The sequence below is a fragment of the Mobula birostris genome, chromosome 18 (assembly GCF_030028105.1).
Source record: "Mobula birostris isolate sMobBir1 chromosome 18, sMobBir1.hap1, whole genome shotgun sequence".
NCBI lineage: Eukaryota > Metazoa > Chordata > Chondrichthyes > Myliobatiformes > Myliobatidae > Mobula > Mobula birostris.
The window spans coordinates 30469340-30613518 of NC_092387.1; the positions used below are offsets into that span (position 1 = coordinate 30469340).

General features: G+C 45.6%; 1 protein-coding gene across 1 annotated transcript; it reads right to left on the reverse strand.

Annotated features, from left to right (window-relative positions):
* Positions 1–18113: 18113 nt before the first annotated feature.
* Positions 18114–106557, reverse strand: LOC140212023 (polyunsaturated fatty acid 5-lipoxygenase-like). The gene is made up of 14 exons (XM_072282392.1): positions 106205–106557; positions 99490–99688; positions 77114–77195; positions 71806–71928; positions 46063–46169; positions 40768–40940; positions 39204–39350; positions 31717–31920; positions 28381–28467; positions 27486–27664; positions 25284–25405; positions 23478–23578; positions 21666–21836; positions 18114–19637 (listed from the first exon to the last, which is right to left on the reverse strand). The coding sequence occupies exons 1-14, from the start codon at positions 106352–106354 to the stop codon at positions 19458–19460; spliced, it is 2025 nt and encodes a 674-aa protein (XP_072138493.1). The 5' UTR covers positions 106355–106557; the 3' UTR covers positions 18114–19457.
* Between the last annotated feature and the right edge of the window lie 37622 nt (positions 106558–144179).

The window sequence follows — 144179 nt, forward strand, 5'->3', positions numbered from 1 at the left end:
AGAGTTGTTTATGTGCTTAACAAAAGCTGCAGCCCTTTACTTTCATTATGAACAAACCAAAAGCAGTCACTTTACACTGGTGCCATTACGTCAGACACCGTCTCCTATGAAGTTGAACAGGAAGGGTGAGGACTGTCACTGGCCCATTGGTGGTTCTGTGGCTTTCCATTTTACCAGGCCAGTGGGGAGCTGATCCAGCTTTCAAAGTACATTTATTATCAAAGTCTGCACCCATTAAACAACCTTGAGATTCGTCTCCTTATAGGCAGCCACAAAACAAAGAAACCTCAAGAGAACCTATTAAAAAAAGACCATCAAGCACCCAATGTGCGGAGAGAGAAAAATATTGTGCAAACAATAAAAGTAAGCAAATGACTTCAGAACTGAAGTTTAACAAAAGTCAGGCAACACTACAGTGGGAGCAGGCCGCAGCCTCAGTTCAGCATGGAGCTGAGTAAACAGTGAGCAGAACTGAGTAGAGCCAGGCAGGGCTGGCCCTTGCTTCACCTCTGGTCCTGGTGCCCTGACCTTTTCGATCTGGCCCGGCACTTAAATTGTCGAAACGTCGGGTAGTTCCTCGCTCTCAGACCACTCTGCGGCCTGAATCCCATTGTCATGGCCCTACCCTGACCTTTCCCATTCAGCTCCGCACTTAAATGGATCAGACGTCAGGATTTTCCTGACTCTCATGGACACCATGGCTCTGCCCTGCCTCTGCTTTGACCATGCCTCTGCCTCCACCACAACTCAGCTCAACTTTCATTGACTGATTCTCAGCTGCACCTCTGCCATTGCACACCTCTCCAACGTTAACATTGACTATTATTAATACAGTGTTGTCAATGATAGTCAGAGGATCCTTCCCAGGGCTGAAATGGCTGCCACAAGAGGACACAGGTTTAAGGTGCTTGGAAGTAGGTACACAGGAGAGGTCAGGGGTAAGTTTTTTACTCAGAGTGGTGAGTGTGTGGAATGGGCTGCTGGCAACGGTGGTGGAGGTGGATACGATAGGGTCTTTTAAGAGACTTTTGGATAGGTACATGGAGCTTAGAAAAATAGAGGGCTATGTGTAAGCTTAGTAATTTCTAAGGTAGGGACATGTTCGGCACAACTTTGTGGGCTGAAGGGCCAGTATTGTGCTGTAGGTTTTCTATGTTTCTATGTTTGTATAAGGTATTTAGTAGTTCTGTGAAATGCTAGTGGTGTCACTGGGGGTGGCGGGGGGGATATGGGGGGAAGGATTGAACTGCCAGCTCAGGGCCAACTCTCCAAGGCCTATCCTGAATAAATGACCAACATAAGAGATTTTGCAAAATCTAGAGCAACACAAAAAAATGGTGCAGGAACTTAGCAAGTCAGGCAGCATCTGTGGAGGGGAATAAACAGTCAATGTTCTTAGCTTCTTACCCCCTTCCTTTCCAGTCCTGATTATTCCCCTGCATAGACGCTCCTGAGCAGGTGTGAGAAGCGGAGGCTGGGAGAGGTGACCCTGTCCCCTCACCACACATGCAGTGTGGAGGGCTGCTTACTAGCCCTAGCCTGAGCAATGCATGTCCTCTGCAACCTTCCGTGGACAGCTCCAACAACCTAAGGTGCCTCTCCTACACCTCACACACTCCAGTGTGGCTCCCAGATCCTGGCACTGCTCCTTGCAGAGTGCTCTCCAGTTCTGCCAATTCCCAGGGATGGAACAGTTAGCTGTCATTGGAAGACTACAGTATGACTTGGAGCCAGGAACATTGAACAGAGCAGTGCAGGAGTAGGTCCTTTTGGTTCACCATGTCTACACTGAACCACAGTGTTAAGTTACATTAATCCCTTCTGCCTGCTCCTGATCCATATCTCCCCATTCCCTGCAAAGCCTCTGTCGTGATTATCTGCACCACCGCCCCTGACAGCACATTCCAGCCACCCACCACTCTCTGTATAAAGAACTTAGCCCAAACATCTTCTTTAAACTTTCCCCCTCTCACCTTAAAACTATGCACTCTAGAATTAGACATTCCTAGCCAGGGAAAATGATTCTGTCAATCCACCCTATCGAAACCTCCCACAATTTTATAAATCCCTGTCAGGTCTCCCTTCAGCCATCTCCGCTCCAGAGAAAATAACACAGGTTTGTCCAGCCTCTAAGTACAGTACATCATCTCTTATCCAGGCAGCATCCTAGTAAACCTCTTGCACACCCTCTCCACGTTATTCTTATAATGGGGTGACCAGAACTGGACACAATACTCCAAATACAGCCTAGCTGACGTTTTATACAACCGCAGTATGACTTCCTGACTCATTCGCTGTGCCGACAATGATGAAGGCAATCATGTCATACACCTTCTTTACCACCCTATCTTCTTGTGTTTGGGCAGTTGCAGAGTTGAACTCTAAGCTTCCTCTGTACACCGAAGCTGTTAAGTGTCCCGCTGTACTCTCCCCTTACATTTAACACTCTGTCACTCTGTTAGTGATGGGCTGGCAAGCATAAGGGCTTAAACAAATAAAAGTCAGTAAGAGATAATGTGGGGCCCTTACAGACAGAGATGGGAGAAATTAAATTAAACGAGCAAAGAGTAACCCATTGAAATCGTGGAGGACAAGGGTCAGTGTGAACGTGGAGCTAAAAGAAATTAGTTATTTAAAAGTAATTGGAGAAGGAATAGGACTAGATGCCTAGGTACATCATGGGGTTTGGAGATGTGAAGACTGGTGGTCATCTTCTAAAATATCAGTATTCTAGAAAGGTTCACAGAAACAGGAATGTCTCAGACACAATCCTACCATTTCAGAAAGGAAGGAGAAAGAACACAGGGAGATAGAGACCGGTCGTCTTACGTCAGGAGTGGAAAAAATGCTGGAATCTATTATCAAGGAAGGACTGGGTAGAATCAAGAAGGGTTTATGAAAAATCTGGAAAATTTTTGAGGTTTGTACAACCTGAATAGATAAAGAGAACCAGTTGATCAGGGTGTATTTGGACTTTCAGAAAGCTTTTTTGGAGGGCTTCAGACATTGCAAGCACTTGCTTGTTGGAGAGTGGCACAAAGTTTAAAAAGTGTTCGGGGACTTTCGGGACTTTTTGGCAGGCTTCTATTAACATGAGCACTCGCTTATTGGAGAGGCGGTATGATGTTTATAAAGAGCTCGGGGCCTTTCAGAACTTTTTAGGATTAGTATCAATGTATCCTTTTCATTCTCACCACCCTCTGAGTGAAGGAGATCCCCCTCATGTTCCCCTTAAACATTTCACCTTTCACCCTTATCCCATGCCCTGTGTTTCCAGTCTCACCCAACCTCAGTGGAAAAAGCCTACTTCCATTTACCCTATTTATATGCTTCATAACTTTGCATAACTCTATCAAATCTCCTCTCATTCTCCTAGGCTCCAGGGAATGAAGCCCTAACCTGTTCACCCTTTCCCTATAACTCAAGTTCTCAAGACCTGGAAACATCCTTGTAAATTTCTCTGCACTCTTTCAATCTTATTGTCATCTTTCCTGTAGACAGGAGACCAAAACTGCACACAATACTCTGAACTAGGTCTCACCAATACAATTTCAACATAGCATCCCAACTCACGTACTCAACACTTTTATTTATGAAGGCCAATGAGCCAAAGGCTTTCTTTATGACCCTCTGTTCATCCGTACTTCTCAGTGCCCTGCTGCTTGCCGTGTAAGTACCCTGGTTTTTCCTTCCGAAGTGCAACACCTCACACCTGTCTGTATTAAATTCAATCTGCCATTTTACAGCTTGTATTGATCCTGCCCCAAGCTTTGATAGTCTGCCTTGCTCTCCACTATATCCCTAGACTTGGTGTCATCCACAACTTCGCTGATCCAGTTTACCACACTATCATCTAGATTGTTGATATAGATGCCAAACAACAATGGATCTATCAGTTATCCCTGCGACACACCACTAGTCACAGGATTCCAGTCAGAGACTTAACCATCTACTACCTCCCTCTGACTTCTCCCATGAAACCAATATCTAATCTAATTTACTACCCCGTCTTGAATGCCAAGCAACTGAACCTTCTTGAAAAAGGCCTTGATAAAGTCCACGTAGACAACATCCACTGCCTTGCATTCATCAACTTTCCTCGAAAAATTCTCTTTGCATCTTTACTGAAAGGTGACCTAAATACAAGAGTAATGGTGTCTTACTACAATCATATACAGTAGTCATTTTAGGCATTGGACTGTACTGTTGCCACACACAAAAAAACAAATTTCATGAGATAAGCGAGTGATAATAACTCTGACTCTGATAAGGGTCACCATTGTGGACTGAGAGTGGGAATGTGGCAGTGAGAGGGAAATCATGGCTGGGCAAAGTGGAAGGGAGCGGGAAGCACCAGAGGGACATTCCCTAATGATCAATAAACCAATTGTTTGGAATCACCTTGCCTGGTGTTTCAGGCCTGGGTGTGTCTGCATGCATGCCACTCTCACCCCTGGCACTCCTCTGCCATCTGACCCACACCCCTCCTGTAGTGCTCCACCCTCGTCATTCCCAACATCCTTTGCTCCTGCCAGATTTACAAACTCACTCTCTGCTCCACGTTGACAAATACAGCACAGTGCAAAAGTCTTAGGCACCCAAGCTCTATATATGTGACTTTTGCACAGTACTGCAGGCGAGACAGCACCAGAGTACAATGCACACGTCAGGTATTGACCTTTCATTGACCTGTGACATTAACTCTCTTTCCCTCTCCATGGGTGCTTCCTGACCCACTGAGCATTTCTGACATTTCCCGTTTTTATTTCAGAATTGTGGAATCTGCAGCGTTATACTCTGCGATAATTTAATGGATTTCCTAAGGAATTTGATAAGGTTCTGGTTAATATGGATATTGCTGGAAGGGATGACAGATTTTTAATCTGGCTGGTAAATGTGGCTGAGTGACAGGCAAGCTCGAGGACAATAGGATTACAGTATATAACATTAATGCCAACATTTGCAATCTATAAAAAGCCATGTATGTGGATTTGTCAGGAACGCAGGGGCGGGTGGCATTGTAAATCTTGAGGATAGAAGTTTGCAATATAAAGGTGTTGATAAATTAAAGAGACTTAATTGTGACATGAATTTTGGACCAAGCCAATATGACCTAATATACATCTAACTTGAAAAGAAGTACTTTCTAAATAGTAAAATGTAGAAGCAGTACAGGTCCAAGGTTACTTTGGGTCTCTGTCGACAGCCCCATGCCTGGGCTTTATAACTGGAGGAACGGGCAATGGGCTACAGAGAGGTTGATGCAGAAGTGCAAAGCCCTGGTTCAAGCTGTGATCACTTTTGAGCACCACACATTGGGGAGGAGAAACTGGTGACAATAAACCACAGAGGAGTCCTGGATGGCAAGGCAAGGGAGGACACAAAATGGGGTTGTACTTGCTGGATTTCAGAACAGTAATAACTCTCTTCAGCAAACAGCTGCCTCTGCTTGGCCAATAACTAATTACAAATCTGGCACTGATAGATATCTGTATCTGATGTTATTGAGGGATAGGAAGTAAGTCCTGAAGGATACTGATTGGCTGAAATGTGTCAAATATACTTCAAAACATCTTTTGTTAGCAAGTAATTAGAAACAAGAAATAGAATGTTAGCCTTTATTGCAAAATGGATTATAAATGCAGGGGAAATCATTCTATAATTTACACAGCTTTAGTTAAACTGCATCTGGGGTACTGTGCTCAATCCTCATTAAGGAGGGAAACACTTCCCTTGGGAACTGTGCAGAGAAGGTCCATCGGTTGATTTCCAGGGTGGAGGGGTTGACATATGAAGAGAGATTGAACAGGCTGGGCCATTAGTTTGGAGTTTGGGAGAATGAGAGGTAATTGACAGGGTGGATCTTGAGAATATGCTTCCCTGTTGAGGTTATCTGGAATCGAGGGGCATAGTGTTGGAATTAAGGTTCCTCCGGTGGGGAAGGAGTTTTCAGAACAACATGAGTCTTTGGAATTCTGTACCCCAGACAACTGTGCAGGGTCCGTTGCACATTCAGGGCTGAGGCAGACCTCACCTTTGGACTGAGCGGAGTCAGAGATTTGGGGGAAGATACAGGAAATTGGACCTGGGAGCAAGGTCAGACCAACCCTGAAGTTACTGAACATGTTTCCTGTGTTTTGGGGAATTAATAGAAGTTGAGGACCACATAGCTATCAGGAATTTACTTTTGGTTTAATAAATAAATCTCCACTGGTAGAATCTCTGGCGGTGACCACAAAAATACCAGAAGATCCAGAAAACTTTCCCAGCTCCACCAGGGAAGTGATCAGCCTTCTTTGTTTGTGACTCAAGTCAGTGTAGTTGACCCTCACCTGCTTTGTGAAATGGTCCAGACAGCCAACGTCTCATACAAAACTACTCATTTAGTAGTACACATCCGTTTATTAATCATCTAATGCCTTGCTACTCACAAGTTGCTTCCTTATCATATTCAGAGATGACGTGTATTTCAGAGAAGGAGAAAATGAGTCAGTGTAAGCTCCTTATCTGATTTTTTCAGCCCACAGCAAAATGAACAGAAATCTTCAGCCTCAGGAAGTTTGAGTAAAACCACAAAATGGACCAAAACAGGAGTCAATGTTTGAGCAGGTTCCTGAGATGTTCCTTCCCACAGACAAAGACTACTACCCCGTGTTCAAAGACCAGAATCCGTTATTATTGCCACCTTATAGGACATGAAATTCTGTTGTTTTATAGCGCAAAGAAATGAAGTTACTATAAATTCCAAAAATAAATAGTTCAAGATTAAAGAATAACGAAGTAGTGTTCATGGGTTCAAGAAGCATTCAGAGATCTGATGATGGATGGGAAGAAGTTGTTCCTGAATATTGAATGTGGACCGTCACGAATGGCTTCTGTCCTTAGCTCTTGGAGAGGCTGTCATTGGTAATTTGGGCTGCAGATGAGGCAGAGGTCATTAGCGTGTGGCTGGGTGTCTTATGCTCCTATGCTCAGACCCCTGCCTTCAAGGGACTGTAGAGATGTTTTTCTACAGCCACTTAGCAACAGGAAACATCATGGCTATGAGGGAGGACGACGAACACACACTGATGGGAAGAGTGAGATCCCAATGTCTCCCAAAATTTTTATTTTTTTAGAATTAATTTTAATCTATCTGGAAATCAAACGCAACAACAACAACAAAAAAGAATTATTGTTTATACCCTGCCTGGTTATTTTTTTCTTGGCCTTGAACCATAGAATCATGGAGTCATACGGAAAGGAAGCAGGCACTTCAACCCATCAGGTCCAAGCTGACCTTTGATATCTGTCTAAACTAATCCCATTTCCCAGCACTTGGCCTGTAGCCTTCTGTACCTTATCATTTTAAATGTTCCTTTCAACATTGTTGTGAGAGTCTCAGCCTTCACTGTTCTTTTGGGCAGTGCGATCCACAATATGGCTGAAAACTTCTTCCTCAGATCCTCTCTAAAGCACCTATCCATTACTCTCTGGTCATAGACACCTCTTGCTAAGGCTCTGGCCATCTTCCCAACTGATCAATATCTATCTATTATAAGACTATCAACAATACCACCATTTTTCACTGTAAGTTACTGATTAAATTCATATCCAGATTATTAATGTATATAACAAACACTGTGAATTCCAGCACTCATCCCTATGTTACACCACAGGTCACAAGCTTTCAAGCACAAAAACAGACTTCACCATTACCCACTGCCTCTTCTCACGAAGAGGTTTTGGATCCAATTTCCAACTTGCTTTGGATCTCATGAGATTCCTTAGGTCCCTTTTGGACATTTTCCTGTATGGAAGCTTGCTAAAAGTCTTAGTGGTCCACGTAGACTGCAGTGATCTCATAAACATGTTTTGTTATCAATACAAGAAATTAATTTACATTGGTCAGACAGATTCTCTCAACATCAAAGCCACCTTTGATCAACCTTGGCCATTTTGTGTGTAATCTTATTCCTTGGCAGTTTTTCCAATAAATTATCTTGGGATTCAATAAGGACATTGTTATTGGAGAAAGCAGGATGCACTTTGTAGGTCACATACCATGAATGATAAGGACCTAGGAAGTGGTGAGGAACTGAGAGACACTGGTGTATAGCTGTAAAGTTCCTTGAAGGCAACAGCTTTGCCAACTGATCTGGAGAGGGTCAAAGTCAAAGTTAATTTATTACCAAAATACATACTGTATATCAACAGATACTACCTTGAGATTCATTTTCTTGCTAGCATTCACTGAAAAATAAAGAAACACAATATAATTTATGAAGAACTATACATGCATAGAAGGAGAAGAGAAGATGGCAATGCGATGCAGCTCACAGCTGCCACTCCAGTGGTGATGTCTGTTATTTGTCAAGTAGGGTGCCGTGCACAATCCTGATTTGATGGAGACGGATGTGAGAGCACAAAGGAACATCTGGTGAAACTTCTGAAATGCCTGCTTCGCTGCTGCTGCTACTGTGTGGTCCAGAATCTCTGGAGGAGAAGGCCTCGAGTCCTTGGCTTTGCTTGTCGCTCAGCGGCCGGGGCGGGGTCAAAGCGCTTGGCAGAGGATGGTGCTCGGAGAGGCTGTGTCGGAGGGGCTGGTCGGAGGCTCAAAGTTTTCAGATGGACTCAGAGTCTGCTGTGGTCGGGTGCTTCCAATGGTGCTTCATTGGCAAATTGGCGGCGCTTGGAGGTTCATGGCGAGGAGAGTTTCCCTCTTCTGCCACCTGCGTGAGATGATGAGTCTATTTAGACTTTGAGACTTTTTTTTACCGTGCCCATGGTCTGCTCTTTATCAAATTATGGTATTGCTTTGCACTGTTGTAACTATATGTTATAATTATGTTGTTTTGTCAGTTTTAGTCTTGGTTTGTCCTGTGTTTTCTTGTGATATCATTCTGGAGGAATGTTGTATCATTTTTAATGCATGCATTTCTAAATGACAATAAACGAGGACTGAGTGTCTTCATAATCTAATCTAATCTAACCTAAATAAAGGCTGACAAACAACCAATGTCCAAAAGGCATATTGTGCAAACGTACATAAATAAAAAACCAAAATAAGCAATTAATTAAATCATACTGAGAACAGGAGTTGTAGACTCCTTGAAAGTGAGTTGTGGAATCAGTTCAGAGTTGAGGTGAGTAAAGTCATCCACGCTGAAGTTGAGTGAAGTCATCCCCTTTGGTTCAAGAGCCAGATGGCTGAGGGGTAATAACTTTCCCTGTATCTACTTTACTGTATGTTTTGATGTTTTGTTGTACATGTGACAAATAAAGCTAATCTTTCTGCCAACACAAACAGGTGGAGCAGCCCGAGTAGTCTACAACCCAATGGCGTGAATACTAAGTGTTCCAATTTTTGTTGCAACGAATGAGGTGAACCCAAACGCAGGATACAGGCACGGAGATTGAGTTAGGATGCAGACACGGGCATGAGCGTTGAATGGCAAACAGGAGGTAGTGCAGGAAAGCAGGAGGCAGGCAGAACTTATCTTGACACGGAGCGTAGAAAGGAAGGCAACAGACAAAACTTTTCTTAGCACGGAGAGACGTAGTTACACAGGTAAACCTCGGTGCTGAAGTAAAACTTAGACTACTTATCTTGACACGGAAAGATTGGGTTTCACAGGTAAATCTCGGTAGTGAAGCAAAACTTAGAACACACAATCCTAAGTGACCGGGAAATGTTAATTACCACACAAGCAAAACCAATGATCTGGCAACCAGTGGGTGCAAAGCCGGGGTTCTTATGTTGCAGGTCTTGATGAAAACCAGGTGTGCCGCCATCAAAGGAAATTAGGAGAAAATGGGGAATTCACGTTCGGAACCGTGGCAGTACATCCCACCCCCTCCCCCCAACGGGAGCCTCCAGGCGAACCACCAGGATTGTCTTGATGGAAGTCTCAGAAGAGGGAAGGGTCCAGGAGGAAGGAGCGGGGAATCCAGGTGCGCTCCTCAGGACCATATCCCTCCCAATCGACCAGGTACTGGAAACGCCTGCCTCGGCAGCGCACATTCAGTATTTGCTGGACGGTGTAAGCTGGGTAGTCGTCAATAATCCATGTGGGTGGAGGAGGTTCAGCAGGAGGGCACAAAGGGCTGACAGACACAGGTTTCATTTGGGAGACATGGAACGTGGGATGAATGTGCATGGATCTGGGCAGTTTGAGTTTGACCACTGAGGGGTTGATGATGCTCTCACTTTCGAATGGTTTGAGCTAACGAGGGGCAAGTTTCTTGGGTTCATTCTTGAGGGGGATGTCTTTTGAAGAGAGCCAAACCTTCTGGCCAGGCTGATAGTTGGGTACAGGAATTCTCTGGCGATTGGCCACCCTCCAGTTGCGGTCAGCTGAGCGGAGCAGGGCCGCGCGTGCATCCTTCCAGACCTTGTGGCACCGGCAGAGATGGGCCTGAACTGAAGGCACAGCAATGTCATCTTCATGGGCAGGAAACAGAGGGGCTTGATAGCTGAGGGAGCATTCAAAGGGAGACATTCCGGTGGCGGTGCTGACCAGGGAGTTGTGGGCATACTCCACCCAAGTGAGATGGGTGCTCCAGGATGACAAGTTGTTGGTGGATATGCAGCACAGTGCTGCTTCCAAATCCTGGTTTGCGCGTTCCATTTGACCGTTAGTCTGTGAGGCTCCAAGGGCTTGACAGAAGGATCTCCAGACTTGAGAGATGAATTGGGGGCCCCGGTCAGAAACAATGTCAGAGGGAATTCTATGAAGGCGCAAGACATGGTGGACAAGGAGGATGGCTGTTTCACAGGCAGTAGGGAGTTTGGGAAGGGCTATGAACTGCACGGCTTTGGAGAAATGCTCAACCACAGTGAGTACAGCAGTGTTACCATGTGAAGGGGGTAGTCCAGTAACGAAATCCAGAGCAATGTGGGACCAAGGACAGCTAGGGGCAGGTAGGGGACAAGGCAACCCAGCAGATGGTTGATGGGAGGCTTTCCCGCGGGCACACACGGAACAGGCGGAGACGAAGGAGCAAGTGTCAGCATCCATGGTGGGCCACCAGAAATGTTGCTTCAGAAGGGACAGAGTTCGATCGACTCCGGGATGGCAGGTGAACCAAGAAGTATGCCCCCACTGGAGAACCTGAGACTGAACAGAGTCAGGTATGAAGAGGCGATTGGGGGGAGGGGTGGTTCCATTGCCTGGGTCAGGTTGGGTCCGTTGGGCCTCTTTGACTATGGGTTCGATCTCCCAGGTGAGGGCAGTCACAACACAGGATGGTGGAAGGATGGTATCAGGGTTGGGAATGGTCTTTTTTGGTCTGCTATTTGTCTCCATGGGTGTATTGCTTGCATTTGCTGTGTTATTATTTGTGTCTTTCTGAGAACTCTGATCAACATGTTATTTGTTGCATATGTTGGTCCCTTTGGTTTACTGATAGGTGACGTGTCACAGCTATGGGTTGGAGCTTGTGGTCATAGATCCACGCGGTTCCTTCTCCGAGGTGTTCCTCGCTCTGATTGGATCTGGTAGGAATGTGGAGCTGCTTCCTCGTGCACGTACCCTTGCATGCACCATGTGCCAGAATCATGATCTCGGATTCGCACTTGATTTCCAGGCTTCAGGACTGGTAGGCTTTTCGCAGTCTTGTCACGATACTGTTTTTGTTTTACTTCCCTTTCGCTTTTGCCAATTTGACCTTGTGTGCTCCCTTAGGTGTCAACAAGTTTTCAGGCATTGGAAGTTTAGTGCGTATGCATTGACCCATCAGTACCTGGTCTGGTGAAAGACTATTCTGCAGTTCCACTCTTCAGTAAACTCATTAGACCTCTCTGGAAATCCATCTTGCACTTTCTTCAGGAGGCCCTTCACTACCTTGACTGAAATCTCTGCTAGGCCATTAGATTTTGGGTGATGTGGGCTTGAAGTTATATGTCGAAATCCCCCAAACATTGGCAAGAGATTCAAATTCACTGCTGGAAAATTGTGGACCATTGTCTGATACTACTTCAGATGGAATTGCATGCCTCGCAAACACAGCTTTACGGAAGGTAATAACTGCTCTACTGGGTGACCAACTTGAACTAAGCAGTGTTGCAACCTCTGAGTAATTGGAAAAATAGTCTGTTGCAACAACATGACTCTTCCCATTCCAATCAAACAAATCCTCTCCAACTTTGAAGTACGGCAGCCTGCCTGGTACAGGGTGTGTTGTAAGCATTTCTGCTTGCTGCTTTCGTCCGTAGGTAAGGCACGTTTCACATGAGGCGATATTCTGGCTGATGTCTTGGTCCATTCTTGAGCTTTACATTTACATTTTTCCTCACCAAGATGTTCTTCCTGTATCTTCTGGAGCACTTCCTTATGTAGCGACACTGGAATCACAAGCCTGTTCCCTTTGAAGACCATATCTTTCACTACCTACAGTTCAGCTCTGCATGCGAAATAATCCTGAATACCCATTGGACAGTCATTCTTAGCTGCTGACCATCTTTCTGTATTATATCTTTGAGTTCTTGTTTCATCTGGCCTTGCTGCTTTCCTAATCTGCTCTGTTCTACCAGGAGATACTGGAAGAAAGGTGACAATTATGTCAACATAGGCCTGCATATCTGCATTAACCTCTTGGTCACTCTTTTCTTTCTTGTTGACTGCTCAAGACAATGCGTCAGCAGCAAACATATATTTTCCCAGTCTGTAGGTCATCTACATATTATATTTCTGCAGCCTTAACAACATGTGCTATACCCTCCGGGGACAATCATTCAGTGGTTTGGACATAATTCAGACCAATGGTTTATGGTTTGTCTCCACTTCAAAAGTTTGTCCATCGATGTACTGATGGAACTTTTACATGCGTATTTGCTGACAAGAAGCTCTTTCTCTATCTGTGCATAGTTGGTTTCCACACTTGTTAAAGCCCTTGATATATAGGCCACAGGTTGCCATGTGTTATCATGCTACTCCAGTAGTATTGCCCCAAGGCTGTGTCTGAATGCATCAGCCAAGATCCTACACACCTTTCCGGATCATAAAACTTTAGCACAAGCTCTTCAGTTATGAGTTTTTTTTAATGAGAAGAACACTCTTCTTTGTGAGACCAAATCCACAAAGAATTCTTTCATTTCCTCATCAACTGTGCGTGCCTTCCTCTTGGGAGCCCCAGCTTTGCAGTAATTTGCAAAATGATTCTTCTTCCCACAATTATTGCAGGACTTTCCATAAATAGGTCAGGTTTTTGAAATGTGACTACCTCCACATTTGCTCCCGGAAACTTCAGCCATTGCTGTTCTGCTATTATCCCTGCTAATCAACTTTGGCCAGCTCCTCTCTCATGGCTCTGTATTTCCCATTACTCCATTGTAATATTGATACATTTGTCTTTTAGCTTCTTCTTCTCAAACCACAATGAGAATTCTATCACATAGGACACAGAACATTACAGCACAGTACAGGATCTTCAGCCCACGATGCAGTGGCGAGGTTTTAACCCACTCTAAGATCAATATAACCCTTCTCTCCTACACAGCCCTCCATTTTTCTATCATCCATGTGCCCATCTAAGACATTCTTTTATGTCCCTAATGTATGCGCTTTTACATCACCCCACCACACACCCACCACTCTCTGCATTAAAAAGCATATCTCTTACACTTTTGTTATGACTGTGATTGAAGTCACGTACACACACACACATGTATATAATAATTTAAAAACATTAAACATTCTGCAGTCCGCAGGCAGACATGTAGGACTGGATGGAGAAGCAGGTAGAATTGGCAGACCAAACAATCAGTAAGTTCAGGACAATGTAAACATGCCCTGGATTTGCTTCCATCTGAATGGGGAGATGCCAGTAATCCATTCTTAAATCCAGTATTTACCAGCAAAATCAGCCATTGACAATGAAGAAATTGCAGGAACTCTGAAATCGAAATGACCATAGTTGGTAATAATTATTCAAACAGGCAATCAGCTGTGGAGAGAGAGAGAGAGAGAGTAATTTTGTTTCACGTTCAGGGCCTTTATCAGCATTCTCCGTTTCTAGATTAAGTCATTGTCATTCACAAGTGGCAAAGGACAGCACAGTTATGCAGAAGGTGGAGCTGCTACCTCACAGCTCAGCAACCCACGTTCAGCAAAGACCGCCAGTGCTAACCACGTAAGGACCGTGTTCTCCATGTGTCTCTGTGGGATTTTGCTGGGTGCTCCAGCTCCTCCCACGTTCCAAAAAACATGCTGTTGGGTAGGTTAATTGTCTGCTGTAATCACTCCATACATATGGTGGCAGAAGAAATAATGGAGGATTGGTGGGCGGGTGAGAGAGAGTAGGTTACTGAGAAATAAATGGAGAATGTTTGCTCTGTGTTGGTAAGGCTTTGAAGGGCCAAATGGTTGCATTCCATGTCATAAGATGAAAACAGAGACACAAGATACTGCAGATGCTGGTATCTGGATCAACACACAAGGCACTGGAGGAACCCAATGAGACAAGCAGTATCGCTGGAGGAAGATGCACAATTGTCATTTTGTTTCAAGGCCCTTCATCGGGACTGACCTGATATGAAAGTTCCTCCAGCAGGTACTAATTCCTGAAGGTTGATAACTCGGGATAGATATGAGAACTCAATTCTGATGTAAATGTTATTTATTTACTAAGATACAGTATGGAACAGGTCCTTTGAGCTGCCCAGCAACCCCGATTTTAAACCTAGACTACCCAGGTGCCAATTTACAATGGCCAATTAACTTCTCAACCTATTAACATCTTTGGATTGTGGGAGGAAACCCACACGGTCACAGGGATAAAGCACAAACACCTTACAGAGTGGCGGGAACGTGAGACGTTAACTTTTCTCACCACAGATCCTGCCAGACCTGCTGAGAGTTTCCACTATATAATGATCACTGCCTCCAAAGGGTTTCTTTATCTTAAGCTCCCTAAACAACATCCAGTCCAGGATTGCTTTTCCCTTAGAGGGCTCAACTACAAGCTGCTCTAAAAGGCCATGTCTTTGGCATTCGACAAATTCACCCTTTTGGGATCCAGCACTGACCCGATTTTACCATCTATTGTATATTGAAATTCCGCATTACTATCTTAACATTGCACTTTTTACATGCCTTTTCCATCTCCCATTGAATTTGCATCCCACATCCTGGTCACTGTTTGGAAGGACTGTATATAAATCCCATCAAGCTCTTTTTACCCCTGCAGTTTCTTATCTCTACCCACAAGAATTCTACACCTCTGTCAACTTTTTCGAAGAATTTCATTTTATTTTTTTTACCAACAGAGCCATCTACACCCTTGACTTACCTGCTTATCCTTTCAACACAGTATCTGTCCTTGGATGGTAAGCACCCAACTATGATCTTCTTTCAGCCACTGCTCAGTGTGTCACACAATGTCATACCTGCCAATCTCTAAGTGCCCTACAAGATCATTTACCTTATTCTATATACTAATATAATATTCCCATATAACATCTTCTCTCCTTATTCATCGCTTTTTTCAATTTTGCTCCCATGTTACACTTCAAATTATACCCACTGACTGGAGTTTTGCTCTATCATCTGCTGTCCTTCCTCACAGTCTCACTATACACTGTATCTACTTGCCTGCCAACCGCCACATCCCCTATCCTATCACTCTGGTCCCCATCCTCCTGCCAAATTAGTTTAAACCCTCACCAACTCCAGCAAAACCTGCCTGCAAGGACACTGGTCTCTCTCGAGTTCACATAATCTGTCCCTTTTGTGTAGGTCATCTGAAACCCTGCTCCTGCACTAATTCCTCAGCCACCGATTCATCTGCAAGGCTATCCTATTCTTACCCTCACTGGCATGTGGCACCAGCAGCAATCTAGAGATTACTACCCTGGAAGTCCTGCTTTCAGATTTCTACCTAATTCCCTCTTCAGGATCTCTTCCCTTTTCTTACCTATGTCATCGGTACCAATATATACCATGACTGCTCGCTGTCCCCCTATAGAAGGCTGTGGACCCAATCCGAGACATCCCTGACCCAAGCAACGGGGACATAACATACCATCTGGGTGTCTTTTTCATTCCACATAATCTCATGTCTGCTCCTCTAACTAGGGAATCCCCTGTCGCTACTGCACCCATCTTCTTCCACCGCCTCCCCCCCCCAACCCTTCTGAGCCACAGAGCCAGACTCAGCGCCAGAGACCTGACAGCTGCGGCTTTCCTTTGCTTGGTCATCCCCAGCAGTATCTAAAGTGGTACACCTGTTGTTGAGGGGAATGGCCACAGGGATACTCGGCACTGGCTGCCTATCCCTTTCCCAATTCTCTTTGTCCTGCACCTTGGGTGTAACTGCCTCCCTATATGTCCAGTTGATCATCTGCTCAGCCTCCTGAATGATCCAGTGTTCATCTAATTTCAGCTACAATTCCCTAACACAATCTGTAAAGAAGCTGCACTTCTCGCAGGTGTAGTCAACAGGGACACATCCCATAAGAGGAGCATCCCACTAGCCTGCCTGGCATTCCCTTTGCTCTAACTGTGCAATGAGAAAGAGCGAAAAATTAAATGAAAAAATCTACCTACAACCTTCACTTCTTCTGGCCGAAGCCTGAGCTCCCCACTCTACCAGCAGTCCACTCCTACAATGACCGCTCCACTTAAAACTGACTTCTTTTTATTTTCCCTTTCAAGGTACTTGATTATGTAAAATTCAACGTCTCCTCAGGAACTGTGGTACACAGGATATGCAGACTGCCCAGCTCACTTTTTTTAAATACTCACTCATGTTCCTCACCCCTTCATAAGCCCTCCTCCCTACACATCTGTCCCTCACTGTTACTGCACACCTTCCTCCCTACAGTTCTGTCCCTCACTGTTACTGCACACCTTCCTCCCTACAGTTCTGTCCCTCACTGTTACTGCACACCTTCCTCCCTACAGTTCTGTCCCTCACTGTTACTGCACACCTTCCTCCCTACAGTTCTGTCCCTCACTGTTACTGCACACCTTCCTCCCTACAGTTCTGCCACTCACTGTAAAAGATCCTAGTGGTGTGAGGTCCCAGGCTGCTTCACGCCCATCCACACACACTCTGTTAATGAATTAGCCCTATATTTCCTCCCAGTTAAAGGGTGAATGGATCTTCTAGACAGTTCATCTGCTCCTCCTAAACATTAATATTTCCAACTGGACTACAAGGTGTTTTCCCAAGGGGATACATTCGTTTGGAGCTTTCTACACTCACCATCCTCTGTGGAAAATTTATTTCAGGAAACCACCTTGGTCCACGTCCATCAGGCCGTTGTCAGCATGGTGAGTCCTGTAGGCTCTGTGTGACACAATGAATCCTGTGGGATTGTTCTGTGAGCGGACTGTCAGAACCACTTAGCTGAAAGCCCCATGACTAGAACTCACCAACAAGCAGGAAGACTTAAGACCAGCAATCAGAGAGTCTCTCCATTTCAGATTCTTTCTGCACAATTTAGAGTCTCACCGACAGTGCACTCCGCCCTCAGGATGGCTGTGATGGGAACAAGATTGTCAGCCTCCTCTTTATGGACTGTGTGCTTGCAAAGGTCTGGGAACTGCTGCATTAATCTCTATTGACGTTAATCCTGAGCAATTGTGTAACAGAGGACCCTAATCAATAGACACCTATCAAAAAGAGCTAATAGTGCAGTTCCTCCTGGTGTAACCAATGTTGGAAATCTCAAAATAAAAAGAGAACATTTTGCAAGGATTTAGCTGGTCAGTCAGCGTGTGAAGAGGGAAACTGTTTCACTATCCACAAAGGCTACATGAGCTGCTGTGCCCAGCATTTTCTCTTTGCAATCGTTCAGTCTGTGGTGAATCTTCGGGTTGTGAAGACCAGCTCTGTGTTACATTGGGTCCTAAAGATGGAGGCCAATTGAACTGAGTGGTTGAAGAAGAAATGAATTATAAACAAGGAGGCATAACTAAAAGTTACTGGCAGACCAGTCTTGTAACACCAGTAAATACCTTTTCAAATAAAAGGGACTGAAATCTGGAGCTTCCCAACTTCCTCTCACTCTGCCACCTTCCCCCACAAGCAGCCGGGACTGGAAGAACAGTACACATGCTGAGCGATTTCAGACTTTTGTATAGTTGGTTTGGTGCATTAATTGTAAACTCAGTTTGAAGTTAGTTTGATGAAGAAATGAGAGATTAGATTATTTATTAATCATATTTACAGCAAAACACACAGTGAAGTACAACCAATACAAGCTGAGGATGTTCTGGGGGCAAGCCCACAAGTGTTGCCACACATTCTGGTGCCAATATAACATGCCCAGGATATGCCGCAGAATAACACACATGCAACAGGCAGCAGGTGATAACAACAAAACAAACCCCTTTCCCACCACTCCCCCACCAAAAACACACACACACACAAAGTGGGTCAGTCAGCATCTATGGAGGGAAATGGAAAACCCATGCCTATGAATGGTCTTGACCAGAAATATCAACTGCCCATTTCCCTCCATAGATGCTGCTCAGGCCATGAAGCTTCAGAATTCCCTGCTGCATCCTATTTGAAGTGTCACCAGATAATTTGTTCTGTACCCGACAATATTTAATTTATGCACTTTACTTTGTTTATTTATGCGTAATTCATCTGTAGATTTTATTCTTACTTTCCTAAATTATTGTGTGTTATTGTGCTTTACACGCTGGTCTGGAGAAACGGTCTTGTTTGACGGTATGCATGTGTATAGTTAAGTGATAATAAATTTGGCTTGACTTGACTTTATTCTGCATGTTGTTGGTTTATCTAGTTCTACTTCAGTGTACTGTGTGTAATAATCTGATCTGTCTGAACAGTATGCAAGGGAATCCCAGTACATGTGACAATAATAAACCAATACCAATAATGATGAAATTTAAATTTCCTTTACATGCAAATCAAATCTAGAAAAGTTGTTAAGTATCAACAAGATTGGAATAACAAGGCCCAGGGGCGGCACAGTGGTTAGCCTCGTGCTTTACAGATCCAGCTACAAGATCAGGGTTCAATTCCCGCCGCCGCCTGTCAGGGGTTTGTACGTTCTCCCTTTTTCCCCGCGTGCTCTGGCTTCCTCCCACATTTCCAGACGTGTACGAGTTAGGGGTTAGTAAGCTGCGGGCGCGCCATGTTGGCGCCAGAAGCATGGCGGCACTTCTGGGCAGCCGACGTAAGTGACGCGTTTCACTGCTACGTTTCGATGCATACGTGACAAATAAAGCTAATCTTTTACATTTTTAGATGTCGCTGGCCAGAGGTGTGAAACTTGCATTGGATGCTGGTCAGCAGTGAGGAGAGGGCTCACGCTGGTTGCAAGTTTGACAGGGAACAGCCGGGGTCCTGAGCACCAGCAGTGCTGCAGGTTCCATTTCACACCTTTTCTCTGGGGTTTAAGCAGAAGGCAGTTCAAAGATCTAGATGGGGACCTTTCCTACAGGTTGCTGATTGAAAGAGAACAAAGCAGGCAGTGCCAGTTCCACTCTGACCCATCCCTACACTGCCACGCTGTTGGGGATTCTGTCTGGAGATGCATAGTAATACGGCAGTTTCTTATCCTTGTTACGTTCTGCAATGCGCTGTGAAATTTCCTGCAGGTGCATTCGGAATTTTTCCATGGCCTCCTTGACTGGTTTCTCTATGAAGTGTTCATCAGGATACGTTCCAAGAAACAGCTGAAAAAAATAAAGATCATAAATACTTAAACTCAAGTCACTGATTATCACCAGAAAGTATTTATTCAGCAGTAAAATGCTCTGAAGCACTGCACAGGAAAGTTACCCTGAGGAGATAAGCAGGCAGGTGGACAAGGTTTGGCCGCAGAGGGTGCTTTCAGGAATGTGAGAAAGACAAAGAGTTTACAGAGGAAATTCCAGAGACTTGGGCCAGGCAACTGGTGGTAAAGCCTCTAACGGTAGGGGGAATGACCTCACTGAAAATACTTTAAGACTGAATTGTAAGGGAGTGCATATAGCTTTGAGGATTATAGGGTTGGAAAAGATCCCAGAGATTGGATGGACAAATCACGGAGAGGTTTGATAACAAATGTGAGAACATTATGATCAAGTTATTGTTTAATCATGATCAATATTCAAATGCTCTTCGTATTTAAATACTGCACAGGAATCCCTCACTAGGATCCATGCACAATTTTGACACTGGGGTCAGGAATAAACAGGCAGTGGACCCATCCACGTCAACCTCCTCTGAGCAGAAAAATACCTCAGCTCTTTAGAGGAGAGAGTATCGAGGGAAAGGAGAGCAGCAGGAAGAGGGAAGCGACTGGAGGTCCAGAGACAGTACAGTGTCCCAGATGTCCCGCTCTGGAACAGAGGGTCCTCTCAACAAAAGGGGTGAATAGTTGAGGTGCAGCTGAGTTAGGAGGTGGAGGATAGAGAGAGAAAGGTTGAGGGAGAATGGAGGTGAGGGAAGAGAAAGGAGAGGTTGGAAACTGAAGGCCTGGAATAAGGAAAGGGAGGAAGTTTGATTTTTATTCACTTTGCACTGCAGCCTGCCATCTCAGTTGTATGCACAAAGCTAGCCCAGAACGTAACATGGCTGTGTTTTTGGTGTGACAGGGAGGAGGGAGCCAGCCTGCTGTTAGGGAGGATATCTATCGGATGTTGGAGGTTGGAGGTAGGCGTACGGATGTTGGACAGCTTAAGGAGGACGGGGGTGCTGGAATCCAGAGGTGACTGAGATTCTGCTGTGGGATTCAGCTGATCACAGATGGAGTTTAAAGAGCCACGTTTTTGGGAGTGCACATAATGGACGATATCACCTGGTCCCTCAACACTACCTCTCTGGTCAAGGAAGCACTGCAGCATCTCCACTTCTTGAGGAGATGGAGGTGAGTGAGTCTCCCCTCACCCCCCCTCCCCCATTTTAACCAATTCTTAAATGAGCACCATCAAGCATCTCCTAACCAGCTGAATGACCATCTGGTTTGGGAATTGCAAGGCAACTGACTGCAAGCCCCTACTGATGATTGCAAGGAACTGCTGAGAGGATGATCAGAGCCTCCCTTCCACCCACTAGAGATCCTCATGGAGGGCAATGTGTACGCAGGGCCCTCAGCATTGTCAATGATCCCTCCCACCTGTCCAACAATCTCTTTGACCCCCTTCCATCAGACAGGAGATATTGTAGCATTGGGACAGAACTGTTAGGATGGGAAGCAGCTTCTTCTCCCCGCCTGTAAGGCTACTGAACTCCCTACCATCTCCCAGGTCTCATCACGTATGAAGCACCAGAGCATTATACTGTTTACTTTTTAATTTGTGTCATACATTATGATTTGTTAATATAACTTTGTGTTGTGTGTGAGTTATAAGTACTGTGCTGAGCATGTTCCATTTGCGGTACACGTGTTTGGTTGAATGACAATAAACTGAACTTGAACTTGATCTTGAGAACTTTTGTGCTGGCGAATCTGTGGAATTCATTGTCTCAAACTACTGTGGAGGCCGAGTGATTGGGTATACTTAAAGAAGAGGGTCATGGGTTCTTGATTTGTAAGGACGGGTTACTGGGAGAAGGCAGGAGAGTGGTGTTGAGAGGGTTAATGAGTCAGACATGATTAAGTGGTGGGGTAGGCTTGATGAATGGCCTAATAGTGACCTGAAGTGTAGTGAGGAGTCCAAGCTGTGAGACACCGTGGAGGTCTGGGGTCATGTCTCTGGCATGTACTTGTAATGGATTACCTCATTGTCCTGGAACTGGCTGAGTGCCCACACTGCGCCCAGATGCCAGCATGACCGCCCCCTGTCTGGTAAGCTCTCGATGATGTAATCCACAGTGACAACCCCCTTCTTGGTGGGTGGAGGGCATCGCATTGTGGGAGGAGCATTGGGGATCCATGAACACCAGTCATACTGCGAACATAGAACACATGCATGTTGAGGAACATGACCTCAGTTCTGGATGCCCTTTCTAAAGGGGACATTCCCCTGCGCCAGGAGCCTTGATGAGTTCCTCCCAGACGTTTTTACAATCGTGATCCGCCTGTCCTGTCTCCCTTTTTCATACAACATTCATTCTACCTCAGCGTGCTGGGTCTAACATGTAAGGCCAGGAGTTTGGATCACTGGTGACTTCCCGATATGAATTACTAGCATGTGGGGAGAAGCAGATGTGCCACCTCAGCTGACTGTCGGGGTCCCACGATCAATCTGTGGAGCAACTATGCTGCAATGTCAACTGCTTGAGTCTCCATCTAGCCTAGGAGGACTATGATGTGAAGAAACTCTGACGACGGTCACTCTGGGCTTCCAGCCATTCTCTTTCTACATTTCGGCCTGCCCGGCATTCCTGTGCCAACCATTTCCATGCATAATTCTAGGCAGGAAATGATGAACAGGGGCAGCTAGACTGCAGTAGGCATCCAGCACATGAGCAGAGTGCTGAACTTACACATTGGAGACAAAGCTGGAATAGAAACTAACCTCTCAGTCTTCTTTAGCAGAGGGGCTCACATCAGGTGCCACCCCTCCTCCCCCTGGTAAGTTCTGGGACATGCTTGAACTCCAGATTGGCACTGACCGCCCCCCCCAACTCCTACTTGTTCCCAACCCTCTTGTTCTGCTTCTCCCTATGGAGAGAAATGTCACCCCATCTCCCTCACCACTTCCCTTCAGCTGTAGAAATACCCTGCTCACTCTTCAGTTCTGGGCCCCACAAGCCTTAAACGTGGGACAATCTCTTTGCGGACATCTACTGGTGGAACCAGAACTCGGGTGCAGTGCTAGCCGGAGCACACCAGAGCGCGTCCGGCACCTCTTTAAGAAAAGGAGCTGAAACAAACAAGTTAATTAATTAGGTGCTGCCCCAGGTTATTTGAGTATCTCAGAAACTGCTGATCTCCTGGGATTTTTACACACAACAGACTCTGGAGTTTACAAAGAATGGTGCCAAAAACAAAAAAAAAATCCAGCCAGTGGCTGTTCTGTGAGCGAAAACATCTTGTTAAATCCACTGGCTGGATGTTTTTTTGTTTTTGGCACCATTCTTTGTAAACTCCAGAGTCTGTTGTGCGTAAAAATCCCAGGAGATCAGCTGTTTCTGAGATACTCAAATCACCCTGGGCGGCACCTAATCAATTAGCTTGTTTATTTCGGCTTTTTTTCTTAAAGATGTGCCAGATGCGCTCCAGTGCGCTCTGGCTAGCACTGCACCACTGCCAGAACTCCACACAAAGGAGATTAAAAGGACCCCTGATGCTAACGGAAGGCTGGAATTAACAACCTAACTGCTCATTCCACTACCTGATTAAGCTCTTTCCACTGGGCATGGAGAGAGCCCACTGTTCTGAAGGACTACTACCCAATGCCCTACGTGACAGAAGCAACTTTGAGCTACACTTACTCTTTGAGTCATGTTCCTTAACCTCAATTTTGACCTTGTCTCTGACTGCAGCTGGAGTCACACCTGATACTAACACAAAATACAGGGGTTCTCCGTCTCACAGTTGTACGAATCAGGTAGTACAAACAGGAATGTGGAAATCGATTCAGTACCTGTCCAAAATTGACAGCAGCGTGTTGACAGGAGGCAGTGAATATTATGACGGTCAGATATTCGATCAGCTTCTGGATTGTCTTCACTGATTTAGGGAATCCTGCATGAGGAAAAAAATATATTTATCTAATTACCAAAAATGTAAAGAGATTTAACTTTTTGTCAAGTGATATTAGTGATGGGATGGCTAATCTATTCAATTGAATCCCTGAGCTTATTCTAAATGAATACTTTTGAACAGAGTAGTTTCTGGAGACCAGGGATCCGAGATTCATTTGCTGCTCACTCAGCTGAATCCCAGCTGGTTGAAGTCTGTTGGGTTATAGTGACCCGAATTCTCCGCCACCACTTCCTAAGCTTTTATCCTCTCCATTTCTGCATTGACACAATCAGGTGGAGCTGGCTACATTCCGTAAGTCAAAATGAGGTCATTAGCAGGTCAAAGCCAAGGGTCCAACCCCAATTCTTGGACGTAGACTCGCTCTAAAAGCAGGGGATCATGGGGTCACCAACACAGGGCAGGTCAATTACTCTGCCTGATATGGAGACTACTGCACTCGGTGTTGGAGTAGAAAGTAACAGCCCTGAGACTTGAGCAGGCCACATACTGACTGAGGTAGCGGGGCTAATCCAGCCAGAAGGTCTTGGGAAGGTGGAGAACCCAGTGACCTTGCATTTCTGAAGCTTCTCTTTGATTTCCTCCCACATCCCAAAGACAGGTGAGGATGTTAACAGCCCATGTCAATTGCCTCTGGTGGAGGTGGGTGTCAGGGGAACTCAGGCGGGTGGGGGAGGGGAGTTGACGGAGATCCAAGAGGAAGAATGGGCCTTCTGTTTGGATGTTTGATGGTCAGTACGGACGTGATTGGCTGCAGGACCCACTCCAAAACAAAGTATCTCAATGCACTTGGCAGGCGAGATATTGCCCAGCTACATAGGAAATACTTGGCTCATTGAATACTTGGATCATTGAATTGGCCAAGAGCTGGGTAATTAAGGAACATGCTTGGGGATGTAATTCCAGAGGCTAGGTGAAGGAGCAACCCTGAGTGGTGGAGTGAAACAGGGGTGAAAAGGTTAAAAAGAGTATGAAATCAGGGAAGGTTTTAGTGCTTCTACTGGAAGAGGGATCAATAACTGGGAACTAAATCTTTTAAATGGTGAATTATGATCTGGAATGCACTACTTGACAGATTAGTGGATGGAGGTTCAGCAATAACTTTGAAGAGGAATAAATATTTTGAATGGTAAATAATGAGGGCAGTTGATGGGTGTTCTAAGAGGACAGCAGAAACACTTTGGGCTGACTCACTGCTGTGGTGCACATTGATCCTGAGCGTCTGGTGTGCTCCCTGTGGACAGTGATGGAGGTTTCGGGTGCTGCTGCTGGATTCTACAGCTAGGAGTTCTCCTGGCTGTAGCCACATACACTGACCACTGGCGTTCAGTGACCAGAAGGGTTTTGCTTACTTTTCCCCAGGAAAAGCAATTGGCAACTTTCCCAACGGGAAGTGAATCTGCAACTATTTCTTGAGATACAACTGAACTCCAGCAGAGTGATGGGACAGTCCTGGCCTGGTCGGTGTGCATGTTGGCGGTGTTTATTGCGGAGACCTGGCTCAGCTGGGAGATTTACTGCATTTGAACAGCTCCCTGACACTCCACATCAAAATCATACATGCAGACACCAGATTCAGGCCAATTAGGGGCCACTATTTTTATGTTTGAAATAAAACAGAACAGGTTTCTGAGGCACAAGTACTGGTAAGGACTGTTATCCATCTGTGACATACAGCAAGAGTTACCTGTACTTTTATTGTCCTTCAGTCCATAGACAAACACGTCCTTCACAAAGGCCTGTAATTCATTGTCTGTTTGAACAGTCTCATCATCATCATAATATATGTTTACCACCTCTGTGACAAAGCTGTTGAAGAGAAATTAGCATTCCTGAAATGTGCAGCAGTAATCTGAGAACATTGGAGAGACACATTTCACCCCGTTCGTTATCCATTATCTGCACCTGCACACACTCAGTCCAGCACTGCCCCACTTCCAGTCTACTCCATCCCAATGTTCTCCCTCCCAGACTCCTACTTGGCCTCACTCAGTCCTCACCCTCACACCTTATCCCCACTGCCTCTGTTAGAGAAGTCCACACTCCCACTCCCTGCAGCCCTGAAAACCCCTGTCCTTTAGATATTTATCTAGCTCCCTTTTGAATCCTACATTTGAGCTGACACCATTACTGCCCAGCAGCATATTCACTTCCCTGTTCCTTCCATCTGCATTGCCCTCTGCTATGGAGGGGCCACTGCACAGGATCGAAATAAGCTGCAGAAAGAGCAAACTCAAGTCAGCTCCAGCATGGACACTGGCCTCCCCAGCATCCAGGACGTCTTCAAGGAGCAATGCCTCAAAAAGGCGGCATCCATAATTGAGGACCCCCATCACCCAGGACGTGCCCTCTTTTCATTCCTATCATCAGGGAAGAGGTACAGGAGCTTGAAGGCACACACTCAACAATTCAGGAACAGCTTCTTCTGCTCTGCCATGCGATTCCTGAATGGACATTGATCGCATGCACACTACCTCAATACAATTTTTTTCTCTTTTTGCAGTATTTATTTAACTTTTTAATACCAATATACTTACTGTAATCTACAATTTTCATTATGTATTGCAATGCACTGCTGCTACATAACTACATACTGTATGCCAGTGATATTAAATCTGATTCCCATTCTATCACTTACTGCAGAAACTTTCTCCACATCACTTGAGCTTATATTTTCCATTCCCCTGCATTTTACACCCCTACCTCGCTAGGTAAAGCTTGCACCTCTTTACTCTGTAGCCTTCATGATTTTAATCCCTCCAACAGATTCCTTCACAGCCTTCTCTGTTCCAAAGGGAACAATCCTGGATTTCTGTGATCTATCCACAAAGCAACCGTCTCTCATCCCTGAAATAGTCCTTGCGGTCTCTGCAGCCAGTTTAATCAAAGACCCTGCCTACCCCGGACATTCTCTCTTCTTCCCCCTCTCCCACTGGGCAGAAGATCCAAAAGCCTGAAAGCACGTCCCACCAGGCTCAAGGACAGCTTCTACCCGCTGTTATAAGACTATTGAATAGTACAATAAGTTGGATTCTTGATCTCATAATCTACTTTGTACCTTAATAGCTAGCGGCACTGCACTTTCTCTGTAGCTACTAAACTTCATTCTGTATTCCGTTATTGTTTTATCTTGTTCTACTTCAACACACTGTGTAATGAATTGATCTGTATGAACAGTATGCTTTCCACTGCACCTTGTACGTGTGACAATAATAAACCAATTCCAATTCCAGTTCATCACGGTGAAGCTCCCTGCACAGTCTCCAAAGCCTGAAGAGGGTTGTTGGGAGGACATGCAGTCCTCCAGCTGTGACTGATCCAGGATTTCTCCATCCTCCCTGCAGGCCACTTCTTCCAAAGTTTTGTGTCACTTAGAAACTTGAAAGTCATGTCCACTCCACCCAAGTCCAGGAAGTCATATTGACCAGGAAAAATCTTCATCCAGTCTCTGTTCCCCCTCTTTATGAACACTTCCCTCCAGAAAAAAAAGATAATTGTTTCCTCCTAACCACGGCTGCCCGGTAACTAAGCCAGTTCTCTATCCATTCTGCCACACACCTCTTTATTCTAAGACTTTTTATCTTGTCGGCTCCCATCTGATGTGGCTCTTTAACAAAGGCTTCTTGGAAGTCCATCTTGGCCACTTTAACCACAATTCTTCATTAATGCATCAACAATTGAAGTAAAACCACTTTGAACTTGACAACAACCTTTTGACGAAGTAATGAATGAATGCTGGCTTTTACTGATAAACCACACTTGACCAGGTGATTGCTAATTCCATTCCTGTTTATTGTTTCTGGACTTGCCCTGTCACTGAGGTGAGACTGGTTGGTTAGAATTCGGAATACAGCAAGCTGTGGGCAATATAATCCAGGTGTTAACTTACCCCTGGACAGCGTCCCAGACCTTCAGTGAATCGTCCCTGTAGTAGTAATATGGCAGCTTCTCTGTGCTCTCAACTCCCCGCATCTTGATGGCCTCAGGAAAGCAGAGAGATTTGTATGTGAGGCCATGCATGGCACGCTGCACCAGGCGGACGTGGCCACCACCTCCCGTGCCGTTTGCCTGTAGACAACGAGAGGACATCAGATGGGTGTTCCCAGGTGTGGGGGACTGTCATAATACAACCATTCAAATGTGTGTAGTCAGCACCAAGCCTTAGTTTAATCTGAGGGGGTTCAACACATGCAAGGTCCACCACCAGGCATCGTTTATTATCAAACAATAGGAGGTGCATTTATCGTGTCAGTACAACAGTGCACACAAGTCCTTTGCCCTGTCACTACCTCATCTCCTCCCTTCTATTAATCCGATGAAAAGACACAATGGAAACTTCAAAATCAGTAACTATAAACTGAAGGAACAGCATCTCGTCTTTCTCAAGTTCTTTTCTCTGCCAGTATCAGAGCCGGCCATTCTGTCTTAAGTCACCCATCTAGTATTGGCTCAGCTATTCTCTCTGTAGTAGCACAGTCTGACCCGTGGAGATGTTCAAAGCTTGCAGTCTTCACACTGTGTTCTCACTCACCAACTGCCCCAATAAGCCACAGCTGATTACCTCTGCAACCCTTGCCCCATTACTGATTCACCCCACATTCTCTGTACTGTAGCTGAAAACCAACTTTTCCCTCTTTCCCAGTTGTGACGAAGGGTTTTGGCCCTGAAAAGGTCTTTTACTCACAGATGCAGTCTGAGTTGCTGAGTATTTCCACCATTTGACATTATTATTTCAGATTCTACTAGTTAACGGGGTCCTAGTGCCCAGAGATTCACACACTCACCTTGTCGAAGAGACCACATTCGCAGATCAGCTGCTCCCTTGCTTTGGTGTTGATTGCAATTGTAAACCGGATGTGAGGCAGCAGCAGCTGGTGACAGACACAGAGGGAAAAGTTTGAACTTGGCAATAACTGGCTGGTTAGAAAGAATGAGTGAAATATTCCACACTAATTCCACTGCTCTAGTCTTTCCAAATAACTGTTTCGAATTCAAAGTGATCAGCCACCCGGCTGTTTCCAAGTGAGCCACAATACCCATAGGTTTTGCCTCAAGAAGACATCATCTGTCATCAAAGATCTTCACCATCTGGGCCACACCATCTCCTTGTAGGTACCATCAGGCAGGAGGTACAGGAACCTCAGGTCCCACATCACCAGTTCAGAAACAACTGCCCTTCAATCATTCAGTTCATGAACCAATTCGCAAAACTTTAATCACTACCCTTTAGCAACACTAAGACAACCCTGGTCACTTTGTACTAAAAGGGACTTTGTTTTTTTTCTTTCTAATTGTGTTCACTCTTGTAAAACTGTGTGTAATTTATGTTTGACATTTGTACTTGTGAATTTTGCTTATAACTAAGTTTTTCATTGCATCTGTGCATACATGCAAAATCAGAATCAGATTTAATATCACTGGCTTATGTCATGAAATTTGTTGTTTTGTGATAGCAGAACATTGCAATACATAATAATAAAAACTATAAATTACAATATGAAGTATATATAAACAAATAAATAAGTAGAGCAAAAAGAGAGGACAAAAATAGTGAGGTAGTGTTCATAGATTCATTGTCCGTTCAGAAATCTGATGGCAGAGGGGATGAAGCTGTTCCTGAAATGTTGAGTGCGTGTCTTCTGGCCCCTGTGCCTCTTTCTTGATGGTAGCAATGAAAAGAGGGCATGGTCTGGGTGACGGAGGTCCTTAATAACGGATGCCACCTTTTTGAGGTGCCCTGGATATTGGGGGGGGGGTACTAGTGCCCAGGATGGAGCTGTCAGAGTTTCTAACTTCCTGCAGCTTTTTCCGATACTGTGTAGCGGCCCCTCAATGCCAGATGGTAATGCAACCAGCTCGAATGTTCTCCATAGTACATTTGTAGAAAGTTGCGAGTGTCTTTAGTAACATACCAAGTCTCCTCAAATTCCGACTGAAATATAGCCACTGTCGTGCTTTCTACGTAACTGCATCAATATGTTGGGCCCCTGATAGATCCTCAGAGACGTGGACACCCAGGAACTTGAAACTGCTCATCCTTTCCACTGCTGATCGCTCGATGAGGACCGGTGTGTGTTACCAATCAACACCACAATCAATTCCTTACTCTTACTGACGTTGAGTGCAAGGTTGCTGTAGCGACACCACTCAATCAGCTGATCTGTCTCCCTCCTGCAGGCCTCCTCAGCACCATCTGAAATTCTCCCAACAATAGTTGTGCTGTCGGCTATTTTAAAGATGGCATTTGAGCTGTGCATCATGGGTGCAGAGAGAGTAGAGCAGTGGGCTAAGTACATATCTTAAGGTGCACCAGTGTTGATTGTCAGCGAGGAGGAGGTTATATTACTTCCAATCTGCACAGACTGTGGCCTCCCAGAAGGAAGTCAAGGATCCAGTTGCAGAGGCCCAGGTTTTGGAGCTTATTGATTAGAACTGAGGGTATGATTGCATTGAGCACTGATTTGCAATCAATAAACAGCAGCCTGATGTAGGCATTGCTATTGTGCAGGTGATCCAGGGCCGAGTGGCGAGCCAGTGAGATTGCCTCTGCTGTAGATCTCTTGTGGCGATAGGCAAATTGCAGCAGGTTCAGGTGCTTTCTTAGGCAGGAGTTTTATTCTAGCCATGACCAACATCACAAAGCACTTCATTACAGTAGATGTGAGTGCTGCTGGGCAATATTTGCTCACTCAGTCCTTCTTGTCACACTTTTTAAACAGGTGGGAATCTCCGAATACAGCAGTGAGATTGGTGTCCTTGAACTGTCCTGCCAGTTGGTTGGCACAGGTTTTCAGAGTCCTACCGGGTACACCATTAGGGTCTGACACTTTGCGAGGGTTTACCCTCTTGAAACATGCTCTGACGTCAGCCTCTAAGACAGAGATGCCAGGGTCACCAGATGCTGCAGGGGGATTTGCCCAGGTGTAGCTTCAGTCTCCTTTTCAAAGCTGCATAAAAGGAGTTGAGCTCATCTGGGAGTGAAGAATCACAGCCATTCATGATATTAAGTTTTGCGTTGTAGGAAGATATTTTCCTGCAAACCCTGCCAGAGCTGACGTGCATCCAAATCTGTTTCTAACCTCAACTGAAATCATTTTTTGCCATTAAAATAGCCTTCCATAGGTCACATCTGGACTTCTTGTGTAGCTCTGGATCACTGATCCTGAATGTCACAGATCCAGCCTCAGTAGACTATGAATCCTTATGTACTTGTACTTGTGAAAAAAAACTCAACTTGAATTAATCCCACAGGAAGGGAAACTTACCGTCTGCACTGTCCCATTGGTATTCCCAGGATAGCGATGATGATACATCCCAATATCCTTCCTAAATTCCATAGGACTCAGACGGCACAATATAACCGGCAAGGAGAGGGGAGTGAAACACAGGGCCTGGGATGATGACTGGGACAGGAATGAAACAAGGATTGTTCAAACATATTAGGAATGCATTTGGGACAAGGATAGACACCGTCCAGATGTTTAAGGCAGCAGAGTGGGACACTGGGATTGGGATTGGGGACTGGGGGAACACAAATTGCAGGGAACAAGACTGGCTTGGTTAGGTGTAGCGCTATGCTTGCTAAGCACACTGGAGTGGGTCAGGCAGAGTCTGAAGTTCTGGGACTGAGGTGGACCAACGTCACTGGGAACCGATGGGGATGAAACACACAGGTATTGGGACTGAGACAGGATAAGGGGGACCAGGACAGGATATGGTCAGGCATGAGGAACTGCTCTGGGACAGGGGCTGGGTTGGGATGGCTAAGTTGATGGTGAGTAAGATAGTGGAGTGAACTGCACAGACTGATCACTGAAGGGGACAGGACTGGTGCTGGAACTGGGACTAGAGCAGCAATCAGTGTGGGTGCCTGAAGCCACCAGGGGTGAGATCCAGAGAATCTCATCACCAGCACTGAAACCACCCAAACACCCCAAGAATGAATCAAGATGAACCAAACACATTACAGGCTTACACTTGGCCGAGGGGAAATCTTCCATCAAACTGATGTGTGACACAGACCTCCGACTTATTCCATGGCTAACGCAGGCCCATGCAGAGCAGGTGCAGATGAATTCCACTGTGCAACACTGGCTCCAGGGACCGGGGAGAGGACGTACCTTAAAGAGTGGGTGCACGGCTGGGAGCTGGCGATACAGAGCGATACCAAACACTTCAGAGATAAGGTGTGTCCGCAGGAGGTGGGTGACAGTCTGGTGTACTTGGAAGTCCGATGATCTCACCCATATTTTTGCCAGTAACCAATCATACTTTGCATCAGTGGGGAGGAATATGGGGTTTTCTGGACCAGGTTCCTGTTTCAGCTGCGGAGAAAAGTTCTTGAGTTACTAGTGGTCAGAAATTTAATCAGAACTTTCTAAACACAAGAATTAAATGTGGAAAATCACAAATTAATGAGGGGAAAGGAAGCAGCTTTGCAGAAATTGTGAAAACAAAATAGGGGAGAGTAAATGTGAGAGCTGGGACTGAGGAATGCTGGGACTGGGACTGAGGAATAATGTATAGGATGTTGACAGGAAAAAGAAAGGCTACTTCATAGTGGTTAAATACAGATGTTTGGATTACAAAAATACTAGAACAACTCCTGGTGCTGAGGGAGGTCCAGAGAAAGCATTGCCTTAGCTGTATTTTGGTAAAAGGAACAATAGTGCGGACTATTGGGGAGAAGGTTCAAACATCAGAGATGCAGAGGGACTTACGTGTCCTCATGCAAGACCCCCAGAAGGTTAATTTACAGGTTGAGTCTGTGATAAAGAAGGCAAATGCAATGTTGGCATTTATTTCAAGGGAATAGGATATAGAAGCCAAGAGATCTTGCTGAGTCTTTATAAGACACTAGTCAGGCCACACTTGGAGTACTGTCAACAGTTTTGGCCCCATATCTCAGAAAGGATGTGTTGTCATTGGAGGGAGTCCCGAGGAGGTTTACAAGGATGATTACAGGAATGAAGGGGTTAACACATGAGGAGCGTATGGCAGCTTTGGGCCTGTACTCACTGGAATTTAGAAGAATACGGGGGTGGGGGGTGTATCTCATTAAAGCCTACCAAATGTTGAAAGGACTAGATAGGGTGGATGTGGAGAGGATGTTCTTATGGTGGGGGTATCCAGAATTAGAGGGCACAGCCTCAAAATTGAGGGGCAACCCTTTAGAACAGAGTAAGGAGGAATTTTTTAGCCAGAGAGTAGTAAATCTGTGGAATACTCATGCATAGACTGCGGTGGAGGCCGTCCGTGCATATATTTAAGGCAGAAGTTGATTGTTTCCTGATCGGTCAGGGCATCAAAGGATATGGCGAGAAGGCAGGTGTATGGGCCACGATGGAATGGCAGAGCAAACTCGATGGTCTGAATGGCCTAATTCTGCCCCTATGTCTTATGGTCTTATGGAATGCTGTTTGTATTAAATATAATTTGGGCTGTGTGAAAATTATGAATTACAAAAGATGGAGGAAAGTCATTAATTAGTTGGGGAAACATAATCAATGGTGAATGGAAGAAAAGTTTTAATGGGATAGTAGGATTAATCAAAGAGGCTTGAGGTAATTAGTAGGCCAGTGCATTGAATGCTAGGAGAAATAAAGTAAGTTTTGATTAATAGAAATAGAACTAAATTACCATAATCAAAACGCAAGGTGACAGAACAACACAAGATACAAACTGAAGACTGAGGCAGAGATCGTTTTATTATGCAGGAGTGTAAAGAGGATTGACTTGTACGTGAACAAAGTTGTGAACAGGAAAAGGAGCAGGTCATCTGATCCTTGGAGGCTGTCCCACTGCTAAATATGATCATGGCTGATTATACAAACTCAGTCTCCTGTTTCTAATTTCTCTTTACATTCCTTGATTCTTCCAGCTCTAAGAACACCTTCTTTGATACGTGCAGTGATTTGACTCCAACTGTTTCCTCTGGCAGGGAATAGTACAGGTTCTCTCCTCTCTGGAAGAACAAGATGCTTCCCCTTGGTGTGCATGAGTTACCCTGAAACCCTAGAAACCCCTTGTGCCGGACTCCCCCACTGTCAGCAGCATTTGATCTGTCCAGTCCTGTTGGAGCTTTATAGATTTCTATGAAGTCCCCTCTCTTTCTGCTGAACAGTTACTGAATATAAACCTAAACAACCCAATCCCTCTTCATACATCAGCCCTTCATCCCTGGAATCATTGCCTCTTTCCACAAGACATCCTTCCTCAACAGAGAAACGAGCATTGTGCATAGTACTCAAGGTGAAGTTTCACCAAGACCCTGCACAGCTGCAGTAGCATATCCCTTAACAAAAGCTTTCCCAAACCCCCAAAATTTACCAAGTGTTACTGGTTCTGTCTCATCATAGTTTGGTCATGCTCAACTTCCCTTTCATACTCTGATCCTGTGACTATTTTCCAAATGCTTTGTTATTCCACCTTTCATAATGAAATCCAGCATTCTCCCCATCACTGATGGAGGAATAACCAGTTGATAGTTCCTGTTTATGCACAACCTTTTTAAAAATGTTGTCTAAGATTAGATATTTCCAATCTGAAAAGAACCAATCATTCAAAAGAACCAATCCGCAGCCTGTAGAACTTGTACAACAATACATTCGTTACACTCCCACTGGGGATTTATCAGTCTTCAATTCTGCCAAATTCCCTGCATTATTTCTTTCCTAACACCCACTTCATTCAGGTTTTTCCACTCCTAAACATGTCTGGGCGGTTACCCCTCTCCCCCTTTGGCAAGCAACAGAGAGGCTTGGAACTATACAAACTTCTAGGAAAGATGTAAATTGAGGACTTTTACATTCAGATAATGTCAAAGTATGTTAAGTTTGAGAAACGGAAATAGAAGTGGTGCAGAACCGTATTCTTCACAAGAATCTAAACCACAAAACAAAGATTCTTCTGATTGAGATGTAAGAGAGAAATCTGAAGCCCCAGGAGTCACTAAAAAGAAATCCACAGCGCTGCATATAGAAATTATTTAAAAAGAAAATACTAAGCAAAGGTCAAGACAGCGGAAGAGTTCTGTGTGATAGTTTACACTCTGGCCAGTCATTTGTGCTGGTTTCTGCCTTTCTGTCTCCAGAAATGGTATCTGTTTCAGGTAGTTCTAAATCTTCAACCGTTTTCTGTATGTTCTTTAAATCTGTCTGGAAAGGTCTGGCTCTAATGTTTAAGCTTGGTCATTTGATCTTAGACTCATCAATCAGTAGAAGTAGTTTCTTTCCACTTGCTAATTCCTCCTTATTCCCAGAAGCTGTCAATTAAATAATTCTTTAACCATGTAAGATCCATGAAAAAATATCTCCCTAGTGCATCACTTTTCCATAATCCATGCTGCAGTCACGCCAAGGTCTTTCTGAAGAGAGGTGACCTGATTAGCTCACAATCTTATTCCTATGCTCTGTTAGTGGTACAGTTTTGGAATAACTTTTAACATCTTACAATTCTGTTCTTTAGTATAAAGCCCATAACCCATATATCATGGATTATTTCCTGTACCTCCTCATAATGATCTAAACTATACTGTTCCTAGTATGGAAATTATCTGATTCTGGAGGTTTGTCATGCTATCCCTCTTCAAAGCCTTCAAAAATTGATTTACATTAATTATGATGAGCTCCGGTCAGCATTAGTTGGCTATAGTTGCTTGGCTTGTTGCCTCCAACAGGAAGTAATATCTCAAAACATAATTTTGGTGTTTCTTCCCTTATCTTATTTTCATCTCCAATCAAAACAACTTTTCAAGGGATCTCACATTGTTGCCAGTTATCTTCCCTTTGTACTGGTTTGCATATTCTTTATAATATATTGTTCCTGCTCTCTGCAGCTTTATTACACATTGTCATACCCTGCTGTTGTTTATCTCTCCCAGTTGCCAGGATTTGTGCTGGTTTCTGCCTTTCTGTGTGCTTTACATTGTTCCTTACTTCCTCAGCTATCTACGAGTCTTGCCCTTGGGGACAGGAACCGGTTCTCCCTCGATTCTCTGCGCACAGCCCCCAGCTGCCCTGTCATTTTACCACTGCTAGGTTTGCTTAGTACCTTGTGAATGGGCTTTGAAGTCAGCCTTACTCATCTCCAGTATATCACCTGGAGGAAAATGCCACCACTTGAACTATTGAAACCACTTATCAGATTCTCCCACCGCCCGTGAAGAGAGAAACAGATTTGATGGTTTCGACTAAGGACAGATAATCAGAACAGGTGAATTGTGGAGACAAACATCTGGGGTAATCTCACAGGGTGTGAACCCAAGCTGTTGAGGTAAAATCCCTTCTGTTCTTTCCCCTTCTCTACAATTTAAAACACCCTCATCCAAATGTCGACTCTGTTTCTCTCTCCACTGATGCTCCTTGACTTGCTGAGTGCTTCCACCATTTTCTGTTTAGTTTCGGAATCCGCATGGCTGCTCCTTGCTCCTCCCTTTCAAACTTTATATTGAACTCAGTCAATTCCCATCACTATTACACCAATAGTCAAACACCGTTCCGTTGTTTAAAAAACAGTATTCATTACATTCCACTGAGACCAAAATGATTTTCTCTATAAGACATATCAGAGCCATGCAGTTCCACAGCACAGAAACAAGCCATTAGCCAATCATGTCCATGCTGGCCTATCTATGCTAAATTTCATTAACTATCACTTGGTCTGTAACATGCTATGCCTTGGTGATTCAAGTTCCAAACTATATTTCTATTTTTTAATACATTCGTTCAAGGGCTGAACCAGCATTTAATTACCCATCCTTTATTGTCCTCGAGAAGGATATGATGAGCTGCCTCCTTGAGGAATATCATTAGGGAGGGATTTCCAAGACTTTAACTGATCTTTGGTGAAGGAATGGTGATATCTTTCCATCTCAGTTTGGTGTGTGACTTGAAGGGCAGCTCCCAAGTGTTGATGTTCCTTAAGTGTTTGCTGCCCTTGTCTTTCCAGCTTTTGGGGTCATGTTTGGAAGGTACTTAGCCAGTCACAGAGTCTTTAAGTATAGAAGCAGGCCATTCGGCCCACAAAGTCAGTGCTGACCATCAGCCACCCATTTACACTGAACCTACAGTAAACCCACACTGAACTTACAGTAATTTCAATTTTGTTCTACCAAGTCGTTTTATACGTTTTGGGTGTTTCTGCATCTACCACCCTCTTGTCCAATGCATCCAAATTCCTGCCATGTTCTGAATGATAAGAATTCTTCCTCACATTAAAACTATGCTCTTTGATCTTAGACACCACTGCCATGAGGAAAAAGTTTCCTAATGTCTAACCCTCATAAATCTTGTCCCTCTATCAGATTCCCTCAGCTGTTGTACACCATTTTGGAAATTACATTTCCGACAATGACTGGCCAGCTTATCCTAATCCATACAGAAATTCTCTACTAAAAATCACTCTGTCCTTAGAAGAAATATCTACCATATCAATAGTATTTGCAATCTGACTTCCACATTCTCTGACTGACAAGTGACCATACTTCTAAATGTATAGAGATTAAAGAACTTTGTATTATACTTGAATTGTAAATGTATTACAGGATTGTGCAAAATATACATAACTGGGGTGCCTAAGACCTTTGCACAGTACTGTTTTTGTCAATGTGCAGATGTGGAGCAGAGAGCGAGTTTGTAAGTCTTGCTGGAGCAAAGGATGTTGGAAATGGTAAGGGTGGAGCACCATGGGAGAGGTGCGGGACAGTTAGCAGAGAAGGAATGCCAGGGCAAGGAATGGTGCAGGTGCAGACACACCTAGCCCTATGAGACCAGGCATGCCTACTTGATTCCAAACAACACACACAAAATGCTGGTGGAACGCAGCAGGCCAGGCAGCATCTACAGGAAGAAGTACAGTTGATGTTTCGGGCCGAGACCCTTCGTCAGGACTAACTGAAAGAAAAGATAGTACTGTATGAGATTTGAAAGTGGGAGGGGGAGGGGGAGATCCGAAATGATAGGAGAAGACAGGAGGGGGAGGGATGGAACTAAGAACTGGAAAGTTGATTGGCAAAAGGGATACAAGGCTAGAGAAGGGAGAGGATCATGGGATGGGAGGCCTAGGGAGAAAGAAAGGGGGAGGGGAGCACCAGAGGAAGATGGAGAGCAGGCAAGGAGTTATTAAAGAGAAAAAAGGAAAAAATAATAAATAAATAAGGGATGGGGTAAAAAGAACATTGATTTCTCTAATTTCTGTTAATGTCCCTCCTCCCCTTCTTACCCCATCCCTTATTTATTTATTATTTTTTCCTGTTTTTCCCTCTCTGTCTGGAGAAAAGAAAGCAAAACAAATTTTAACAGAGGTGGTTAAAATTTTGAAAACAAATTAGGGAGATATTTTTCCAGTGGGGGAACAATTGGTAAACTGAGGCATAGATTGAAGATGTCAAGAAAGAGATAGCTGAGGAATAGAGAGTTGGTATGATCTTGAATGCATTGTAAAACTAGGGGAAGCAGATTCAATAGTAACTTACAAGGTGGGACTGCGTAAACATTTGAGATATAGAGAGAACTCTCCAGGACAATGGGGAAAGGGCAGTGCAGTGAGACTAGTTGGAGGGCTCTTCCAAGAAAACAGCAGAGGTACAATGGTTCCTTCACCATTAGTGAATAATCTGGGCCTGGCACAAATTGTCTTCTCATACCACCTTTCAGTTGCATCATTTACCCCCCCCCCCCGGCTCTCCAGATTAAACTGTGGACTCTAGAAGTTAGAGGTGGGGTTAAGATGGTGCTAAATGGCGACTCCTTTGTTTGCATCTTCGGAAACAGCTCTATTTCCATCTTTAATATCTTTATTTTTCCCTTTCAGGGTTCTTTTGAAGACCCTGACCTGGAGTTACACGCTGACTTCGGTTCTTTGCGGGAATGGGGCCCATTTTTGGGGTTTCAGGACTGGCCGTTGTTGTTTGGCACGCCAAGGGTTCGGCCTGAGAGTTGGCCTAGTGTTTGGAAGCCTACGATCTCGGGGCTCTGGAGATGGGCGGATCGAGGGTCGGTGTCACGGCAGGAGACTCGTGTGTCATTGGGGAGGCGGGAAATTCTTTGGCTCTGGGCCTGAAAACCTGAGATCTTTGTGATCTTCCAGAACAGAGCTCGTAATAAGCGATGAAATGGACCTTTTAACGTTGTAAACCAGTGGGTTGTTGTTATGTCTCCCGCTCGTTGTGAAAATGGAGGACACCTCCCTCTCCCTTGCCAGGGAGAGAGAGAACCTGTGGTTTGTCGAATGCCGGATGAAATGTGATAGTCATTGGGGTAACTGCAAGGTCTGTGTCTTTGCTATCGCCTAGCCCACGCTTATGCTCGGTAGCGAGTGCACTTTTTTGCCGGGGGAGGGAGGGGGGATTGTTGCCTTGCCGCCGCTTACGCGCGAGAGGGGAGCCGAGGGGCAGGGGGGGGGGACTGTGGGGTTCTTACGTTTAACTTCTCTGTTTTTGTGGCTGTTTTGCGAAGGAAAAGCATTTCACGATATATATTGCATACATTTCTCTGGCATTAAATTGAACCTTTGAAAAGCCTGGCATCAATTCGTTAGTGGCTGCCCCTGTCCAACCTCTGCTGTTGCATAATGCTGTCTTTTTCTCCTGGGTTAGCGCCTTGATTACCTGGATCGCAATTGGTACCAGCTTGTTCTTTGAATTGTTGTACAGCAGGCAGATGGGTGCACTCAGATACTGCATGGTGCAGGGGTCAGTGCTGTTGGCAGGAACTCCATCCATAATTTTATAGTCCGCCAGGTAAATGTTACCTTCCTGTCCCATGACAAAAAAAGAACACAAGAGAGTCAGAGAACAACAGAATCAAAGTGTGAGAGACGTTGATTGCATGGGCAGCCACCTTAATTCTACTCTACAGAGCAATCCTGCCCAAGGTGCAATAAACTACTTCCCTCCTGTGCTGATTCATCTTCCAGTCAAATCTGCTTCCACCTCATAACCACTTTTTGCAGAAGCTATATTTTCTCAAATTCTTCCCTGTAGATTTTGCCCTTTATGATAAATCTCTGCCCCTCAACATCCATCGGTCTTCAATGGGCAGAACAGGTCCGAAGTTTCAAGTTTAGCATTGGAGCAAAGAAAATGTTGCTGGTACTTGACAGGATTTGCAAAGGTTGATTGGAGTATGTTGTGTGCAGGCAAAATGATGTCTGGGAAGTGTGAGGTTCTTAAAGTGAGATGGTGGGAGCACAAGATCTGCATGCTCCTTTTGGAATGAAGAGCAAGGCTGGCAGGAGTAGCAAACCTTGGATGATGAAGAATACTGAGGGTTTGGTCAGGAAAAAGGAGGCATGGGTCAGGTACAGGCAGCTGGGATCAGGAATCCCTAGAGGACTGAGGACTTCAGGAGATGCAAGAATGTTCTCAAGAAGGAAAAAATGGAACGCAAAAAGAGTTCATGAGATAGCTATCACAAAGAAGATAAAGGAAAATCAAAGAAACTTGTGGTGAAACTTATTTTTATACCAGGGATAGTAAGGATGTGGAATGAACTGGCAGACGAAGTGGTTGTAGAAGGCAGAATAACTACTTTTAAAAGATATTTGGACAGGTATATGGATTGAAGAAATTGGGTCAGAGGTGGGTAAATAGGACTAGCTTGGATGGAATATTTTGATTGGCATGGACTAGTTGGACTGAAGAGCTTGTTCCCGTGTTGTGTAACTCTATGATTCTACATAAACATGACCTGATCTTATATATATCTGCCCAATTTCTGGAGACCTTCATTATCCAAGCTCCAAGATGTCACTGTGGGAGTTCTTCAGAGTGGTGATCTTAGCCCAACTATCTTCAGACACTTCATTACTGACCTTCTTTACACCAGGAGCAGCCAAACAACATTCATGCCACAACAGTGGTGGGTAGCAATCATCTCCAACAAGAGAGACACCTACCTTTGACATTCGATGGTATTATTACCCCTGAGTCCAGCAGGGGGCGTGTCATCATTAGTCTAAATGAACAGGATGGTGTCTGTTGTTAATTGCTCCCTGCAGTCCCCGGGGTGATGTCTGTGGTTAGTTACCCCTGAAGTCCATGGAGTGATGTCTGTGGTTAGTTACCCCCTGCAGTCCATGGGGTGGTGTCCGACATTAGTTACCCCGTGAAGTCCCCGGGGTGGTATCTGACGTTAGTTATCCTCTGCAGCGTCCTAGTGACTTGTATTTACCTTAATCTCTTCCTCTAGCGTGAGTCCCCGTTCCAGGCAGATTTCCACCATTTCATTTGTGACTGGAAAGTTGTCCAGGAGCTTGTCGCACTTCTCGAAAACGACAGGATTGCACCCATTGAGGAACTGGTAGCCAAACATGAAGTCCTCCTGCCAGTGCTGCATGACGTACTCTGAAGGTGATAGAAGTACAAGATGTCATTAATCCATTGCTTCAACACTGTCCTTCTGAGTTCAGTGAATGCAGTATTCTGAAGCTCTGTTCACTTGCCTTTGTTTTACATCACTTGACATTCCTAACCAAGAATAATCCATCCATCTCTCTCCAAAGCTCCAATTGGGCCCCATCATCCGTGGGGTTTAGGGGAAGAATTCCCAAGTTCTATTACCTGATACATGCAACCCTCCCTCCAGGCTTTACTCCTGTTGCACGGAGCCTCAATCAAGTTGTGGCTGTGTAACTGGCCCACAAGCATTGGTGTCGTTCTGGTTAATCATGGCCACATCCCTTCAAGGGTAATGTCTCCTTTCTAACGTGCATGGGTCAGGGCTGAATGATGCCATCTCCCACCATATCCACACTCCAGCCCTCAGCAAACGGGTCTGACAGCAATGGAATCTACAAACCGAAAGTGGTGAGCAGGAAGGATGGTGTTTATCAAATTTAAAGATCTGGAAACATGCATTTTTGTGCAAAGAGCCGAGGAAATGCAGATGAAATGGAATGTTGTAGGGAGTGCAGGAAGGTCTTTGATGGTTGAAGGAGAGGTTCACAATGCATGGATCCTGTGATTCATTCATACATATTGTGAAAAAAGCATTAGTTAAACAAAACAGTAAAACAGTTCTACCTCAGCTAGGAGATCTGGGCCCAAATCTGAGCACCACCAGGAAGGGAAAAGAGATAGAGAAAGATTCCAATCTGGGCTGCAGGAGCTGAGATTGTAGAGCATAGCGGGGTGAGAGGAGATTTGATGGAGGTGTATTGATGATGAAGGGCTTAGATAAAGTAAATAATGAATCATAAGGGAGCATTGCTTTCAAGTGAGGAAATTATTTCCAAGACTTTTATAGTTAAGATTTGACAGTCTCAGAGAAGCATGTCAGATATTCCTACTGATTATTGAACAGCCTAGATAAAGTGGATGCGGAGAGGATGCTTCCAATAATGGGAGAACGTAGGACCAGAGGACACAGTCTCAGAATAGAAGAGTATCCCTTTGGAACAGAGATGAGGAGGAATCTCTTTAGCTAGAGGTGCTGAATCTGTGGAATTTATTGCCACATTTGGCTGTGGAGGCCAAGTCATTGGGTATATTTAAAGTGGAGGCTCACAGTTTCTTGATTAGTAAAGGCATTAGTAATGTTAAGGGGACAAGTTAGGAGAATGGGGCTGAGAAGGAAAATAAATCAGCTAAGATCAAATAGTGTTGTTGACTCAATGGCCTAAAAGGCCAGTTCTGCTCTAATGGAATCATGGATTACTTGCTCCACTGAAGTTCTCAGGTGGCTAATGAGTTTTATATTGTATAGATGGGGCAGGTGTGATCACTCTATTGGTGGTAGCTGCTTCCACCATTTACACTTAGCCTCTACATTCTGCAAAAAGGACCTGAAGTCTCTCCAATGCCTCTTCAACAGCTTGAGATGTCATGTACCAGGAGTTCGCAAGCTGCTGAGAATACCATACTCCTTCAAGGAACATACTCGAAACATTTCTTCTGTCACTGGAATCTCCTGGAGTGGTCAAGCTCAGAACTGAATGGTCTTTGGCAGTCTGAGGAAAAGTGTGCAATGGATGGGTCCTGCCGTGAAAGCCGGTCGACAATAGGCGGGGTGGTGTTGGCCTGGGACAGTGTAGTGGCATTGGGTCTGTCCAACCATTGCTGCAGCTTATTTAGTAACTGCAAAGTGAGGATCACCATGGATGGTAGATCACAGACCTGGTGCAGGTCTCAGGTCTTGGTGTTTACATTCCTCAGTTGTTGGTGTTGCTGAATTGGACTAAAGGTGATGCTGGACTATGTCATTGTCTTCTCAATGTATGAAAGGTGATCCACATTGTCTGGGATCTTGGTGTGGCTCTCGATTGTTATTCCAGGGTAAGGGGGGAGCGCAATAATTGTATTATGAGAACAAGATGGTCTCAGACTTATAGAGGTCGAGTGTAAGAGACATCATATTTTCCACATTAGTGGAGGAGTCAGAGATGGTTTGGAGAGCGGCTGAGTAGACACCTACACAAGCACTGCCCGTGTATTGTAATTCTTGAAACTCATCCTCCTTCACTTGAAGAGAAAAGCCCGAGCTTGCTCAACCTATTTTCATAAGACATGCTCTCTAATCTAAGCAGCATCCTGGTAAACCTCCTCTGCACACTCTCTAAATCTTCCAAACTCATCCTCTAACAAGGTGACCAGAACTGAACACAACACTCCAAATGTGGTATGACCAGAGTCTTAAAGAGATATATTACCTCATGGCTCTTGAGCTCAATCTCCTGGCTAATGAAGACCAACACATCATATGCCTCCTTAACCACCTTAGCAACTTGTAGGGCAACTTTGAGGGATTTAAAGCAACATGCACAAAATGCTGGATAGTCGACGTTTTGAGTTGAGACCCTTCTTCAGGGCTAAGAAGGAAGGGGGAAGACACTGGAATAAAAAAGTGGGGGAAGGGGGAGGAGGATAGCTGGAAGGTGATAGGTGAAGCCAAGTGGATAAGAAGGGAAATGGGCTGGAGAGAAAGAAATCTGATAGGAGAGGAGTATGGACCAAGGAAGAGAGGGATGGAGAAGACCCAGGGGAGGTTATAGGCAGCTGAGAAGAGGTAGGAGGCCAGCGTAGGGAATAGAAGAAGCGGGGAGGGGAAGGATATATTGTTTTACCGGAAGGAGAAATCGATATTCATGCCATCAACTTGGAGGCTACCCAGACAAAATAAAAGATATTGCTTCTTCATCCTGAGGGTTGCCTCATTATGGCACAAGGGGAGGCTATGGACCGACATGTTGGAACGGGAATGTGAATGGGAATTAAAATGTTTGGCCACTGGGTAGTTCTGCTATTGGCAGATGGAGCAGACGTGCTCAACAAAGTGGTTGCCCAATTTAAGACAGATCTCACCAATGTAGAGGAGGCCACATCAGGAGCACTGGATACAATAGATGGCCCCAGCAGATTTGTATGTTACGTTTTGCCTTACCTAGGAAGACTGTTTGGGACCCTGAATGGAGGTGAATTGGCAGGTGACTGCAGAAAATCAGGAAATGGAGGAAGTACAGATGAGGGCAACATCAATGGAGGAATGCGACCCATTGCAGCTCCTCTACATTGGTGCACTACATCTGGTGCTCCCCATATGTCCCCCGCTGTAATGGTAAGACTCATCGTAAGTTTGGGCATCACTTCAATGAGCACCACTGCTCCATGCACCAAAAGCAGAACTTACCAATGGCCAAACATTTTAATTCCAATTCCCAATCCCATTCCCGTTTCCATTCTGACATGTTGGTCCATGGCCTCCTCTTCTGTCATAATGAGGTCACCCTCAGTGTGAAGGAGCAACACCTTATATTCCATCTTGGTCATCTCCAACCTGATGGCATGAATGGTAAAAAAAATATATCCCACCCCCCTCCCCATCCCCTATTCTTTTATTTCCCATTCTGGCCTCTTGCCTCTACTCACTTGTCTATCACTTCTCCTGATACCCCTCCTCCTTCCCTTTCTCCCATGGTCCACTCTCCTCTCCTCTCCTCTCCTCTCAGATTCCTTCCTCTCCAGCTTTGTACCTTTCCTACCCACCAGATTTTACCTATCACCTTCCAGCAATCCTCCATCCCCTTCCTCTCACTTTCTTATTCTGGCATCTTCCTCTTTCCTTTTCAGTCCTGAAGAAGGGTCTCGGCCCAAAACATTGACTGTTTGTATACTTTCATGGATGCTGCCTTAATGTACTGAGTTCTTCCAACATTTTGTGTGTGTTGCTTTGGATTTCCAGCATCTGCAGAGTTCCTTGTGTTTTTGAGGGTTGGAAATCCTGCCATCAACCCTGTTCTCTGCCTTCATGTTCAACCTTCCAAAGTGTATCACCTCATGCTTTTTGGATTGAACTTCATCTGCCACTTCTCCGTCCAGCTCTGCATCAATGTCTTGTTGTAAGCAATGACTACCTTCTACACTATTCACAATACCAGCAACCCTCATGTCATCTGCAAAATTACTAACCCACCCTTCTATATCCTCATCCAACTCATTTATAAAATTCACAAAGAAGAAGTGCTCAAACAGATCCCCATGGAACACCACTGGTCACTAACCTCCAGGCAGAAAACGTTCATCCACTCCCACCCTCTGCCTTCTGTGAGAAAGCCAATTCTGAATCCATGCAGCCAAGTTTCCCTGGATCCCATACCTCCTGACTTTCTGAATGAGCCTATCACGAGGGAGCCTTATGAAATGCTTTATTAAAATCAATAAACACTAAATGCACTGTTCTACCTTCATCAATGTGCTTTGCCACATCAACAAATAATTCAACCAGACTCTTGGGGCACAGCCTGGTCCTCACAAAGATGGCTATCCCTAATCAGACTATACTTGTCCAAATGCTTGCAAATCCATAAAATGTAATTATTTATGTTTTTCTTATGAATGCTGGTTAAGAGGGTGCTGCTACAAGTAAGTTTTTCATTACACCTGTGCATATAGGTACTGGTGGATATGGCAATAAACTTGCCTTGAAGACTGAGAAGAGGTTTGGTGCAACAACACAGCCTGTTGAGTTAGTTTGCAGGAGCCAGCCTGTACAGTGGACCTAATCGAAAGTTCGACTTCTGTTGCCTCCAGAACCAAGGACAAGACCTAGAAGGTCTGGCTGTGAGTGTGTGGTGGATACAGGCTGAAGAGCAGCCTTCAAAAAGAAATGGGTATTGAATACTTGGAGGAAAACAAATCAAGTACATAGAATCAGTGGTGGAATCAGATCCAATTACAATGTTTAGGAGGCATGTCAACAGGCACGTGAAAAGGAAAGGCATTAGAAGGAAACAGCCTGCAGGGAAGTAAGCTTAGTGTTAAATAGGCAAACAGGTCAGTAAGGACATGAAGGGATGAAGGGCCTGTTTTATGCTGTACCACTCTGACTCCATGTTTGAGGGACTAACTACATTCCTCTCAAAGTAACCCAGGCTGTTCATCGCGTGCTTAGCAGTGGGCAAATTTCCTGGTCAATATTTCCCTTGATCGTTAGTGCAGAGCCTGGTGAACAAATAGAGAGAATGTCACTTACCTGAAATTGTATTGCTAATTCTGACAAAGATCTTCTCGAAATCAGCAAAATCACTCCATGAAGATTGAAACATGTGCATGAACCGATTCACATACAGATTCTCCATTCTAGAGAAAGAATTTTGCTTTCAATTAGCAGCTTACATAATATACCATTTTCTAACCTGTTCTATCTACCTGGCACAGACATAGGAGAGATGGAGGATGGGAGTAAGAATTCATTCCTTGAAGTTATTCTATTGCAAGGACACAGCTTGAAAGGTCCTTACCTACTTTTTTCAGCTGTTGAAATATTGTACGACAGCTCTCAAGAAGCTCAGAAACCCAGAAGATTAGCTCCCCATTCACCACCCTAAACACTTATTTCCTTCATCACAGTGGCTGCAGTGGAGAATATCTTCAAAACGCACTGCACTTACTCATTCAAGAATGTGACAGAACCTGCCAAGCCTATGACCTGTACGATCAAGTGAGATACAAATAAAGACAAGGTCTGCCATGAGAACACTACCACTTGCAAGTTACCTTCCAAGACCCACATCATTCTGGCTTGGAAATATATCACCAATCCTTCACTGTCACATGTCTAAATCCTGGAACTTCTCTCACGTAGAACTGGAGAAGCACCTTCACCACACGACTGCAGTGGCTCAAAGGAGACCCCCAGCACCACCACAACCATGCCGATCTTACCAAAGATGCCCATATCCCAAAAGATTAGTAAATAACCATAAGACACTTCCCCTACCCATTAGTCTAACTATGAGAGGCTTGCATAGATAAGGATCACTATCTCCTCTCAAATGGTTCCCATAGTATTGAGTGATTCTCTGAAGCTCATGGTCTATCTCTGAATAATTTAGTGAGAGAAGAGTGAGGTGTGGACAATTCCCTAATCGAAGTCTCAGTATCAGAAGGAAGTTGGTGGTGAATGATCAAGTACAGAGAGATAACTCAGATCGAGTGCTGGCTTTTGAAATAACAGGGAATCGGGTCAGTAACAACTGGTTCAAACAATTAATGTTACTTTTGAATGAAATTTTGAAACAATTCTGATTAAGGATCATTAACTTGAAACACTAGTTGTGTTTCTTTCTCCCCGGACATTGTCTGAGTTTCCCCAACGTTTGTGTTGTGTGAGTGAACAGGACCTGATACTCTTCACTCCAGTGTGGTGGAACGTCGCTCGGCAGTCGAATATCATTGTGAAGAAGAGGGCATGTTCTGGGTGAGGGGTGTCCTTAATGATGGATGCTGCGTTTTTGATGCACTGCTCCCTTGAAGATGTCCTCATGCTGGGGAGGCTAGTGCTCATGATGGAGCTGGCTGAGTTTACAACTTTTTCTTGTCCTGTGCAATGGTCCCTCCTCACCAGATGGTGATGCAGCCCGTTAAAACACTCTCCACGGTACATCTGTAGAAATTTGTGAGGGTATTTGGCGACATACCAGATCTCAAACGCTTAATAAAATACAGCCACTGTTGTGCTTTCTTTGTAATAGTGACAATTTGTTGGGCTCCGGAAAAATCTTCAGAGATGCTGACCCCTCCCCGCTAGGAAATTGAAACTGCTCACACTTTCCATTTCTGCTCCCTAGATGAGGACTAGTGCGTGATCCCTTGACATCCTCTTCCACAATCAGTTCCTTGGTCTTACTGACATTGAGTGCAAAGTTGTTGTTTTGACACACTGCAGCGGATTTATCTTTTGGATGGGAAACACGTAAGAGCCATGCAATTTTCATTGGATGGCTCTGACACCATGGAGCTACTCTACAACCCGAACAACCCTCCCCGTTACATGAGTGACTTTAGAGTCTTAGTTATACAGCATGGACACAAGCCCTTTGGCCCAACTCATCCATGACAATCAAAGTGCTGACCTGGCTTGGTCCCATTTGCCTGCATTAGGCCCCTATCCCCCTAAACCTTTCCTATCCGTGTGCCTGTCCAAATCTCTTTTAAATGTTCAAGGTTCAAAAGTATGAAGTAGATTTATTATCGAAGTACATATATGCCACCACACTTTCTTGGGGGCCTATCAGTAAATCAGTGAAAGACTACACCCAACAGGGCAGATAAACAACCAATATGCAAAAGACCACAAACTGCAATATACAAGAAAACAGAAATAATACTGCTATTAATAATAATAGCAGTAGATATTGAGAACATGAGCTAATGAGTCAGTGAAAGTGAGTCCATAGGTGGAAATTGTGTAGCTCCCCCTGTCAGCTTTTTCCACGTATCCACTGCTCTCTGTGCGGCTCCTAATGTTCCCTTTAAATATTTCTCCTCACACATAGAATACACCTCTGACTACAGAATACCCCAGCCTAGGAAATAGACTAACTCTACAGATCTTATTTATAGCTGACATGACTTTATAAACCTCTATACATCACATCTCAGCCACCCTCACTTTAGGAAAAACAATCTCAGTCAGTTCAATCCCTCTTTATAACCCAAATGCTCCAGTCCTGGCAAAGTCATTGTGTTTCTTTTCTGCACTCTCTCTAGTTTACACCCATCCTTTCTAATCCCATCGGATCAGAAAGAATTACAATACTCCAGTTGTAATCTTACTATTGTCCTGTACAGTTGCAACATGATGCCCCAACTATTGTATACAATGCCCTGACCAAGGAAGGCGCGAGTCCCAAAGGGCATCGGCACCACCCTGTCCACATGTGTCATTACTTTTAGGGAACTATTCTCTTTTACCCCCAGGTTTCTGTACCACATCACTCTCCTGTGCCCTGTCATTCACTGTAAATGTCCTGCACTGTTATGACTTCCCCATAAACATTAGTGCACATATGTCTGCATTACATTTCATCAGTCAGTCCTTGGCCCATTATCACAGTTCATCTAGATCTTCTTGTAAACTTAGATGCCATCTTCATGTCCGCTAAACCACCAATTTTAGAGTTCCCCAGACTTACCAGCCAGGGCGCCTACATTCTCAGAGTAGGAGGGGACAGTCTGCACACTCACAGGAGGGGGGTACAATCTGCACACTCACAGTCGGAGGGTACAATCTGCACACTCATAGGAGGGTACAATATGCACACTCACAGGAGGAGGGTACAATCTACACACTAACGGGTGGAGGGTACAATCTGCACACTCACAGTCGGAGGTACAATCTGCACACTCACAGTTGGAGGGTACAATCTGCACACTCACAGGAGGAGGTACAATCTACACACTAACGGGAGGAGGGTACAATCTGCACACTCACAGGAGGAGGGTACAATCTACACACTAACGGGAGGAGGGTACAATCTGCACACTCACAGGAGGAGGTACAATCTGCACACTCACAGGAGGAGGTACAATCTGCACACTCACAGGAGGAGGGTACAATCTACACACTAACGGGAGGAGGGTACAATCTGCACACTCACAGGAGGAGGTACAATCTGCACACTCACAGGAGGAGGTACAATCTGCACACTCACAGGAGGGTACAATCTGCACACTCACAGGAGGAGGTACAATCTGCACACCCACAGGAGGGTACAATCTGCACATTCACAGGAGGAGGTACAATCTGCACACTCACAGGAGGGTACAATCTACACACTCACAGGAGGGGGGTACAATCTGCACACTCACAGGAGGAGGGTACAATCTGCACACTCACAGGAGGAGGTACAATCTACACACTCACAGGAGGGTACAAACTGCACACTCACAGGAGGGTACAATCTGCACACTCACAGGAGGAGGTACAATCTGCACACTCACAGGAGGAGGTACAATCTACACACCCACAGGAGGGTACAATCTGCACACTCACAGGAGGAGGGTACAATCTGCACACTCACAGGAGGGTACAATCTGCACACTCACAGGAGGGTACAATTTGCACACTCACAGGAGGGTACAATCTGTACACTCACAGGAGGGTACAATCTGCACACTCACAGGAGGGTACAATCTGTACACTCACAGGAGGGTACAATCTGCACACTCACAGGAGGAGGGTACAATCTGCACACTCACAGGAGGAGGGTACAATCTGCACACTCACAGGAGGGTACAATCTGCACACTCACAGGAGGAGGGGACAATCTGCACACTCACAGGAGGAGGGTACAATCTACACACCCACAGGAGGAGGTACAATCTGTACACTCACAGGAGGAGGGTACAATCTGTACACTCACAGGAGGAGGGTACAATCTGCACACTCACAGGAGGAGGGGACAATCTGCACACTCACAGGAGGAGGGGACAATCTGCACACTCACAGGAGGAGGGTACAATCTACACACCCACAGGAGGAGGTACAATCTGTACACTCACAGGAGGAGGGTACAATCTGTACACTCACAGGAGGAGGGTACAATCTGCACACTCACAGGAGGAGGGGACAATCTGCACACTCACAGGAGGAGGTACAATCTACACACTAACGGGTGGAGGTACAATCTGTACACTCACAGGAGGAGGGTACAATCTGCACACTCACAGGAGGAGGGTACAATCTACACACCCACAGGAGGGTACAATCTGCACACTCACAGGAGGAGGTACAATCTACACACTCACAGGAGGGTACAATCTGCACACTCACAGGAGGGTACAATCTGTACACTCACAGGAGGGTACAATCTGCACACTCACAGGAGGAGGTACAATCTACACACTCACAGGAGGAGGTACAATCTGCACACTCACAGGAGGAGGTACAATCTGTACACTCACAGGAGGAGGGTACAATCTGCACACTCACAGGAGGAGGGTACAATCTACACACTAACGGGAGGAGGGTACAATCTGCACACTCACAGGAGGAGGTACAATCTGCACACCCACAGGAGGGTACAATCTACACACTCACAGGAGGAGGGTACAATCTGTACACTCACAGGAGGAGGGTACAATCTGCACACTCACAGGAGGAGGGTACAATCTGCACACTCACAGGAGGAGGTACAATCTACACACTCACAGGAGGGTACAATCTGCACACTCACAGGAGGAGGGTACAATCTACACACTCACAGGAGGAGGTACAATCTGTACACTCACAGGAGGAGGGTACAATCTGCACACTCACAGGAGGAGGGTACAATCTACACACTAACGGGAGGAGGGTACAATCTGCACACTCACAGGAGGAGGGTACAATCTGCACACTCACAGGAGGAGGTACAATCTGCACACTCACAGGAGGAGGTACAATCTGCACACTCACAGGAGGAGGGTACAATCTGCACACTCACAGGAGGAGGGTACAATCTGCACACTCACAGGAGGGTACAATCTGCACACTCACAGGAGGAGGGTACAATCTACACACTAACGGGAGGAGGGTACAATCTGCACACTCACAGGAGGAGGGTACAATCTACACACTAACGGGAGGAGGGTACAATCTGCACACTCACAGGAGGAGGTACAATCTGCACACTCACAGGAGGAGGGTACAATCTACACACTAACGGGAGGAGGGTACAATCTGCACACTCACAGGAGGAGGTACAATCTGCACACTCACAGGAGGAGGTACAATCTGCACACTCACAGGAGGGTACAATCTGCACACTCACAGGAGGAGGTACAATCTGCACACCCACAGGAGGGTACAATCTGCACACTCACAGGAGGGTACAATCTGCACACTCACAGGAGGAGGGTACAATCTGCACAGTCACAGGAGGGTACAATCTGCACAGTCACAGGAGGGTACAATCTGCACACTCACAGGAGGAGGGTACAATCTGCACACTCACAGGAGGAGGTACAATCTACACACTCACAGGAGGGTACAATCTACACACCCACAGGAGGAGGGTACAATCTGCACAGTCACAGGAGGAGGTACAATCTACACACTCACAGGAGGAGGTACAATCTGCACACTCACAGGAGGAGGTACAATCTGCACACTCACAGGAGGGTACAATCTGTACACTCACAGGAGGGTACAATCTGCACACTCACAGGAGGGTACAATCTGCACACTCACAGGAGGAGGGTACAATCTGCACACTCACAGGAGGAGGGTACAATCTGTACACTCACAGGAGGAGGGTACAATCTGCACACTCACAGGAGGAGGGTACAATCTGCACACTCACAGGAGGAGCGTACAATCTGTACACTTACAGGAGGAGGTACAATCTGCACACTCACAGGAGGGTACAATCTGCACTGTCACAGGAGGAGGGTACAATCTGCACACCCACAGGAGGAGGGTACAATCTGCACACCCACAGGAGGGTACAATCTGCACACTCACAGGAGGGGGGTACAATCTACACACTCACAGGAGGAGGGTACAATCTGCACACCCACAGGAGGGTACAATCTGCACACTCACAGGAGGGTACAATCTGCACACTCACAGGAGGAGGGTACAATCTGCACTGTCACAGGAGGAGGTACAATCTACACACTCACAGGAGGGTACAATCTACACACTCACAGGAGGGGGGTACAATCTGCACACTCACAGGAGGGTACAATCTACACACTCACAGGAGGGTACAATCTGCACACTCACAGGAGGAGGGTACAATCTGCACACCCACAGGAGGGTACAATCTGTACACTCACAGGAGGAGGGTACAATCTGCACACTCACAGGAGGGTACAATCTACACACTCACAGGAGGAGGGTACAATCTGCACACTCACAGGAGGAGGGTACAATCTGTACACTCACAGGAGGAGGTACAATCTGCACACTCACAGGAGGAGGTACAATCTACACACTCACAGGAGGAGGGTACAATCTGCACACTCACAGGAGGGTACAATCTGCACACTCACAGGAGGAGGTACAATCTACACACTAACGGGTGGAGGGGACAGTCTGCACACTCACAGGAGGGTACAATCTGCACACTCACAGGAGGAGGGTACAATCTGCACACTCACAGGAGGAGGTACAATCTGCACACTCACAGGAGGGTACAATCTGCACACTCACAGGAGGAGGTACAATCTACACACTCACAGGAGGGTACAATCTGCACACTCACAGGAGGAGGTACAATCTGCACACTCACAGGAGGAGGTACAATCTGCACACTCACAGGAGGGTACAATCTGCACACTCACAGGAGGGTACAATCTGCACACTCACAGGAGGAGGTACAATCTACACACTCACAGGAGGGTACAATCTGCACACTCACAGGAGGAGGTACAATCTACACACCCACAGGAGGGTACAATCTGCACACTCACAGGAGGAGGGTACAATCTACACACTCACAGGAGGAGGTACAATCTACACACCCACAGGAGGGTACAATCTGCACACTCACAGGAGGAGGGTACAATCTGCACACTCACAGGAGGGGGGTACAATCTGCACACTCACAGGAGGGTACAATCTGTACACTCACAGGAGGAGGGTACAATCTGCACACTCACAGGAGGAGGTACAATCTACACACTCACAGGAGGAGGGTACAATCTGCACACTCACAGGAGGAGGTACAATCTGCACACTCACAGGAGGAGGGTACAATCTGCACACTCACAGGAGGGTAAAATCTGCACACTCACAGGAGGGTACAATCTGCACACTCACAGGAGGAGGGTACAATCTACACACCCACAGGAGGGTACAATCTGCACACTCACAGGAGGGTACAATCTGCACACTCACAGGAGGAGGGTACAATCTGCACACTCACAGGAGGAGGGTACAATCTGCACACTCACAGTAGGGTACAATCTGCACACTCACAGGAGGAGGGGACAATCTGCACAGTCACAGGAGGAGGTACAATCTGCACACTCACAGGAGGAGGTACAATCTGCACACTCACAGGAGGAGGTACAATCTACACACTCACGGGAGGGTACAATCTGTACACTTACAGGAGGAGGTACAATCTGTACACTTACAGGAGGGTACAATCTGTACACTTACAGGAGGAGGTACAATCTGCACACTCACAGGAGGGTACAATCTGCACTGTCACAGGAGGAGGGGACAATCTGCACACTCACAGGAGGAGGGTACAATCTACACACCCACAGGAGGGTACAATCTGCACTGTCACAGGAGGAGGGGACAATCTGCACACTCACAGGAGGAGGGGACAATCTGCACACTCACAGGAGGGTACAATCTGCACACTCACAGGAGGAGCGTACAATCTACACACCCACAGGAGGGTACAATCTGCACACTCACAGGAGGAGGGTACAATCTGTACACTCACAGGAGGAGGGTACAATCTGCACACTCACAGGAGGAGGGTACAATCTGCACACTCACAGGAGGAGGGTACAATCTACACACTCACAGGAGGAGCGTACAATCTGCACACTCACAGGAGGAGGTACAATCTACACACCCACAGGAGGGTACAATCTGCACAGTCACAGGAGGAGGTACAATCTACACACTCACAGGAGGGTACAATCTGCACACTCACAGGAGGAGGTACAATCTGCACACTCACAGGAGGAGGGTACAATCTGCACACTCACAGGAGGAGCGTACAATCTGCACACCCACAGGAGGGTACAATCTGCACACTCACAGTCAGAGGGTACAATCTGCACACTCACAGGAGGGTACAATCTACACACTCACAGGAGGGTACAGTCTGCACACTCACAGGAGGGTACAATCTGTACACCCACAGGAGGGTACAATCTGCACACCCACAGGAGGAGGTACAATCTGCACAGTCACAGGAGGGTACAATCTGCACACCCACAGGAGGAGGTACAATCTGTACACTCACAGGAGGAGCGTACAATCTACACACCCACAGGAGGGTACAATCTGCACACTCACAGGAGGAGGTACAATCTACACACCCACAGGAGGGTACAATCTGCACACTCACAGGAGGAGCGTACAATCTACACACCCACAGGAGGAGGGTACAATCTGCACACTCACAGGAGGAGGTACAATCTGCACATTCACAGGAGGAGGTACAATCTGCACTGTCACAGGAGGGTACAATCTGCACACTCACAGGAGGGTACAATCTGCACACTCACAGGAGGAGGGTACAGTCTGCACTGTCACAGGAGGGTACAATCTGCACACTCACAGGAGGAGGGTACAATCTACACACTAACGGGAGGAGGGTACAATCTGTACACTCACAGGAGGGTACAATCTGCACACTCACAGGAGGAGGTACAATCTGCACACTCACAGGAGGAGGGTACAGTCTGCACTGTCACAGGAGGGTACAATCTGCACACTCACAGGAGGAGGGTACAATCTGCACACTCACAGGAGGAGGGTACAATCTGCACACTCACAGGAGGGTACAATCTGCACACTCACAGGAGGAGGTACAATCTGCACACTCACAGGAGGGTACAATCTACACACTCACAGGAGGAGGTACAATCTGCACACTCACAGGAGGAGGGTACAATCTGCACACTCACAGGAGGAGGTACAATCTACACACCCACAGGAGGGTACAATCTACACACTCACAGGAGGAGGGTACAATCTGCACTGTCACAGGAGGAGGTACAATCTACACACTCACAGGAGGAGGTACAATCTGTACACTCACAGGAGGGTACAATCTACACACTCACAGGAGGAGGTACAATCTACACACTCACAGGAGGAGGTACAATCTGTACACTCACAGGAGGAGGGTACAATCTGCACACTCACAGGAGGAGGGTACAATCTACACACCCACAGGAGGAGGGGACAATCTGCACAGTCACAGGAGGAGGTACAATCTGTACACTCACAGGAGGAGGGTACAATCTGCACACCCACAGGAGGAGGGGACAGTCTGCACACTCACAGGAGGAGGGTACAATCTGTACACTCACAGGAGGAGGGTACAATCTACACACTCACAGGAGGAGGGTACAATCTGCACACTCACAGGAGGAGCGTACAATCTGCACACTCACAGGAGGAGGGTACAATCTGCACACTCACAGGAGGAGCGTACAATCTGCACACTCACAGGAGGAGGTACAATCTGCACACTTACAGGAGGAGGTACAATCTGTACACTCACAGGAGGGTACAATCTGCACACCCACAGGAGGAGGGTACAATATGCACACTCACAGGAGGAGCGTACAATCTGTACACTCACAGGAGGGTACAATCTGCACACTCACAGGAGGAGGGGACAATCTGCACACTCACAGGAGGGTACAATCTGCACACTCACAGTTGGAGGGTACAATCTGCACACTCACAGGAGGAGGGTACAATCTGCACTGTCACAGGAGGAGGGAACAATCTGCAGACTCACAGGAGGAGGGTACAATCTGTACACTCACAGGAGGAGGGTACAATCTGCACACTCACAGGAGGAGGGGACAATCTGTACACTCACAGGAGGAGGGGACAATCTGCACACTTACAGGAGGAGGTACAATCTGCACACTCACAGGAGGGTACAATCTGCACACTCACAGGAGGAGGTACAATCTGTACACTCACAGGAGGAGGGGACAATCTGCACACCCACAGGAGGAGGGTACAATCTGCACACTCACAGGAGGGTACAATCTGCACACTCACAGGAGGAGGGTACAATCTACACACTAACGGGAGGGTACAATCTGCACACTCACAGGAGGAGGTACAATCTGCACACTCACAGGAGGGTACAATCTACACACTAACGGGAGGGTACAATCTGCACACTCACAGGAGGGTACAATCTACACACTAACGGGAGGAGGGTACAATCTGCACACTCACAGGAGGAGGTACAATCTGCACACTCACAGGAGGAGGTACAATCTGCACACTCACAGGAGGAGGTACAATCTGCACACTCACAGGAGGAGGGTACAATCTACACACTAACGGGAGGAGGGTACAATCTGCACACTCACAGGAGGAGGGTACAATCTACACACTAACGGGAGGAGGGTACAATCTGTACACTCACAGGAGGAGGTACAATCTGCACACTCACAGGAGGAGGTACAATCTGCACACTCACAGGAGGGTACAATCTGCACACTCACAGGAGGAGGTACAATCTGCACACCCACAGGAGGGTACAATCTGCACACTCACAGGAGGGTACAATCTGCACACTCACAGGAGGAGGGTACAATCTGCACAGTCACAGGAGGAGGTACAATCTACACACTCACAGGAGGGTACAATCTGCACACTCACAGGAGGAGGGTACAATCTGCACACTCACAGGAGGAGGTACAATCTACACACTCACAGGAGGGTACAATCTACACACCCACAGGAGGAGGGTACAATCTGCACAGTCACAGGAGGAGGTACAATCTACACACTCACAGGAGGAGGTACAATCTGCACACTCACAGGAGGGTACAATCTGTACACTCACAGGAGGGTACAATCTGCACACTCACAGGAGGGTACAATCTGCACACTCACAGGAGGAGGGTACAATCTGTACACTCACAGGAGGAGGGTACAATCTGCACACTCACAGGAGGAGGGTACAATCTGCACACTCACAGGAGGAGCGTACAATCTGTACACTTACAGGAGGAGGTACAATCTGCACACTCACAGGAGGGTACAATCTGCACTGTCACAGGAGGAGGGTACAATCTGCACACCCACAGGAGGAGGGTACAATCTGCACACCCACAGGAGGGTACAATCTGCACACTCACAGGAGGGGGGTACAATCTACACACTCACAGGAGGAGGGTACAATCTGCACACCCACAGGAGGGTACAATCTGCACACTCACAGGAGGGTACAATCTGCACACTCACAGGAGGAGGGTACAATCTGCACTGTCACAGGAGGAGGTACAATCTACACACTCACAGGAGGGTACAATCTACACACTCACAGGAGGGGGGTACAATCTGCACACTCACAGGAGGGTACAATCTACACACTCACAGGAGGGTACAATCTGCACACTCACAGGAGGAGGGTACAATCTGCACACCCACAGGAGGGTACAATCTGCACACTCACAGGAGGGTACAATCTACACACTCACAGGAGGAGGGTACAATCTGCACACTCACAGGAGGAGGGTACAATCTGTACACTCACAGGAGGAGGTACAATCTGCACACTCACAGGAGGAGGTACAATCTACACACTCACAGGAGGAGGGTACAATCTGCACACTCACAGGAGGGTACAATCTGCACACTCACAGGAGGAGGGTACAATCTGCACACTCACAGGAGGAGGTACAATCTACACACTAACGGGTGGAGGGGACAGTCTGCACACTCACAGGAGGGTACAATCTGCACACTCACAGGAGGAGGGTACAATCTGCACACTCACAGGAGGAGGTACAATCTGCACACTCACAGGAGGGTACAATCTGCACACTCACAGGAGGAGGTACAATCTACACACTCACAGGAGGGTACAATCTGCACACTCACAGGAGGAGGTACAATCTGCACACTCACAGGAGGAGGTACAATCTGCACACTCACAGGAGGAGGTACAATCTGCACACTCACAGGAGGGTACAATCTGCACACTCACAGGAGGGTACAATCTGCACACTCACAGGAGGAGGTACAATCTGCACACTCACAGGAGGAGGTACAATCTACACACTCACAGGAGGGTACAATCTGCACACTCACAGGAGGAGGTACAATCTACACACCCACAGGAGGGTACAATCTGCACACTCACAGGAGGAGGGTACAATCTACACACTCACAGGAGGAGGTACAATCTACACACCCACAGGAGGGTACAATCTGCACACTCACAGGAGGAGGGTACAATCTGCACACTCACAGGAGGGGGCTACAATCTGCACACTCACAGGAGGAGGGTACAATCTGCACACTCACAGGAGGAGGTACAATCTACACACTCACAGGAGGGGGGTACAATCTGCACACTCACAGGAGGGTACAATCTGCACACTCACAGGAGGGTACAATCTGCACACTCACAGGAGGAGGGTACAATCTACACACCCACAGGAGGGTACAATCTGCACACTCACAGGAGGGTACAATCTGCACACTCACAGGAGGAGGGTACAATCTGCACACTCACAGGAGGAGGGTACAATCTGCACACTCACAGTAGGGTACAATCTGCACACTCACAGGAGGAGGGGACAATCTGCACAGTCACAGGAGGAGGTACAATCTGCACACTCACAGGAGGAGGTACAATCTGCACACTCACAGGAGGAGGTACAATCTACACACTCACGGGAGGGTACAATCTGTACACTTACAGGAGGAGGTACAATCTGCACACTTACAGGAGGGTACAATCTGTACACTTACAGGAGGAGGTACAATCTGCACACTCACAGGAGGGTACAATCTGCACTGTCACAGGAGGAGGGGACAATCTGCACACTCACAGGAGGGTACAATCTGCACACTCACAGGAGGAGCGTATAATCTACACACCCACAGGAGGGTACAATCTGCACACTCACAGGAGGAGGGTACAATCTGTACACTCACAGGAGGAGGGTACAATCTGCACACTCACAGGAGGAGGGTACAATCTGCACACTCACAGGAGGAGGGTACAATCTACACACTCACAGGAGGAGCGTACAATCTGCACACTCACAGGAGGAGGTACAATCTACACACCCACAGGAGGGTACAATCTGCACAGTCACAGGAGGAGGTACAATCTACACACTCACAGGAGGGTACAATCTGCACACTCACAGGAGGAGGTACAATCTGCACACTCACAGGAGGAGGGTACAATCTGCACACTCACAGGAGGAGCGTACAATCTGCACACCCACAGGAGGGTACAATCTGCACACTCACAGTCAGAGGGTACAATCTGCACACTCACAGGAGGGTACAATCTACACACTCACAGGAGGGTACAGTCTGCACACTCACAGGAGGGTACAATCTGTACACCCACAGGAGGGTACAATCTGCACACCCACAGGAGGAGGTACAATCTGCACAGTCACAGGAGGGTACAATCTGCACACCCACAGGAGGAGGTACAATCTGTACACTCACAGGAGGAGCGTACAATCTACACACCCACAGGAGGGTACAATCTGCACACTCACAGGAGGAGGTACAATCTACACACCCACAGGAGGGTACAATCTGCACACTCACAGGAGGAGCGTACAATCTACACACCCACAGGAGGAGGGTACAATCTGCACACTCACAGGAGGAGGTACAATCTGCACACTCACAGGAGGAGGGTACAGTCTGCACTGTCACAGGAGGGTACAATCTGCACACTCACAGGAGGAGGGTACAATCTACACACTAACGGGAGGAGGGTACAATCTGTACACTCACAGGAGGGTACAATCTGCACACTCACAGGAGGAGGTACAATCTGCACACTCACAGGAGGAGGGTACAGTCTGCACTGTCACAGGAGGGTACAATCTGCACACTCACAGGAGGAGGGTACAATCTGCACACTCACAGGAGGAGGGTACAATCTGCACACTCACAGGAGGAGGGTACAATCTGCACACTCACAGGAGGGTACAATCTGCACACTCACAGGAGGAGGTACAATCTGCACACTCACAGGAGGGTACAATCTACACACTCACAGGAGGAGGTACAATCTGCACACTCACAGGAGGAGGGTACAATCTGCACACTCACAGGAGGAGGGTACAATCTGCACACTCACAGGAGGAGGTACAATCTACACACCCACAGGAGGGTACAATCTACACACTCAGAGGAGGGTACAATCTGCACACTCACAGGAGGAGGGTACAATCTGCACACTCACAGGAGGAGGGTACAATCTGCACACTCACAGGAGGAGGGTACAATCTGCACACTCACAGGAGGGTACAATCTGCACACTCACAGGAGGAGGTACAATCTGCACACTCACAGGAGGGTACAATCTACACACTCACAGGAGGAGGTACAATCTGCACACTCACAGGAGGAGGGTACAATCTGCACACTCACAGGAGGAGGGTACAATCTGCACACTCACAGGAGGAGGTACAATCTACACACCCACAGGAGGGTACAATCTGCACACTCACAGGAGGAGGTACAATCTGCACACTCACAGGAGGAGGGTACAATCTGCACTGTCACAGGAGGAGGTACAATCTACACACTCACAGGAGGAGGTACAATCTGTACACTCACAGGAGGGTACAATCTACACACTCACAGGAGGAGGTACAATCTACACACTCACAGGAGGAGGTACAATCTGTACACTCACAGGAGGAGGGTACAATCTGCACACTCACAGGAGGAGGGTACAATCTACACACCCACAGGAGGAGGGGACAATCTGCACAGTCACAGGAGGAGGTACAATCTGTACACTCACAGGAGGAGGGTACAATCTGCACACCCACAGGAGGAGGGGACAGTCTGCACACTCACAGGAGGAGGGTACAATCTGCACACTCACAGGAGGAGGGTACAATCTGCACACTCACAGGAGGAGGGTACAATCTGCACACTCACAGGAGGGTACAATCTGTACACTCACAGGAGGAGGGTACAATCTGCACACTCACAGGAGGAGGGTACAATCTGCACACTCACAGGAGGGTACAATCTGCACACTCACAGGAGGAGCGTACAATCTGTACACTTACAGGAGGAGGTACAATCTGTACACTCACAGGAGGGTACAATCTGCACACTCACAGGAGGAGGGTACAATCTGCACACCCACAGGAGGAGGGTACAATCTGCACACTCACAGGAGGAGCGTACAATCTGTACACTCACAGGAGGGTACAATCTGCACACTCACAGGAGGAGGGGACAATCTGCACACTCACAGGAGGGTACAATCTGCACACTCACAGTTGGAGGGTACAATCTGCACTGTCACAGGAGGAGGGGACAATCTGCAGACTCACAGGAGGAGGTACAATCTGTACACTCACAGGAGGGTACAATCTGCACACTCACAGGAGGGTACAATCTGCACACTCACAGGAGGAGGGTACAATCTGCACACTCACAGGAGGAGGGTACAATCTGCACACTCACAGGAGGGTACAATCTGCACACTCACAGGAGGAGGTACAATCTGCACACTCACAGGAGGGTACAATCTACACACTCACAGGAGGAGGTACAATCTGCACTGTCACAGGAGGAGGTACAATCTGTACACTCACAGGAGGAGGGTACAATCTGCACACTCACAGGAGGGTACAATCTGCACACTCACAGGAGGAGGTACAATCTACACACTCACAGGAGGAGGTACAATCTGCACACTCACAGGAGGAGGGTACAATCTGCACACTCACAGGAGGAGGTACAATCTACACACCCACAGGAGGGTACAATCTACACACTCACAGGAGGAGGGTACAATCTGCACTGTCACAGGAGGAGGTACAATCTACACACTCACAGGAGGAGGTACAATCTGTACACTCACAGGAGGGTACAATCTACACACTCACAGGAGGAGGTACAATCTACACACTCACAGGAGGAGGTACAATCTGTACACTCACAGGAGGAGGGTACAATCTGCACACTCACAGGAGGAGGGTACAATCTACACACCCACAGGAGGAGGGGACAATCTGCACAGTCACAGGAGGAGGTACAATCTGTACACTCACAGGAGGAGGGTACAATCTGCACACCCACAGGAGGAGGGGACAGTCTGCACACTCACAGGAGGAGGGTACAATCTGTACACTCACAGGAGGAGGGTACAATCTACACACTCACAGGAGGAGGGTACAATCTACACACCCACAGGAGGAGGGTACAATCTGCACACTCACAGGAGGAGCGTACAATCTGTACACTTACAGGAGGAGGTACAATCTGTACACTCACAGGAGGGTACAATCTGCACACTCACAGGAGGAGGGTACAATCTGCACACCCACAGGAGGAGGGTACAATATGCACACTCACAGGAGGAGCGTACAATCTGTACACTCACAGGAGGGTACAATCTACACACTCACAGGAGGGTACAATCTGTACACTCACAGGAGGGTACAATCTGCACACTCACAGGAGGAGGGGACAATCTGCACACTCACAGGAGGGTACAATCTGCACACTCACAGTTGGAGGGTACAATCTGCACACTCACAGGAGGAGGGTACAATCTGCACTGTCACAGGAGGAGGGAACAATCTGCACACTCACAGGAGGAGGGTACAATCTACACACTCACAGGAGGAGGGTACAATCTGCACACTCACAGGAGGAGGGGACAATCTGTACACTCACAGGAGGAGGGGACAATCTGCACACTTACAGGAGGAGGTACAATCTGCACACTCACAGGAGGGTACAATCTGCACACTCACAGGAGGAGGTACAATCTGTACACTCACAGGAGGAGGGGACAATCTGCACACCCACAGGAGGAGGGTACAATCTGCACACTCACAGGAGGGTACAATCTACACACCCACAGGAGGAGGTACAATCTACACACTCACAGGAGGAGGGTACAATCTGTACACTCACAGGAGGAGGGTACAATCTGCACACTCACAGGAGGAGGGTACAATCTGTACACTCACAGGAGGGTACAATCTGCACACTCACAGGAGGAGGTACAATCTGTACACTCACAGGAGGAGGTACAATCTACACACTCACAGGAGGAGGGTACAATCTGTACACTCACAGGAGGAGGGTACAATCTGCACACTCACAGGAGGAGGGTACAATCTGCACACTCACAGGAGGAGGTACAATCTACACACTCACAGGAGGGTACAATCTGCACACTCACAGGAGGAGGGTACAATCTACACACTCACAGGAGGGTACAATCTGCACACTCACAGGAGGAGGGTACAATCTGCACACTCACAGGAGGAGGGTACAATCTGCACACTCACAGGAGGGTACAATCTGCACACTCACAGGAGGGTACAATCTGCACACTCACAGGAGGGTACAATCTGCACACTCACAGGAGGAGGTACAATCTGTACACTCACAGGAGGAGGGGACAATCTGCACACCCACAGGAGGAGGGTACAATCTGCACACTCACAGGAGGGTACAATCTGCACACTCACAGGAGGGTACAATCTGCACACTCACAGGAGGGTACAATCTGCACACTCACAGGAGGAGGGTACAATCTGCACACTCACAGGAGGAGCGTACAATCTGCACACTCACAGGAGGGTACAATCTGCACACTCACAGGAGGACGTACAATTTGCAGACTCACAGGAGGGTACAATCTGTACACTCACAGGAGGAGGGTACAATCTGCACTGTCACAGGAGGGGACAATCTACACACTCACAGGAGGGTACAATCTGTACACTCACAGGAGGGTACAATCTGTACACTCACAGGAGGAGGTACAATCTACACACTAACGGGTGGAGGGGACAGTCTGCACACTCACAGGAGGAGGGTACAATCTGTACACTCACAGGAGGGTACAATCTACACACTCACAGGAGGGGGGTACAATCTGTACACTCACAGGAGGGTACAATCTACACACTCACAGGAGGAGGTACAATCTGCACACTCACAGTCAGAGGGTACAATCTGCACACTCACAGGAGGAGCGTACAATCTACACACCCACAGGAGGGTACAATCTGCACTGTCACAGGAGGAGCGTACAATCTACACACTCACAGGAGCGTACAATCTGCAGACTCACGGGAAGAGGGTACAATCTGCACGCTGATAGGAGAAAGGTGCATTATGCACACTCAGAGCAGACATGTCTGTCACGGGCCCAGATCACTACCATTAATGCCTAAGTACACAACTGAGAAGGAATTGGAGAAGCATGCATGAATTTGTGGAGACTGCTCAGAGTGAATGTGTCATTTGGATAAGGAGAACCATGCAGCTCTGCGGGGAAGACTCAGATAGTGGATAATATTCACTGTGTTCTGCTGTAGGGATATTCGCAAAATTGGAGTGCCTACCGCGCTCAACAAAAATACTCAGCAGAACCTTTCTCCTAACAGAACTTCTGTCGGGCAGAAGTTCCAACTTCTATATTTAGTTCCACAATCAATGAGGGCAAGTATGTGACACACCTTCTTTCCCACCTTATCCACTTACCTTCCAAACTCCCATTGTACACCAATGCTGCCAAGGCTCCTGCTATCAACTGTATACTTTTCACTTCCTGATGTGAAACACCTCATACTTATCCAAACTCCATATTCCATTGCTCTGCCCATATTTCCAAACTGATGTACCCCTTTGACTGCTTTGAATTGAATGCATCAAGTGTCCATAGATCTTAACCCTCTGGATCAGCCGACCATGCGGGACCTTTTTCAAAGCTTTACCAAAGTCCATGATGGGTAAAATCTTGCAAGAAATGGATCAATATTTGTATAACCAGGATGATCTATGAGGTACCACGAGTGCAGTAGTCAAACGCACAGCATGAAGCTGAAACAATGCAGTTATTTGTTTGTGCATCGACACATAGAAGCCCTTGATATCAAGATGGCTGCTAGGGTGCTACAGCTGAAGGAGGAAAGGCCGAGGCCCTCATCAATGAAGACAAAGCAGAGAGACGTGTCACCAGGAATGGTGCATTTATGTGAACAACTCCTTCCTAAATTTGTGTGTAGTCAGACCATCAGTAAGCTACTCAAATACACCCTCTGCTATCTGATGGATCTAAATTCACTGCAACCTATCAGTCACCTTCCAAAGTCCCAACATGTGCTATAACTTAGAGCGTAACACCTTCAAAAGGTGGTGCCTCGAGAAGGCGACTTCCATTACGAAGGACCCTCACCATCCAGAACGTGCCCTCTTCTCATTACTACCACCAGGGAGAACGTACAGAAGCTGGAGGACCCACACTCAATGTTTTAGAGTATCTTCTTCCACCCATCAAATTTTGTAAACAGTCCATGAACCCTTGAACACTACCTTTCTACTCAGCTCTCTTTATTCACTCTGTATTTATTTTTAAATATACCATATTTCTCATTGCAACTTATCATAATTTCTTGATGCACTGATTTCATGATGTATCAGTGACAACAAAACCTGATTCTGAGTGCTTTCCCCAGCACCGAGCTGCTGATGTTCTCATTCCATTGGGCCTCAGCAGGAACGCTGCTAGAATCCCCGCCACCAGTTCATTCCACTCACCCTCCCCACCATTAACCCTGCCCTCACCGCTCGTCTTTCGTCGCTCACCCCACCAGTTCACCCACCACTTACCCCCATCAGTTGCCACATGTTACACAGCCTTGCCAACGGCAAACGGTAGCTGACACTAGTGGAAGAGCAGCATGCAGGCTGGGAAGAATCGGGGTACGAGACACGGGCTGAGGAGAGCAAGGGGGCGGGGTGGAGGAGCAGGAAGATGGGACATCACAGGTGAAGCCCCAGTTGAACACTGCCAGCTTCTTCCTGTCCTCCTGCTCCTTGCCGTTACACCTTTGCTTCACCCCTCCTCCCAGCTGGGCACTGGAAGTGGGCTTTAACTGTACAGCAATTCTCTGTGGGCTTGGGTGGTGACCCACTCCATTCTGCAGTTGTGTTCAAGTTGGATCCTGTGTAGACTTCAGAAAAGCATCTAATCCTACCAAGTCTGGCAAAGAAACAGACATGGTTGGACTTGAAACAGACTTGGTCAGATCCAGAACAAAACAGTCCCAAAGTTAATTCAACAACAGACCTGGGGGAATCCAATTACAGGACTCAAAAGAAAGCCAATCATAACTATGTGAAGTGTACCTATTGATGTCACTTGTACTTTGCTGAAATGTGTAGGAGAGATACAGATTAAAAAGACTGGGTAACAGCTTCTTCCTTCAGGCTCTGAGACTAATGAATACCCTGCCACCGCTGAGGTCTTGTCACCAGAATAGCGAGCTGTTTACTGTACTGTTAACCCTGTACTCTGCCTTTTAGTTTGTGTGATGTACGTTGTGTGGGTGCACCATGATCTGGAGGAATGTTGTTTCGTTGGTTGTATATACAGTCAGATGACAATAATCTTGAACTTGTGAAAAAGGTCACAATCCTGCTGATACTGTATACTTTGTATGTGGGTCTCCTGTGAGCTGATGACAGGAGAGTTACATACTTGACGTTTTGTAATGCCGATTGAAGCAGGCTCTAGTTCTGGGAATGTTTAATGGCATTGGTCCATGGCATAAAAGAGGTTGGGAACCCCTGTTCTACTGGGAGCTTGGAGCTTGGTAGGTTATATTGCGTCTTGCAAAAAACTATGTCCTCATTTAATCTTTAAACACTTTGTTTTATTGCACTTGTGAAAAACACTACACCACCCAAGCCTGAAACTGGGGTTAGATCTACATTTGCTAGTGGGCCCAATGTGTATCTGAAGCTTCTTCTGAAAGTCTGCTCAGGCAAGGAGTTATTGACAAAGTAAGCCTCAGAAGTTTCAGATCTCACAATTGTTAGGACGCTGACTCCATACAGAAACCCACTCTGTGACCCACCTATCGATAATCACCTCCAGCTCAGAGCACTGACTGGGACTTCTGTAAACGTTTGTGCATCAGCCTGACTCTCACGCTCTCCTCTTCCTGTCCTGCTGCACGGTAACTATCCACAATTAGGCCAGACACTCCTACAACTCGACTGCTCTCTAAACCCCACCGCCTCCCATTATCTGTCATCAGAAGTACACAGCGGCTTTACCGCTGATGCCATGTTTGGAATATTATGGGATGTGTGCAGGGGCAGTGACTGGAGACTTTCCACTGCCGACATTCAGGATTATTCACGCTTGTACTGAGACTGCACCCTGCCACAGTAAAACACCCTCTATTTCCTGCCCTAACTGCTATTCCTGAAACTGGGGAAGTTGCCTGTGCCGTAGCTGGATTCCAAATACTATTCACAGTAAGCAGACTGGCCCCTCTTCACCTCACTTTTGCAGAACTGAAACCAGACCCTTTCACAAGCCCTCTCCCTTTCTGGCCCTTCATAGCCAGCTGAACGCTGACTTGTCAAAGTGTTTCAGCGTTTGATCTAACGGATTCTCAAAGATCAGGGGAACTGGAAAAATGGTCAGAATAGCCAAATAACTCTTGCACCTTGCTGCGTTAGAGCAACGCCCAGCACTCTGATTGGCTCAGTACCATTCCAAGCCTCTGCAATGAGCTGCCCATGGTGACAACGTGTCTCACGTTCCTACTGCACTTCCTGCCACCACTGCGCCATAGCAAGTGCGTCTATCACCACAAGAGCATCCTCCACACTAGCTTCCCAGACCCTGGGCTCTGCTTCTTTCCCAGCAGACAGTCTTCTCCAGAAGTACATCAGCTTACAAAGACGCAGAGAGTGGTGGCAAAAAGTCTGAGCAACCTCACCCGGTTCTAGCAGGCCAGAGCTAATGGACGCTACTGGCTGTAATGAAGGAGATGTAATGGGACAGTGTTTGCCACGTCCGTGTTACTGTGTTTTCAGTGAACTTCCTGTTCACATGTGGCAAGAGGAACACCACAGTGAGCGGAGTGGGACGTGTAGGAGATACGTGCCTTCACCAGCTGGCAATCTAAGAACTGGGAGGTCACGTACAATACAACTATTGGTTAGGCCACAGCTGGAGAACTGTGTGCCGTTCTATCACCATAAAACAGGAAGGATGTGACTGCACTGGGTCGCGTACAGAGTATGCTGCCTTGCTTCAAGCATTTCAGTTTTGAGGAGACTCTGGAGGCTGTGTTTGTGCTCCATGAAGTAAAGAAGGCTAAGGGGTAGAGAGATTGTAGATAGTGAAAGACTTTTTCCTTCAAAGAGCTGTCTATAGCCAAAGGGCATAGGTTTAAAGTAGCAGGATAGGTGACCTAGAACATACATAGAACAGGAGAGCACAGTATACACAGTCCTTTAGTTCATGATGTTGTGCCAATATTTTAGCGTACACCACAATCAATCTACCCTTCCCTCCTACACAGACCATAACCCTCCATTTTTGCTGTCATCCATGTGCCTATTTAAGAGTCTCTTAAAAGTCTCTAATGTATCCGCCTCTACCACTACCCTCTGTGAAAAAAAGGCTTCCTCTGACATCACCCCTCAACTTTTTTCCACTCACTTCAATAACAGCTCTCGCTGATATTGGCCACTGTCATGATGGGCACTGGCCCTCCACTATATCTATAATCTTATACACGTCTATCATCAACTCTCATTCTCCATCGCTCCAAAGAGGAAAGCCCTACCACTAAACTAGAACTTCACCGGAAGGTGGCTGGCAACTGAACGTACTACCTGAGAGGGTGATTGAGTCAGAGACCCCAGCGACAGCTGAGTAATTTACTCAATCCCTTAAAACACCAAGGCCACAAGGAAACTGCGAGTAAATGTGACTAGTATAGATAGGTACTTGATAGATGGGTGTACGCTCAGTATGAAGATGGCGGAATGAAGGGCCATTGCTATGCTCTGTGACAGGGGATAGTAGTTCTCGCCTGTGGACACTTGGAGATATAGCAACCGCTGCTCTTTCATCCGACCCAGTGATGCCCCTGAGCCCAGGGTGTGGTGATCAGTGAGCACACCTTCTGGCATTGGAAAGCACAATGGACTCCGGCAGCGACCCATGGATGATGTTCCAATTTCGAGCACTGACCATCCCTCCTTTCCCCAAACACCCTGGGGTTTCACAGCATCTCCTCTAGCATTTTCCTGGAACTGGAAGACCGACTCAGTAACTTTATTTCCCCCAGAGCTTTTGCAAACTGCCAGAAACTGGTGTCATTTTGACCAGGCACTGCTGTAAATAGGCACTGACAAATTAGTGGGCCTTAAATGCCCATCTTCAATACCACTGTCATTGCCTTCAAGATAAAATATTGTGAACAGGCCATACGTTCACTGATATCCACTCAACGTCAGTACCGAATAACAACCCTTTCGTACCAAAACGTGCCTGGTTAAGAAAGTGTATAGTGTGTTGGCCCTCATTAGTCAGGGAATTGAGTTCAAGAACCGTGAGGTAATGTTGGAGATCTATAAAACTCTGGTTGAACAAAACTTCAGATTATTGTGTTCAGCAGAAGAGATTTACCCTGAGGCTGCCTGGATTGGAGAACATGTCTTACGGGGATAGATTAAGTGAGCTAGGGCTTTTCTCTTTGGAGTGAAGGAGGGTAACAGGTGATTTGATAGAGATGTACAAGGCGTTAAGAGGTATAGATTGAGTGGATAGACAGCGACTTTTTTCCAGGGCGAAAGTGGTGAATACTGGGGGCATCATTTTAAGGTGGATGGAACAAAGTCCAGGGGATGTCAGAAGGGATGTTTTTCCTCCCCCCTCCCCCCACACACACTGTGTGAGTGTGTGGAACATCCTTACCAGGAGACTGATACATTTGGGGCACTAAAGAAACTCTTAGAAAGGCACATGGATGATAGAAAAATGAAGTGCCATGTCAGAACAAATGGAGTGTGAGAGCATCCTGAGCAGCTGCATCACTGCCTGGTTCGGAAATTGCACCGTCTCCGATCGCAAGATCCTGCAGCGGATAGTGAGGTCAGCTGAGAAGATCAGCAGGGTCTCTCTTCCCACCATTACAGACATTTATACTACACACTGCACCCGTAAAGCAAACAGCATTATGAAGGACCCCACGCACCCCTCATACAAACTCTTCTCCCTCCTGCCATCTGGCAAAAGGCACCGAAGCATTCAGGCTCTCACGACCAGACTATGTAACAGTTTCTTCCCCCAAGTCATCAGACTCCTCAATACCCAGAGCCTGGACTGACACCAACCTACTGCCCTCTACTGTGCATATTGTCTTGTTTATTATTTATTGTAATGCCTGCACTGTTTTGTGCACTTTATGCAGTCCTGGGTAGGTCTGTAGTCTAGTGCAGTTTTGTGCTGTTTTTTATGTAGTTCAATGTAGTTTTTGTATTGGTCATGTAACACAATGGTCCTGAAAAACTTTGTCTCGTTTTTACTGTGTACTGTACCAGCAGTTATGGTCGCAATGACAATAAAAAGTGACTTGACTTAAAAAGGTCAGCACAATATCTTAGGCAGAAGAGCCTGCACTGTGCTGTAGTGCTCCATGTTCTACTTTCTTTTTTTTGGCGTGCACCTGCATGCATGCGAGTCTGTGTGCGTGCGTGTGTGTGTGCGTGTGTGCGCGTCTGTTCGTGTGTGTCTGTGTGTGCGTACGTGCGTCCGTGATGAGATCTTCATCATGGCTTTTTACAAGGCATGGAGCGAGAGACAGAGAGAGAGACTGTGTGGCGCGCCCCTCCTCACACAGACACTTCGCAGTATTTTTCCCTTTACGAGGTCGAGTTGCGACCTCGACGCTCAAGCTGGCATGGATGGAAAACGTACACGGGAGCAGACCCGACTAGTTTCGAACCCGGGAACCTCCACTCCCGGGTCCAGCGCCAATGTCATTGCGCCACCAGCCAGCCCCTATGTTCTATTTTCTAATATAAAATGGGATAATGTGGGGTTAGTGTAAATAGGTGGTTGGTGGTCAGCAGGGACATGATGGGCTGAAGGGCTGGTTTATGTAATGTATCTCTCCGTGATTCTATGACATGCAGAGATAACTTGGGTACAACACCAAAGTATCTGTTGTCTCTGGAAAACTATGAATGTAGCCAGGACATTCAGTTAGGGATGATGTTACACTGGATCACTGAATGGTATTCCCTTAACCAGCGCAGATGAAAATAGGTTATTGTGCCTAAAGTCGGGTCCCAACCTTTTTTATGCCACGTACCAATACCATTAAACAAGGGGTCCATACCCCAGGTTGGGAACCCCTGGAAAAAGGTACTGAGGTGCCCCGCACTGAGATCCACTTGGAGATAGATGGAAAGACCATGCCTACTCACGCTTTTGAGTAATTGAGCACAAAGTCCACTCCTTTCTCGGTGTCAAACTGGATGTCTCGAGGTAAATCACTGTGGAAATGTGCATCAATGCTCAGCGGGAAACCCGGATGCCATTCCTTCCACCTGTAACAAACAAAACAGGCACACAGTGGGGAGACGTGACTGAGAGGAGGGGGGAGCACAAATAGAAAGAGGACGGTACATTAGGAGGGGTTTGGGAAGACAGAGGCTGCATGGATTTTGCATGCCGTCCTCAGATCTTTCAGAATGACGTGGCCCTCAAATCTGCAGCTCCTGCAACATCCTGGTAGATCTTCTCTGCTCCCTCCCTGGTGTTCTCACTTCCTTCCTGTGGTGTGGAGACATGAACTCTACACATTGCTCCAACACAGCATAAGGAAGCTGGCAAACAGATTGAATCTGTGCAGATTGTATAGAATTATGTGATGTACTTACACACATTGGGAGAAAGTCAGTGTTGCATATTCAGCAGCAAAATATTCTAATCTCATGGGGTCTGTGAATGGAAATAAACTGTTGATGTTTCAGGCTGAGACCCTTCAAAATGTCTACTGTCTAATTCCCACCATAGATGCTGCCTGACCTGCTGAGCTCCTCCAGCATTTTATGTGTGTTGACAGAAAACAGATCCTGGAGCCTCAGTTGCCGACTGAAGGTTAAGCAAGTCCACTGTTAGATAGATACCCATCAATCTTCTCTACACCTTATGATGTGGTTCCCAGACCTGCACACAGTAATCAAATTGAGCACTATCCAAAGCTTTACAGCATAAACACCTTTCTTTTACATTTCAATATCCTAATTAATGAAGCCCTGTATCCCATAAGCCTTCCCAATCACATTATCTACATCTCCTGTCACCTTCAGTCATCTCTAGACTTGTACTCAAAGGTTACTCAGTTCATCAGTCCTCCCTAGGACCCTACCATTCATGATGTGTGTCCTAGCTCCACTAGCCTCACAAAATACATCACCTCACATTTATCTGAATTAAATTCCATGCACCACTTATTTCATTCCACCATTCCACCAACAAATCTATACCACTCTGTGTCCTATGGCACTATTCATGACTCTGCCAATCTTTGTGCCATCTGTGAACCTACTGATCGTGCCTTCTACATCTACATCCCAAAGCATTCACATACAGTATATTACAAATAGCAAGCATCTCAGCACCAATTCCTGATGAACACCACTATAACCAGGCATCCAATCACAAAAACAACAGGAATTCTGCAGATGCTGTAAATTCAAGCAACACACATCAAAGTAGCTGGTGAACGCAGCAGGCCAGGCAGCATCTCTAAGAAGAGGTACAGTCGACGTTTCAGTCCTGACGAAGGGTCTCGGCCTGAAACGTCGACTGTACCTCTTCCTAGAGATGCTGCCTGGCCTGCTGCGTTCACCAGCTACTTTGATGTGTGTTGATCCAATCACAAAAATAACTTTCTTCCATCACTCTCTACCTACTACTGAGCCAATTTTGGATCAAGTTTGCAAATTGCCCCGCATTGCATGTGCCCTAACATTTTCAGCAGGTCTCCCATGTCCAAAGCCTTTCTGAGGTCCTTGCAAACCACACCTATTGCTTTGATCTCATGAATACACTTGGTTACCGCTTCAAAAATTTCCATTGCACTGGTCAGACAGGATTTATCCCTTGACAAAGCCATGGTAGATGTTGCTGATTGGACCCCATCATTCCATTATAAATACTGCCCCTCAGCGTTTTCTCCAATTACTTCCTTCCTACTGGTGTTAGACCCACAGGATTATCATTGGGAGGTATTTTTCATCACCGCTCTTCTTGACAGGTGTGACCACATTTTCTGTGCTCAGGTCAATAGGAATCTCGCTGGTTTCTGTGAGGAATTTAGAATCTCAGTTAAATCCCAGGAGTTAATTTCTGCTTAGATAACCTATCATCAAGCACACCACTACTGCTTTTACTCAGTAGAGTGTTAAGCCAACATCACCTTCACGTATGGTTGAGGCTGGTACAGCCTAACTTAGAGAGGAGAGCTGACAGACAGAAAATGAATCAGAAAAGATGATGTTTCAGGGAATGAGAAGCAGAAATCAACAGACAGCAACTTCAAAACTCTGCAACGGCAATGAAAAAGTCCAGATTCGTGGCCTGAAAAGATTCTTGGTCCATAGTGGTAATCACATTGGAAGTGCTCCCTGTAGGTCAGGAGCTCACAGCAAGAGGCACACCCACTGGCCCAGGAGAGACAAGCAAGATAGATTCTATCTATTCCAATCATTGGCTGTGCAAGAGCAGCAAGTTAAAAATAGGGTTTCAAGTTGCACAGTTTCAGGAACAAGCACAGAGGCAGAGACTGGGAAGTGAAGTGACTGCTGAAGCCAGTCAATGGGAGTGAATCTATAATTAGAGGATGCAACTCTGAAAGATGCTTATCCATGCTTATTTCAGACAGAGACCAGCTTTATGTATGTGTGTGCTATGTAAATAAGTCAACCAGTCAGGGAACATTGTGACATCATCACATGAAACTAAGGCACAAGCATCACATTTACTTGTTCCTTTGTTGTTTGTATTAGAATAAATGCCCTTGTTTGATGCTCTTGTGGGACTGTTATTGCTAATAAAACAAAAAAAGGTGTATATTAGATCCTGCTGGATCAAATATACAACTTACTTTACAGCGCCAACAAGTGTTTGTACAGTTCTGACACAATTTCCTTGCCTTTGTATTTAAACTTCAGCCATTAAAGGCACATACATTTGTAGCCCACTATTGTCTAGGATCTTTGGGCATCCACTGAGATGCCTCAGCATTTCATAGTCCCCAACCACTTACAAAGCACTACCCTTTTGCTTTCCTTCCTACAATCCATTCCCTCAGTCGCACGCTAGTAGAACTACTGCCTCAGAGTGACAGAGATCTGGTTGCAGCTCAGAGCGCAGGTGTCTGTCTGTGTGGAGTCTGAACATTCTCCTTGTGGTTGTGCAGATTTCATCCAAGTGCTCCACTTTCCTCGCAGACAGGGTGTGTTGGTAGAGTAATTGGTCACTGTCAATTGTCCTGTGTGTAAGTATGTGATAAAATTTGGGGGGAGTTAATGGGAAGGTGGGGAGAATAAAAAATGAAATTGGATGGTTGATGGTATGATGGTCGTGTTTCCCACATACTTTCTCTCCATGTCTCTATGATGCACTGATCTCATCTCGCACTTACTTGGGGAAAAAGTTGATGAAATTGACGAGCTCAGCATGGGTGCATGAAACAATACCAATGCAGTCGTCAGTGTAGTGGTGGATGAGTTGGGGAACATTACTGAGGAAGGCTTGGAACATGAACTGTTCTACCTAGCCAATGAAAAGGCAGGCACAGCCGGGGCCCACGTGGATGCCCATGGCTACCCCTTGAGTCTAGAGAAAGTGGGAGAAGATGCTTCATGCACCCATGCTGAGCTCTTCAATTTCATCAACTTTGCCTCCAACATCCCCCCTGCCCCCAGCCCTTAAGTTCACTTGGTCTATTTCTGACATCTCCCTCCCCTTTTTTAATCTCTCTGTCTCCCAGACTGTCAAACAACATCTTTCCTATGGCAAGCTTGACTATGCATCTTTCCACCCTGTCTACTGTAAAAACGTTATTCCCTTTTCTCAGTACCTTTGTCTCCACAACCTGTGTTCCCAGGATGAGGCTTTCCTTTCCAGGACATCAGAGATGTCTTCCTTCTTCAAAGAATGGGATTTCCCTTCCTCCACCATTGATACTGCCCTCACACACATTGCCTCCATTTCCCAGACCTTAACATTGATGGAGTTCCTTTCGTCCTTGCCTACCACTCCATCAGCCTCTGCATCCAACACAATTTTACACAACTGCAAAGGGGTCCTATCACTAAACACAACTTTACCTCCCGCCACACTTTGCTTTCTGCAGGGATTACTCCCTCCATTATTCCCTTGTCCATTCATCCCTTCCCACTAATCTCTCACCTGGCACGTCTTATTGCAAGAGGCCAAAGTGCTACACCTGCCCATAACCCTCCTCCCTCACCTCCATTCAAACAGTCCTTTCAGGTGAGGCAACATCTCATCTTCAAACCTATTGTAACTGGAGCTCTGGATGCGGCCTCCTCTACATTGGTGGGACACGTAAACTGGAGGAAGGTTCATTGAGCGATTCAGCTCCATCCGCCAAAAGCAGAACTTCCCAGTGGTCCAACATTTTAATTCCATTTCCCATTCCCGTTCTGACATTTTGGTCCACGGTTTCCCCTTGTGCCACGAGGAAGCCACCCTCAGGGTGGAGGAGCAACACCTTAAATTCCAACTGGGCACACTCCAACCTGATGACAACCTGATATCAATTTTTCCTTCCAGTAAACAAAATTCCCTCTTCCTCCCCTCTGCTTCTATTCCTTACTCTGACCTCTTTCCTTTTCTCACCTGCCTATCACCTTCTCCAGTGCACCTTCTCCTTCCCTTTCTCCTATGATCCACGATCCTCTCCTATCAGATTCTTTCATCTCCGGCCCTTTACCTTTCCTACTGGCTACACATGTCACCTTCTAGCTAGCCTTCTTCCCCTCCCCTTACCTTTTTATTCTGGCATCTTTCCCCTTCCTCTCCTGCCCTGAAAAAGGTTCTCAGCCTGAAATGTCAAACGTTTGTTCATTTCCAATAGATGCTCTCTGACCTGCTGAGTTCCTCCGGCATTTTGTGTATGGATTTCCACCATTTGCAGAATTTATGTTTAGAGTGAAAGGAAGCTGACCTGCTTTCTCTCTCTCTCAAATGCCATTCCTAGCAAAAAGGCAAATTGGCACAGTGAACAATTCAAATCATGTAACCACAAAGATTAGATTAACCAAATCTATGAGGCTCATTTGTTTTACCATGAAGGCAGTAGGAACACTACAAAATGACCTCCTTTTTTTTAATGGTAAAAGTCTGAGAGACTGCAGGAACAAGTCACAAAACCAGAGTACATCAGTGTCCAGTGGCTTGTTCCTCTGCCAAAAACAAACTTGTTTTAACTTGTTGACTGCAGTCAGCCAATTATGTTTCCAGCACTGGGGTGTGGGCTAAAGCAAAGTAGGAACTGGCCCTTCTGTTGAGGAATGTGGGTCTTGAGGCAGAGTAAACCAGACGATGTTCAGCTGCACTCTGAGGTGCTGTGTAACACATCCTGTGCCTGTAAAACCTATGGGAGGAGGGGATAAAACTGGTTTGCATCACAGTTACGTAAAACCACTGATCAAGAACTAGTGAGCAGTAAATCTGTCCCATTGCATCAGGCCTTACCTGTAAAGCTTCTGCCTCTCCTCCAGCTCTCGGTATCGGTGCTGTTTAGCAAGTTGAGTGTGGTCATCGCGGGGCAACCTTGCTGTAAGAAGGAAGCGGATGTTAATTGGTCTGCTAGCACTGAGTGAGTGAATTACACCTTCCTCATACACATGTGGAAGTTAATTAAAGACTAATGTGCATTTTGCAGGACACATTGCTGAATGCAGTTGCTCCTTTAAACACCTTCCCTTTTTAAAATTCACCTCCGTGTTTTGGTTATCAACCGTGAATGTACTCATCTAATGAATGGGAGCCTGTCTTTTCATGCCTAAAGGCAGCCTTGCACATCAGGGGCTGGGACAGCGCAGGTGACGGTCCCTCTTCACTGTCCCATCACACCTTCTCTGGTCAGACACAGAGAGAAGCTCCCTGTCACTGTCCCGTCACAGACTCTCAGAGTCAGTCAGAGAGTAATGCTCCCTGTCACTGTCCTGTCACATCCTCCTGGGGTAGGAATAGCAAGGTTCAACTACATCCTACACAAGACTGGCTGCATTTTACTTTGATATAGTTCATATATTCTGCTGGAAATGTACCTAATGTAAATATGTATGTAAATCCCACTAACTGTCTCTTCACACAGTCAGATGCACAGTAGCATAGTGGTTAGCACAACACTTTATAGCACCAGCAACCCAGGCTAAATTCCCACCACTGTCTGTAAGGACTTCATACGTTCTCCCTGTGACCACATGGTTTTCTCCAGGTGCTCCGGTTTCCTCCCACAGTCCACAGATATACCGGTTGGTAGGAAAACTGTCTCGCGATTAGGCTGGGGTTAAATTGAGGGTTGCTGGGTGTCGTGGCTCAATGGGCCGAGAGGACCTATTACATGGTGTATCTCAATCAATCAATAAATAAACAAATAAACAAACAAAATCTATTCCATTTCTGTGCAGCCACCCTGTGTGTTTGAAAGAGGTGATTGGTTGACTTGGGTCTGTGTAGGCCTGGCTCAGAAGTTGTTCTCTTGGCCTGCACCAATGAGGTGTGGCTGGTGGTGCTGGATCCCATCCACCCTCCTGCCCTGTCCTCCAGAAGGGTTAACTTGAAGAGATGCTCTAAACCCCTGGTCAGTCAGTGATGGGTGGACTCCCTGCCAGAGGAGATGTGATTATTTGCATGGGGTACCATGCATTCCCTCCATCCGGAAAACTACCCAAGCCCCAATGATAAATCTGGCTGGCACCGTGACAGGATTTGAAGGGAAGAGTCACCAGAGGAAGGCCACTGGACAGACCTCCTCTATACTGTCCAACAGGGACAATCACTGATTGGGAACCAACAGGTGACCAGCTAGCCAAATACTTCTTTGCCAATGTTCAGAAGCACTTCATTGATTTATTTTGGGGCAAAAGGAACTGCTGGATCTTTGTCACAGTGTACTGAATGAGGAAGATGGCCTATCACTGGTGTGTGTCCATACCCTGTTTGAGACCTTCTGCCTTCGGAAAGACACACAACTCTCAATAGCAGGCAGGACCCTCACCTCTCAGGGAAAGGTCGAACCTTTACTGGGACCTTCTCTGAGTCGGGACGTGGTCTCCCCTGGTTGACCATATGCTCTACCTGTCACACCTGGCAATGGATGGTGAAGGAAAGACACCAAGACTGGTAGCCAGAGCCTCTGGGAGACCCAGCATTGTGGGTATTCAGGCAGCTCAAAATTGTGCAGTGATCCCAGCCAAGCTAACCACTAGACCCAAAACTATACCTAGGATCTGGCCCCACATAACATCTCTCAGATAGTCAGAGGGATTTCTTGTACAGACTTTTCACAATTCCACTTCCAAACCTTCGTCTGCCATCCAGACTCACCACAGTGGTCTGTCTGACACCTGGTAGTGAGTTGCTATGTGGAAGTGCTTCCCTCCCCCTCCCGTTCTACATCAAGGTCCTGGGGCTGTAAGCACTGTACAAAGCTGCCCTGTGGAACCGAATTGCTCAGTTGGCTTACAGACTCCCACGCTGACTGCCATTTCTACACGAATCTATGTTCCAAACTCATATGGAATGCAAGAGGTTGCACAGACCCTTGAATATTCGAATGGACTGCTCAAGTCCTGCCTGTAGAGACGGAGTCCGAGGGTCTGATTGCCCACAGAGACAGAGTGCGAGGGGTCTGATTGTCCACGGAGACAGAGCGCGAGGGGTCTGATTGCCCGTGGAGACAGAGCGCGAGGGGTGTGGTTGCCTGTGGAGATGGAGCCCGAGGGGTGTGATTGCCTGTGGAGACGGAAACCAGTGGGTGTGGTTGCCCGTGGTTCTGCAGGGACAGGAGTACGTCTTGGAGGAATAATATATTATCCAAATTTTTTTTGTTGATACTTAAAATCATTTTAAAACCAAAAACAAAATGGGGGTCTGGAAATAAAAGTAACAGTACAGGGGTAGTTTATAGTCCCTCTCCACTGTTCTTGGGCACCAGTTTTGTGGGCTTGATGAAGAGCAAATCTCCTTCTGCACCATCCTGCGAGATACTCCCTGAGCGGACAAAGCAAAGTGGTCCACACCAGGATCTGGAAAGTGCTGCCTCATGCTGAGTATGCACCCCTCACCCCAGCCTGTGCTTGCTGAGTAAACCACTGCCCGTTTTGATGTTCCCAGCCCACTAGATCTCATGTAAAGTTGCACAGACTGATGGTGTGTGGTTTCTGTAGGCACAGAAATAGTGCATGTCATTGATCCCTATCTCATCCACTCAGCCATACAGTCCTACATGTAAGTTCAGTTGCAAGAGGCAGAAATGAGTGTTTCTGCAAACCTTTAAAGTTTTCTGATACCAACCTATCTGATAAAGATAAGTTTGTGAAAAATGAGTAACAGTGTGAAGATTAGGTTAAGAGTAACAAGATGACTGAATTGGTGGGATAGTTCATCAGCCCTCGTTTGGCACAATTAATTCTTGTTAAGCTGCTGTTAGGCAGCCCATTGATGACCACAGAGAAACAGCATGATCCAACTTGAAACAGGTCCAGACAGTTTATGTCGTTATTGAACTCCACATCTTTGGACCGAGGAAAGAAATGCAAGCAGTCACAGTGAGAATGTGCAAACTCCACACAGACAAGATCAGGTTTGAACCCAGGCCTCTATCCATCGTGTCACTTGGCTGCAATAGAAATTTACAGGATTGGGTACACAAGAGAGACTGCAGATGCTGGAGATCTGGAGCAGCACACAAAATACTAGAGGAATTCAGTGGTTCAGGCAACATCTATGGAGACAAATGTATAGTTGATGGACGTTGGAGAGTTTCAACCTGAAACGTGATTGTCCACTTCCCTTTTCATAGATGCTACCTGATCTGCTGAGTGCCTCCAGCATTTTGGGAGCTGTTTATGGGATTGGTTCAGGACTGAGGGATTTCAATACTATGGACAGGATGCCAGACTAAACCTGTCCTTGAAGGTGGAAAGAATTCCTAATTGCAGGATTGAAAATTAGAAAGGAATTTGATACAGTCAATGAAACGAAACAACCTCAACACTGATAAAGTCACGAGCAGAGAGAAAGGGACAGGGTATTAGCCTCAGATATGCTCAATAACAAAACTCTTCAGTCTTCTGGAATAAAGAATTCCAAACAATTGCAATACTTTTTAAAGAAATGCTGTCAAGAGACTACACCCGCTGTTCTGGATTCTCCATCTACAGTGAACAAGTTTCAGATCCACTCTGTCAATCTTTCTCACAATCCTGGATGGCTTAAATGAGATGTTCTCTTATCCTTCTAAACACTGCAGGTATGGGCCCCTCCTCATTCTCTTGTTATATCAATTCCTTTAGTGCTGAAATCTACACAACCATATCAGAAATCAAATCGACACAGAACACTGTATGACGGCTATCACCAAAGCCCGGTATAATCACAACAAAGCTTGCTACACTTGCTTCAGCCTAAGCATTACTTCAGTGTGCCTGCATGAAAACTGCATTCATTCCACCTCCTAGTATTCATATATCCCAGGGGTTCACAACCTGAGTTCCAAGGGGCCCCTTGGCTAATGATATTTATCCATGACATATAAAAGGTTGGGAATCCCTGATATATATCATTGAACACCAACATTACTCATTGCTTAAATAACATGCTTTGGCATCCTTATCCCTATTCGAGCGGGCCCACATTAATAGACCCCTTGCTTCACATGGTATCTCCATAAAATTCTGCTCTCAGTGGGATACACAGGTGTACTTTGGGGCACTAGTGACTGTTTTGATGATCAGTCCACTTCATAAACCATAGTAACATTGCGCCTCGGAATTCCCATTTCCCCTGGTAACGGGCCATACTGAGGCTGGGCAAGTGAAGACCAGGATAACGTGGACGGGATCAGGGGCCTTTCGGTCTTTGTCACTGCTGCTTAGTGAGTGCCAAACTGACCAGCAGGATGGGAAGACTGGTGACTGAGAATAGGGCCAACATGGATCTAAGGTGAGAGGAATGAGTTTAATTGCGGGTTTGGAGGTAAAAGCCTTTTACACAGAGTACACCTGCTCCAGAGGTGGTGGAGTCAGAAACACTCACTAGGATTAAGAAACATTTAAGAGGGACTTGAAATAGGCAAGGAAGTAAACAGGGTTGGGAAAATGGGATTGGTGTGGATGGATCAAAAAGCTCAGCATGGAAGTGATGGGCTGAAGGGCATATTTCTGTACCTTAACCCCATGACTCCCAGATTCTTTTCTTCAGTACCCTCCAATATGCAGGAACCATTTCAGAACCTATAGAAACTTTAAAGCTGATAATCAGGGCAACACAATTTCCAAAGCAACCTATTTCAGAACGGTGAAACATAGATCAAGTGTCCGAGAGATTTAATTAGATTTCACTCTTCCCTAGAACTATTTCAGTTTTATCTTTGGCTTAGTATTATTTTAATTTCACTTGTTAGCCACAATAATTCACTAATTATTTCTTTGAATTCTAATGATTTGTACACCAATATACTTGTCAGTGTGCTTATCAGCCACATCCATCTGTCCCCTCACAGTTTCATAACTTCCTTTGCTTAAAGTTAAGAGTTTGGTTTCAATTGAACTTCAATGGTTTTAAGTTTTACGCTCAGTGCTCTTCTGTTACAACTACGCTTCCTTGAAAATTCTGATTATGAATAGATCATTTCTGATTGTACAACAAAATGGCGTTTTGCTTTGTTAACTGGAGACATTGAGTCAGAGAACAATCTTCTGGAGGAGGAACTTAGGAGAATTAATAGCACCTAATGGTGTCTCCTTTGCTTGCATCTTCAGAAACAGCTCTATTTCCATCTTTAATTTCTCTATTTTTCCCTTTCAGAGTTCTTTTGAAGACCCTGACCTGGAGTTACATGCTGACTATGGTTCTTTCCAGGAATGGGACCTGCTCTCATGGTTTCATGACTGGCCGTTATTTGGCATGCCAAGGGAACCGTCTAAGAGCTCAGCCTGCCTTCGGAGGGCCGAGATCTTGTGGCTTTGGAGACAGGTGGATCAAAGGTCGGTGTCCGAGCAGATCAGAGTGTCATGGGAGGTGGAAGATCTAAGGTTGTGTGCCTAGAGACCCGAGATCTTTGAGCACAGAGCTCAGAAAAAGCGACGCAACAGACTTTTAACATCATAAACCGGCAAGTTGTTTGTTATGACTCTCCACTCGCTGTGAAAACGGAGACATCGCTTTCACCCTTATTGGAGAGAGAGAGCCTGTGGTATGTCAAATACCAGATGAACAGGTAGTTTTTGGAGTACTGCAAGTTTGTATCTTTGCTGTTGCTTTGTTAAGTGCTCGGTGGCAGATGCTCGGTGCCCAGTGGGGGGGGAGGGGGGGATTGTTGCTTGCTGCTGCTTACACGTGGGAGGAAGAGGAGCTGGGGGAAACTTTGAGGTTCTAACATTTAACTGTCATTCATTCTTTGGGGGCACTCCTCTGTTTTCGTGGACGGTTGCGAAGAAAAAGCATTTCAGGATGTATATTGTACACATTTCTCTGACATTAAATCTACCTTTAAAACCTTTGATCTTGTTTACCCTCCATGATTTTGCCCTTTATCTTGTTATTAACATGAACTTCACTTGCCCCACCTACCCCTTGATTAATGTCTCCCATTATTTTTGTACAATGTGGGTGCAAACCTATAGAATCGCCTAAATTATTTCACACCCAAAATTACAAGCATGGTTTGGTGGTTATTTTCTGTAACTCCAAAACATAAACCTGTTCAAAAAAAAACATGGGGAAAACATGGAGAATGTTTACGCTTCATTTTTACATTTAGTGTGCTATGCACTTATGACATGGTGGCATGATGACGTATGCCATTCACTTACTTTTACATATAACCTGTAATGAATTGTGTTAACAAAGAATGCTTAATCAAACAATATATTTACAATATGACTGGGATATTAAATAGACAACACTCCTCACTGCTTAGCTATAAATGCCAACTCAATATAGAAGGCACCTCAACTATTATACCTATTTATTTTTATTTCTTTAGCAATACAGTGCATAGTAGGCCCTTTCGGTCCTTTGAGCCATACCGCCTCAGCAACCCCTATCAAACCCAATTAATCCTAAACTATTCATGGGACAATTTACAATGAACAAATAACTTACCCAGTACATCTTTGGACTGTTGAAGGAAGCTGGAGGACCGGGAGAAAACCCACGCATTCCACGGGTAGGATGTACAGTGACTCTTTACAGAGTGGTGCTGGATACTTGTGTGTTTGAGTGTGATTGTGTGTGTGTGTGTGTGTGTGTGTGTGTGTGTGTGTGTGTGTGTACACACATCATTCAGGTCTAATGATTTAATTGTTGTGGAGGGGATTACTCAGTCTTGTGGGATAACATCTTTCCTGACTGGGGAGGTCACTCCGTTTTGCAAATGAGACTTGTGGCTGTGAAACAATCTCAGGTTCTGAGGCTCCACCTGTGCCAGTTGTAGGATTTGACTCTGGGACTGCAGGAAGTGGTTCTGACAGCTCTGGATACCTGTCTACTATGGACGTGCTGGCATCCTGAACAGTGCATGGCAAGCTGCTCAATCCCAGGCCATCAGAAAAAGCTTCAAGCCATTCCTTTCATTTTGAACGACACCTTGATGACTGGCAAGTAGCTCTTCCGACACTTCAGCTCTCAGTTTGGATGGTACAACAACTCTCAATCTATATACATGTTTGTACAAAGCAACCTCCACTAAAGACAAGTTCATCCCAATGCTAGTAAAAATGGGGGATCTGGAATTTCCACTGTATATTCCAGCCATTTTGGGTGGCCATGTAAACCTGAGATAGGTGAGGTCTTTTCTGGTTTCCCTTTGGATCATCTCTGCCATAACAGGCTTTCAATCTGTGTTAGTGAGAATCTGTCAAGAGGAGTGATCTCTTTTGTAAATTTTTCAGGTATTTCCTTTTTCATAGGTAAATGGGACAATTCATCAGCATTTCCATGATTATCTCTCCTCTCAATTTGATCTTGTAATTGTGTCCTCCAAGAAAAAGAGCCCATCTCTGCACTTGTGTTGCTGCTGTTAATGGAAACACCCTTCTGTGGGTGAAAATGGACACTAGTGGTTGATGATTAGTAATGAGGGTAAAAACTCTCTCCCACAGAGATACTGGTTGAAACATTTTACACCCCAAACCAGACTCAAGGTCCTTCTGACAATCTATGTGTAGCTTTTATCTACGGCGGTGAGGGAACACGATGCAAGTCATGGGGCATTCACTTCCACCATTCATAATATGTGATGTGACTGAACTATACCATAAGGTAAGATGTTACAGGCAAACGTCACCGGACGATGCGGATTATAATGTGTGTGTACAGTGTATGACATCATCATTTCCTTTGTCTTTTGGAAAGTCACCTCTCACTGCTTTGTCCATTGTCATTTTTACCCAATCTTTAGTAATGAGTTCAAAGGATGAAGCACAGTAGCCATACCTGGTGGGACCTGCTATAGTAATTAACAAATCCTAATAAGGACTGCAACTGTGACACAGCCTTTGGCCTTGGGGCATCTATTACTGCTTGAACTTTCTCAGCACACTTGCATAACTCTTAAATGTCAATGGTGTGGTCACAGTAAGTGATGCTTGGTTTAAAGAATTCACACTTCTTGTGTCATGCTCTGAGCCCGTAATCTTCAAATATTTTTAACAATGCCTTGACACTTTGGAGATGTAGCTCGACATCTTTACCAGTAACAGTGATGTCTTCCAGATAACAGAGTGCCTGGGCAGTCTTGCAACAGCTGGTCCTTAGCTTTCTGCTGTTCTAACAATAATCCTATTACAGCAATAAAACCTTTTCTGAGTGTTTATAGTGAGAAACAATTTGGACTCTTCTTCCATCTCCATCTGTAGGTTGATCTCAGCTGAGTCCACTTTGGTGAAGTGTTTTCCTCCAGAAAGGTTTGCAAAGATATCCTCTATCCTAGACAGAGGGCATTGATCTACTTTCAGTACTGGGTTGATGGTGACCTTAAAATCACCATAGATTCTGGCAGACCCATTCTTCTTGGTTACTGGGACCACTGGCATTGCTGATGGCCTCCACTCATCCTTGGAAAGAACTCCTTCAGCCTCATGGGATCGAGTTCACTGGCTACTTTATCACAGATAGTGGCATTTTCATTTAGCTCTACTTTAGCCTTGATATGCTTGAGTTTTCCAATGCATCCCTGAACATTGCTGTGGCATCATCCAGTACTTTCTTGATTTTGTTTTCAGTTGACTCTATTGCAAGGGATGTGGCATGCAAATAATGGATGGATCTCCAATCAAGTTTTAGTTGTCTCAGCTAATCACGACCCCACAATGCTGCTTTTTCCACATAAAAGTCCAATGTGGTTTGCTGGTTCTTGAGTTTCATTGTTATGGATGTCATTTCCACAGGTAATTTTCTCCAGTGTAAGTTCTTAGTTGGATATCTGCAGGCTTCAGTTCAGTATCTTTAAAATACCATTCAATCTCATTTTATGGGATAACGAAACAGGAGAGCCAGTGTCCAAATCCATTTCAATTAATTTGCCGAACACATCTGGTGTGAGCCATATTGCCTGTCCATTGTTAATTTTTACATTGTGAATTTCAAGGTTACCCAATCCTGTGCCACTTCATCAACAGCATGCAGATTAGTGCTCTTTTTGAAACTGAAACTTAACTTTTTTTAAAAAATCTTTTTCTCTAACCCATGCAGGCCATTTATTTTTATCTGCCTGACATGCTCTTTGTACGTGTTTCCTACTTTGTTGCATTTTCTGCAAGATTTGCCTTTAAACCTATATTGGTTTGGTATATGAAAACCTCTGCCACAATGGTACGACTCTGTTCAGCAAGTCAGGTTTCTGTTAGGGCATTGCAATTTTATTCTCATTCATATTCATTCCTGACCTCAATTCAATTGTGTCTCTCTCTGCTGTTCCTATTGATACAGCAATTTCAACTACTCTTTTAAATGTGAGTTGCACTTCAGTTAGAAGCTGTTTTTGGATACTTTCTTTTAAGATTCCACAAACTAAAGTGCATCATTAAGTTCACCTCTGAGCTGACAATGCTCAGAGAATCTCTTCAATTCAGCCAGGTACGCTGAAATGGACTCCCCTTCCTTTTGATTCTGCTTATGAAACCTAAAGCATTCTGCAATCTACAATGTTTTTCGGTTCTAAATATTCCTGTATTATGATCATGATATCAACAAAGCCCCTTTTGGCTGTTTTGTTTGGAGCCATTAAACTTCTAAGCAAACTCTCTGCTCTTCCTCCTAATACACTCAGCAAAACTGGCACTCGTTTCTCATCAGTTCTTCCATTTGTTTTAGAATACTACTCAATTCACTCAGTATACATCAGCCAGTTATCTTTCATGCAATAGAAAGCTTCTATCTTTCCGATGTAGCCATACATTTCTGCTTTTTTTAAATTGAAGATTAAGATCACCCGGTACTCACTGTGTATGTACCCGTGAATTCCATCCATTTTCTGCCTTTTTTTTAAACTTAACTATCTCTTACCTTTCAAAAAAGCATGCATTGCACTGGTTTCTTTTAATTCAATTGTTTCTCACTGCACTTTTCAAAAATTTGAATGTCACTCTGCATTTCTACAGGCAGGTAGTTGTCTCGGGTTCATTTAAAACTTCATAGCCACTGTTATGTTTTGTAACTCGAAAAGATAAAACTAATTGAAAGAAAAATATGGGGAGACCAGGAGAGTGTGTACGCTTCATTTTTACTTTCAGGAGGCACACACTTATGACGTGGTGGAGTGATGATGTATCCCATAAACAACAAAGAGTGTTTAATAAAACAACACATTTACAATAATACTCAAATATTACAAAAATATTAAATACATGACAGTGATTGCCCCAATGTGTTCCAGTATCACCATGGACTACTGCACTGATTGCCTCCCATATCAATAGTACTAAATCACTTGCCTTTCTTTATGCTATTCTTCAATGTCAAATACCTTTGAAGATTCAGCAATGAGATCACACCTTCACATGTGCAGGAGGTGGGTCCAGCTGTGGCGAGTGACTGCCTTTCACAGCTGGAGCTGCAGATGGACTCAGTGTGGAGTCTGTGATGCAGACAGCACGTATTTAGTTGGTCACACTGCAACATTGGCTGCACAGGCAGGAACGTGGCCACCAGGAAGAGCAGCGGGCACAGGCATGTAGTGTAGAAGCTTCCTATGGCTATCCCTCTCTCAAACAGCTCTGTTCTGTTTGCTCTTCAGGGGGAAAATAACCTCCCGGGAATGCACCAGCCAAGCTTGTGGCTAAGCTGTATAGGAGGGTAGAGCTACATTAGGAGGGGGATTCAGTTGTAAGGTCAGCAGACCGGAGCCGGAGCCTTCCTGGCTGTAAAATACATCTCTGGGATGACGTGTTGTCTCCCTTGTGCTTACAATCAAGAATGTCTCAGAGTAGCAGCTGGGTATTCTGAGGGAAGTGTGAACAGGCAAAGGCTGTGAAACACATTGGCACTGTGACAGAAGAAGAGAAAGTACAAGGTCCTGCAATGCAAATTGAATGAAGTTCAGAGCTGAATTTGAAAGCAGGACCTCAAAAAGTCGTAATCCCAGGATTAATCTTTGCACTAGTAAGCATAACAACGGGAGAATGGATCAAAGACTTTAGCTGGAGAATCAGCAGGGGAGGGAGGGATTTGCAGTCCTGGGACATTGGGACCTGATCTAGGGAAAGTGGGATCTGTGCAACAGGAGGGATTAAACCTATACTGGACCAGGATCAGTACGGAACAAAAACCACTACAACACAGGAACAGGCCCTTTACCCCCCTTCGTCCAAGCCTAGAATAAATCTCTTCTGCCTGCTCGTGATCCATATCTTGTCATTCCCTGAACACTCATGTGTCTGCAGACATCCAACCTCTCCCGGAAGTTCCACGAGTCTCCCGCATATGAATAGTGGCTCCCTGATGCCCGCAAATTATATACAATATCACGGAAATCAATTTTTTTGAGAGCGAGCGAGAGAATGCGCGAGAGAGAGAGAGAGCACGAGAGCAAGCGAGCGAGAGAGAAAGCAAAAGAGAAAGTGCGAGAGCGACCACGAGAGAGAGCGAGAGAGCGTGAGAGCGCGTGAGCGAGAGAGCGAGAGAGAAAGCAAACGAGAGTGCGAGAGATAGAGAGTGCAAGCAAGCGAGAGCGAGAGAGAAAGCAAGCGAGAGCGACCACGAGAGAGGGAGTGCGAGTGAGAGTGCGCCATGGCAGAGTGTTCCAAAAAAAGATAAATATAAACGTACGTCACCCCAGACTACACTAAAGTGTACCCCTGCCTAATAGGGGTCAAAAATAATGACAGTGTTGCTCGCTGCGCTGTTTGCAACAGTGACTTTTCTATTGCCCGTGGTGGGTTAAAATGTAAAAGACATGTTGAGGTGAGTTTAACAGGTGTCATTCGTTCATTAGCATAGCTAACGTTATTTAAGCTAGCTGGCTGGCTGCTAAGGAGCTACTCTGTTGCAAACATCCCACCTCTCCCGGAAGTCTCCCACAAATTGATGGTGCTACCTCCCTGAACTGAGTTTTTGCAGGGTGGGATGTCTGTGTCTGTCTAAAAGCATTTTATACAGAGTTACAAAATACACGTGGACTAAGATGTTAACTGTCCTGTGCTATCACCAGTGGGATCATCAGTTGATCTGCCACCTGTCTTCAGGAGTTTCAGCCCGCCTATGATCAAGACTCCCTTGAGGTGGTGGGCCAGCAGTGCTAAAGCACCACCTCCCACTGGTGAGCTTAAAAACTTGGCATCTGCCTCTATCAGAGTTGTAGGTCACTTTCATCCAACAGATAGACACCTGAAGAGCAGACTATGCAACTACTGGAGGGTTTGCAAAAGATGTATACACTGTCTGACTATCTGCCCCTCTGGACATACTTGGTCCACACCCATCTGATCCTTTCTCTGCTGCCTCAGCTACAGCCCTGCTGGTTGACTTGATCTCTCTTCTGGTGAAGCCAAGGTCACGCAGCCACTTCTGGAGAGTGAACGCAATAAACCCACAGCAGCCTACTTCGAATGGATAGCATGAGACCTTCCACCCTCTGTCTCTGCACTCTGATCTTAATTCTGCATACTTGGTTAACTTGCGCTCATCGGCTTCACCGATGTTGTCTTCCCAGGGGACTGTGAGTTCACCAATAACCACTTCTCTACTGGTGTCAGACCATACGATTATATCTGGACGCAATGTTGTGAGAGCTACTTGCTCTGGGAAACTGCCTTTCCCGTCCAGGTCCGCCTTGACACACCAATCATTGGCTGAAGAAAGTCTGCTTGATCATGAGCCTGCACTGTACACCCTTGACTTGGAGCTTTCTTTCACAAATGATATGCGATGTTCTGTGCAGCATGGGGCATGAGATAAGTTGTGCTGCAGTACTCTCTGCTCAACCGCTTCTGTTACAACTTTGAGAACATTGTTATGTCTCCAAGTGTACATGCCGCTGGAAAGATTGACTCTGCATGCACTCAAGATATGTTGAAGTGTTCCCATCTCGCCACAAGCAGCACACCTGTCTGTCTTATCTTCATACCAGGTGCTGAGGTTGGCAGGTGTTGGGAGCAGATCGTACGCTGCTCTGCATGGAAAAGAAATGAGGAGCAGTTCCATCTGCCACAGAACATTCCAAGATAGACGTTGTTGTTCAACACTTTCCCACCGGGTCCGAGCCCCTTGTTTGGACAGGCCAGCTGTTTTAGTTAACCTCTTCTCCTCTTCTACCTCTCATATTTCTTGTGTTACAAGCTCACGGTGCTCCTTACCTGTAGAAGATGACCACCACTTGTGGGTTGTCCTTCCAAGTCTCTGGCAGCCTAGCTGGATAGCCCCAGCCGTCTCCTTGTGCTTAATTACTTTGGTTCTGTCTTCACTAAGGAGGACATAAATAACCTTCTGGAAATAGTAGGGGACAGAGGGTCCAGTGAGATGGAGGAACTGAGGGAGATGCATGTTAGTAGGGAAGTGGTATTAGGTAAATTGAAGGGATTAAAGGCAGATAAATCCCCAGGGCCAGATGGTCTGCATCCCAGAGTGCTTAAGGAAGTAGCCCAAGAAATAGTGGATGCATTAGTGATAATTTTTCAAAACTCTTTAGATTCTGGACTAGTTCCTGAGGATTGGAGGGTGGCTAATGTAACCCCACTTTTTAAAAAAGGAGGGAGAGAGAAACCAGGGAATTATAGACCGGTTAGCCTAACATCGGTGGTGGGGAAACTACTAGAGTCAGTTATCAAAGATGTGATAACAGCACATTTGGAAAGCGGTGAAATCATCGGACAAAGTCAGCATGGATTTGTGAAAGGAAAATCATGTCTGACGAATCTCATAGAATTTTTTGAGGATGTGACTAGTAGAGTGGATAGGGGAGAACCAGTGGATGTGGATATATTTGGATTTTCAAAAGGCTTTTGACAAGGTCCCACACAGGAGATTAGTGTGCAAACTTAAAGCACATGGTATTGGGGGTAAGGTATTGATGTGGATAGAGAATTGGTTGGCAGACAGGAAGCAAGGAGTGGGAATAAACGGGACCTTTTCAGAATGGCAGGCAGTGACTAGTGGGGTACCGCAAGGCTCAGTGCTGGGACCCCAGTTGTTTACAATATATATTAATGACTTGGATGAGGGAATTAAATGCAGCATCTCCAAGTTTGCGGATGACACGAAGCTGGGCGGCAGTGTTAGCTGTGAGGAGGATGCAGGGTGACTTGGATAGGTTAGGTGAGTGGGCAAATTCATGGCAGATGCAATTTAATGTGGATAAATGTGAAGTTATCCACTTTGGTGGCAAAAACAGGAAAACAGATTATTATCTGAATGGTGGCCGATTAGGAAAAGGAGAGGTGCAACGAGACCTGGGTGTCATTATACACCAGTCATTGAAAGTGGGCATGCAGGTACAGCAGGCAGTGAAAAAGGCGAATGGTATGCTGGCATTTATAGCAAGAGGATTTGAGTACAGGAGCAGGGAGGTACTACTGCAGTTGTACAAGGCCTTGGTGAGACCACACCTGGAGTATTGTGTGTAGTTTTGGTCCCCTAATCTGAGGAAAGACATCCTTGCCATAGAAGGAGTACAAAGAAGGTTCACCAGATTGATTCCTGGGATGGCAGGACTTTCATATGATGAAAGACTGGATGAACTAGGCTTATACTCGTTGGAATTTAGAAGATTGAGGGGGGATCTGATTGAAACGTATAAAATCCTAAAGGGATTGGACAGGCTAGATGCAGGAAGATTGTTCCCGATGTTGGGGAAGTCCAGAACGAGGGGTCACAGTTTGAGGATAAAGGGGAAGCCTTTTAGGACTGACATTAGGAAAAACTTCTTCACACAGAGAGTGGTGAATCTGTGGAATTCTCTGCCACAGGAAACAGTTGAGGCCAGTTTATTGGCTATATTTAAGAGGGAGTTAGATATGGCCCTTGTGGCTAGGGGGATCAGAGGGTATGGAGGGAAGGCTGGTGCAGGGTTCTGAGTTGGATGATCAGCCATGATCATACTGAATGGCGGTGCAGGCTCGAAGGGCCGAATGGCCTACTCCTGCACCTATTTTCTATGTTTCTATGTTTCAATCTAGACTCTGCCTCATCGACTGCTACACGGGCTGACCACTTCCTGCCTGATCTCACATCCGGCTGGGTGTTCTTGATGACAGGGTCCTTTGAGTCTTGAGGCATCAAGAATGATCTTACCTTGGATACCTTGACCTCCTCAACAAGGGATTGCACTGGGATGGTAAGCTTTGTCTGGCTACTGCGGATTGCAACATTGGTGAGGCTGCTCGGTACTCCAAGCCACTTCTTCACATACTTGTTGATCTTCCGTTCAATTGCCTTAACATGGGACATTGCTACTTCATAGACAGTTAGTGGCCACATTACCCGTGGCATCAGTCTGTACTGCAAGCACCACAACTTCAACTTGCCAGGCAAGCCACACTTATCAACAGACATCAGACCTCTGCTGATCTGTTCTCCTGTCTCTTGAACCCGCTCGGTGTCTCTCAGCTCCTCTGTGTACCATCGCCCGAGGCTCTTAACTGGTTGGTGCTGAATGGATGGAATCTTCTCTCCACAAAGGGTGAAATGAAAGTCAACCAGCCTTCCTCTCCTAAGAACAAGGCTCCTTGACTTCTTGAACTTCGTTCTTCCCCAATCCATTAGCTCCTCGAGTCTAGATAGTACATTTTCCACTGCCTCCGTGCTGGGACTCAAAAGGGTAAGATCGTCCATGAACGCTCATATTGGTGGTAACACCTCTCCGCCATCAAGTGCGACACCTGGTCCCACTGATTCTGCAGCCCTCACAATTACCTCCACGGCTAACACAAAAAGGTTGGGTGAAATTGCACATCCCATTGAGATTCCAACATCCAAGCTCTGACACCTAGTTGTAAACTGCTGAGGGGAAAACCTCATCCGGAAATCGTTGTAGTGCTGCATTACAAAGTTCCTCACCTTAGCAGGAATCCATAGGAATTCCATCGCAAACTCAATCAGGACATGGGGAACAGAAGCATACGCATTTGCCAGATCAAGCCAAACTACAGCCAGATTTCTTCTCAACCTTTTTGACTCCTGGATGGTATGCCATATCATACTAGAATGTTCAAGGCATCCTGGGAAGCCTGGTACTCCTGCCTTCTGCACAGATGTATTTACTAATCCATTCTCTATCACAAATGAAGATATTCTTTCTGCCAGAATGCCAAACATAATCTTCCCCTCTACATTCAGAAGTGAAATTGGTCAGAACTGATTCAATGTAGAAGAATTCTCTTCCTTTGGGATGTATACTCCTTCAGCCTCACTCCATGACAAAGGAACAACACCTTGTCTCCACACCACCTTTAACAATCTCCACAAGTATTTCCTCAGCTCTTCACACTTCTTGAACACCTTATATGGCATTCCATTAGGTCCTGGCACTGAGCCTGACCTTGTCTTTCTGATGAACCGTTCGACTTCTGCCAGTTTGGGTTCTGACAGATCGAACTTCACTCCTGGCTTGGTAGGCTTCACAAGCCCTGAAATGTCAAGCAAAGGAGCCTCTCGCTGTTCGTTAGAGTAAGTGCTTGCCAGGAGATCTTTAAGTTCTTGTTGAGAGATGTTAAGCTGCCCGCTCTTACTTTGTTCAAACATTTTCTTTGTGAACTCATAAGGGTTCTCAAAGAATGATTTTCTTGCCTTCTCTCTCTTCTTTCTCTTTTTACGTTGTGACTCCGCACAACGGAGTGATGCTAACTTTATTCGAAAATGCTCTTGGAGATCAGCAAGCCCTGGCTTGTCACCCTCACTTGCTACCTTCCACCTCTGTCTCAATGATCTAAGCTCTCTCCTCAACCTACTAATCTCCTTCTGGCGCCTGCTTGGTTGCTGTGTAGACTTTGCTTTCTTCAACTCAACCAAACCAAACCTGTACTTGCCAACATCGTAAATCATATCGCCCATCACTTCCAACTTTCTCTTTGATGTTCCCCTGAGAGTGTTCTCCAACTTCATATTGATATCCTCATCAAATACACACCAAGCCTTCTCATCTGCCATTGCTGGCCACTTGACCTTCCTCTTCTTCTCTACCTCCACATCACCGCCAGCATGCGAAGGATCTACCTGGGTACTGTGGTCTGAAACCTGACCTGGGTTATCTCTCCAGAGTGAATCGCTGTGGCTTGTGAATCAGTGGTTGAAAAGACCACATCATCTGTGTTTGGTGAAGTAATCTCATCTTCATCCACTGGGATGGAATAGCACTTCAACTTTGCTTGGTGGATTCGTAAACCTTTAATGCTGGAAAACGCTTTCCCACACCAACACACTGGACACTCAGAGCCTCTTATCCTAGCTCTTGGTCGTAGTCGTTCCCCGTAATTAACTGTATCCATCCGATTGGGTCCATCGTTCTCCCTCCCTCTCAGAGAAACCCCGAGGGTATGTATCTCCATGTAAACTAGAAGCTTCAAGAGGTGGGTGCTCTTCTGAGCTGGTGCCTGGACTGCCAATCCTGACACCCCCGGTGCCAGTCTTCCCTGGCTGTCCGCTGTCTCTCCACGCAGTCACCGGACTATTCCCGGTTGCCAGCCAGACTATTCCTGGTAGTCACTGGTGTCCAGAACAAAAGAGTTACAAAATACAAAATTATTATGTCTGCTTCTGTCACTACCCCAGGCAGCACATTCCAGGCATCAATCAATCCTTGTGTAAAAAAACTTGCCCGCACATCTCCTTGAGCTTTTCCTCTTCTCACCTTAAATATATGCCCTCCGGTACTTTTAATTATTTAGCAATACAGTGTGGAATAGGCTCTTCCAGCCCCTTGAACCACGCTACCACAGCATCCCCTGACAAACCTGATTAACACTAACCTAATCATGGGACAATTTACAGACTGATTAACAAGGCTGCATTTCTCCAGCCTTGTATCCCTTTTGCCAATCAACTTACCAGCTCTTAGCTCCAGCCCTCCCCCTCCTGTCTTCTCCTATCATTTCGGGTCTCCCCTCCCTCTCCCACTTTCAAATCTCTTACTATCTCTTCTTTCAGTTAGTCCTGACGAAGGGTCTCGGCCTGAAACGTCGACTGTACCTCTTCCTATAGATGCTGCCTGGCCTGCTGCGGTCCACCAGCATTTTTTGTGTGTGTTGCTTGAATTTCCAGCATCTGCAGATTTCCTCGTGTAACCTACCCAGTGCGCCTTTTGGTCTGTGGGAGGAAACTGGAGCACCTGGAGAAAATCCACACATCCACTCCTTAAAGAACAGTGCCAGAATTGAACACCAAAGTCTGGAATGCCCCAAGCCGTAATATTGTTGTGCTAACCGCTGAAGTACCATGTCGCCCATTACTTCACATTTCGACCCTGAGTAAAAGACTCTGACTGTCTACCCTGTTTGTCTCTCATAATTTTGTGAACTTCAATCAGGTCTCCTCTCAGACTCTGATACTCCAGAGAAAAGTTTGTCTAACTTCTACTTACAGCTCCTACTTCGAATCCAGGCAACAACATGGTAAACCTCACTGTACCCTTTACAAAGCCTCCACATTCTTCCTGTAATGGGACAACAGAACTGAACACAATATTGTAAGTGCAACCTAACCAAATTTTAACTAACTGCAACATGACTTCCTTATTTTTATACTCAATGTCCCGGCTGATGAAGTTAATCCTTGAACAATATCCATGCATTTTCTAATGATGTTCTGATGGATCTAAACTGGAATCTGATGGTGGATGGGAATGCAGAGTAGGCCTTCGGCCCTTCGAGACACACTGCCCAGCAATTCCCTTCCAATCTAACACTAGCCTAATGATGGGACAATTTACAACGACCCATGATTTACAATGACCAATTAACCTTCAAACCAGCATGTCTTTGGACTGCGGGAAGAAACCTACCAGATCAATGGGACAATGTCCTTACGGGGAGCAGTGGGAATTGAACCCAGGTCACTGGTACCGTAAAGCATTGTGCTAACCACTACACCACTGTGCCAACCCTTTCAAGGACATAAATAAATCAGGACACAGTGCAAAATAATGTTACAATGGCAAGCATGGAGGTACTGCATCTCAATAATGTGTTGAGGATTTACCTTGTGAAAATAGCTTATTGTGAATACTTTTTCACAGTAAGAGCCATTCGCAAGTTGGCTCCTCAACACATTAATTCAAATTTAGATGCACAAATAGATACGACATAACTGCACTTAAGGAGACAAAGCTGCACAGTGGGGAGGAAAGGGAACTGATATTCCAAGAGACTTAGCAAGAAGGGATGAAGGAAGGGTAGGCAGAGCAGTGTTAAAGAAAGAGGAAATCAGTGTAGTAGTGAGGAAGGATATTAGCTCCAAGAATATTGCTATGGAATGTGTATGACTGGAACTAAAACATCACTTAAGGGTTAGATAATGTTAGTGGGGGTTGATATGTAAATCCTTGATGCAGTGGAAGCCATAAATAGCAAATTAGAGATGTTTCTGATAAAGGTATGACAGTAATTATGCGTGTCTTCAATCTGCATATCGATTGGACAAATCAGATTAGCAATTTGTTGCACTCCTTTCAAGGAGGAGGCCACCAGGACCACCAGGCTCAAAAACAGTTGCTTTTCCCAAGTGGTAAGGCCAATCAATACTTCCATCCACTAATCCACCAACACTATTTTATCATTTTCTGCCAGAGACACCTAATGTACATACAATGTATGTAAGCTAGTTTATGTATTCATATTTATTGTGCTTTTTATCATTATGTTCTTTATCTTATTGTATTATTTTGTGCTGTATCTGACCCGGAGAAACAATCATTTCACTGTACTTTACACTTTTTACTGGAATTGACATTAAATAATCTTGAATCTTGAATAACAGTCGAGGAGTAATTTCTAGAATGAGTTCACTATAACTTTTTGGATCAACAAATTGAGCAAGAGAACAGGCTGACTTAGTCTGAGTACTGTGTAATAACAAAGAATTAATTAAAACAGGGAAGAGCAATCATAATATGATAGAATTCCTCAGTAGGATGGAGAATGAGAGAGTTGATCTGAGATGAGAATTCTTAATTTAAATAAACTGCGAAGTTATGAGATTACAACAGACTAAGGAACATTATGTAAATAAATGACGGTGGATAGCAAATGGGAAACGAGAGAGCATGGCTGAATTTCTTGTGGCACAAAATAAAACAGGAAAAGTGGTTCAACTATGCTTACTCAAGGAATTGGCGGGGGGTACTGCATCAAAAAACGGAACAATATCAAAAAGGGAGAACAGGCAGCAAATGCAGACTGAGAAACTGCAGAATTCGGAGAAACGGGACAAAGTGATTGATGAAGAAGAGGAAAATGAAGTATGAAAGTAAACCTGCAGAGACCGTATAAAAACTGACTTCCTGCTTCAAAAAAAGTCTAGAAATAAGTGAAGAGAAAAAGGATTAGTAAAGATAAACGGAGGTCCCTTACAGTCAGAATCAGGTAATTTTACGATGTAGTACAAAACTAAACTGCAGGCAAATTAGGAGGGGGAGGGGGGAGAGGGGGAGAGGGGAAGAGAGAGGGAGAGGGGAGAGAGGAGAGGGGGTGAGGGGGAGAGAGGGAGAGAGAGGAGGAGAGGGGGAATGGGGAGAGGGGGAGAGGGGGAGAGGGAGGGAGAGGGGAGAGAGGAGAGGGGGTGAGGGGGAGAGAGGGAGAGAGAGGAGGAGAGGGGGAATGGGGGAGAGGGGAAGAGGGGAGGGGGAGAGGAGAGGGGGAGAGGGGAGAGGGGAGGGGGAGAGAGAGGGAGAGAGGGGGAGAGGGGGAGAGGGGAGAGGGGAGAGGGGGAGAGAAGGAGAGAGGGGGAGAGAGAGGGAGGGGAGAGGGGAGGGGGAGAGGGGGAGCGGGGAGAGCGGAGAGAGGAGAGGGGAGAGGGGGAGCGGGGGAGAGGGGGAGAGAGGGAGAGAGGGAGAGAGGGGGAGAGAGGGGGAGAGAGGGGGAGAGAAGGGGAGAGAGGAGAGGGGGAGAGGGGGAGAGGGGGAGAGGGGAGATGGGGAGAGGGGGAGAGGGGGAGAGGGGGAGAGAAGGAGAGTGTGAGCGAGCTGGAACAGAAGGCAGAATTCAGATGACCAGCTTTATCATCATGTTGAATGGTGGGACAGACTCAAAAGGCTGAATGGCCTCTTGGTGCCTCTGTTTCCTATATTTCTATTTGTCCCAGTAATTACCCTACCTTGTTGTGACACTGCAAGCTGTTATACATAGCAAATTTAATTTTGCCTATTTAATTTCTTTTTCTAGTGACACCATTTGCCACTTGTCTTTAGATTCCGCTATCCATTTCACTTCAGAATCATGTTTATTATCAGTGTCTCACAGGATGTAAAATCTGTTGTTTTGTGGCAGCAAGATGATGCAAAGACATAAAACTACTAAATGTTACAGAGTAAATAAATAATGCAAAAGTAAGGATTAATGAGGTAAGAGCCATGGGTCCATGGACAGTTCAGAAACACGATAACAGGGGGATGAAGTTGTGGGTCTTCAGGCTCCTGCACCTCCTCTCTAATTGAATTCTAAGTTTTCCACCCTACCAAGAAACTCCAAACCACCACAACAGCCCCAGAAAAATTGCCCTGCGAGAAACTGGCTTCCAGTCTGTCTGATGTGCACTTCCACAACGTATAGTCAGTGCTGCAGGTCCAGGGTGTCACAGGCTGGCGCTGTCCAGGATCAGGGGTCATTGGTTGTGTGTCAGGTCAGGAGGACACATCAGTACTAGGTTCAGAAAATAACTCACGTAATTTTGATATCTTTATTTGGGGAAGGGTATACTTGCCTCAAAGGCAGCGCAGAGGAAACACACTGGGTAGATTCCGTGATGGAAAGGATGAAGTATGTGGAGAGATTGAGCAGGTTAGGTCTATGCTTACTGAGTTTGGAAGAATGAGAGGTGACCTTATTAAGACATAATGATTCCGTGACTCTGAGGAGGATAGAAAAGGTCACACAAAGCTGATGCTTCCCCCAAGGGTGGAGGGGAGATGTAGGTATTGAAAACATAGTTTCAGAATAAGTAGTTGCTCATTTAAGACAACTCATTTTGAAGCTTTGAAATTCTCTGTCCAGTTGAGTTGTAATCTTTACTTAAAGTTGTGAGACACGGGTTTTGATCTAAAGGTGGGTCAAGGGTTTGGGAAACAGACAGGAAAAGAAGTTGAAGCCAAGATCGGATCAGCCATGTTACTAAACAGCAGAGTACGCTCGACAGGCCGAGTAGCCCACTCTCCTTTTTATTTCTTAACATTCTCAGTAAGAAAGTTTGGTGCTAACCTTTCCCATCCCGCAATTCGATTTCCTTGTCATCAGTAATCCAACGATAACAGGGAAACTCCATGTACTCGCCGCTGGGGGTTTTTATGGTAATATATTTACAGTACCAATCATCTTGTATCCAGTACTTGCGTTTCTCAATCTTCACCAGCAGGATCTCTCCTATGTCGCTCGACACAGTCATTTCATATGAATCCACCTGCAGGGGCAGAGAGGAGAGTTAGTGGTATGCAAACAGGAAAAACATTAGGTAGCAGGCAGATGACACTGGGCCAGCATTTGTGAAGGGAAATTTACAAATTTCCATATTTTCCTACAACAAATAAAGTCTCAGTTTCCCTGTTCTTATACCAAATTAGGGTTTAGCACATGTAGAGAACGAAATGTAGAACCACAAGAATTATTCATTAAATGTTCCTGTTCACATTTCAAGTCAATTATTGCTGTGGTGAAAGTGGAGAGATCCACTTCCCTTACACGCAGCTCTTTATTTTGAACATGCACAGCAATTGATCCTCACAATTCTTTTCATAGCAAGTTGTGGATCTTCAGGGTCCTGCATCTCCTCTCGGACTGGTCCAGAAAATGGGAATGGTTGAGTCTACCCCGATTCTGTGCATCGGAAACTCCGAAGCAGAGAGTGATGCCACCAGCCAGAATGTTCTCCATTTATGGAAATTAGCAAGATCCTTTGGTGACATACCAAATATCCTCATACTCCTAATAAAGTAGCTTCCCAGTTACTGGCTTGCCTTCTTCATGATCCTTCAATGTTTTGGACCCAGGATAGATCCCCTGAGATGCTGCTGTACTTAATGCAATATTGTAGTGAGTTACCATGCTACATTATTAACAAGAGAGTAACTGTATTTACAGATATACGATCTGATCAAGAAGAGTCAACACTTCTTTTGAAAGGAAAGTTTATAGGTCATGCCTATAAACTAATTACATTTTCTGGGATGGTATTAAAACTTTTATTTTAGGGAGTTTCTGGGAATCTTATTGATTATTGATACCCAAAAGCAGAAATAGCTGGAAAAGACCAGCGTGAACCAGTTGGCTGGACAGCCAGCTATTTTAGGACGTGCAGCCCAATAGCTGGTGTTGCAACTACACTGCGAGTCACTTCAGCCTAGCATATGGTCACAGCAGTGACACCAATCTGTAATCTCACTTCCATCCCGTGCCTTTAGTTGCTTATGAAACATCGTGCAAGCAGTCAGTGGCACAATCTTTTAACCTGCTCTAAGATCAGTCTAACTCTTCCTACTCAATAGTCCTCCGTTTACGATCATTATGTGCCTATATAAGAATCTCTTCAATGTCCCTGATATATCTGCCTCGAGCACGTGTTCCAGGCAACCACCACTCTCTGTGTAAAAAAGCTTCCTCTGATATCTCCCCTAAACTTTTCTCCACTCACCTGAAAAAGGGCGTCCTCTGATATTGACCACTGCCGCCACACGCCTACCACTCTCTGTGTAATAAAACGTACCCCCTATCAACCATCCTCTAGATTTAGCTCCAATCACCTTAAAATTATGCCCCGTCGTATTAGCCAATTCCACCCCGCGAAAAAGCCTTCGGCTATTTACTCTATGGTTTTTATCATCCTGTACATCGCTATCAAGCCAACTCTCATCCTCCTTCATTCCAAAGAGAAAATCCCCCTCATAAGACATGCCCTCCAATCCAGGCAGCATCCTGGTAAATCTCCTCTGCACCCTTTCTAAAGCTTCCACATCCTTCCTATAGTGAGAGGACCAAAAATGAACACAATATCCAAGTGTGGTCTAACCAGGGTTTTACAGAGTTGCAACATTACCTTATAACTCGATCCCCCCTGACTTTGGTACTAATTTAAACTGGGAGTTCGGTGGAGTTTATGAACGGGAATGGAGGGATGTGGATAATACACGGAGGAGGACATTTAGTATAAATCGGGATAACATTGAGGAGCAAATGGCCTGTCTGATGCAGTACTCTTCCATGTCCTTCCACATTACAGGATAGCTGGTTGAGCAAGCCAGCATGGCTAGAGAGCAGCATCCCAGTTACCCAGTAACATAGATCCAAATGAAACAGCTGAGAACACATGAAGTCAGAAAGCCTGTACACTACGGAATAGATGGGGGCAGAGAGAGCCCAGGAGCCCAGTAGCTCACTGACAGCAATGACATGCACAGGTTCTTCAGTGCTGTCAATGCCATCTCCAGCCCCACTACACTGAGGGTCAGGAATGGATATGACTATACCATAATCAGTGAGGCAATTGGAGCTCACAGGAAGGGACACTCTGCAGACCTCCTCATCTGTGGCTTGGAGCATCCTCGGCTCCACCTCACATTGTCTCACTGATGAGAAGTCAGGAAGGAAGTGAAAAGTAAACCCTTGGGAGCAGATGGCATCCCGAATGAGAACTAAATCTCCGCAGTGAAGAGCACTGTCGTGAATCTACAGCCTCATCTCCTACGCCTGAAAGGTAGGATAATCCAGCGAACCTTGTGGTCATTGTAGTTGTGACCACCTTTAATAAAGTTGAGTCTGTCAGTCATCACCACAGAGGGGTCTTGCTGCTGCCTGGCACATTGCTGGGATCCACCTCATACACTTCTTCCAGTCATGGTGTATAATCCATCCATGTAGGGAAACAGTGGAATGCGATTACCCCAGGAGCATCAGTCCCTATTCACCAGTTGCTGGTCTATAACAATCTCACCAATGCTTTTGGCTCCATCAGTTAGGAGCAGCCTCAGAATGCTCTCGTCTTATCTGGCTGCACTAAGAACGTTACCTCAATCTTACAATTGTTCCACAACAACATGCAAACAGTAAATTAACTAATGTTGATGAAGACTGGTGTCAAGCAATTGCTCAATACTCTACTTGTCTTCCTCCCTGCATTGCTGCAGCTCACCTCCAACAGGCTCCCTGCAGGAATGCAGTTATTCTCCAGCATTAATGGAAAACAGCGCAAGCAAAGGCAACAGAACCAAGCTCAGCCAACCTCAGCAACTGGGCTGCAGCACGCAGACGATGTTTGTCATTGTGCAAATTCAGAAGCTGTGGCCCAAGCCAGTATTGACTCATTCACCAAAGCACGCAGGAGCACAGATATCAATTGGCATAAAACAAAGCTCTTCTTCCAGTTTGCCTCTGCTATTCAACATACTGTTCAGCAAGTAAAGACCATACTAGGATGCTGGAAAATATGGGCCACCTCCTATAAACCTCACAACGAAGGCAGGCATTAGTAAGAAAATTCACTAATAACTTGTGTTTGCAAATATGGTCTTGGTTAGCTCAGAAAAATAACGTCTAAAGATAAAGATCTTTAACACTGTTTGATCTTATTGTTTTATTGGGCAGAATTCTTGCATTGCCCTACTCTCATAGATATAGGCCATCTGCAAATCTACTACAAGAAAAATCATCAACACAGTTTTCCTAAGTTCTCTGGATGCAATGGAAGGAAAACTGAAACAAGTTGGCATGCTCTCCCAGCCGAGGCCCTAATTCCATTGTCTTGGTGCTAGTAGACCCATCACATTATAAGCCCATCCTACAGCAGATCCCAAAACACTCTACTCCAAATGACACCTCCGGAAGAGATCAACAGATAAGTAAAGACTAGGAGCACAGTGTCTATGGCAACCAAGAGATGTCTATCTAAGCATTTGTCTGTGCTTGGTCTAGATACCTCTAAATCTTCCTGTCTATGTACCCATCTGTCATGTAAAGGCTGCAACAGTATAAAGGTGGGAAGATGTGCCTGGAGGCTGTGGAAGTGAGCGAGGTCCTCAATGAATACTTCTCTTCGGTATTCACCAATGAGAGGGAACTTGATGACGGTGAGGACAATATGAGTGAGGTTGATGTTCTGGAGCATGTTGATATTAAGGGAGAGGAGGTGTTGGAGTTGTTAAAATACATTAGGACGGATAAGTCCCCGGGGCCTAATGGAATATTCCCCAGGCTGCTCCACAAGGTGAAGGAAGAGATTGCTGAGCCTCTGGCTAGGATCTTTGTGTCCTCATTGTCCACAGGAATGGTACTGGAGGATTGGAGGGAGGTGAATGTTGTCCCCTTGTTCAAAAAAGGTAGTAGGGATAGTCAGGGTAATTATAGACCAGTGAACCTTACGTCTGTGGTGAGAAAGCTGTTGGAAAAGATTGTTAGAGATAGGATCTATGGGCATTTAGAGAATCATGGTCTGATCAGGGACAGTCAGCATGGCTTTGTGAAGGGCAGATTGTGTCTAACAAGTCTGATAGAGTTCTTTGAGGAGGTGACTAGGCATATAGATGAGGGTAGTGCAGTGGATGTGATCTACATGGATTTTAGTAAGGCATTTGACAAGGTTCCACATGGTAGGCTTATTCAGAAAGTCAGAAGGCATGGGATCTAGGGAAGTTTGGCCAGGTGGATTCAGAATTGGCTTGCCTGCAGAAAGCAGAGGGTCATGGTGGAGAGAGTACATTCAGATTGGAGGCTTGTGACTCATAGTGTCCCACAAGGATCAGTTCTGGGACCTCTACTTTTCGTGATTTTTATTAACAACCTGGATGTTGGGGTAGAAGGGTGGATTGGCAAGTTTGCAGATGACACAATGGTTGGTGGTGTTGTGGATAGTGTAGAGGATTGTCGAAGATCGCAGAGAGACACTGATAGGATACAGAAGTGGGCTGAGAAGTGGCAGATGGAGTTCAACCTGGGGAAGTGTGAGGTGGTACACTTTGGAAGGACAAACTCCAAGGCAGAGTACAAAGTAAATGGCAGGATACTTGATAGAGTGGAGGAGCAGAGGGATCTGGGGGTACATGTCCACAGATCCCTGAAAGTTGCCTCACAGGTAGATAGGGTAGTTAAGAAAGTCGAGGGATAAGTCGAGGGATAGAGTTTAAGAGTCGCGAGGTAATGATGCAGCTCTATAAAAACTCTGGTTAGGCCACACTTGGAGTACTGTGTCCAGTTCTGGTCACCTCACTGTAGGAAGGATGTGGAAGTATTAGGGTACAGAGGAGATTTACCAGGATGCTGCCTGGTTTAGAGAGTATGCATTATGATCAGAGATTAAGGGAGCTAGGGCTTTACTCTCTGGAGAGAAGGAGGATGAGAGGAGGCATGATAGAGGTATACAAGATATTGAGAGGAATAGATAGAGTGGACAGCCAGTGCCTCTTCCCCAGGGCACCACTGCTCAATACAAGAGGACATGGCTTTAAGGTAAGGGGTGGGAAACTCATGAGGGATATTAGAGGAAGGTTTTTTACTCAGAGAGTGGTTGTGCATGGAATGCACTGCCTGGGTCAGTGGTGGAGGCAGATACACTAGTGAAATTTAAGAGACTACTAGACAGGTATATGGAGGAATTTAAGATGGGGGGTTATATGGGAGGTTTAAGGGTCCGCACAACATTGCAGGCCGAAGGGCCTGTACTGTGCTGTACTATTCTATGTTCTATGTTCAGTATCCACCACTACAGCTTCTTCTGACAGCTCCTTCTACATATCCACCAGCCTCTGTGTGAAAAAGAATGCTCCTCACGTCCCCTTTAGATCTTTCCTTTCTCACCTTAAACCTACGTCCTCTAATCAGATTCTCCTACCCTGGTAAAAAAAAGTTACCCTCTGTCTGCTGCCTCACAGCCTCAGGGAAGCATTTGTGCGTGGAGTTTGATGTTTCCTCTGTAACTACTTGGGCTTCCTTCTACATCCCAAATCTTTGCTGGTAGGTTAATTAGCTACTGAGGATCACTCTTAGTATAGATTTACTGAGAAGAAGTATCACTTATTGGTCTCAACAGATAGTTCAGATATGGAATCACAGTAGACGCAAGTAATCCTGGCTGAAAAAGATAAAGATTTTGCAACAAATCACATTATGAGAGTGATGCGGAGGAGATTTACAAGGATGTTGCCGTGACGGGAAAACTACTGTGGAGAAAGACTGGATGATCACTTAAAGAGTGATTTAATGAGGTGTTTGAAATAATATAGGGTTGATAAAAAGGAGGCAGAGGGTCAGGATTCAGAAACCATGACCAGAAAGTTAAAGAAACTGAGGGATTAGAGGGAGATGGGGAGAGAGAGGGGATATGGGGGCACATCTCTTTTGAAGTAGTGGGGTGTGGATGCACTGACTGAAAGGGCAGGAGATCAGGAACATGGTCTCATTTGAATGTTACCTGGAGCAGTGGATGGGGGAAGATGAGGCATGGTGGAAGGTGCGAGAGGGAGTGAGGATGAAGGTGTGAGTTGAGTCTGGGGATGGGGTGAGGTGAAGGAGCAGGGGAGGTATAGTGGGTTGACAGTGGTAGAAGCGGGGAGAATGGGGACAGAGAGACTAGGGGTTGTTGTGGAGAGAAAGGGGTGAAGATAAGGTGGAGTGTGGAGAGGGTTGTGGAGGATGGGGGAGTTGCGGAGGATGGGGAGAGAGAGGGGCTGAAGAATGGAGGAAGAGGAGAGAGTGGGTGCGGAGGAGTTGGGGGCAGAGGGGCTGCGGAGAAGGTGGGGGATTGGGGTTTGGGGCTTCGGAGGAGGTGGACGGAGGGGGGCCACGGAGGACTGAGTATGTGGAGGTGGGGCTGAGGAAAAGAGGGATCCGGAGTGGAGGGAGTAGAAAGAGGGACGCGGAGGAGGAAAAGAAGGATTTGCGGCGGTGCAGCCTCTTGCAACTGAACAGCGCGGTCTATCTGGATGAGAGGTCTTACCGCTCCCCGCTCGAAGTCATTATAGAGCGGTTTGTCCAGCAGGGTCTTCTCGCTGCAGCCCTCGCTGCCCACCAGCGTCAGGTAGATGTAGTCATCGGTGCCCGCAAACCACTGCTGTCCAGTCGCCACCGTCACCGTGTAAGAAAACATTCTTCGCGCTACGGGATCAAGATCGGATCTGGGTGGGTGATGTTCGGGTCTGCTCCCGGTGGGTGCTGCGTCCTGGAATAGATCTGGTCCTGCCCCGGGTCACTGCCGAGTTCGGCGTTTGTTGTGGTGCGGGAGCTCCACTGCCCCAGTAGCTATTCGGCGCATGTGGGGCGGATCCCCTCCACCCTCCCCAGAGTGAAGCAAGAGGTCAGCGGAACTGGGGGAGGCGCCCGGCGGCTGGGTTTCCTCACCGGCGCGGGACTGTAGCACCACCTGCGGCTCGGCGCTGGCGGGATCATGAGGTAAAGGTAAGGCAGCGCTGGAGCCGTCGCCCTCCCCGTTCTACCACAGCAATATATTTCTCCACTCAGTCCCCGTCTCTCCTAAGGTTTAGACCTCCAATAAAATCATTGAACGGTCCCCTAGTACGGTAAGATAGATTTTTGACCTTACACCTTATTGTCCACTGATGTCTATTATAAACCCACAGACTCTCACAACTACCTGGATTATCCTTCTTCCCACCCTGTTACTTGTAAAAATGCCACCCGCTTCACACAATTCCTCCGTCTCCGTCGTATCTGCTCTCAGGTTGAGGCTTTTCATTCCAGAACGGGGGAGATGTCCTCCTTCTTCAAAGAAAGGGGCTTCTCTTCCTCCACCATCAACGCAGTCCTCACCTCCATTTCTTCCGTTTCGCACATGCCTGCCTCACTCCATCGTCCCACCACCTCACCAGGGATAGGGTTCCTCTTGTCCTCACTTATCACCCCACCAGCTTCCGCATCCAGCGCTTAATTCTCCATAACTTCCGCCATCTCCAACGATATCCCACCACCAAACACATCCCGCCCCCACGATCTGCTTTCGGTAGGGATCGGTCCCTGCGTGACTTCCTTGTCCATTCGTCCCTCCGCATCGATCTCCCTCCTGGAACTTATCCTGACAGGCTGAACAAGTGCTACACCTGTCCCCACACCTCCTCCCTCACCACCATCTAGGGTCCCAAACAGTCCTTCCAGGTGAGGCGACACTTCACCCATGAGCCGCTATTGGGTCCATCTAGTGTGTAAGGTGCTCCCGGTGTAGATTGAGAGACCGCTTCGCCGAGCACCTACGCTCCGTCCGTCAGTAAAAGCTGGACCTCCCAGTGGCCACCCATTTTAATTCTACTTCCCACTCCTACTCCGACATGTCAATCCATGGCCTCCTCTACTGTTGTGTTGAGGCCACACTCAGGTTGGATGAACACCTATGAACTTCGATTTCTCGAACTTCCGGTAATCCCCCTCCCCCTTCCCCATTCCCATTCCCCCTTTCCCTTTCTCAACTTATCTCCTTGCCTGCCCATCTCCTCCTGCCGATGTTCTTCTCCCTTTTCTTTCTTTCATGGCCTTCTGCCCTCTCCTATTCATTTCCCTTTCTCCAGCCCTGTATTTCTTTCATCAATCAACTTTACTTCAACCCTCTCCCCGCTCCTGGTTTCATTTATCACCTTATGTTTCTCCAACCTCTTCCCCCACCTTCTAACTCTAACTCTTCATCTTTTTTTTCTCCAGTCCTACTGAAGGGTCTCAGCCGGAAACGCCGACTGTACTCTTTTCCACAGGTGCTGCCTGCCCTGATGAGTTCTTTCAGCATTTTGTGTGTGTTGTTTGGATTTGCAACATCTACAGATTTTTCTTCCTTTGTCCACCTTCACAACACGTTCTCTGTAGCTGTTGTACTTTATTCTGCATTGATATTGTTTTATTTTGTTCTACCTCAGTGCACTGTAGTAATGAATTGATCTGTATGGACCAAATTTTTCACTGTACCTCAGTATATGTGACAATAATAAATTTATTAACCAAGTTTGGATGAATCCACTGCCCTCCAGTGCTGGCCATCTCAAACATCCGCCAGCCTCTGGGTGACAGAATTTCTCCGTGTCCCTGCCCTAACCAGCCCACCCTTACTTTGAGACTCTGACCCACGTTCTTGGCTCCTTTGTCACGAGCACATTCCCAACATTGGTCCTTCCCAGTCCTACACAGCCAGCACAACTGGTAGAGCTGCTGGAGCAAGGAAAGTCTGGGATTAAGTTGCATTTATTGCAAGGCAAGAGGTCTGACAGGTAAGGCACATAAACTCAGGGCGTAGAAAGCTATGTGGAGCTAGGATATTATAGCCATTATAGAAACATGGTTAAGGGAAGGACAGGACCGACAGCTAAATGCTCCAGAGAACAGGTGATATAGCTAGGATAGAGATGGAGGAAAGAGAAGAAAGAGGATGCGATTCTGAATAAAGAGAACGTTACGGCAGCTATCCGAGTTGAAATTACCAAGGGATTGTCATGTGAGGTTTTATGGGTGGTATTGAGAAATAAGAAGGGAATGATCCTGTTGTGATGTTGTTCTATAGACCACAAATAATCAATGGGAATTAGAGGAAAAAAAATGCTGGGAGAATGCAGAAGGATGCAAAAATAATAGGGCTGTCATAGTGGAGCATTTTAACTTTGCTAACGTAGACCGGGATTCAATGTTCAAAAAATTTATTATCAAAGTACACATATGTCATCATATATTACCATGAGATTAATTTTCTTGTGGGCATTCACAGTAAATACAAAGAAACACAATAGAATCAATGAAAACAGCACACAAATGCAACCAACTAATGTGCAAAAAAAAGGAAAAAAAAGAATAACAAATATATAAATGAATACTGAGAATATAAGTTGCAGACTCCTTGAAAGTGAGTCCATAGGTTGTGGAATCAGTCAGTATTGAGGTGAAGGAAGTTGTCCACTCTGGCTCAGGAGTCTGATGGCTGAAGGGTAGTTGTTCCTGAACCTGTTGGTATGGGACTCAAGGCTCCTGTACCTCCTTCTTGATGGCAGCAGCAAGAAGAGACATTGACCTGGATGGTGGGTGTCCCTGATATTGGATGCTGCTCTCTTGCCACAGCGCCCCATGTAGATGTGCTCAATGGTGGCGAGGGCTTTACCTGTGATGAACTTTCCATCACAGGTAAAGCCCTCTCCACCAGTAAGCACATTACTAAGGACTTGGAAGGGGTGGAATTTGTAATATTCAGGAAGGCAATGTATAGAATGCCTTATTGGGGAAAGGGCAAAGCTTGATCTATTCATGGGAAATAGGGCAGCACAAGTGTGGGAGCACTTTGAGATAAGTGTGCATAGTTCCAATAGTTCCATTAGTTATAAATTAGGAAAGGCATGGTAGTGTAGTGGTTAGTGTAATGCTACAATAGCACCAGTGGCCTGGGTTCAATTCCCACTGCTGACTGTAAGGAGTTTGTACATTCTCTCCATGACCATGTCAGTTTCTTCTGGTTGCTCCAGTTTCCTCCCATGTTCCAAGGATGTACAGATTAGTAGGTTAATTGATCACATGGATGTGATTGGGCCAGAGGAGCCTGTTACCATGCTGTATCTCTAAATAAATAAATACATAGTTAAGGAAAAGGACTGATCTGGTCCACCTTAAAACTGAGGTGAGGCAAATTTGATGATATTAGACAGGAACTTGCAAAGGTTGATGAAGTAGGTTGTTTGTAGACAAAGGGACTTTGGGCAAGTGGGAGGCTTCTACAAGTGAAATATTGAGAGTTCAAGATTTGCATGTTCCTGTTAGAATGAGGGCCAAGGCTGGCAGAAGTAGGAAACCTGGGATGATGAGGGATATTGAGGCAGTGGTCAGTAAAGGGAATGAGGCATGGGTCAAGTACAGGCAATTGAGATCAAGTAAATCCTTGGAGGAGTATAGTGGTTGCAGGAAGTAAATCGGGGTGGGAGGAGGGAGAAAAGAGTTATAAAACAGTTCTGGTAGAGAAGATTAAGGACAATGCAAAGAGATTTTTGTAAATATATTAAGGGAAAAGATAGTAACTAGAGAGAGAAGAGTGCCTCTCAAAGACCAAAGTGTGTGTGTCACAATGGCGGGACATTGGGAGCAAGGGTGGACCCAAATGCAAGACACATCTTGTGAGGTTACTTAGGTTTAGTTTATTGTACAATACCAGGAGAGCAAGACAGAAGCAGGAATAGCGAACAGGATAAGGACTCAGGACGATGACTAGGCTGGGACCAAGGGTTTGGGCTTGGACTCAGAATCGGCTCCCAGAGCTAGAGGAGACATGAAGAGGCTAGGGTATGGACTCCGAGCCCAAGACTGGGCAAGGACCTGGGTCTTGCCTCGGGCTCTTAACCCAAAACCAGGCATGGACGTGACATGGGCTAGGGAGAGGAGGAACATGGAAACACAGAGCCTCGGTCTAGGGGAGCAGGTACATGGAACCATGGACACATACGCAGAACACAGAGTCGGGACCCCTCCTTGGGTACAGGACATACGGCCGGGACTCATGACCCTCCGCGGGGCAACGGCAAGACAGCTTGACTTACCCCACGGAGGCGAGGACAAGACAAGACAAGACCAACATGAATGAACACCAGACAGTACATATCTAGCTCCGGTGATGGAACTAGACCGAAGTGCAGGTGGAGCTGCAGACAAGGGCTAGAGGTGAGAGGGGCAGAGAAGGGATTCAGACAAGGGGGTAGGACAGGAATCACAGACCGCCAGGGCCAGGACTTGACTCAGAACTGGGAAGTCGCCAGGGCCAGGACTTGACGTGGTACTTGAACACCGCCAAGGCCAGGATTTGACATGGTACTTGAACGCTGTCAGGTCCAGGACTTGACATGGTACTTGAACGCCGCCAGGGCCAGGACTTGGTGCTTGGAACCTTCAGGTAGTGGCGAGCTCTCGACTCGGCCAAGGATCAATGGACAGCGGTTCTTGATTCCCTCCGGCGGGTTAACTGACGGACCCACCTCGTTGAGGAAACTTTGCAGGCTCGCTTTGGCGAGGTAACTTGACAGGGTTGCTCCGGTGAGTAGAGGCGAATTACTGGCACTCACTTCGGGCGGAGACTAGGCTTGCTCCGGTCAGATGACATTGGCACGCCGTGACTTTGCAGACGCTCCCATACCGAACGGCTGAGACTATAAACTACCGGTTCAGCCGAGTGTTAATTGCCTCTAATCACCAAAGTCGAGGGACGCGGGAAAACAGGGAATCAACGGTCTGGATTGTAACATAAACAAGCTAAATTTAAAGGGACCCCGATCCGGACCATGACAATGTGGAGCTGCAGGAGATGGGCAAGGTCCTCCTGTTTTTACTGTGGAGAAAGACATTAACACTTTGACTATGAAATAGATAATGGGAACATTATGGCTATAGTGTGCATTACAGCAGAAGTGGATTTCGATGTCTTAAAACATATGAAAGCAGATAAATCTCCAAGGCCTGATCAGATACATCCAAGAGCACCAAGAGAAGCTAGAGATGAAATTGCGGGAGTCCTGACTGAGATATATAGGTATGCATCATTGTCAGCGATGGGTGAAGTACTGGAAGACTGGACAGTGACTAATGTTAGGCCTTTATTTAAAGAGGGCTGCAAAGAAAAAACCTGGGAACAATAGGCCAGTAAGTCTAACATCATAGTAGGTCAGTTACTAGTGGGATTCTGAGGGATAAGATATAAAAACATTTGGAAAGACAGAGTTGCTTAGGGATGGTCAGCTCAGATTTGTGTGTGGGAGATTGTGTTTCATGATTTTAATGAGCTTTTTAAGAAAGTAACTGAGAAGGTCTATGAGGACAGGATTGTAGACGTGATCTATGTAGACCTCAGTAAGGCACTTAATGAGGTTTTACATTGTAGGCTGGAATGGAAGATTAGGTAACAAGGGATCCAAAGAAACTATCTTATTGGGTACACAATTGGCTTGATGTTAGGAAGCAGAAGGTGATGGTGGGAAGTCGTTTCTCAGACTGGAGGCTGTGCCTAGTGCTGTCTCGGGTCAGTGCTGAGCCTGTTGTTCTTTCTCATCTACATCAATTATTTGCATGAGAATTCACAAGGCTTGATTAGTAAGTTTGAAGATGACAACTAAAGTAGGAGGTGTTTGACAGTGTATATGGTTATCAACTTTTACAGAGGGATCTTGATCAGATCAGTGAGAGGGCCAAGGAAAGATAAAGGGTGTTTAATCCAGTTAAGTGCAAGGTGTGACTCATTGGGAAGATAAATTAGGGTAGGATATTCTGAGTGAATGATAGCACCCTGGGGAGTGTTGTAGAACAGAAGGATCTGGAGGAACAACACATTGGTTTCTGGAAAGTGGTGTGGTGAGGAGACAGGATGGTCTTTTAAGAAGGCTTTTAACATGCTGGCTTTCTTCAGTTGTGGCACTGAGTATAGAAGTTGGGATGTTATGTTGCATTTGTACAAGGCATAGGGGCCACATTTGGACTATTACAAACACAAGAGATTGGGCATATTCTGGAAATCCAGAGTAATACACAGAAAATGCTGGAGCAACTCAACCAGTTGAGCAGCATTTATGGAGATGAATAAACTGTCGACGTTTCTGGCCAAGACCCTTCATCAGAACTGTGCTATAGGAAAGATGTCATTAAGCTGGAGAGTTCAGAGGGGATATTTGAGGATATTATTGATACTGGAAGGAATGATTTATGGAGAAAAGTTGAGTAGGTAGGGACTGTTTTCATTGGAGCATATGGGAAAGAAGGGTGATGTGTAGAAAACCATGAGCAGAATGGATCGGGTCAATGTCATAGAGCTTAAGTAAGAGTGGCACAGAATGACACTTCAGCTTCAGAGACCCAAGTTCAATTCCAATCTTTGACACTATCGAGTTAAGTCATGCAGTTATACACCGTTGAAATAGGCCCTTTGGCCTAACTTGTCCATGCTGAACAAGATACCTATTGGAGCTAGTCCTGTGTGTGTGGAATTTGTCTGTTCTCCCTGTGACCATGTGGGTATCCCCCAGTTTCATCCACATCCCAACAATGTGTCGCTAGGTTAGTTGATCATTGTAATTTGCCTTTATTGTAAGGAGGTAGATCAGTCCAATTCACTTACTGCTCCTCACCACCCCACCCATCCCCCCAGATCTAGATTTGACTCCTCCTTCCATTGTTGTTTTTAAACCATGTATACCCCAAATCCAACTGAGGCACGAGAGTCACCAACCTGCTTCGCACGTCCTTGATCGTATTAGAGAGCTGGATATTGATGGTATCCAGAAGGCAGAAGCAGATACACCAGATATAATGGCTGTACCACCATATGTAGTCAGGAAAGGTAGGTGTTTGTTGGTCAGTTTTGCAGACAGAGCCACTGTGGCCGCAATCCAAGCCACACCCAAGGCGTTCCCAGTCTCGTTCTTGACAACCCATAGTAGACAAAGACCTAGAGTCAGAGGCAGTGGATGAAGCACATCACATCCCTCCTGTAGCAGAGCATTGACACTGACTGGGTCTACCTTCATAATCAACAGGAACCTCTCACTAAACCAATAGAATCCCAGAGTCTGGCCCTTTGGCCCACCATACCTGTGCTGACCTTCCTATGCTACTCTCATTTACCATCACGTGATTTGTAGTGATCTGTGTCTTGGTGATTCGAGGGCCTTTTTTTATTTAACTATTTAACTTTTATTATTAACTATCAACTTTATTTAACTATTGTGAAAGTTGCCTCCTCCACCTCCCCAAGGTTTCTTTCTTCCTGTACGAGTTTGGTTTCCACCCACTAATCATCTAAGCCATCACCAGCCACCCAGACTGAAACCTGCTTCCCGGTCCCATTCAGGTTTTGTCAATAACATTCCTCCCATCCTAAGGTGAGAATGGAGGTGTTCACTGATTTTGGAGTAAAACCATAACATATAGGAGCAGAATTAGGCAATTTGTCCCGTTATGTCTGCCCCACCATTTCATCATGGCTGATCCAACTTTCCTCTCAGCCCCAATCTCCTGCCTTTTCCATGCATTTCTTCATGCCCTGAACCATCAAGAATCTATAAATCACTGCCTTAAATATACATAAAGACTTGGCCTCCACAGCTTCCTACAGTAAAGAATTCCATAGATTCACCACTCTCTGGCTAAAGAAATTCCTCCTCATCTCCGTTCTAAAAGGATGCCTCTCTATTCTGAGGCTGTGTCCTGTGGTCTTAGACTCTCCCATCACAGGAACTATCCCCTCCGTGTCCACTCTTTCAAGGTTTTTTGGCATCCTATAGGTTTCAATGCGGTCACCCCTCATTCTTCTGATTTCTTGTGACTACAGGCCCAGAGCTATCAAACGCTCTTCATATGACAAGTCATTCAATCCTGGAATCATTTTCATGATCCTCCTTTGAACCCACTCCAGTTTTAGCACATCCTTTCTAAGATAAGCAGCCCAAAACTGTTCACAATACTCTTAGTGAGGCCTCATCAGCACTTTATAAAGTCTCAACATTACATCCTTGTTTTCAGTCTTCTTGAAATGAATGCTAACTGCATTTGCCTTCCTCACCACAAATTTAACCTGCAAATTAACCTTTAGGAAACCCTGCACAAGGACTCCCAAGTCCCTTTGCACCTCAGTTTTTTTGTATTTTCTCTCCATTCAATTCTTCTACTGAAGTGCATGACTATACACATCCCGACACTGTATTCCATCTGCTACTTCCTAGCTCATTCTCCTAATCTGTCTAAGTTCTTCTGTAGCTTCGCTACTTCCTCAAAACTCCCTACCCCTCCACCTATCTTCATATCGCCTGCAAACTGCAACAAAGCCGTCAATCCCTTCATCCAAATCATTGACATATATTGTAAAAAGAATCGGATCCAACACTAGTCATCGGCAGTCAGCCAGAAAAGGCTCCCTGCATTTCCACTTTTTGCCTCCTGCCAATCTGCCTCGCTTTATCCATGCTATAATCTTTCCTGTAATACCATGTGGTCGAAGTTTGTTAAGCTGCCTCACGTGAGGCACCTTGTCAAAGGCTTCTGAAAATCCAAGAACACAACACCAACCAATTCTCCATTGTCTATCTTGCTTGTTATTTCTTCAAATAATTCCAACAGGTTTGTCAGGCAAGATTTCCCCTTGAGTAAATCATGCTGACTACAGCCTATTTATCATGTGCCTTCAGGTACCCTGAGACCTCATTCTTAATAATCAACTTCTTCCTGTCTCCCTCTTGTAGAGTGAAGTGGCCTTTGCAATTTTCCAATCCTTTGGAACCATTCCAGAATCTAGTGATTCTTGAAAGATTATTACTAATGCCCCCATGATCTCTTTAGCCACCTCTTTCAGAACTCTGGGTGCGCTTTGCTTTTAGTTAGTTAGTTGCATGGTGGGTTCTTTTTTGGGTTTTTTTTTCCTTTTCTCTATTGATATATATATATATATATATATATATATATATATATATAAATTAGTATACTATTATGTTACCTTAGTATGTTATGTTTAAATTACATTGTTTGTATCACTTTTTTTTCTGTATTAATATCTTCTGTAATTTTATTATATTCTAACAGTGTATTAGTGCCTATATGGCTTACATTTTTGTATACTTATTCAATAAAAAGATTTAAAAAGAAAGAACTCTGGGTGTACGCCATCAGATACAGTTGACTTATCGCCTTTCAGTTTCCAAGAACCTTTTTTCAAGTTGTGGTAACTTCATACACTTCATGACCACATCACCTGGAACTTCCACCACACTGCTGGTGTCTTCCACCGACTGATCAAAATACTTATTCAGTTTGCCCCCCAGTTCCTTGTCTCCCATCACTACCTCTCCAGCATTGTTTTCCAATGGGCTGATGTCCACTCTGTCCTCTCTTTTACACTTTATGTATCTGAAGGAACTTTTGGTGTCCTCTTTAATATTATTGGCTAGCTTACTTTTGTATTCCATCTTTACCTTAATGACTTTTTAGTTGCCTTCTGTTGGATTTTTAAAACTTTCCCAATCCTCTAACTTCCCACTAATTTTTGCTCTATTATATGCCCCTTTATGTTGGCTTTGACTTTGGATAATGTTCAGATCTATCCACAACACCCAGATTGGAGTCACACACAAACATCTGAAGGAACTCAGCAGATCAGGCAGCATTTGTGGAGGGACCTGGACAGATGACACCTCAGGAAGTGAAACAACCTAGCAATGAGCACAGTCTTCTTCCCACCATTGGGAAACAAGAACTGGAGGGCATTGATTTAAGCTGAGAGGGGAGAGAATTAATAGGAACATGAGGGGCAACATTCTCCCCAAGAGGGTGTTCAGTATATGGAGCAAGCTGTCAGAGAAAGTGATGGAGGTAGGTACATTAGAAGGTACTTGGTTCCTTACGGTTGTTATAGCTGGGAGTAGTAGTGGGGATAAGCTCCCACCACCTATTAAATGCTCTTAATGGCATGCGACTCAAATAGCCTCTGACAACCAACTCCAGCTCCTGGCCTTGTGTGGCTTAGCCCAGTGGAATCTTTTCTACTGACAGGAGAAGGGGCAAAAGCGGGGTACTGGCGCCTTAAAATCAATTGCTTTGGGCAGATGGGGCTCGTCATCCGAGGTGGAAGCTTATCTAGGAGGAGGAAACTCTGATCACAAAACTCTGTTGCCTTGCAGCTATACCCACTCATGGGAAAGGTCTCAGGAGTAAATCGCAAGGGACGAATCCAGAGCTGGTGTCCCTGAGGCAGTCCTACGCTGAGGTCAATGCTGACTGACAACTCCTGCAATGCTGCCGGTGCCAAACTCTTGCCATCAGATATGTGGAGAGGAGGAGCTTGCTACATGGTCAACAGCTTGCTCTCCATATTGTACTGCCCTGGCTTGTGTATCTAGTTAGCTAGGATGCAACATCCATGGTCAACACTGACCGACGTAGCCCTCATCAGGAGGTACTTGGACAGGTACACAGATAGCAAAGGTTTAGAGGGATATGGGCTAAACGCAGATAGATGGAACCAGCTTATATGTGAATCTTGGTAGGTATGGACCAGATGAGTCAAACAGTTACGTTCCGTGATGTAAGTCTATAACTCTGACAATGTGGAATTTGCACATTCTCTCTGTGACTGCATGGGTTTCTGAATTTAATCAAAGCTGATGGTGCTTCTCTGGGTCCTTGATCTGACAGGCTGACTCTGTGACTCACTCACTCAAATACTTGCAATATTGCTGAAGGGACCAAAGAGAACGTAACTAATTCCAGCACCAACTTACTGTAGCACCTGGATGTTGGATTTGGTGATGTTCCCTTTGGTTCCTTCAGCAATATTATGAGTATTTGTGGTTTTGGCAGCTGTCTTCAGTAGAGCATGTAGTTATCTTCTGGCTGATAAATATTGACCAAAATTTAAATTGCGTTTAGATGGAGACTTGAATAGAAGGATGTAGATCTGATGTGGGCAAATCTACAAGGAGGTTACATGGACCTGGTGTTCTGTGCTGTAAAATTCTGTGATTCCATAATTGCAAGTTCCATCTCAGCTTGGTACAAGTGACCATTCGTCAAGCAACTTTGCATTAACCATTTTCATGTAAGCTGAAGAGCGTCCAAGATCAATTGTTCCCTTTCCCAAGCAAGGGTAACCACAAGACACTGTTAAGATAGCTGTACCCTCCACAGGCATCCTACAGCCTGGCTGTCTACTCAGTACAGCTTCCTCAGGTGTGTGGATCTTACTGATCGCAACACATGAAAATTAATGCCGCTAGGCTGTTTGGGTTAAGGTGCGTGGAATAATTTGGTCACAGAAGGAGAGATGGAAACCAGCATGGTTTCATGAAGGGAAGTTCCTGCCTCACCAACCTGTTGGAATTTTTTGACGTAATCTCAAGTAAGATTGATAAGGGTGAGGCTGTGGGTGTTGTGTATTTGGATTTTCAAAAGGCCTTCGATAAGCTGCCGCATAAGAGGCTGCTTAATAAAATGAGAGCCCATGGAATTACAGGAAAGACATTGGAATGGGTGGAGCTGATGGAATTGGCTGATAGGCAGAAAGCAAAGGGTGGGAATAAAGAGATCCTATTCCGATTGGTTGCCGGTTACTAGTGGTGTTCCACAGGGGTCGGTGTTGGGGCCACTTCTTTTTACGATGTATATCGATGACTTGGATTATGGATTAAATGGTTTTGTGGCTAAGTTTGCGGATGACACCAAGACAGGTGGAGGAACAGGGAGTGTTAAAGAAACAGAAAGGTTGCAGAGAGACTTGGTCAGTTTAGGAGAGTGGGCAAAGAAATGGCAGATGAGATATAATGTTGGGAAATGTACGGTTGTACATTTTGGAATAAGAAATAATTGTGCAGATTATTATTTAGATGGGGAGAAAATTCAAAAATCGGAAATGCAAAGGGACTTGGGGTCCTCGTGCAGGATACCCTAAAGGTTAACCACCAGGCTGGATTGGCATTAAGGAAAGCGAATGCTATGTTGGCATTCATTTTAAGAGGAATAGTGTATAAGAGTAAGGAGGTGTTGATGAGGCTCTATGGGGCACTGGTGAGACCTCATTTGGAATACTGTGTGCAATTTTGGGCGCCCTATCTTAGAAGGGATGTTCTGATGTTGGAGAGAGTTCAGAGAAAATTTACGAGGATGATTCCTGGAATGCAGGGGCTAACATATGAGGAGTGTTTGTCTGCTCTTGGACTGTATTCATTATAGTATAGAAGAATGAGAGGGGATCTCATAGAAATGTTTCGAATGTTGAAAGGGTTCGACAGAGTAGATGTGGAAAGGCTGTTTCCCTTGGTGGGTGGTCCAGGACAAGAGGCCACAGTCTTAGAATTAGAGGGTACCCATTTAAAACAGAGATGAGGAGAAATTTTTTTAGCCAGAGGAGAGTGGATTTATGGAATTCGTTGCCCCATACAGCTGTGGAGGCCCGATCATTGAGGGTGTTTAAGGAGGAGATTGATAGGCATCTAATTAGTCAGGGTATCAAGGGATATGGGGAAAAAGCCAGAAATTGGAACTAGATGGGAGAATAGTTTAGCTCATGGTGGAGTGGCGGAGTGGACTTGATGGGCCAAATGGCCTACTTCTGCTCCTTTGTCTTGTGATCTTGTGAGATCATAAAAGGAGGGGTTTGCCTCAATCAGTTTTCACAAACATTCTGTAAATGTTTTCTATTATAAAATCAGGGACTGAGGACACACGGTCACAGGGAGAACCCCTTAGAGAAAGTGCTAGAACCCAGGCTGTGGCAGCTAACTACAACATGAACTCCCTGCAGTGTATTCTATATTTTATTACCATTCATTTCTCCTACTTTCTCAGAAGGCTAAGGAAATCTGACATGCCCCCAATGACTCATACTAATTGTTATCAGTGCACCATAGGGAGCATCTTATCTTGCTGCATCATGGCTTCTATAGCAATTGCTCTGTCCAAAACCACAAGGAACTGGAGAGAGTTGTAAGCACAGCCCAGTTCTTCAGTAAAACCTGCCTCCCCTCCATTGATTTTGTCTACACTTTTCACTGCCTTGGGAAAGCAGCCAACAAAATTAGGTACTTCTCTCACCCCAGACACCCTCTCTTCTCCCATCTAAAGATACAAAAGCCAAAGAACCTGTACCACCAGGTTGAATGACAACTTCTTTCCACGGTTATAAGATTATTGCACAGATCTCTTATACAATAAATATGAACTCTTGATCTCTCAAACTCCCTTATTGTGGTCTTTGCATCTTACTGTCTGACTGCTGCACTGCACTGTCCCTGTAACACTATATTCTGTTATGGTTTTTCCTTTTGTTCAACTTTGATCTACTTTTGAATGGAATGGTCTGTCTGGCAAACAGCTTTTCACTGTGTCTCGCTACATGTGACGATAATAAACCAGGTACCAAAATTATTTTAGTAACAGTGTTTCATGGTTTCTATAAACGTTTTGGATAACTTCTGAGCTGTACTGCTTTAAGTCTTGGCTGATTTTACCCCATTCACAGGGGTAAAGGAAAAACTAGACAATAGCAATTGCAGAACTCTTCCTTTTGTCCCCAGCACCGATCCATGCTTCACTCACTAATCAGAAACCAGCAACCAGGGAAAAGCAGGTTAATTTATAGTATTTATAGTCAACCTGTTAACCGGCACTCAGTCCACACCAGGAAACCCTCAGATGCCTATGCTGGCCCTTGTTCAACCTCCTTTGTGTGGCCCAAAAGACTGGAAATCCAAATTCTGCTGTTTCCCCTATATTTCTGTGACACATAAGACCATAAGACATAGGAGCAGAATTAAGCATTCGGCCCATCGCATCTGCTCCACAATTCCATCATGGCTGATTTATTATACCACTGAAGGGATGATCTCAAGGCTCTGCAGAGGGTTGGAAGACTTATTAGCGTGATATCAGGGATGAGGAGTTCATTAATGTAGGGAGAAGAGAAAAGAAAGCAAAACAAATTTTAATAGAGGTGGTTAAAATTTTGAAAGCAATTAGAGGGATATTTTTCCAGTGGGGGGACAATTGGTAAACTGAGGCATAGATTAAAGATGCCAAGCAAGAGATAACTGAGGAGCAGAGAGGTGGTATGATCTTGAATACATTGTAAAACTAGGAGAAGCAGATTCAGTAGTAACTTACAAAGTAAGCACTTGAGATATAGAGAGAACCCTCCAGGACAATGGGGAAAGAGCAGTGCAGTGAGACTAGTTGGAGGGCTCTTCCAAGAAAGCAGTGGAGGTACAATGGTTCTTTTACCATTAGTGAATAATTTGGGCCTGGCACCAAATGGCCCTTTCATACCATCATTTAGTTGCATCACTTACCCCCCTCTGGCTCTCCAGATTAACCTGCAGACTCTAAAAGCCTGGCATCAATTCGTTAGTGGCTGCCCCTGTCCAACCTCTGGTGTTGCACAATGCTGTTTTTTTCTCCTGGGTTAGCGCCTTGATTACCTGGATTGCGATCGGTACCAGCTTGTTCTTTGAATTGTTGTACAGCAGGCAGATGGGTGCACTCAGATACTGCATGGTGCAGGGGTCAGTGCTATTGGCAAGAACTCCAACCATAATCTTATAGTTCGTCAAGTAAATGTTACCTTCCTGTCCCCATGACAAAAAAGTCAGAGAATAACAGAATCAAAGTGTGAGAGACGGTGATTGCATGGCCGGCCAGGTCAATTCTTCTCTGCTGAGCAATCTTTCCCAAGGCCCTATAAATTACTTCCCTCCTGTGCTGATTCATCTTCCATTCAAATCTGTTTCCACCTCATGGAGTAGGTTGTCTGCTGGCAAAACTATGTCTGGCAAGTATGAGGTCTTTAAAGTGAGATGGTGGGAGCACAGCATCTACATGTTTCTGTGAGAATGAAGAACAAGGCTGGCAGGAGTAGTAAAGCTTGGATGATGAAGAATATTGAGGGTCTGGACAGGAAAGAGAGGGCATGGGTCAGGTACAGACAGCTGGGATCATGATTCCCTGGATGACCTTTGGGGCTGCAGGAATGTACTCAAGAAGAAAATCAGGAAAGCGAAAAGAGGGCACGAAGTAGCTATTGCAAAGAAAATTAAGGAGAATCTCAGGATCTTCAATGGCAACTTTTATCACATAAGGAATGATAAGGATGTGAAACGAGCTGTCAGAGGAACTTGTTGAGGCAGGCACAATAACAACTTTGAAAAGATATTTGGACAGGTACATGGATTGGAAGTATTTTGACCATAAGACCATATGAACAGAATTAACTCCTTCAGCCCATTGAGTCTACTCCACAATTCCATCATGGCTGATTTATTATCCCACTCATTCTGTAACATTTGACACCCTGACTAATCAAGAACCTATCAACTTCCGCTTTAAATATACTGAATGACTCAGCCTCCACAGCCGCCTGTGGCAATGAATTCTACAGGTTCACTACCTTCTGGCTGAAGAAATTCCTCCTCATCTCTATTCTAAATGTACATTCCACTATTCTGAGGCTGTTCCCTCTGGTCCAAGACTCACCCCTTAAAGGAAGCATTCTCCCCACTTACACTCAATCCAGTCTTTGCAATATTTTATGGGTTTCAATGAGATCCCCCCCCCCCCCATACTGCTCCAGTGATTACAGGCTCAAAGCCATCAAGTGCTCTTCATACGTTAACCCTTTCTTTCCCAGAATCATTCTCATGAACCTCCTCTGGATCCTTTCTAATGTCAGCACACCTTTTCTTATGTAAGGGGCCCAAAACTGCTCAAAGATACTCCAAGTGTGGTTTGACTAATTTCTTATAAAGCCTCAGCATTATATCCTTGCTCTTATATTCTAGTCCTCTTGAACTGAATGCTAGCATTGTCAAAGGCCTTCTGAAAATCCAATTAACCAACATGCACTGACTCTCCTTTGTCTATCCTGTATGTTATTTTCTCAAAGTGTTCCAACAGATATATCAGATAAGAGTTCCCTTTGAAGAAACCATGCTGGCTTTGGCCTATTTTATCATGTGCTTCCAAGTACTTTGAAACGTTATCCTTAATAATGGACTCTTAACATCTTACCAACCACTGAAGTCAGACCAACTGGTCTATAACTTACTTTCTTCTGCCTCCCTCTTTTCTTAAAGAGTGGAGTGACATTTGCAATTTTCCAGTCCTCTGGAACCATTCGAGAATCTAGAGACATTTGAAAGATCGTTATGAATGCCTCCACAATATCTTCTGCTACTTCATTCAGAACCCTGGGGTATAGTCCAGCTGGTCTAGGTGACTTTTCTATCTTCAGATTTTAAGCTTCTCAAGCATCTTCTTCTTAGTAATAGCAACTGCACTCACTCCTACCCCTGATACTCTCGAATTTCTGGCATATTGCTTGTGTCTTCCACGATGAAGAGTGATGCAAAGTACTCAAGTTTGTCCACCATTTCTTTATCCTCTATTCCTACCTCGCCAGCTTTATTTTCCAGTGGTCTGATATCCACTCTTTATATATCTGAAAATAACTTTTGTTATCCTCTTTTATATTATTGTCTAGCTTGCCTTCATATTCCATTTTTTTTCTTTATGGTTTTTTAGTTGCCTTCTGTTGGCTTTTAAAAGCATCCCAGTTCTAATTTTTGCCTTATTATCTATCCTGTGCTTTCTGAATTACCCCCAAAACTCCCAGCCATTGCTGCTAATTCCTGCTAGTGTCCCTTCCCAATAAACTTTGGCCAGTTCCTCTCTCATGCCTCTGTAATTCCCTTTACTCCACGGTAATACGGATATATCTGACTGTAGCTTCTCCCTCTCAAAGTGCAGTATAAATTCTATCATATTATGATCACTGACTCCAAAGGATCCCTTTACCTTAAGCTCCCTAATCAAATCTGGCTCATTACAGTACACTCAATCCAGAATAACCTTTGAACTACAGTCTGCTTTATAAAGCCATCTCGTAGGCATTCAACAAACCTAGCACCAACCTGATTTTCCCAGTCAAGTTGCATATTGAAATACCCCATGACTATCATCATTTTTACATGCCTTTTCTATCTCCATTTGTAACTTGTATCCCACACCCTGGCTACTGTTCAAAGGTCTGTATCTTACTCCCATCAGGATCCTTTTTATCTTTGCAGTTTCTTAACTCTAACTGCAAGGATTCTACATCTTCTGATCCTATGTCACCTCTTTCTAAAGATTTGATTTATTTTTTTTTTACCAACAGAATCACCCCAACCCTTCTGTCTACCTGTCTGCCTTTTCAATACAATATATATCCTTGGATGTTAAGCTCCCAACAATGATCTACTTTCAGCCTCAACTCAACGATGCCCACAACATCACACCTGCCAAACTCTAATTATGCTACAAGATCGTTTACCTTATTCTGTATACTGGGTGCATTATGCATAAACTAAAGGGATTGAAGGGCCCAGTTTCCATCCTATAGGTTTCTATAATTCCAAAACTTAGCCTACTGAATGCCCTACTACTCAATACTGTAGTGTACATGACTGCGCTTGTATGAACCGTGCGTACCTGTGATGTGATGTTCCAGCACCATCTGCAGTGTCCTGACCAATGTTCTAGTGATTCCATCACTCTTTATCCCCAGGCAGGGAGATAATCCAAAGTGCCCACTCTCCCACTCTGAATCTTGGCATTTTAACTTTGTGGGTGCCTCTCTTTTCTCACAAATCTTAAAAATCTTTTTTCCCTCACAGTGCAGAAGGAGGCCTTTTTGGCTCCTCCAGTCTCTGCCATATCATAGAGCATCCCACATCCACTGATGCTACCCATTTCTTACAGGTTCAAGCAAGTGCTGAGAGAGGGAGTTTCTGGGATGAGGTGAGGATGACTGCTCTTAACAGCAAGGTAACATCTGGCCAAATCGTGTCATCAATGAACTTCGTGTAAAATACCAATTAGTGGGAGTAGAGGAGAATTCTCTGCACTGGTCAAGAAAGAAGATTGCTGTGGAGTCCCATGAAGCTGGACGACATGACTGTGTGCGATCCTTAAGGGAGTATGTTGGCCCAGCCATCTCGAGCTGCTTTGCCAATTGTCATCTCTCCAGCTGAAAGTCAGGCAGAGAAGAAGTCAGAAAAACTGCAGGTGCTTGAAACCCGAAATAAAAACAGAATATACTGGTAACACTCAACAGGTCAGGCAGCAACTGTGCAGGAAGAGGCAGAGTTCAGTAGTGCTCTTTCTCTACTCAGACTATCTGGTTTAGCAAGCTCTCCTTGATGCCCTTTAAAAATTCCTCTTCCTCTGTGTAACTCGCTTTAAATTGGTTACAGTTAACATTGGGAAAATTGAAATCTCCTACCACTAAGGAAATCTGTACATAAATTTCTATCTCCTATTTATAACCCAATTATTTACAGCTCTCTGTGATATGTCTTCTTATCTGCTCTATCTCAGGCTGTTCCAATAAAATATCCACTTATTGCTTGCTGACCAAAACCCACACTATTAATCTGCTGCATGTAAGGATCTTTTTTTTTAAAGCAGATTGTTCAAATGTTTGAAGTAAACTTCATTCCTTATAAATGTTGGAAAATAGTCGATTCCCTATGACATTTCCATCTTTGAATCATCCACCATCAAGATACAGGGGACAACCATTAACCAGAGAACGAGTTCACTACAACCCACTCCTGATGTCTAAAAGCCCCTCCAAATGCATTTTTTTTTTTTAGCAGTGCTCCCATTTGCCAGGATGAGTGCTCTGACCACAACTATTCTGAAAGAAAATCTTGAAACCCACCAGGACATTAGAACCCAGTGTAAAAATTGCTCCCTTCATCACTGGCCAGTGTGTACCACTCTGTCCCAATGCTTCGAGTTGTCTTCAATAGCACATCCCAAATCCATGGCTTAACTACTGAGAAGCAGAAGGTAGCAGACTCAAGGAGTCAAAACTTAAAGTTGCTCTACAAATCACATATCTCTATTGAGACCTTGACCTTGAAACATTATTGATGCTGGATCTCAGTGATGGCTTCCATGCATAATAGCATCTTCAGGAGATGGATCTCAGCGAGTTGAGGCACAAGTGATTGTAGAAATTAATGCTGGCCATGTTTGGGTGTCACAGTGGTGCTGCAGTTGGTGGCTGCTGTTGCTTCCCTTCTCCAGTGATCCAGGTTCGCTCCTGGCCTCAGGTGTGCATTCTATGATCAGGTGGCTTTTCCCCCAGGTGCTCTGGTTTCCTCAAAGATGTGCAGGTTGCGGAGGTTATTTGGCCATTGTAATTGGTTCCAGTGCAGATGGGTGGTAGAATTGAGAAGGCAAGTCACTGCGGGGTTGTCGGCACGTGGGAGGAATGAAGTTACATGTAACTGGCCTCCTATTGAGATACGAAATATGAAACCAACGTTACACAAAATCCCCCAAAAACTTAATGTGAATAAAATTATGGGAGAACCAGGCAGAATTTCCCGTTCTCCTAGATAACGTCAATTATTATCACCATTTAAGTCAGCATACACCTGATGTCCTGACACTCACACTCAGTGGTGATGTATGACACCCGTTGCCACGTCTCAGTGAGAGTACAAGAGAACGGTCAAGAGACAGGTCTGATGAAATCAGAGAGTAGGATATTAGGGTCACAGAAAGTAAAGTCATATAGCCTGTTGAAGCTGTTGCAATAACACGGGTCCCTGTTGCTCAAAAGAGTTTTTATATATTTGGAAACCAGAAAAGAAGAAGTCGGTCAGTGGAAAAAAACAGAAGAGTATTTTTCAGAATTCTAGAAAAAAAATTACATTTCCGCTGCTCAGACACGTTCCTGTAATTTTATATGGAACTGACCGGTGGGTAGGGGATTAGAAATGGCGATAAAGAAAATGTGCTTATATACATTGCCATCTGTAACGTGACATCAGCCTTGTCTACATCGTTAGACCAGAATTATAAAGGAAACGCTCAGAGACAAAGTGCTCATGCAATAATGAAGAAGGCATGACGATATCTCTTCCTACTTAGGAGTTTGAGGAGATTTGGTACGCCACAGATGTACAGTACGGAGAATTCTGACTGGTTTCACCACCACCTGGTATGTAGGCTCCAATGCACAGGATTGAAAGAGGCTGTAGAATGTTGTAGATTTAACCAGCAGCATCACAGGTATGACCCTCACTACCACTGAGGACATGTTCAAGAGGCAATACCTCAAGGAGGTGGCATCCATCATTAAGAATCCACACCATCTGGGACATGCCCTCTTCTCATTGCTACTATTGGGGAGGAGGAACAAGAGCCTGAAGACACACACTCAACAATTTGGGAAGCTTCTTCCCCTCCACCATCAAAGTTCTAAATTGTTCCTGAACCCATTACTGTCATGGTCCGGTCCGTGAAATTCGCATTCCGGTTCATGGTCTGGTTCCTTATTCTAGGTTTTCCAGTTTTCCCCAGTTTCTGTTGAGACAGCTGATTCTCATTTGGGCTGGGTTCATAAATAGCTTCAGGATTCAGCCTCTAGCTGCTGGATTGTTCCTGTCCATACCCCTTGTCTGAATCCCTTCCTCTGCCTTCTATTGCCTCGCCTGTAATGTTCGCCTGCACTGCTGTCAAGTTCAGTCGCAGGAGCAAGATAAGGAGCTGTCGATCATTGTTTTGAACTGTCTTTGTGTCCATGCCTTTGCTAGGTAGGTCTGGCTGTTTGCAGCTACCTAGTGTGGGAACCATCTCTTGTGTCCACGCCTTTTCTAGGTAGGTCCGGCTGTTTGCTGCTACCTAGTGTTGGAAACCGTCTGTGTCCATGCCTTCGCTAGGTAGGTCCGGCTGTTTGCTGCTACCTTGAGTGGGAAACTGTCTCTGGGTATGAGTCCCGGCCCTACATCCTGTTTCCAAGGAGGGGTCCCGGCTCTGTGTTCCATGTTCCTGTCTCTCCCTCGACCAAGGCTCTGCGTTCCTGACTCTCCCCCAACCAAGTCAAGGCTTGGGGATCTCCTCCAGTCCTAGCCACGATCCAAGAACCTTGTCCTGTCCAAGCCATGGCTTTGTGTTCTCGTCTTGTCCATGTGTCTCGCCCAGCCCAGTGCTGGGGCTCCCCCGTCCTGTGCTGGGGTTCCCTTGTTTTGTCCAGGAGTCTCACATCCAGTCCTGTTGCTTCTCCTCGTCCTGTAGCCACGTCTTGTCCTCGCCTAGTTCTAGAGTCTGAGCCTGAGTCAAGCCCCTGGTTCTGGGTCCTTGCCCAGTCTCTGGCTCAGAGTCCATATCGAAGCCTCGAAGAACCCAAGCCTTGTCATGTCTTCGCCTAGATCTGGGGTCCAAGCCCGAGTCAAGACCCAGGTTTTGGGTCCTTGTCCAGTCTCTGGCTCGGAGTCCAAGCCCAGGCTCCTAGTTCCAAGTTCCATGTCCTGGTTCCGCTATCCTAGTCAAGTCCTAGCCCAGGCCCTGTATCCTTGTCTCGTCCAGGGCCTGTGTCATGTCTAGCGTCCTTTCTTCCCCTCTCCCCTTGCTTCCTTGTCACACCTTGTCCTGTTCTTAGTACTTCAGTGTCTGTGTCTTGCATTTAGGTCCACTCCCAGCGCTCCCTCTATGACAGATACACCACCTGTTATTCCATTCCGTCTGTGCTATTGATTTATTTTGTAATACAGTAGATCCTGGTTAATTGGGATACATTGGGAGCAGTACATTTTGGACCAATTAAGCAGCTGCCCCAAATAGCTGAATTTTCATAGAAATAGTTAAAAAGGTATAAAAAGACAAACTACCATTTAACTGAGTAACAAATTATGTATTTAAATGAAATACAGAACAAATTAGAAAGTCCCAATGGTGTGCCTGGTAAGGCTCTGAAAACCTGTGCCAACCAACTAGCGGGAGTATTCAAAGACATTTTCAACATCTCACTGCTATGGGCAGAAGTTTCCACTTGCTTCAAAAAGGGAACAATCATACCAGTGCCTAAGAAGAATAATGTGAGCTGCCTTAATGACTATCGTCTGGTAGCACTCACATTTACAGTGATGAAATGCTTTGAGAGATTGGTTATGACTAGGATGAACTCCTGCCTCAGCAAGGGCCTGGACCCATTGCAATTTGCCTATCACCATAATAGGTCAACGGCATTCGCAACCTCAATGGCTCTCCACACAGCTTTAGACCACCCAGACAAAACAAACACCTACGTCAGGATGCTGTTCATCGACTATAGCTCAGCATTTAATACCATCATTCCCACAATCCTGATTGAGAAGTTTCAGAACCTGGGCCTCTGTACCTCCCTCTGCAATTGGATCCTCGACTTCCTAACCGGAAGACCACAGGCTGTGCGGATTGGTGATACTATATCCTCCTCGCTGATGATCAACACTAGCGCACCTCAGGGGAGTGTGCTTAGCCCACTGCTCTACTCCCTGTATACACATGACTGTGTGGCTAGGCATAGCTCAAATATCATCTATAAATTTGCTGACAATACAACCATTGTTGGTAGAATCTCAGGTGGTGGCGAGAGGGCGTACAAGGATGAGATATGCCAACTAGTGGAATGGTGCAGCAGCAACAACCTGGCACTCAACATCAGTAAGACAAAAGAGCTGATTGTGGACTTCAGGAAGGGTAAGACAAAGGAGCACATACCAATCCTCATAGAGGGATCAGAAGTGGAGAGAGAGATATGCTTCAAGTTCCTCAGTGTCAAGATCTCTGAGGATCTAACCTGGTCCCAACATGTAGTTATAAAGAAGGCAAAACAGAGGGTATACTTTATTAGGAGTTTGAAGAGATTTGGTATATCAACAAATACACTCAAAAAGTTATATAGTTGTACCGTGGAGAGCATTCAGACAGGCTGCATCACTGTCTGGTATGGAAGGGCTACTTCACAGGACCAAAAGAAGCTGCAGAAGGTTGTAAATCTAGTCAGCTCCATCTTGGGTACTAGCCTACAAAGTACCCAGGACATCTTTAGGAAGCGGTGTCTCAGAAAGGCAGTGTCCATTATTAAGGACCTCCAGCACCCAGGGCATGCCCGTTTCTCACTGTTACCATCAGGTAGGAGATATAGAAGCCCGAAGGCACATGCTCAGTGATTCAGGAACAACAGCTTCTTCCCCTCTGCCATCTGATTCCTAAATGGACATTGAAGCTTTGGACACAACCTCACTTTTTTAAATATACAGTATTTCTGTTTTTGCACATTTTTTAAAATCTATTCAGTATATGTAATTGATTTACTTGTTTATTTATTAATGTTTTATTTTTATTTATTATTATTTTTTCTGTCTGCTAGATTATGTATTGCATTGAACTGCTGCTTCTAAGTTAACAAATTTCATGTCACATGCCGGTGATAATAAACCTGATTCTGATTCTGATTCTATCAATACTACTACATGTAAGGGGTTTCTTCTTTTATGTCACTGCGTAGGCTAATTAAAATGGCTTCTTTGTTATGTTAACTGCTGAAAAAGTTCTCTTGCTAGCAGCTTGTTTGGGTTATGTTATTGATAAGAGAAGGAACGAACCAATTGGGATGAATGTTGTTCTTTCTTGTGTGTCTGTAAGCTATTGTGATGCACGGGTTTTTGAGCAGAAGGCGCAATGGGGAGAGAGAGTGTGGATGCGTTGCTGTGAGCTGGCCGATGGGACGGACCCCGAGCCGGAGTCCGAGGTCCAGGGTCTTTGGTGAGGAGAGGAGACAAAGACAGACTTGTGTGGAGCGTCTGGTCGACCACTGTGGTTGGTCCCAGGCGGCGGGTCGAGGTGGTCAGAGGGAATCGAATGCTGGAAAGCTGACCCCGGTGCTGGAGCTCCAACTGTGCATGAAGAGGTTGAACTTTGATAAGTTTGGCGCCTTTTACTTTCCTTTTATATTTTATCTCTATTAATTATATAGTTCCAGTAATATATATAAATTGTAAACATTTAATCGTATATGGTGTATTGTCTGTTATTTGGTGGGGTGGGGTACATCACACAGCATCCACACAAACTTAATTACCCAGTTTGGCAGGGCCAAAGGCTGCTTCTAGACGAACGCGAGTTGAGCGAGTCTGAGGCTTACCAGGGGGCTACATACAGTACCATAAAACTGTATACTAGTTTCTAATAGTTGGTCTGGTAATTATTTGTCATATCCGATGATGGCAGGAAAACTGTGTGACGTGTTTTTAAAGCGGAAAGGCTGGTGCACCGGGGCGGTTCCTCTTTCTCAACCTCGGTAGTCCAGGTCCAATGGTACGAAGGTCGTCACAACCAGGGTTCATTGGTTGCAGTGGTTGACAGTGACTTCTCCTGTACCTCATTGTGCCCTTTGCTCTCTACAGAGTGTTGCAGGCCTTCAGATCTCACTAGAGATCTCATCCCTTCTATCTGCCAGAGCTGGCTTTGCATGCTTGGACCGGCTCGTCCCTGTCTCATCAGTGTATAAGGCCCACTGGCCATCTCATCTGGTTTAGCCTGCCTTTCTAAGCAGTGTAAACGGTGTGGCCTAAATAGAGCTTAGGAGAAAGAATGGTGCCTAACGGCAACTCCTTTGCTTGCATCTTTGGAAACAGCTCTATTTCCATCTTTAATATCCCTTTTAGGGTTCTTTAGACCTGGAGTTACACGTTGATTATGGTTCTTTGCGAGAATGGGACCCACTCTTGGGATTTCACAACTGGCTGTTATTTGGCACACCAAGGGCACGACCCAAGAACTTCACCTGCCTTTGGAGGTCTGAGATTGTAGCTCTGGGGACGGCAGATTGAAGGTTGGTGTCCGGGCAGGGAATTGGTGTGTCGTGGAAATCGGAAGCTCTAAGGCTGTGTGCCCGGAGACCTGAGCTCTCTGGGTGCAGAGCTCAGAAAAAGCGATTCAACGGACTTCTAACATCATAAACCAGCGAGTTGTTTGTTATGTCTCCCCTCACTGTGAAACGGAGACACGTATTAGGGAGAGAGAGAGAGCCTGTGGTATGTTGAATTACTGGGTGAACACGTAGTCTTTGGGGTACTACAAGTCTGTGTCTTTGCTGCATGCTTGAGTGCTTGGTGGTGGGTGCCAATGCTTTTTTTTGTTGTTGGGGGGAGAGGGGATCATTGCTTGCTGACGCTTACGCATGGGAGGGAGGGGAGCTGGGGAGGACTTTAGGGCTCTAACATTTAACTGTCACTTATTCTTTGGGGGCACTCCTCTGAGGAACTGGACAAGCTTTGTAAAACTTGGATATGGCACTTCCATTTGACACTATTTTACCCTTGATATGTTTGAATTTTCCAATGTGTTAAACACCGCATCATCCAGTACCTCCCTTAATTCACTTCCAGTTGACTCTGTTGCAGGAGATGTGGCATGCATATGGTGGATAGATCTCCAATCAAGTTGTAGTTGTCTCAACCACTCACATCCCCACAATATTGGCCCTCCTAATTTTACCATATACAAACCCAAAGTGGCTTGTTAGTTGTATTTCACTGTAATGAATGTCAATCCCACAGGCATTATCTTTTCTCGAGTACAAGTTCTTAGCTGCCTTCAGTTCAATATCTTTGAAATGCCGTTCAAACTTATTTTGTGGAATGCAACACACACAAAATGCTGGAGCAACTTAGCAAGTCAAGTAGCATCTATGGAAAAGAGTAAGCAGTTGATGTTTCACACTGAGATCAAGGGTGTAAGCTATATAGCTTGTCTTTTGTTAGATTTCACATTGTATATCTCAAGGCAATCCAGTACTGTAACACTCTCATCCTCATCAGATTTTTCCATCAACAGCATGCAGATTATTGCTCTTTTTGAAACTGCAACTTGACTTTTTTATCTTTTTCTCTTCCCTGTGCTGTCCATTTATTTTGTCTGCAGGGCATGCTCTTTGTATGTGTCCTAATTTGGTGCATTTTCTTCAAGTTTCGTCCATAAACCGTCATTGGTCTGGTGTATGTGAGCCCCTGCCACAAGGGTAACACAATTAGCTCAGCCAGTAAAGTTTCTGTTTTGAACTGCAACTTTGTTCATGCTCACCTTCATTCCTGACTGCAACTCAATTGTGTCTCTGGCTGCTGTTTCCATTGATACAGTGCTTTCAATTGCTCTTATAAATGTGAGTTGAGCAGGGGTTCCCTACCTTTTTATGCCATGGATCCTTACCACTAACCAAGGGGTCGGAGGACCTGAGGATGGGAACCCCTGGTTAGAGAGATATGAGTCAACCCCAGGCAAATGGGACTAGCTTAGGCAGGCAACTTTGTCAGCATCACCAGGTTGGGCCAAAGGACTTGTTTCTGTGTTGTATTACTTTGTCTTCATTAGCTTTTATTTTCTGTAATAACCTTTCTTATGGCTTCTTATCAAGTTATCTGCATTATCAATAACACATGCTACTTTCTCAAAGTACTCCAATATTGGTCTAAAACAGAATCATGCTGACTTTGCCCAATTATCTTGATTTTTTTTCCTCTAAGTGTCCTGTTATAACAACTTATTTCAATAACTTCTAACATTTTCCCTGTTAAGCTAACTGGTCTGTGGTTTCTTGCCTCCTGTCTCTCTCACTTTCTGAATAAGTGAGTTACGTTTGATACTTTCCAGTCTAATGTGACCTTTTGAAATCCAGGGAACATTGAAAAATTAAATGCAGCACAGCATCTCTCTCATTATTTTCATGCTGTAGGATGAAGTCCATCGGAACCTGGAGACTTCTCTGCCCACGGCAGCGATTTGCTCAGTCTCACTGCCTTGGTGATTGTAATTTTCTCAGTCTCACTGCCTTGGTGATTGTAATTTTCTCAGGGTTCTCCTTCCTTCCCTATGATCAACTGGAATCTATTTCTGGGATATCTTCTCTGTGTGAAGACAAATGCAAAATGCTGGTTTGATTTGTCTCCTTGTTCTCCAGTATTAATTCAAGAGATTCACTTGTTTTGCACTTTTTTCGCACTTTTAATTGGTAAGTGTCTACAGAAACTCTAACTATTTTTAAATTTTTGGCTGGCTTTACTTCAGACCCTCATTTTCCCTTACTATTCATCTTTTAGACACTTTTCAGTTTCTATATTCAGTCCAGTCTTCCTGTCACCCATCTTTATACATATTTTTAAAGTTTTATATTATGCGTAACCAGTATACTCCTTGGAAATTTTCTTTCTTGTGCAATTATTTATTCTGTGCAGCCTTAAATTTCTGTTCCTGCACCTCACTGGACCAATTCCTCTGCCTATTTTATCTGTTCAGTTTAATCGGTTCCCATCCAGCCATTGAGATGTACAGAACCGAAGTGGGTTTTCAGCCCACAATGTCAATGTCGACTTTCTTTTCCAGCCCATCTGCCCACATTAGGTATGTCTATCCTTCTATGCCTTGCTTATTTGAATGGCTGTCTAAATGTATCTTCAATACAGTGATTGTATCTGATTCCACCATCTCCTCTGACACCAGCCACTCTGTGTGGAAGAACTTTCCCCTCAAGACCCTTTCCTCTCACCTTTAACCTGTGCTCTCTCATTTCCATTTTAAGTCCATAAGACAGAGGAGCAGAACTTGGCCGATCGAGTCTGTTCTGCCACTTGATTGTGGCTGATCTAATTCCCTCTCATCCTCATTCTCCTGCCTTCTCCTGTAACCTTTCATGCCCTGACTTATCAAGAACCTATCAACCACTGCCTTAAATGCACCCAATGACCTGGCCTTCACAGCCTCCTGAGGCAACAAATTTCACAGATTCACCACCTTCTGGTTAAAGAAATTCCTCCTCATCACCATCTTAAATGGATGTACCTCTATTTAGAGGTTGTGTCTCCTAGTCCTAGACTCCCCCACTATAGGAAACATCCTCTCCACATCCATTCTACCTGGGCCATTCAGCATTTAATAGGTTTCAATGAGATCCTGTCATGGTCCGGTCTGAAATCCGCGTTCCAGTTACCGGTCCGGTCTGCAGACTCTGGACTCCGGGTCTTCCGGCTCTCCCTTGTTTTGGTTGGACTTAACCATAAGCACCTGATGCTCATCTTAGTGCTGGGAATATAAGTGGCCCTGGGATAGAGTATGGTTGCTGGGTTGTCTTGTCAGTCTCCCCTTGGAGCAACCCGCTGGTGGAAGGCTAGTGCAGTCATCGGGATATGGATTTGGCTGTTCTGTAGCCTGCCGAAGTTACTGGCTGCCTCGAGACTTGGAGTCACCCCAGACCTATCTCCCTTCCTGTCCCTTGCCTCTGTTGAGTAAGCCAGGCCGATTGCTGTTACTCTGCAATTGGTTCTGTCCTTTCTGTCCCTTGCCTCTGTTGGGTAAGCCAGACCATTTGCTGTTACCCTGTGGTTGGGTCTGTCACTTCCTGTCCTTGCCTCTGTGGGGATGAGTCCTGCGTCCTGCCCAGGAGTTGCCTCAAAGTACCCTTGCCCCGTCATGTCCTTGTCGAGCCTTGCCATGCCCTCACCTGTTCTCCAGGAATGTGAGCCTCGCCACGTCTTCGCCTGGTTTTGGGTTCCAAGCCTGAGTCAAGACCCAGGTTCTGGGTCCTTGTCCAGTCTCTGGCTCGGATTCCACGCCCAGGCTCCTTGTTTCCAGTCCCTCGTCCTGGTCCTGCTTCCCTAGCCTAGTCTGTGTTCCTGTCCCAACTCCTTGTCTGCATTCAGTCTCGTCCCTAACTCTAGTTCTCTAGTCAAGTCCCGTTCCTAGTACTTCAGTATCTGTGTCTTGCATTTGGGTCCGTTCCCAATGCCCCCCACTATGACAGATCCACCCTGATTCTCCTAAATTCTAGCGAGTACAAGCCCAGAGTCATCAAACATTCCTGATATGATAAGCCTTTCATAACCAGAACCATTTTAGTGAACCTCTGCTGAAGCCTCTCCAATGTCAGCACATCCTTCCTTAAAAATAGAGCCAAATACTGCTCATAATACTCCAACTGAGGCCTCACCCCGTCTTGTAAAGCCTCAGCATTACATCCTTGTTTTTATATTCTAGTTCTTTCAAAATGAGTGCTAACATCGCATTTGTCTTCCTCATTGCAGGCTCAACCTGTAAGTTAACCTAGAGGAAATTCGGTAAGATGACGCCCAAGTCCATTTGTATCTCAGATTTTTGTATTTCTTCTTCACTTAGAAAATAGTCTATGCTTTTGTTCTTTTAACCAAAGTGCATGACCATGTATTTCCCAATGCTATATTCAATCTGCCATTTATTTGCCTATTCTCCCAATCTGTCTAAAAAATCCATCTGCAACCTCCCTGCTTCCCCAGCACAGCCTGCCCCCTCCACCTATCTTCATATCATCCACAAAGCCATCAATTCCATCATTCAAATCATTGACATACAATGTAAAAAGGAGTCAGTAACACCAACCTCTGTGATCACCACTAATCACTGATGGCCAATCAGAAAAGGCCTCCTTTATTCCCACTTATTGCTTCCTGCCATTCGGCCAATGCTCTATGTACGCTAGTATCTTTCCTGTAATATCATGGGCTCTTATGGTAGCCTGATGTGCAGCACCTTGTCAAAGACCTTCTGAAAATCCAAGTACATAACATGCACCAATTTTCCGTTGTCTATCCTGCCTGTTATTTCCTCAAAGAATTCTAATGGAACTGTCAGAGAAGATTTTCCCTTAAGGAAACCATGCTGACTTTGGGCTATTTTACCATATGCCTCCAAGTACGCTGAAAGCTCATCCTTAACAATTGACTCCAACATTTTCCCAACCACTGAGTCAGGCTAACTGGCCTATAATTTCTTTTCTTCTGCCTCCCTCCCTTCTTGAAAAGTAGAGTGACATTTGCAAATTTTCCAGTCCTCCAGAACCATGCAAGAATCTAGTGATTCTTGAAAGATCATTACTAAGGCCTCCACAATTTCTTCAGCCACGTCTTTCAGAATCCTGTGGTATAGTCCATCTCGTATACATGACTTGTCTATCTTCAGACCTTCCAGCTTCTCAAGCCCATTCTCCCTACTAAAAGCAACTGTACTCACTTCTGCTTCCTTACTCTGAAACTTCCTGCACACTGTCAGTGTCCTCCACTGTGAAGACTGATGCAAAATCTCTATTCAGTTCATCCACCATTTCCTTGCCTCCCATTATTACCTCTCCAATGTCATTTTCCTGCGGTCCGATATCTACTCTCAACTTTGTTTCACTACTTATATCTAAAAAAACTTTCGGTATTCTCTTTAATACCATTGGGTAGCTTCCCTTCACATTTGATCTTTTCACTCCTTATGGCTATGTTGTCACCTTCTGTTGGTTTTAAAAAGCTTTCCAATCCTCTACCTTTCCACTAATCTTTGCTCTATCATAGGCCCTCCCTTTTGCTTTCATGTTGACCCTGCCTTCACTTGTCAGCCACAGTTGTATCACCCGGCCTTTAGAATATTTCTTCTTTGGGGTGTACCTATCCTGCTCCTTCCAAATTAATCCCAGAAACTCCAGCCATTGCTTCTCTGCCGTCACCCCTGCTAATGTCCCCTTTCAATTACCTATGGCCACCTCCTCTCTCATGCCTCTATAACTCCCTTTGCTCCACTGTAATAGTGATACATCTGACATTAGCTTCTCCCCCTCAAAATGCAGGGTGAATTCTATCATATTATGCTCACTGCCTCCTAAGGGTTTCTCTACCTTAAGCTCCCTAATCAAATCCACTTCATTACACAACACCCAATCCAGAATAGATGATCCCTTAGTGGACACAACCTCAAGCTGCTCTAAAAAGCCTTTGTGTAGGCATTCTACAAATTCTCTCTTGGGATCCAAAATCAGCAATCTACCTGCATATTGAAATCCCCTGTGACTATTGTAACATTGTCCTTTTTACATGCCTTTTCTATCCCCTGTTGTAATTTGTAGCCCATATTCTGGTCCTGGCTACTGTTCGGAGGCATGTATATAATTCCCATGAGAGTCTTTTTACCCTTGCAGTTCCTTAACTCCACCCACAAGGATTCAACATCTTTCCATCCTATATCACCTCTAAGGATTTGATCTAGTTCTTTTACTGACAGAGGCACACCTTTCTGCCACGACTCAGTGATGCCCACAATGTCACACCTGCCAGTATCTAACTGTGCTACAAGATTATTCCATATACTTATTCCATATATCTTATTCCATATACTGCATGCATTCAAATATAACACCTTCAGTAATATATTTATCACCTGTTTCGACTTTGTCCCCAACGCATCCCACTGACAGTCTCACTACATACTGCGTCTGCTTGTATACCAACATCCCTATCCTCAGCCCTATCCCATCCCTCTGCTAAATTAGTTTAATCCCTCCTCAACAGTCTGGCAAACTTGCCCACATGTATATTGGTCCCCTTCAGGTTCAGGTGTAACCCATCCCTTTTATACAGATCGTGCCTTTCCCAGAAGAGATGCAAATGATCTAGAAATCTAAATCTCTGCCCTTGCACCAGGTTCTCAGCCACACATTCATCTCCCAAATCATCCTACTCTTTCCCTCACTGGTGCATGGCACTGGCAGCAAACCAGAGATTACTAACCTGCAGGTCCTGCTTTACAGCTTTCTACCTAGCTCTCTAAATTCTCTCTTCAGGAGCTCTTCCCTTTTCCTACCTATGCAATTGGGGTGTATGGGGCATCAGGGAGGGGTAGCACCTCTGGTGGGAGAACATGTCGTGTCCTCCTCAGGGCAGTTTGTCCACCTTTGGTCCCCACCTGGAACTCAGCTCTCACCTGTGGCTCCCTGTAGCTGTTTGCATGCGACAGCGGCCACACCCCGGGCAATGTCTTCGACAAGCCGGCTAAACCAGGTTAGGGTAGCCGATGGGTCTCAAACCCTCGGAGAGATAGAGGGTTGTCTATCCCAGCTTGTGAAGACAGACTCTGGTGGATTGAGTGGACGAGACCAATGGAAGGTCCAACAGTCAAGAAGGCGGTCTCTGCAAGCGTCGTGGAATGTGTAGAGCAGAACAAGACACAGAAGACGTCCTGGTCATCCACTGCGCCTAGTCCCATCTCCAACTGTCTGGACTCTTGTCTTGCCACTGGATCCAGATGGGAATTGGGAAGAGAGAGTGAGGTTGACGCTGTGCAACTCTCCTTCACTTAAATCCAAATCACACACTAGTCTCGACACCATTAATGGTGTCGAGGTCCTCATCGACAACGATGGACGAACCATACTTAATGCAATTGGTGCCAACATGTATCAAGACTTCAGGCTGCACATTCTTCCCTTCAGAATGCCATGGACCTGATCTGAGACATCCTGACCCTGGCACCTGGAAGGCAACAGACCACCTGGGTGTCTCTATTATGTCCACAGAATCTCATGTCTACTCCTCTAAAAATGGAATCTCTTATCACTACTGCAGTCTTCTTCAGCAACCCCCCCCCTTCCCTCCTGAGCCACAATGTCACACTCAGTGCCTGAGAACCGGTTGCTGCAGCTCCCCTCTGGCAGGTCGAGCCCCCTCCCCCTCCAAATGTATCCAAAGTGGTATACTTATTATGGCCACGAGGATGCTCTGCACTGGCTTCTGATTACTTTTCCCTCTCCTGACAGTCACCTAGCTACCTGCTTCTTTCAACTTAGAGGTGACTACCTTCCTGTAGCTCTTATCTATCACCTCCTCAGTTTCCTATACAAGCCAAAGGCCATCGAGTTGTAGCTCGGGTTCTTTGGCATGTTCTTACTGAAGAGCTGCAGCTCGGTGCACCTGGTGCAGATTGGTTATCTAGGAGGCTGGAGGTCTCCCAGACTTCCCACATCTCACACAAAGAACACACACAGCCCCTGGTGTCTCCCTCACTGCATGAACTATGACAGACGGAAAATGAAGAAGAAACCTACCAGATACTTATCTCGCTCAAGCCTGTTGAGCCAAAGCCTTCCCACTCTAATATTGGTCCGCTCACACAATGGCCGGTGCAACACTGGCCAAGTCCCTACTTTATTTTTATTTGCCATTGCTAACGGATTGCTATTTGATTGGGCCGCTGGAAAACTCCAGAAGCCCGTGAGCTTTCCTTTTTTTAAAACCTCACTCACGGACTGTGAATTGTCTCTTCTGTTGCTCCCAGTTCAATTGAGCTGCAGGAAAAATGCTGAAAGCTCGCTATGCTGCTACAGGAAAAAGGTTCTAACTATCTGTTCCATCTATGTCTCTTATAATCTTGTACACATTTATCCAATCAGTCCTCCCCATCTTTTGCTCCAGGAGAAACAAGCACAGCCTATCCAACCTAATGGCCTCTAATCCAGGCAACATCCAGGTAAATCTGCTCTGCCCACTCTAAAGTGCAAAGACATCCTTCCTGTAGCGTGGTGACCAGAAATGGATGCAATGCTGCATGTTAGAAATTACTTGATATCTTTCAATAATTGTATATGGATAGCAGGCATTAAGGCAAGCAAGAACCAGTTCTCATTAAAATTTGTTCAAGTGTGGTTTGAAAGCAGTGATCAATTTTCAAACTGAAAGAATAACTCTGTTAACATACAGAGCACCTCTGGCTTACTGTAATATGCCACTCAAGAGATATGATTGGCAAACTAACATGACCTCGAGCTGTTACAGAGTCATAGAGCACTGTAACACAGAAACAGGCCTTTGGCCCATTAGTCTGTGCTGTTATTCTGCTTAGTCCATCGAAAACATCAACCAAGTGTAACACAATGGTGTACATTAGTCAGCTTCCATCAAACAATCATATCTTCAGATCAGTTATCTTGTATTATTGTGACAAAGTTTAAGGAAGCTTGCAAACCAGACTGATGTTGTCACTTAACACATCCGACAGAGTGAAGGGAGATTCGTTCTATCGCTATCTGGGATATCTGTGTACGCAGAAAGTCAGCCCTCACAACACCAATTTTGGATGCGGTGAGTTTCTGTCTTCAGAGGCTTTTAGACGTTCCATGTGAATTACTGTGTTGCAGGAAAATGGTGTCTCGTCATTTCCAACCTGCTTCCATTGTCAATATGTAAATTGTAGGATCAGCGGCTGGCACTCAGAATTTAGTGAAGTAAACAATTTCTTTGTAGATGTTGAAATTGTATTCAAGCACCCGCTGTTGTCTTTGAGTATAAAATCTCGATGTGCTTTGAGTTTGGGGAGATTCTCTGGAGGGTTTCTGAGAGAGAGGGATTGGGATTCTGTAGAATACCTGCTTATTCTGCTGAGTAGACTTTACAGCTACAGCTTCAGTCTCCACAATATTTGGGGGCTCTTCTTGATACCTTTGTTATTCAGTAACCTTGGCTGACCAAGGGGCTGAGTATCTAAAACCTTGACAAACTTCTACAGATGGTTAGTTGACTGGTTGCATCATGGCCTGGTATGAAAACTCCAATGCCCATAATGGAAAAGCCTACGAAAACTAGTGGGTCCAGCCCAGTTCATCACAGGAAAACCCTTCCCCAGTCTAAGCACATCTACAAGGAGTGCTGCCATCAGGAAGCATCGTCAAACATCAAGGAACCACCCACCCCCCACTCCCACCATACAGGCTGTGCTCTCTTCTTGTTACTGCCATCAGAAAGGAGATACAGGAGCTTAGGTCCCACGTGACCAGGTTCAGAAGCAGTTATTACCTCTCAACTATCAGGCTCATGAATCACAAACAAGAGAAAATCTGCAGGTGCTGGAAATCCAAAGCACAGGCATGGAATGCTGGAGGAACTCAGCAGGCTAGGCAGTACCTATGGAAAAGAGTACGCAGTCAACATTTCAGGCTGAGACCCTTCATCAGGACTGGAGAAAAAAGATGAGAAGTCAGAGTATGAAGGTGGGGGAAGGGGAGGATGAAATAAAAGGTCGTAGGTGATAGGTGAAACCGGAAGGGCTGGAAGGAGGAGTGAAACAAAGAGCTGGGAAGTCGATTGCTGAAAGAGATAAAGGGAGGAGAGAGAGCAACACGCCGTGCGTGCGCAGCCCTCCGGTGAAAAATGATATTGTATCCGTTAAATAGGGGCCGTGGACAATTCTGATTTGATGGAGACAGACGTGAAAGCACAGAGGAACATCTGGAGAAATTTCTGAAATGCTCGTTCGCTGCTGTTGTTACTGCACGGTCGGGAATCTTCCGGAGGGAAGGCCTCAAAATCCCCAGCTTTGCCTGCTGTTGGCGACCGAGATTGAGGTCAAACCGTTCGGACAGAGATGGCGCTCAGTACTCGGTGTCAGAGAGCTGATTCGGAGGCTTGAAGTGTTCAGATGACTCAGAGACGGATTGTGGTCGGGCATGGCAGAGAGAGTTTTTCTTCCTTCTCCCATCTACGTGAGATGTGGGACATTTGAGAGACTTTGAACTTTTTACTGTGCTCATGGACTTCTTCATCAAGTTATGGTATTGTTGCACTGTTGTAACTATATGTTATAATAATGTGGTTTTGTCAGTTTTTTCAGTCTTGGTCAGTCCTGTGTTTTGTGATATCACACTGGAGGAAATACTGTATCATTTCTTAATGCATGCATTACTAAATGACAATAAAAGAGGACTGCGTGTCTTCATAATCTGAAAAAAAGGGCTGGAAGGGGGGGCATGGAAGAAAGGGAAGTGGGAGGAGATCCAGAGGGAGGTAATGGACAGGTAAGGTGATAACCTGAGAGAGGGAAATGGGCCATTACCTGAAGTTTGATGTTCATTCCATCAGGTTGGAGAAGACCCAGATGGAATATAACCTGAGTGTGCCCTCATCACAACAGTAGAGGAGGCATGAACTGACATGTCGGAATGGGAATGGAAAGTAGAATTAAAATGGATGCCCACTTTTTCTGGCAGGGAGAGTGTAGGTGCTTGGCGAAGTGGTCTCCCAATCTACATCGGGTCTCACTGATGTACAGGAGGCCACATTGGGAGCATTGGATACAGTAGATGATCCCAACAGACTCACATGTGAAGTGTCCTGAATTAGCTTGGATAATTTCACTCAACTCAACACTGAATTGATTCCAAACCTATGGACTCACTTTCAATGACCCTACAACTCATGTTCTCATTATTTATCTGTCTATCTATCCATCTATTTATTTGTGTTTATCTCTTTATCTATCTATCTATCTATCTATATATATATATATATATATCAGTCTATTTATTTATTTGTTTGTCTGTTTATTCATTTATTTACTTTTCTTTTTGTAATTGCACAGTTTTTTGTCTTTTGGACATTGGTTGTTTTTCCATCTTTGTATGTGTGAGTTTTTTCATTGATTTTATATTGTTTCCTTCTATCTACTGTGAATACTCGCAAGAAAATGTACCTTAGGGTAGTATATAGTGACATAAATATACTTTGATAATAAATTTACTTTGAAGTTTGAGCTTCTTCCTCTCTACCATCAGATTTATGAACAGTCCATGAATCCATGAATTCTTATTTTGCAAAGTCCATTTTTTAAAATTATTGTAATTTTTATGTCTTTCTGATTCTGAGACATCTGGTCCGCTACTAACTCACACAAGACTAATAAAGAAACTGTATGCATCATATTGGTTAACAATAGACTGCACCAATTTCAACAAGGCCACCCCACGAAAACATCGCAGTGTGGTCAATCCTGCCATGATGCTGAACAGTCTGTCTCCAGAACATAAAATCTATCCAGGCCTGGACAGTGGGCATGGATTTGGGGGCTCCTGTTAGGCCTGAGTCCTGAGCCAGATTTGCCTTCTCCATGGGTGGGTAGATTAGAATCCACAAAAGCTCAGCCATTTTCCAAGGCCATGGCAGAGACTTTGGGAGAGCTCGACCTGACATGGAACCAGGGTGCTATCGTATAACATGCAGGTGATCTCTTAATCACTTCCAAGTACATAGCAGGTCGTGTAGGATGATAGTGAATATTTCAGTTGCACTGAGGCTCCTGCTTCACCTGCCTTTGGCAACTGACCAAAACAGAAGACCCTATCTTCTTGGGTGCAACCAGCTCCTGTTAGAAAGTGTTCCAGTGGTTTACCCTCTTCTGATGTACCATGTATTCATAACTTGGTTGTTAGCTCAATGTCTCTGATCTGAAATCCTTTGAGCCAGAACCACATACTGCAGGATATGTTCAGATCACTTTGCATCTAGAAGCTCCCACACGCCAGGGCTGTGAGGCATGAAATGTCTTCCATCCTTGGTACATATTAGCTTAACCACTTAATTGTTTTATGCAATTAGTTATCTGACCACCAGTTCCAGACTTCTTTAAACCTTAGAGATGGACTACAGGGACAAGGTCCAGCAACTGGCTGCATAGTGTGCTGACAACAACCTGGCCCTTAACACCCAGAAGACCAAGGAGGTCATTGCGGACTTCAGGCATGCTAGGAGCCACACTCACGTCCCCATCTACATAAACAGAGCTGTAGTGGAGCATGTATCAAGCTTCAAATTCCTTGGTGTCCACATTTCAGAGGATCTCACCTGGTCCCCGAACTCCTCCATCCTGATCAAAAAGGCACAACAGCACCTTTATTTCCTGCGGAGCATCAAGAAAGCTCACCTCTGTCCCAGGATACTGATGGACTTTTACCGCTGTACCATTGAGAGCATACTCACCAACTGCATCTTAGTGTGGTGTGGCAATTGTCCCGT

What these genes read in the sequence shown, in the direction of transcription:
- LOC140212023 (XM_072282392.1), bottom strand. Translation starts at nt 106,354, where the DNA reads ATGTTTTCTTACACGGTGACGGTGGCGACTGGACAGCAGTGGTTTGCG. An exon ending in GAAGGACAATAAAAGTACAG is followed by an intron (nt 23,579 to 25,283) that starts GTAACTCTTGCT and finishes TTCCTCATGCAG; the next exon opens with GATTCCCTAAATCAGTGAAG. An exon ending in GCCAGTTCCAGGACAATGAG is followed by an intron (nt 19,638 to 21,665) that starts GTAATCCATTAC and finishes TATTTTTTTCAG; the next exon opens with CTGTTTCTTGGAACGTATCC.